The sequence below is a fragment of the Plectropomus leopardus genome, chromosome 7 (assembly GCF_008729295.1).
Source record: "Plectropomus leopardus isolate mb chromosome 7, YSFRI_Pleo_2.0, whole genome shotgun sequence".
Taxonomy (NCBI): domain Eukaryota; kingdom Metazoa; phylum Chordata; class Actinopteri; order Perciformes; family Serranidae; genus Plectropomus; species Plectropomus leopardus.
This window is the reverse complement of record NC_056469.1, coordinates 34,444,064-34,565,959: the sequence shown is the minus strand read 5'-3', so window position 1 is coordinate 34,565,959 and position 121,896 is coordinate 34,444,064. Positions and strand designations below refer to the sequence as shown.

At 39.3% G+C, this 121,896-nt stretch overlaps 3 protein-coding genes and 3 non-coding genes across 6 annotated transcripts in view; 3 read left to right on the top strand and 3 right to left on the bottom strand.

The window, feature by feature from the left end:
- Window positions 1–19,142: 19,142 nt before the first annotated feature.
- Window positions 19,143–31,562, bottom strand: tmem116 (transmembrane protein 116). Its single transcript, XM_042490199.1, has 11 exons — window positions 31,420–31,562; window positions 27,168–27,214; window positions 26,436–26,499; window positions 25,761–25,892; window positions 22,564–22,665; window positions 21,596–21,645; window positions 21,380–21,463; window positions 21,133–21,268; window positions 20,856–21,000; window positions 20,636–20,715; window positions 19,143–19,734 (listed from the first exon to the last, which is right to left on the bottom strand). The coding sequence occupies exons 1-11, from the start codon at window positions 31,498–31,500 to the stop codon at window positions 19,567–19,569; spliced, it is 1,089 nt and encodes a 362-aa protein (XP_042346133.1). The 5' UTR covers window positions 31,501–31,562; the 3' UTR covers window positions 19,143–19,566.
- trnae-uuc lies at window positions 23,917–23,988 on the bottom strand. Its single transcript has one exon. It is a non-coding gene; the product is annotated as a tRNA-Glu (tRNA).
- trnae-uuc lies at window positions 24,112–24,183 on the top strand. The gene has a single exon. It is a non-coding gene; the product is annotated as a tRNA-Glu (tRNA).
- On the bottom strand, window positions 24,444–24,515 carry trnae-uuc. The gene has a single exon. It is a non-coding gene; the product is annotated as a tRNA-Glu (tRNA).
- A 5,798-nt stretch (window positions 31,563–37,360) lies between the features above and the next one.
- On the top strand, window positions 37,361–79,159 carry LOC121945558 (collagen alpha-6(VI) chain-like). The gene is made up of 39 exons (XM_042489795.1): window positions 37,361–37,451; window positions 40,579–40,683; window positions 41,380–41,967; window positions 42,075–42,632; window positions 43,029–43,649; window positions 44,557–45,117; window positions 46,093–46,644; window positions 48,468–49,043; window positions 49,902–50,887; window positions 52,703–52,781; window positions 53,736–53,881; window positions 53,983–54,075; window positions 56,004–56,057; window positions 56,637–56,708; window positions 57,741–57,767; window positions 57,917–57,961; window positions 59,026–59,079; window positions 59,463–59,525; window positions 61,516–61,581; window positions 62,533–62,586; window positions 63,482–63,517; window positions 63,609–63,671; window positions 66,225–66,287; window positions 68,903–68,965; window positions 69,444–69,506; window positions 69,596–69,646; window positions 70,337–70,372; window positions 70,491–70,553; window positions 70,651–70,713; window positions 71,281–71,316; window positions 71,467–71,503; window positions 71,793–71,804; window positions 73,846–74,336; window positions 74,733–74,823; window positions 74,967–75,620; window positions 75,723–75,816; window positions 76,804–76,931; window positions 77,332–77,370; window positions 78,328–79,159. The coding sequence occupies exons 2-39, from the start codon at window positions 40,608–40,610 to the stop codon at window positions 78,561–78,563; spliced, it is 7,590 nt and encodes a 2,529-aa protein (XP_042345729.1). The 5' UTR covers window positions 37,361–37,451; window positions 40,579–40,607; the 3' UTR covers window positions 78,564–79,159.
- A 17,137-nt stretch (window positions 79,160–96,296) lies between these two features.
- Window positions 96,297–121,896, top strand: part of col6a4a (collagen, type VI, alpha 4a) — a 70,081-nt gene continuing 44,481 nt past the window's right edge. The window contains exons 1-2 of the mRNA XM_042489514.1: window positions 96,297–96,336; window positions 103,364–103,435. The gene's annotated coding sequence lies outside the window, so the exon portion shown is untranslated. The remainder of the gene's footprint in view (window positions 96,337–103,363; window positions 103,436–121,896) is intronic.

Sequence of the window (121,896 nt, the reverse complement as noted above, 5' to 3'; positions counted from 1 at the left end):
CACAAAATTAATTATTTTTAATATACAACATGCTAAGTAGATTTTTTTGTTTAGTGTCAAATACTCATTCATAATGCTCTGCACACAAAATGCACTTTTCAACATCAGGCTATAAAAAATATTATACATTCATGATTTTCTGTTTTCAAGTGAGTGAGTAAGTTGAGTCTGTAGTAAAGTAGATTTATTTGTTTATTTATTTTTATTGTCAAAGACTGGGATTTGTCAATGATTAGCAGCAACATTGATATTATTTTTTTTTTTTTTTCATTTTTTATTTTTTTAGAGGGGTTTTTAGGTTGTTTTTTTTACTAACATCCACTGCACACAAAATGCAATTTTCAAAATCAGGCTATAAAAATTTATAAGATTAAGATTTTCTACTTTAATTCAGTTAAATTTTTTCAAAAAAATCAGTCCTGATCATACATATAAAATTATTTTATTATTATTTTCTGAATTTTAACCTTTAAATACCAGGGTTTTGTCCCAATGCCACTATGTTTTTTGATTTTGAAAAAAAACCCAAAACAAATAAGTATTTTCAATATACTACATGTGAAGTGGTCAACATGGTCTGGGATCTGTCAGTGATCAGCAGCTACAGTCTCTAATGCTGAACCCTTTTCTCTCTCTGTTTTCTCAGGAAACTGGAGTCACCCGAGATTTTAACGGGGAGAGGACCGTGTCTGACTTTGTTGAAGCTGGAGGAAAAGGTTACATACCGCTTGGTGCCAACTGTCACGATGCAAAGGATGCCATGATGAATCGAGAAAATAAAACCGAGCTCAGTTTTATTCTGAGGAGTGAACGTTTGAGGTTGTTTCTTCTCAGATAATAAAGATGAAATCTCTCACAGAGGGTCATGTGGTTTTCTTCAGCTCCTATATGGGATCATATTTATTGATTTCCAAATCAGTGACCTTTGGTTTATTAGTTCCTCGCTGTGTGTTACCTCGAGTCTGTGCGGAGGAATCATAAATGACTGCTGAGACCGTTCTGCTGGATAAATAAGTAATTATTAGTAAAAATTGTATTATTTTTCCCCTCTCTTCTCTTTTTGAGTCACACTTACTGTGACCTCTACTCACATATAAATGTATACATGGTGTCTGTGTAAACACACACACACACACACACACACACACACAAACACAAACACAGAGTTTCTGATACATTTTTTCCTTTTTGGCCTCTCGTCCTGCATACCCATCAGGTTAAACGTTTGTTTTATTCCATTTTTAATTTTTTTGCTTTTATTTAAGAAACGAAAAATACCTATATATATATATATATATATATATATATATATATATATATATATATATATATATATATATATATATATATATATATATATATATATATATATATATATATATATAATGTTGATCATTATTATGTAATATATTTTATCAGAAAACTAGGGAAAATGTCTAAGAAATGATATAACTTTTGTCATTAAAATATTCTGTCACAGAAAAAATATATATTAGTGCTTTATTAAGTCATTTCCTTGTTTGTTTTTGTTTGTTACTTTTGTTTTTGTTTCTCTGCTTTTTCCCTTATTTTTTGGTAATTTCCTTGTAAGCTTTTTTGCTATTTTTTAGGGGGTTTTTGTGTGTGTGTGTGTGTGTGTGTGTGTGTGTGTGTGTGTGTGTGTTTTGTGTGTGTGTGTGTGTGTGTGAGTGTCAAGCCAGGTTGTTTAGGTTTCAGAGGGTTAAAAAAAGGTTTGAAGATTAACCTCGGAGTATAATTATCACGACTCTGAAGTAGCTGTTTGTGTTTTATGATTAAACTTTGGAGTGTCATTCTGCTGATTTGATGAAATTGGGGGTGCGGAGGGCGGGGTTTACTGTCTGAATAGTGAAAGTAACAGATGCATCCTGCCAAACACTGACGTTAATCTTGTGCCCAAACTGGGAGGAGAGTCTGGACGCTATAAAATCAGCTGCACGTCTCTCTAAACTGTGACGGTGAGACAGAAACCAGATTATAGTCCAACATGTTTAACTTCAAGAGCAGCAGCAGCGGTAAGTATATTGGGTTTTTGGGGAGACTCTGCAATAAAATGTGGTTTAAAACAACAACAGAATGCAGTGGTGGAATGTAACTAAGTACATTTATTCAAGTACTGTAGGAATTTGAGGTACTTGAACTTCAGTATTTTCTTTTCATGCTACTTTATACTTTTACTCCACCTCATTTCAGAGGAAAATATACTTTTTTCTTCACTACATGTATCTGCCAGTTTTAGTTCATTTACAAAGTAAGATTTTTGCATCAAATATGATGTTTTGTTGTAGCTTTTTGGGTTATTTTACCTATTTTTATTTTAGAGGGGTTTTTATTGTTTTTTTTTTTATCATTTTGAATTTTGATGTTTTTTCATTTTGAAATAGTTTTGTGTTTAAAGATTTTTTTTCCTAAATAATTCTGAGGGGATTTTTGGGTGGTTGTTTTTTTTTCTAGTTTTTAATCATTTTAATTTTGAGGGGTGTGTGTCAGGTGGCTCCAAGAACTACAATTACCCCGACAACCTGTCGGGTCGTGACTTGACCCGACTCTACAACACTGGAGTCCGTACAGCTGAGGTGGTGGGGCGACCGCTGAACTTCCCAGGAAGTTCACTATTTCCAGCAAGGGAACCAAACAGCCACTCTGGAGTCAGGTGAGTCCACACACACACACACACACACACACACACTGAGCTGATATGATATATTTTTATAAATATTGTGAGTCAAACAATTATTGTGAAGAATTATACTGAAAAGACTGAAATTGCTGTTTATTTCTCAGAGTGACGCTGGAGGATAATTCTCGGTGGCTCATCCATAAAGGACCGGACAACGCACCGCCGGGGTCCCATCAGACGGTGGTGACCAGAGCTGAAAACATGAGCCCGAGGTGGACGGTGAGCACGAAAACACAGATTTATTAGTGCTCATTTGTCGCTGCCTGGCTCCGACATAATGAATTTGCTCAAGGAAACAGAGTGTAAGGGGTTAAATGTTCTGTCTGACATCAGGCGAAAAGCAGCGCTGGATGAAGTAACTGAGAGCAAACAATTTTCACCATCAGTCCTAAGCATAAATATCAAATATTGATTAGGGTTTTTTATTTCAAAATAATGAATATTTGATATTTATGATCAGGACTGATTTTGGTTAAAAACATAAACTTAATGAAAGTAGAAAATCATATTGATGTATAATATTTTTAAAGCCAGATTTTTAAAAGTGCATTTTGTGTGCAGAGTGGATGTTGGTAACAATATTTAAATAAATAAATAAATAGAAAATAATATCAGTGTTGCTGCTAATCAATGACATATCCCAGGCTGTGATAATAAAAATAAATAAACAAATAAATCTACTTTACTACAGACTCAACTTACTCAGCTTGAAAACAGAAAATCACATGTATGTATAATATTTTTTATAGCCTGATTTTGAAAGGCGCATTTTGTGTGCACAAAAACTAATAATGTATAAAAATCCATGTTGCAGCTAAGCACCGGGGCTGTGATTAGATTACCCCCCCCCCCAAAAAAAGCATGTATTATATTAAAAATAATCCATTTATTATGTTTTGTTTTGTTTTTTTAAATCTGAAAACACATAGTAGCATCATGACAAAAACCTGGCATTTAAAGGGTTAACTGTCTGAATGTAAGTATTTATTTTCCACAGTGTATTTTACATTTATTGCAGGAGCTGAGTTTGAAATTCACAGATTACACTAAAATGCACAATCTGGCCAAAATTCATCCCAAATGCATGAAGCCAGTCAAAGTCACCAAAAAAAGAAGCATGAAAAGTGTGTAAAATGCACCAAACAGTCTCTAATGCTGAACCCTTTTCTCTCTCTGTTTTCTCAGGAAACTGGAGTCACCCGAGATTTTAACGGGCAGAAGACCATGTCTGACTTTGTTGAAGCTGGAGGAAAAGATTACAAACTGTTTGGTGCCAACTGTCACGATGCAAAGAATGCCATGATGAATCAGAAATAAAAACCGAGCTCAGTTTTATTCTGAGGAGTGAACGTTTGATGTTGTTTCTTCTCAGATAATAAAGATGAAATCTCTCACAGAGGGTCATGTGGTTTTCTTCAGCTCCTATATGGGATCATATTTATTGATTTCCAAATCAGTGACCTTTGGTTTATTCGTTCCTCGCTGTGTGTTACCTCGAGTCTGTGCGGAGGAATCATAAATGACTGCTGAGACCGTTCTGCTGGATAAATAAGTAATTATTAGTAAAAATTGTATTATTTTCCCCTCTCTTCTCTTTTTGAGTCACACTTACTGTGACCTCTACTCACATATAAATGTATACATGGTGTCTGTGTAAACACACACACACACACACACACACACACACACACACACACACACACACACACACACACACACATACAGAGTTTCTGCTACGTTTTTCCTTTTTGGCCTCTATATTTATTAATTATGATAATATTAAGCAGGATCAAGACAGAATAAAAAGATAAAAGACAAATGAAAATAGATGACCTCACATCACATTTAACCCTTTGAAACCCGGATCATCATCAGTTTTGTTGTGCTTTTCCCAAAAATGTAAACTTTGCCTTTGCAACGTTGAGAAAATTGAAGTAATTCCTTTCAAAAACATGGAGGAAAAGGTAACAAACAACTTTGGATGAAATTTCTTGCAAATTAAAAAAAAAAGGTAAAGAATTACCTTAAAAATAGATAAAAAATGAGAACATAATTAGACAAATGTTAAATAGCAATGGAAAAATACCAAAATATGTATATATATTCATAAGTATTAGAATTATCACAAACTATTGTTATGTATATTTATTATTTTTGTTTTATTTTAGTACTCTGTCGGGTCAGTTCCTGTTTTTGGTTCTTGTACTTTTACTTTATGATCCATTCTGCTGTGTTGTGCAGCTGCAGGATAATAAAAGTGAAACCTAACAGGCAGTTTCTCTCAGAACTGGTTCGAAACACTCGTCGTGTGATCTTATTTTTGGTTTTGCTTTTAAAACTTGGGGAATTCCAGATTTAGTCTGTTCAGTGAAAAACACTGATGTTTTTGATTAACTAGAACAAGTTGGATGTAAACAGAGAGGAGCCAGGATAATTATATAATAATATTATTATTAATAATTATTACCCATTTCTTGTACTTTTTAAAAAAAACAATTTTATTGAAGCAAGAAATAACAGATGAGAACAGGCAACACAAGGCAGAGCTTAATACACAAGACAAGACATGTTTACAAACAAACAGACAAACAAACAAACGGACAAACAAACAAACGGACAAACAAAAACAACATTAAAAAAAGCAGAATGAATGACAGTCAAGGTGTTGTGGTGTTGAGTGTGTGTAGTAGCGAGGGCAGTTTGTTAAGTACTTGTACTTTTTATGCCTCCGTGCCGACGATAGAACTCGATGTTTTCGGTTTCGGTTGTACGTCGTTCGTTCGTACGTCCCGCCCACCCACTGTCGTAAACCTGATCTCAAAAAAAATAAAAAGACACAAAAATTCACATGGACTCAACAATAAGCTGGTTAGAATTTGGTGTTCAAAGGTCAAGGTCCCTGTGACCTTGCATCCGATTCATTTTCGTGAATGCAATATGTGAAGACGGCTTTCGGGTATTTTCCTCAAATTTGGCACAAACTCACTTAGACTCTCAAGAATAAACTTAGACTCAAGAATAAATTAATTAGAATCTGGTGGTTGAAGGTCAAAGGTCAAGGTGAAATATTCTATTCTATATTCTATTACAGATAGATACATTTATATATTAGTGCTTTATTGATTCATTTCTTGTTTCTCGTCATTTTCTTGTCATTTTTTTTGCTATTTTTTCAGGGGTTTTGCGCGTGTGTGTGAGTGTGTGTGTGAGTGTGTGTGTGTGTGTGTGTGTGTGTGTGTGTGTGTGTGTGTGTGTGTGTGTGTGTGTGTGTGTGTGTGTGTGTGTGTGTGTGTTGGGGGGGCATTTCTGGTAAGTTCCTCATCACCTTCTTCCCATGTTTTTGAAAGAAGTCAAGCTAGTTGTTTAGGTTTCAAAGGGTTAGGTAAAGGTTTGAAGATTAACCTCAGAGTATAATTATCACGACTCTGAAGTAGCTGTTTGTGTCATATAGTTAAACTTTTAAGTGTTTATCTGCAGATGTGATGAAATCTGGGTTTTTTACTGTCTGCAAAGTGGAAATAACAGATGCATCCTGCCAAACACTGATGTTAACCTTGTGCCCAAACAGGGAGGAGAGTCTGACGCTATAAAATCAGCTGCACGTGTCTCTGAGCTGCGACAGTGAGACAGAAACCAGATCTGAATCCAACATGTTTTCCTTCAAGATGCTCCTCAGCGCTCTGACTCTGAGTCTGCTGGCTGTGGCTGTGCAGTCCTGGTCTGATGGCAGTAAGTAATTCGGGGGGTGGTTCAGTAAAGCGTGGTTTTAAACTATCATAAGATGCTGCTCTTAAACCTGTCTGTGACGTCAAGGACGATTTAGATTAATGCGCCTGATCTGCTGCTCTCAGACCTTTCAGGGGCAGAGCTGACGCGCCTCTACAACTCCCCAGTTTATTTAGCTGAGAGGATGAAACGGCCGCTGGGATCCAGTTCATCTATGATCGGACCATTCAGCCACTCTGGAGTCAGGTCAGTCCGCACTCACACTGAGCAGAGAGCACAGCCAAGGGACTGTTCTTTATTTATCGCCAGAGCGGGTGGCAGGGGTGCAACTCGTTTTTTGTTTGACCCTCCTTAAAGCTGCAATTTTTTTCTTGAGCCTCCTTGAGTGAGTTTGGGAAAATGCATGACCCTCCATCCACCAGAAATGAGCAGATAGATTTTAAAATTTAACATTTTGATGTTTGAAAGTTAGAGAAAGTTGTAAAAAGCCTCGGTCGTGCATGCTGGTTAGTTCATGCAGCAGTTTAGCTCTTGCCAGATTTTAAATGAGATGTACGATAATGTGACTTTCATGAAATATCAGCGGTTTAAGCTCAGGTTTGTTTATGTTTTTTCTGACTGACTTAATTGGAAATAAAATAATTGCAAAATTCAACCATTTAAAGTTGCTTGCCGCTCCCCAAAGAATCATTTTTTTTTAAAATCAGGTGATCATTTCTGTTTTCGCAGTATCTGGCTTTGATCATTCTAGCAATTTAAAAAAAAAACACACCAAAAATTTTAATAAATGAATAAAAATAGTCTAAAAATGTAAAGAAAAATAGTTCAACATTTTTTAAAGGAAACTTAAACCACACTTTTTAAAGAAAAAAATCATCAGAAATTTTTGAGTAAAGAAAATCACCAAAAAATGTTAAAGAAAAAAATCTGCACATTTTAAAGAAAAAAATTGCCAAAAAACTTTAAAAAACAAAAACAATCAAAACCTTTAAAGAGAAAAATGCAGTTTCTTTCATTTATATTGACAGTAAAATAAATACAAAATACACCCACTTAAAATTGTATGCACCTCACCTGCGAATCCGAATATTTTAAGAAAAATCTACGATATTTTTAATACATTGTGCTATGATAAAAGGTGTAATTTGGGGGGATTTTTTTAAAGAAACATGCCTTTCAAACTCACAGGCTTGTCAGGCAAGTCGGCCTTAAAAATCGTCAGTAAAATAGACAAACAATACAGCCATTTAAATTCCCTTAAGCTAAAATTAAAAACATAAGGTCTTCCCAGTTAATATCAATAACCAACAGTCCCTAATGTATAAAATAACTCTGCTTGTGTCTCAGGGTGACGCTCGGTGATGGATCCAGGTGGCTCGTCCACAAAGGAAACAACTTTGGCATCTCCTCTCAGACAGTGGTGACCAGCGCTCGACACATGGACTCCGACTGGACGGTAAATCTTAACGTTTCCTCCAAAATACATTCATATCTTTACTGATTTGCTTTAACTGCGTTTGCCATCTGTGCAGGTGGTGAGAACTGGAAATTTCCAGGGGAGGAAGACTGTTGGTGACTTTGTGAGGACCGGTGGCTCCAACTACAACTTCCTGTTCGATAACTGTCACTGGGCGTCTCTTCGAATGATGAGGCAGTAAACACAAATGTTTCTGCAGCTGCAGCTAGTTTCCTCTGCTGAACACAATAAAGGGGAAACCTCACAGAAGGTGTCGTGTGCTTTTTATTCCAGTGGAGGGCTCCACGCTCACCGATACGTTCACATAATGTTTTTATACAACTCTCACTGTTTCCTGCTTATCTTGTTTTAATATCATATCTTTGCCTTTTCTTTCTTTTCTGTTTTAACTAACCCTCTGTGGTACGCATTATGATCCAGCTGCTAAAAGAAATAAAATGAAATTAAAGAATAAAGAATTGCTCAGTCCATCTTGTCTTTGTTCTCTCTCAGCTGCTGACGCGCAGTCACCTGTTTTTGTTTTTGTATCGACCATTTTATCTCACTAATTTAAAAAAACAAAAATAACATTACATGTAAAATATCTCATTATTGGTTTTTTTATGGACGTGAAAGAAGAAAATAATAAAATGTGTGCATTATTATACAGTATATAATAATAATCTTTGTTTGCTTTTTTTGTTGTTGTTTTTTTTTTAAAAAAGGTTATTGTTTACAGTTTTAATAAAGGGTTATTTCAATACTAAAATATTTAAAAACATTAGAGTTTAATTTTTCTGCCATTTGAATTTGAAAAACATTAAATTTAATCTTTCTTGATAAATTTGTTATTGATTTATTTCAGATGGTGCTGCTGGGTTACCTGTCATAGCAAAGCACTTTTTATTTATATTTTCTACCATTATATTAGGGGAAGGACTTTTTAAGTATATGTGAATATTGGTGGGGATGTGTCCCCTTAAATATTATATTATAATTACTGCCTTGTATTGTGTGCAGCCGAATGAAGGAAAAGTTTCCCAGGATTGATTCTCTCCAAAATGTCCTTCTCCTATCACTAATGTGATGTAATCTGTTTTTTTTTTTTTTTTTTTGTTGCTTTCAGCACTTTGGAAATTACAGATTTTAAGCTGCCCAGAGACAAACATTGATGTTATTGATTAACTAGGAGGTAAACAGAGTCAGGACTTTCTGAAATCCCTCCTCAATGTCTCGCTGAACTGTGAGGAGAAGACAGAAAGCAGATTATAATCCCAGAGGTTTTCCTGCAGGATGCTGCTGTGTGCGCTCTGACGCTCACTCTGCTGGCTGTCACTGTGGAGTCTTCCACTGGTGGAGGTAAAAAATCCCTTCAGGTTTGGGGTGTCTGAAAATTAAATAACAGCTTTGCTTCTTTACCTGAGTTGCATTTTGGGAGACTGAACTCTTTTCCTCCTTTTTAATTTTTTACCTTCAGCAGGAGAAGATAAAAAAGATCTGCCGCTTTTACTGTTGGTGAAAATGCTGTAGTCCAAACTTTTAAAAACCTTTAAAAAGAGCTTTATTTCAGCCAGAATGACGTCACCTAAACTCAGAGGAGCCTGTCGTTACACAACTCTTGCTTTTAGCATTGTACATGTAGGCAGTTATACGTATTAACCCTTCGGTCATTGACTTTTTCGCCATGTTTTTGAAAGAAATCAAACCTGTTTGCTCAGGTTTCAAAGAACCACAAATTGCAAAACATTAATTAAAAATAATTAATCACACACAAAAATATAGGGAAAAAGGTCTGAAAAGGATATTTATAATCATAATATTTTGAATTTAAAATGATCTCAGAGGGAAAGATAATATAATGTATAAGATAAATTCACTTTTTAAAAATTTTATATTAGGTCATTTTCTTGCTTTCTTTTTACTTTTATTTTACCTTTTTTTTTGCTTATTTTCAAGCATTTTATTGGGCAATTAATTTCTTGCACATTTTTCTGCTCTGTCTTGTTAAACTGCTCATTGACCTCTCCTCATGCTTTTGAAAGAAATCAAGCTAATTTGCTCAGGTTACAAAGGGTTAAAACTGATGCATGTGTGCAAGTAGCATGTAAAAGAACAACTTGTAGGGTTTTTTCTACAAACACAGTTATGGTATTTTTGATGTTAGTGGTTAGCAGTCATAATTCAGTGAGATTGTTTTTTTTTTTTTAGCAGATGTGGAGAGTAAGTACATTTACTCAAGGACAATTTTTTAAAGTACTTGTGCTTTACTTTAGGTATTGAAACTTTTTTTTTTTTTTTTTCAGTCATTTCTCTGCTGAAGTAATTCTCTATGAAGTCCTGCTTGTAGAAAGGTAACATCAATTTACTGCTTCGACAGGCGGCACTCCAAACCACAACTACGATGTGTCAGGTTCAGAGCTGACGAGGCTCTACAACTCTGCCGTCTTTAAGGTTGAGAGGATGAAGAGGCCGCTGGAGGGGATGCCCTTTACGCTGGGACCAATCAGCCACTCAGGAGTCAGGTCAGTCCACAACCACGCTGTCCGTCACCCAGCAGCACCTGAGGGGGCCTGCTCACATTTAGCCTTCTCATCCGTCAGAGATCATTCAATAATCCATACTGTGTATTTTTGTTTAATCTTGAATTTCCAGCTCAGCTCCTACAATAAGTCTAAAATACACTGTGGAAACTAAATAGTTACATTCAGACTATTAAAATCAAAAAATGCTCCATTGAAACCCATTCAAACTGACATTTTTGATCCCACAGCCATCAGAGCAGAAAAACATTACTTGTATTATTTCTGGGTGTCATTCTGGGCTTTTGACTTTTAATTTTCATTAATTTCCATTAATTTCTATTACTATTTTCCACCTGATGGTGTCAGTATTTTACCATATTTAGCATATGGAGAAAAGCTTTATGAAAATTTAATGTGTAATCCTGATCCTTGTAATGTGATATATTAACCAAAAAACATATTTTTAACATATGTTGATATTTATAGAGATATTACCCTTACATTATGAAAAATATTCTGTCAACTAAAAGAAAATGTTATTAAAACATTACATTGTACCATTCTCACAACATTTTTAGAATATAAAATCACTAGCTGGGATGTTTCTAAATGCTCCATTAAAAAGTGTCCATCACAGTGTTATATGAGAACAAAGGAAGAACATTTTAAAAGCATTTTACCATATTTAGCATATGGAGAAAATACATGCTATACCCACCAGGTGCACTGTCAGTCAGTGTGGCTGCTTATCACTGACATATCTCAGACTGTGTTAATCCAAAAAAAGTGTTTTCTGTTTGTTTTTTTTAAATCTGCAAACATAGTGGCATCAAGACAAAATCCTGGCATTTAAAGGGCTAAAATTCTGAAAAATGAATGGACATTTGATATTTATGATTAAGACTGATGTTGGTTAAAATTTAACTCATTGAAGGTAGAAATAATATTAATGTAGAATATCTATAAACTTGATTCTGAAAAGCTCATTTTGTGTGCAGAGCGATATGAATGTGTGTAATATTAAAGCGGACCCTAAGGGTTAATGAGGTACGTATTTTCTAAATCATCAAAGGTCCCCTTATATTAGTCCTGTGCTAATACAGCTTTATTGACAGCCCACATACGAATCTAACTGCTTATGTGGAAACAGAAGTGGTCTGAATAGAGGACCCTGAGGAACGCCTGTCAGACTTTACACAATAAACAAAACTAAAAAGAGAGCTGATGGATGCTGCAGGCACAAAGTCCCTTCAACATCTTTAGTTTACTGTTTCTTTCTCAGAGTGACGCTGGCTGACGGATCTCAGTGGCTCATCCATAAAGGAGGAAACTATGGCGTCTCCTCTCAGACGGTGGTGACCAACGCTCGACACATGAGCTCAGACTGGCAGGTAAATCTTGTGTTTTTCCAAAAATAGATTAATTTCACCATAGAACATAATGTCAGTGGCTTCAACTCTCAACTTATTATTTTGTTTTATTTTCATCCTTACAGGTTGTTAAAACGGTGGATTTCCAGGGGACGAAGACAGTATCTGACTTTGTGGCGGACGGCGGCTCCGACTACAGTCTCATCTTTGATAACTGTCACCTGGGATCTCGTCGGATGATAAAACAGTAAAGTTAAAAGATATCATGAAATGTTGAGGTTGAGTTTATTTGATGGACAAATAATAAATGTGACATTTCGTAGAAGGTGTCATGTGGTTTTTAATTTTACAAAAAGGCTTCAATATATGTTTATTGACATCCAAAATACAATTTTCAGTACCAGATTTATCGTAACTTATCATGAACAATGTGATACTTAGATAGATAGATTGATAGATATATTATTATTAAAATTATTTTTATGTTTTTTTTGGAAGAACAATGTAAGGCATACAAATCTCAGAGCACTTGAACCTTATCCCTTTTGTTGTCATTCTCCCACCCTCCCACCACACCTAACAGAAAAACACACAACTAAAATAATCCCACCAACTGCAACAATCCTGACAAAACCCATGGGCTGCAAAAACACCAGTACAATACACAGACAAGAAAACAAAGTATAAATATTTGGTTGAAAATGACAAAAAAGGGAAACGTGTAAAATAAATCAAACACAATTAAAAAATAAATAAATAATACAAAATAAACACAAATCACTCTGTCAAAGACTTAATAGAATTTAGGAGAGGTCTGTGTGTGTGTGTGTGTGTGTGTGTGTGTGTGTGTGTGTGTGAGGGTGGGTCATAGATCGTAAATAAACCGTCCATGGGGCGGGCGATGAAGTGAATGCTCTTGTCGTGAATATACACTCTTTGATCGTCGCGGTGGTTCATGGGTACTCTGCGGGCGCTTGGCGGTATTCGCGGTTAGAGGACTGTCGGGAAATCCGTCAAACAAACGATGCTAGACGCCACAAATGAGGTGATTTATCAGCTGATTATACTCGTGAACTGTTTGTATTTCAGAGTTTTTCATCTCCGTCGGACATTATTCGAGTTAAAATAATTCTCATCGAAGTTTTATGCTAGCTAGCTTCCGTGCCGCGGTTAGCGCAGCTAGCATTGGACGTTCCCGCAACGCTGGCGAACGTTCCCTGCAAGTTGCAAAAATGGTTTGTAGAAAACGTTTTAATCTAATCTTTAAAGAACCCTTTAAGGGTGTTTATCATTTCAAGTAATGTTCCCATAAGGTTAAATGTTGACTCAGACGTGACGTTTTAACGGCTACAATCTGAGGATGTTTTGGTGACGTTGACAGGTGACAGGTAACGTTCCTGCAATGTTACATGAGAACAAAGGAAGAACGTTTTAAAAGCGATGTTTAGAACATGTTATTGAGGACTGAGACTACAGAACATTTTTAAATGAAAACGTAATGTGACATGTTAAAAAAACCCCACATTTTTAACAATTTTGGTGTTTATAATACCCTACCCATACCCTAATACCCTATCTTTAACAAGAATATTCTGGGAACTAAAAGAGAACTTGCTATTGAAAAGTATGTGAGATTACAGAATATATTTTATGAAAATTTAATGTGTAATCCTGATCCTTGTAATGTGATATGTTAACCAAAAAACATATTTTTAACATATGTTGATATTTATAGAGATATTACCCTTACATTATGAAAAATATTCTGTGAACTAAAAGAAAATGTTATTAAAACATTACATTGTACCATTCTCACAACATTTTTAGAATATAAAATCGCTAGCTGGGATGTTTCTAAATGCTCCATTAAAAAGTTCCATCACAGTGTTATATGAGAACAAAGGAAGAACATTTTAAAAGCAACATTTGAACATGCTATTGAGGGCTGAGATTACAGAATATATTTTGTAAAAATAAAATGTGATATGTTTACAAAAACAAAACAAATTAACATATGTCTACAAATTAATGTATGTCAAATATCAGCTGACCCTGTGTTTATTTTCTTCGGTAACACAGAGACAAAAATGAAGAGAGAAGAAAACTGTACAGCCAACAAAGCTCAGCTTTTGGAGGAGACCTGCAGCAGGACCGAACGAGACGGAGACGTGATGGAGATCAGAGGTACTGTCCGCCCGCCGTTCACACGATTAACATCATGTTCCTGTTAAAACTGACAGTTGGTTCTCAGCTGATTTTACATGGTTAAATTAACTCCTTAAAGTTAAGAAAAAACTGATACAAATATTTTTTTTGTGTTAGGATTTTATTGATATTGATACCGATTTTATTGATACTGATACCGGTACTGTTTACCGATACTTATTGATGCTCTTATCGATACTACCCTCTATAATTTAGAGCCAGAAATAAAGACGTGACAGGTTAAGTTTAAAAAAAAAAATCTAATTATCTTTTTTTTTTTCCCCACAAACTCGGCGACTATGATTTTTTTTGACCTCTCATGTGACACTGGCTACTCAGATGTCCTTTAACTGTTTCCACAAACGGTTTCTTCTCTGTCCTGTGTGACCGATCATGGAGCTTTTTCTTTGACTGACCCGACTTCCACAAACTGAGTGAACTGCAAGGTTTCTCTACAATATAAATCATCATGTCAATCTTCACAGTTTCCTTTGAGTAAAAAAAAAAAAAAGAGAGACATAAATCTAGTCCTTGTTAATTTATGTTTATCGTTATTAGGGTAGCTGAAACGTTATTCTCAGCATACCTATCAGCAGTTATCTATCATACCTAAACCAACTTCACTCAAGCAGTTATCTTGCAAGCCTAAACCAGCGTCACTCCGCTGAAGTTTATCGTCTTTAACAATAAACTTGGCCACAGCCCTTTGACATTCTGCTGTTTTCCTGTGTCACCTCCCCTCGTTTCGTGACGGTAAATGTGTTGGACTTTGGTGTCTGACTTCATGTACTGAGAGCCATCGGAGCCACCCGGGCTCGGGGCTCCGATGGCTCGGATTACAAACCTTTTACTGGTGTAATAGTTGTAATATGTAAGTTTGCCAACATATATGAAGTTGTTACCAAAGCATTAGTAGTACCAGTGCGAGTATCATTTCTGCGTATTTCTTTGAGATGTTTACCATTACAGTACTTTGAAAACGCCTCGGAAATGGTAAAAAAATCATACTGATATAATTTGGTTCATCAAATATACTAATGAAATAACATCAAATATATATCATTAACAACAGTGATATTTATTCTTGTTTTATTTCATAAATATTGTGAATTTATTTTAACATATCTGCGGCCTATTCAGCTGTTTGGTTGTGCATGGCTTTAGAGAGTAAAATAATAGTAATTGCTAAATTATTTCAGTATATATGTTTTCATGACATGTAACATGAAAAGTCTTTTTAATTTACCTTCAGTGTGACTTTGTTTCCTGTTTCCTGCATATGATCGTCTGAGGATCTGGTGATTTATCAGCCAGAATAAGATCTTTTCTGCTCTTCTGCCTCGTCTCTGACTGATAATATTTGCAGGATGTTTGCCAAATGACCTGCAGAGAACAAAGACCCCACTCTCACCCTGCTGGTGTTTGCTCTTCTCCCTTCTCGCACTTTGTAGTTTTTTGTTTTTTTTTCTCTCGTGACGTTGAGCTTCATTCACAACGATCACGAGTGTTTGTGCACAAGAACAGACTGCAGACTGTAGGTGTGTAATCGGTTGTGATGACACGCTGACAGAGATTATGTCACCACACTGGGATGTTTCACTGCAGAGTGTGCTACATGTTACGCAAAGATTATGTAATTTCATGTGAGTTTTGTGACTGAGCAGATCTCAGTGTTTCTCCACGTGAGGGGAATCCTTTGGGATCTGGTCAGACGAATCAAGTAAACTGGGATTTTCTTTAATTACAATAATTCAGTGCACATCCAAAACTGATCAAATATGCGAAATTATTGTTTCATCTTCTCCACTGAAACTGTCCTGTGAAGTTTCTTTTTAAGTTAAAAAAAACCCAACACTCTCTGTATGAACTTGTTTAAGCGTTTCACTGAAGCTCCACGATGTTTTATTCTCATTTAAATATTCAAACTCCCCAGTTTCCATGTTTTATGGCGGCATCCTTCCATCAAACCAAAACTTAGATCCGGACAGTTTCACCCTGATGTCAGTCTTTGTACTGAGCAGCTAAAGCAACCAGACAGAGGAAAAGGGACAACAAACAGCTCAACATCGTTTGTATTGTATTTTCCATTTAGTTGTCTTAGGTCTCTCTGGTTGTTTGTGCTTCTTTGTAGTGCTTTTCTGTTTCTTTGAGGTTGTTTGTGCTTCTTTTTAGTTGTTTTGTATCCTTTTGTGGTCGTTTTTTGTTTCCTTTATAGTTGTCTTGCATCTGTTTGGTCGTTTGTGCATCCTTGTAGTTGATTTACATCTTGTTGTGGTGGTTTTGCCATCTCTTTTCTGGTTGTTTGAGCATCTGTAGTTATTCGTCTATTTATTCATTCAACCTTTATTTGATCTTGAGAAATTATTGAGGGAAAGCCCTCATTTTCAATGACGTCGACAGCACAGAAAACACAAAGACAGAACAAACAACAGCAACAACTGGCTGAACACCATTACAAACAGTTGCATTCAAAAGTGGAGTAATTGGTGTTCATAGTTTTAAACCGGTCCATAGTAACTATTGTGTTGAGTTTGAATGTATGTTGTAAGATGTTTCAGGTAGATTAAGAAAAAAAACTAAAAGCACTTTCTTCAAATTCAGTATTTGTCCGGGGAACACCATCATTTTACATCTCTTAGGCGATTTGTGTGTCTTAATAGTTATTTGCATTTCTTTTTGGTCCTTTATGTGTCTCTGCTGTCATTTTATGTTGCTTTGATTGTTTATGTGTCTTTTATTTAATTGTGGGTCTCTTTGACAGCCCACTGTTTTATCTCACTATCACTGCTGCTGTATGAGTGGCTTTATCTGCTTCGTACGATGGACATACAGTATAAAAGTAAGACGTGCGAACAGAAGACAGAAGAAAGCAGCTGTATATCCAACAAGACACTTCAGAGGGAAACGAACAATTCAAATATAACAAGAAAAGTTCATCTTTATGTAAAACTGTCAGTACAGCTGCTGTCACCTTATTGTTGTTGCCTGTTTTTTTTAACCATCTACAGTATATTTTTATCTGATGTTGATCCATATTTTCTGATTTTAGAGACCACACACAAATAAATTGACATTTCATCTCACTGATTTCACTTTTGAATTAACTGCAGTGACGGCTTCCTGCGGTGACATTTATCAACTTCAGTATTTCAGAGAAGTTTAGGTCTAATTGAAGAGGAAATTCATTGTTCTTCTGTAGTTTCTGGCGAAACGCCCACAGCGGGAGGATCGGGGAGGAGGCGGTGTCTCAAAAATACCACATCAGATAATGACTGAGGTCAGGCTCCTGTGTTAGGCGCCGTCTCTGTGAATCAAGCGGTGGTCATGTGGTGCAATGGCCTTACTGTGTTTCTGCACAGTTGGTCAGCAGCATCGCACGACAACGACGAGGAGGGGAAACACGTTCTTGTCATTTCTGTAGATTCAGACGGTTAAAGGCTGCTGTTGTTTTCGTCAAGTCAAAACAGAACTGAAATCAGTCACCAACTGTGAGTCCAGCTTTCACCAATCTGTGTGCAGAACATGTACTGCACATATTCTGCAGGCGCTGAGTCAAAAAGCTGTACAATGATTTCTGACTCACAACACTTTGTCCCTTCCGTATGTTTTACTTCAGTCTTTGGGAAGCAGAAATCATGCAGAGCTTCAACCAGCATGGTTCAACAGAAGTAACACTGCCATCCTGGATGAAAATATCAGTTTTAAAGCTGGGACAGACACAAGTCTGGAAATGCAAAAAAAAAAGGCAGAATTTGAAAATGCACCCTCCTCCTGCACCCTGTCTGTCCTAAGCCCCTCCCACCAGATGACCACAGGCATATGCACACTCTTCAAACAGAAACCCAGTGTTTCCCCTGCACTGATTTATTTCATCTTATTTCATTGCAAACGTGCATACAACATAAACAAATGCACATGCTGGCACAGATGGTTATTGCTTGAAAGAGGTTTGTTGGATCCATCAGTCACCCCTCACACCTGCCCTATAGAGACCTTTGTGCTCCTTGTTTTACGCCGTTACTGGTAGCGTTTTAACCTGATACTGTCCGGCGGCCTATCATCCGGATGCAGCAGGTTCCATCCGGCCGCATGCTTAACTGACGCCACCTGTCTGCATATCGTGCTGCAGTGGCAGGTGCCGTCCAACCATCCACTGATTTTTAATAACACCACAAATGATTTTGTGCGGCTGCGTACTCAGCTGACGACATCCATCTGAAGGGACGTGCACGCTCATCTGCATCTGTAGAGCAGCCAATAGGAACGCCGTCTCTTTGTAATGACCTGTGATTGGTCAAATTCTCCCATCACTTGATTTTCTAAAGACTTAAAACAGCCAAGAGGAAGTGCAAAAGTCTAGTTTTTTTCTCAGACCACTTGCATTACAACATGCTCAAGCTTATTGATACCCAAATGAAACTGCCTAACCCAGCTTTAATCACTAACAAATGTTTTTAAAAGGCTTCAGGATACTCCAGCTCTCCCAAAATTTAGAGAAAACTTCCTTAGTTTTAACTCCTTAAATCTCTTTCTTTATATTGCAGGATACGGTCAGAACTGGGCTTCAGTGTTAGAAGCAAACTCGATTTTTGATCCACTTATGCAGTACGCTTCTCATCTTACTGTAATATGACAAGTTAAATGGTCTTTACAAGTTAAAAACAAGTGTAATGGTTCTTTCCTCTGATGCATGTTAGCTGTAAACATTACTTTCTACCTCTAATTTGTTTACAGGCTAAAACTGTTTAACCGTTTGTAACCTGGAGCAACATCCCTTTTCTTTTGCTGCTTTCAGATGCTTTTAATACGTATTTAAGCGTTGAACCCTGAGAAAGTTGGTGTGATTTTTTTTTTTTTTTTTTTCAAAAGCAATTCGAAAAAAGCAATGAGCATCTTGGAAAGAAATGTTCCACATACTGCAGGAAATGAGAAGATTTAGAAAATTAATTTTACAAAAAGCTAGGTAAAGACTATATAGTAGCTATGTATCATTATTATATATTTAAAATGTTAGAGTTATTGTATTTTTTAAAGCACCTTTTCTAGTGCATTTCCTTTTTTCTTTTCTAATTTTTCAGGAAAATTTCTTGTACTTTTTACAATTTTCTTGCAAATGTTTGCCTAATTTCTTCTTTTGTAGCTCATTGCTTTCTTCCCATGTTTTTAAAAGAAATTTAGCCAATTTGCTCAGGTTTCAAATGGCTAAAATGTCTTTTCTTTTTTTTTGTCATATTCCTTTTGTCTCAAAGCTTGTAAAATTATTACCACACAGACAAAAAAGTACGTGGACAGTAACGTTAAATCAAACCACCTGTGAAGTTTGTGATTTAGAGCGAGTGCAGCCTCGTCTCTTTCACATCTTGTTTTCTTCGTCTTTGTTTCTGTCCTCGTAAACTCCCCCTCCTTCTTCTCCTTCCCTTTTTCTCGCCTCAGCGGTTCTGGATCAGGGGTGTTGGTCTCACTCGTCTGCACACGCACGGTCTCGGTGTTTTCCCTCTGGTGAAATTGAAAATTGAAACTTTCCGTCGGAGTCTTTGCTGCACCTGCTCAGTTTCACTTTCAGTCTGTCACTTCTCCCGTGTTTGTCTTTCAGCCGGTGCGGAGAGTTTGGTAACTTCTCTTCCTCTGTGACCTCAGCAGTGGCGTCTGAGTGTCCACGTCTCGAGACAAAACCCTCCTGCCGGCTCGACGGAGATGTGCACGAGTCCATCCATAGACCAGACAGTTGAGGAAACCCTGAGAGGCCGAGGTGAAAGCCTGAAGAGAGAAGACACACCTGAGTCACTCACACTTAAAGCTCTCTGTTTCTGCACATTTTAACTTTCATTTCAGTTGTTTTCCATGTTTTACGCCAATTTTTAAACAATTATTTGTCTTGAGATCCTTCATAACTGAGCAGTACTGACCCTTGACCCCTTATCACAGGTTACAAACAAAAGACTGCTCAGGTTTCTTCTCATTTTGATAGATTTTCGAGGCCTGAAGAGGTCAAGTTCTCCAGTGTTTCACAATAAAACCCAGAAATTATTTTAGTGAAATCTGGAAAAATAACCCTAATAAGAGATATTGCATGTAATAGATATTCATTTCCTCCACTTTATCAACTTGTTCATCATCTGGTAAACCTGAACAACTTTATAATTCAGCACTTAAAGTTCTCACGCTGAACATACGTGAATATTGAAGTTACAAATACGAACCTTGGCCTCTAAAAGCAGCATTTCTATATCACGAAATATGGCACACAGTGGGACACTGAAGTTACACATATGCACTGCTTTGAAAGCAATAGCTCTCCCACAAAATTATCATTCGTATATCTGTCAAATCATTCAAGTGAACAGCAGAAACATCGACATTTCTGGCCTGAGACAAGCCAGGTCCTTCAAAATAAAAGCACCATGAGTTCTGCTTTGATGTATTTAATTATAACAATACTTTATTTAGGTTTATTGGAACAGTACTTTATTGAACTTTATAGTTTATTTAAGTATTATTTACTTTATGTAACTCTATATATAATATTGTGATATTATTTTAAAGCCATATCTCCCAGTCTTACTCTGAAATGTCACAATGTTAGGACTTTTCGCAGGTTTGTTCAGTCAACAGACAAGCGATGAAAAACAACAGCCCCGTCATCCTGCTTCAGACTGACCTGAGATATGTAGAGGGCGACCCCGGCCCCGCCGTGACCCGCTGCAGGCTTCACCACCCGAAGAAATGCCAGACCCACCGCTGAGGAAACAACACAGGTACAGATTCAAACCCTGTGAAACCCGCTGCTCATCATTCAGAACAACCAATCAGAAACCTCCAACACTAAATCCTGTCTCATCTCCACAGTAACCACAGTGAGCTAGGAAGAATGAACAAACCTGGACCCCAACAGAGGATGAAGACCAGCGGGTACAGGAGCATCCGCCGGTCCATCAAACGGAACGAGGCCCGCTGCTGGTTGCCTAGGTAACCATTTGACGTCACGACCCGCCTGTAAATGCAACGGGCTTTAACCACGAGCGCCTGGAGCAGGAAAGGAGGTTCACACAGAGTTAGCTCACTTTGTTTCAGCAGATAGTAAAATGAACAATTCTGCAGTTTTTATTGAATATTTTGTCACATCACATTGTTTGTATATCACAGGACGTCACTCACGATGATGCTGACGAGTGTGAGGAGGAAGGTGGCGAGGAAGACGACCATCTGGTACATGTGCAGCCAGCTGCAGGCTCCGATTGGCTGCTGGTGGTCTGAGGTAAGAAACAGCGCTCCGGTGTGCATCAGCAGACACCTGGTGAGGTACAGTGCACAGCAAGGGTCAAAATAATTCAACCATCACACACATTTTTATCATCAAAACAAAATCCTAATTTTCACGTGGTCATATTTAAGGTGTTCTCACCTGTAGGGCTGGCTGAAGTTGGTTTGACATCGACTGATGCCTCCCAGTATAAACACAGGCGTCATCAGCAGCACAGGAAACACACTGCAGACACAAAGGACGAAAGGAGGTCAGATACATTTTAAATCACTATTCTCTGTCAACAAATATCTGCCATCACTAATTGATTTTACATTTTTGTAAATGATTAGCCGCTCTGTTGTTGGTTATACTCACCCTGAAAGCAGCGCAGTGATTTTGCCGGCGGTGCTCACTCTGTTGGAAAACTGGACAAAAAGATGACAAATTATGATTTAACAGACAAGAAAGACTCAAAATTTCGCAAACACTAGATTAACTGGGCAGGTTGTGCACGTTGCTATTAAAGGAGGAATTTGAGATTTTGGGGATTATACTTATTTAGCTTTCTAGCAGAGAGAAAGATGAAATGTTCAATACCATCATGCCATGGTTTGTGTGCCACAACTTGTGGATGTATTTTCCACTTCAGTTTATTTTTCTATTTAACAAACCAGATATGATATATGTTAATCAGGGAACTTCAGAGGAGCTGGTAGGTGTACTTTGGGTTTTTCTTTGTTAAGAAAAGAGGTATTTTTCCCAAAACAGAAAAAGGAACAGTGTAGGCCTTAGTGCTCCCTCCATGTGCAAAGCATGAAATCCAGGTTAGGATTTCTTCAGTATTCATAATTTAGGAGCATTTTACCGGGAGCCGAATCATCTGTATAGGTCACCTCTCCAACAAAAAAGAAAATATAATACAAACTGGTAAAAAAACCTGAAGAAAGCAGTTTAATGTTACAAGTCAGTATTTGTCTGATGCTGTTTGGCACGGCAGAGACGGGCGGCTTGCCCAGCTCGAAACACTGTGTACTCGTTATATTCTCAAATAACGAGACATCCAGATAAAGATCCAGATGTTCAGGAGGTTTTTATAGGGTGCTGAATTATGCGCAGAGGTCTCTCCCTCTCCAAAACAAACAAACCAGGTGATTTAAACTGTCAAGAACACAGAATTAAGCAGTTTCATGTTTAAATGGCATGTTGGAGACAGGCTCAGCGCCTGCTATTATGTGCACAGCTATTTCCTCTTATAAATTAAGATACAGACAAGTCTAAAACCACTTAAAATTTTTACCAAATTTATGGTACTTGAATTAAATTGGGCGGGTTTATTTATGTACCTGTATGAATCCGTTGATGCAGCTGTAGTACTTCTCTCTGATTCCCGTGTAGAGGTTCCACACATAGTTGAGTGTGTAGAAGAACGAGGCCATGTACAGAATCTGAGAAAAACACGGTGAAATCATGATCGTCTCATGCGGGGCTTGTTAGTGCGGTCGGTCACACTCGTCCTCTTTGAGCAGCAAACCTCCATCAGTGAAAAGATCAACAGATAAGACCCTCATCTGACCGCAGGCTCGCTGCTCCTGAACAATACATGTAGGTCAGGAATGCTTTGTGCTGTTTACTTCTATTTTCATGCAGTCTGTGATCTGTCCTGGTTCTGCTGCTCTATTTCATCCCAGACTGACCCAGTTCAGGAGCAGCTCTGGACCGGGTCCTCTGGGAAAAACTGCCCAAAATACCAGGATAGGATCTCTGCAATCAGTCTGTCTGTTCAAAGTTCCCATACTGGGAGTTGAACCCAGGCCACCGGTGTGAAAAATTAGTGCTGGGAAATTGGGAAATGTTGATGATACCCGAGTTGTGAAGTTTGCATGATGTTTCAAAAATGGCAGAAAGCATGAAAACAGTGTTAATAATTGACGGTGAAAAAATAAATATTTAATTTTTTTCCCTAGTAGCTATTATTTACTGTTAGTAATTTTCCATTTTAGTATCTGCATCTATTAGCTGCACCAAGCACGCAAACTCTTAAGCAGCCAGGCGAGTATACTCACATTGATAACGTAGCTTTATGACACGAGTCGTCGACTTGACATCATAAATGCATAAACATGGTGGTCAAAAGTCGATGTTTGGACAATGGTAAGAACCTTTTTTATTATGAATTCACTTACCAGATAAACATTTTTGATCATGTTAAATGTAACATGGTATTGATGTTAACTGCTGTCCATGTAGAGTTGAATGGGATCTCATCAAAGCTCCTGTAGGTGTAGGTGGCCCAATACTTTTGTCCATACAGTGTTTATAAATATATATATATATATATATATATATATACATTTGAATAAACTGTAACAGCCATCAGCCTCGTGTTTAAACGTGCTTTGCACTAAAATGCAACCAGTCAGCAAAAGCTGGAGACTGCATTCAGTACCCGATATGTTAAACATAAACAAAGATCTGCCATCACCTTTTTAAAGTGAGAAATCGAACTCATGTAACTTCAATCCAAGCCAGAGGACTATATCTGAATACACCAGAGTGTACATCACCCCTGAAAGCTGCTGTTTGTTTCCAAATCTATTTATGATGATCCTGAGTGTTGTATGCATACTGTACATTTAATTTGATAATTGTACAAATCTAAATTTGTACAAGCATATATAGAAATACAAATATATATGTTCCCATACCGGGAGTTGAACCCGGGCCGCCTGGGTGAAAACCAGGAATCCTGACCGCTAGACCATATGGGAGTTGTTGTTATGTCTCGAAATGGTGGCAAGAGATTTTATAAGATCTCAATTGTTATTCTGCGTGTAGTTGCAGAATTTCTGCATGTGGAGTAAATATGTTAAATCATTGCTGTTAGCATCACCTCCCATATGGTCTAGCGGTCAGGATTCCTGGTTTTCACCCAGGCGGCCCGGGTTCGACTCCCGGTATGGGAATATATATGTTTGCAATTGTGAAAACACCATGAATATCCCAAGTGCAGTGTGTACACCATGCTAACAAACAACACTGGTTGATAGGGGAACTTGTGGTGTGCTCATGTATGCTCTTCTGGTGTGTATTCAAGTTACATTACTCACTTCAAACAGGTGATAATGCATCTTTGTTAAACGTCTAACACAACAAACGCTCAATGCAGTCTATGCACAATCATAGAAATCCTGGACTTTTGAAATCATTGATTTATATAAGTATGTTCCCATACCGGGAGTCGAACCCGGGCCGCCTGGGTGAAAACCAGGAATCCTGACCGCTAGACCATATGGGAGTTATGAGAATGAAAAACTTTAGCACCCTTCCTGGTTCTCTTCCAGTGTTCCCAGTGTGAACACAGTCACTGAATCTTTAGTGGTTATTAAATTTTAGATCTTTAAGAAAGAAAAGTCAGTGCAGTTCATGTAATGAGCACTAACTTTGACTGGCACACCCATCATCCAGTCACTGAGCCGGTAGGAGGGACCAAAGTCAATCTTTGAAAGTTGGCTGCAGCTGTTTGCCGACTGTGTGTTTGCTTGTTTTCCAGCCCGTCAAAGTGTGCATGTAAGTAAACTTGGCATTGTTTGTTTGGGGGAAACACTTTGTGAAACACTGACATGAGTGAGATGATTATGATGTGTTTTAAAGTCAGTCAGTCAAACAACTTCCTGAAGTGGCACTTTCTTCCTGTGAAGTGTTTAATATTTTGTAGTTAAACACAGTCAAACTTTTTCAGGAGGAAGTTGAGATTTCCCAGTTGTGTTTCTGTTTTTTAAGGAGGAGGTACTACCAGCTTCACGAGTCTTCCTTATTTTGGCTGATTTTTAAGGAAACTTATTGTTTGTTATACGGAGAAGGAAAATCCATTGTTTTATCCAGCGATACTGAAAAAGCACCAAAGTTTCCCCTCAAAAAATCTGAGAACTCTGTGTGCTCTACACTTCAGCTGGCTGCAGGTCAATGGTTACAGATATATGAACACAAGGTCAAAGTTCAGCAGTGCTATGAAGAAACAGTGTGTCCTGATTGCGTGCATACTGCATGCAGCAGTACATACTTTGTAAGGGCAGCTGCAGTACCTGCAAAAGCTGTACTGTGGTTTAATGTAGTGCAGCGCAGTATGTGAAGTGTGTTGTGTAGTGTAGTGTAGTATGGTGTAGTGTAGTGTAGTGTAGTGTAGTGTGGAGTGTAGTGCAAGGAGTGTAATGTAGTGGAGTGTGTTGTTAAGTGCTGTTAAGTGTAGTGTGATGTAGTGTAGTGTAGTATGGTGTAGTGTAGTGTAGCGTAGTGTAGCAGAGTGTGTTGTTAAGTGCTGTTAAGTGTGGTGTGGTGTGGTGTAGTGTAGTGTAGTGTAGTGTAGTGTGTGTGGAGTGTAGTGCAGTGAGTGTAATGTAGCGGAGTGTGTTGTTAAGTGTTGTTAAGTGTGGTGTGGTGTAGTGGAGTGTAGTGATGAGTGTGGAGTGTTGTTAAGTGTTGTGAAGTGTAGTGTAGTGTAATGTAGTGTAGCACAGTAAAGTGAGGTGTGATGTAGCGTTACCTGCTCCACAGTGTGCAGGTGGTAACAGTGTGTGTTCAGGCTGCTGCAGTGTTGAGAGAAGAGAGCGACTCCGATCAGCCAGCAGAGAGCGAGCAGCAGGTCGGACACACTCAGCAGGAACAGAGGCTGCAGCTGTAACACAGTTTGACTCATTACGTATTGTAATGAATAAAATATATATTCATGTAAAGGACAATAATGTTGATATTACAGATTTTCTTCAGTTATGAGCATAAAATCCTGTAAACATCCCCTCTGAGCAGTTTCCAAATCATCCCATCAGGCTTTGCATTATTTTCTACCAGTGACACAAAAACTGCAGGTGTGGTCCAGAGTGAGGTTTAAACAAACTTCACATTTTTCTGATATGATGGGCTTTAAGCCTGAAAAGTATATCACCTTTTGTAGATCTGTGTGATAAATTCTAGTTAATGCATAAGCAGAAAACATACTGAACAAAAATGAAAGTGTCTAAATAAAATTATATGGAAGGTGCAGCTACAAAAAGCTCTCCTGAACATTTTAGCACAAAATCAAAGCAGAAAAACTGACTTTACTAGAAACATGTTACATGTATTAAATTTGGCACAATGTTGAGGCAGTTATCGAGTCACATCTGAGGCCGTGAGAGCTGCAGCGAGTGGAAACATGTTAAACGAAAAATGAGAGACTGACCTCCGGCGTGCGGCTCAGTCTCTGTGACATTAAACAGACGATGATGGAGCCAGAGCCCAAAACGCTACAAAAAAAAACACAGAAAAAAACAACAACTTATTATTATCAAAGTTTTACATCAAATAGCAACTGGAACCGGACTGGAACTTTTCTTTCTTCTGTTGCAGAAAGCAGAAATTGAAGCTCAACCCTTTGAAACCTGAGCAAATTGGCTCGATTTCTTTCAAAGAGATGGAAAAAAGCAAAAAATTTTGCAAGAAATGGGTAAAAAGTTAGGCGACATTAAAAAAATGACCTGAAATTATACCCAAAAAGGAAAAAAAGAAACAGTGAATGAACTGAAAAAAATGTGCTAAAATAAAACAGAAAATACTGAATATGATTATTAATAATATATATTTATTTTTATATATAACATGATTCAAAATGTATATAAAAGCAAGGAAGCCTCCCCCCCCAAATCAATTTGCTCACATTTCAGAGGCTTAAATGCTTATGAAAGGCGTCTGAATGCAGCACAAGAAAACTGATGTTGATGCAGGTTTCAGAAGGTTAATGTGCCAAAGAGACTAAAATACACATACAAATCTTTTTACAGATCATGTCAGAATAAATTTTACTGTGGAAAAAATTAACAGTGCTGCAGAATTGTGCATCAGTCGCAAATCAGACTCGTCACTGTAACCAGTTTAACCATCAGGGGATTAACCAGTAAGTGATGAACTCACTGACCTGAGCAGAGCCATGACGAGCTGAATCCACTTGACCGCATCATACACCTGCAAACAGCAGACGTCACATCACTTTAATCCACACTGACATACGGACAAAAGAGCGCAATCAATGCACTGAGGAAGTTTTAAAGTAAAAGGAACTGAAAACAAATGAACTTTAAAAGAGTGAATAAAAGAAAGTGTGATATAAAAATATAAGTGTTTAATTATGGAGGAGGACAATGAAAGTAGTAGTAGCAAAAATCAAAGTTCATGAGCTTTCATGAGCTTTAAAGTCATAAAGTGGGAACAACATGAAGCTACAAAGAAGATGGGTTGCATTTTAATACTAAGAGCATTTAAAAAAGAGGTTGATGGCTGTTTCCATTTTATTTTTATGTTTTTAAAATATATTTTACATATTTGTATATTTAATCCAAGACACTCTGAATGGACTGCTGTTAATATTAATAACATATTACACTTAACATTTGATCAACAATTGATATTTAAAACATGAATGAAGAAAAAAGTTTCTTCACATTGACTAAACATTGACTTTTGCCCGCTATGTTTATGCATTTATGACGTCAAGTCGGAAACTCGTGTTATAAAATAATGTTTTTGTCAGTGTTGGTATACTCGCCTGGCTGCTTTATAGTTAAAAGTTTGCTTGCTTGCTACAGTTAATAGATGCAGATAGTAAAATGTGCAACTAATACAGTAAATTATACTACTAATGATGCTACTAGGAACAAACCAAAGATATATATAACTTTTATGGTTAATTGTTGACACTTCCTTCCTCCTGCCGTCCTCCTTTTCTGCTGACCTGAAACGAACTCTGCAACTTCGGTATCATTGAAATTTCCCACTTGTAATTATGACTTTGAAGGGCCACTTAGGTGCTTTTAACTCGTTGATACTGTAAATACTAGATATCAGAGGAGCATGTGAAGGCAGCATAAGTCTCTTGAAGGTCATATTTTAACATACTATGAATCAACAATCATAACCCTCGTCTGCAGACATCGACATGTTAACCCTTACCCGACAAGTTTCAGCTGGTTGCAATCTGCAATCCTCACTGCTAGAAGCCACTATATCCCCTAAAACTCACACTTTGGACCTTTAACCCTTTGAAACCTGTATCCATCTTTTGTGTGTGTGCTGTGTTCAGATGCCTTTCACAAGCTTTTTAACTCTTTGAAACCGTAGAATACTGGTCTGATTTCTTTCAAAAACATGGAGAAAACTGGTCAAGAAACGTCCCACAAATTGAAAGAAATAGGAAAAAGGTGACAAGAAAATGACCTGAAAATTAGTGTTAAAAAGAGGTAAAGACTACATTAAAAAACATAAAAAAGAAATACAGAAAACATCCTAAAAATATTATTTATAATTAAAATAAGTTTTTATTTGAAACTGTGTGATAGGAAAGAAACATACAGTTTTAAAAAAGCAGCATTATTTCTAGGTAATTTTTGTGTTTGTTTTTCACCCATTTGTGCTTATTTTCAGGTGATTATCTTTAATTTTATTTATTTACTTATTTATTTTACTAATTTTTGGGCCTTTTCCCCATGGCTTTTAAAGTTTTAAGATTAAAACTGCCAAACCAGCAAATCATATAAAAAGAAAGGGGACTCTCAATGAAAGAAGCACTCAAAAATATCTACAGTATCGCATCCACACTGAAAATTTTGCACCCTCCTACCACAGGAACTAAATCCCCCTAAATCTTACACACTTGCAATTTAAGCACACGGCTCTCACTTTGGACGTCACATTAAACGTTAGGCATTCTGTGGACAGCAAAGTAAGAATTTCATTGTACAGGGAAACATGTTTCCATACTGTGCATATGACAATAAACTTTGAATCTTGAAAACAAGCTAACGTGAAGGTAGCTGAGCTGAAATGATGACGAGTAGCAGTGCAGAGCTAAATCTGCAGCACAGCTAACTGTGTTAGAGGGAGTTAGCTCACAGTCACCTCACGCGACCTGCGGAGGGGGGACCGGTCGCATGAGCACCGCCACAAGTGCCCTCATTAAATATTTTGTTTAGACTCAAACCAAAAAACATGTTAGCGCATCTGACTTCCTGTCTGTGTCCCTCAGCTCTGACCCCATTGTTTCCTGCTAATCACCTAAACTTTAAAAACACAATTACATAGTTTCATCAGCAACAGCTGCTCACTGTGGAAGTAAATAATGACTTTGCTGGGGACTATTTTCAGCAGCGGATTAATCCACGTTTGATGCTGTTAAGTACTTGTGGTGGCAGACTTTTATTGACAGTCAGAATATCAGCAGTCTGGTTCATCAGGTTTTTATGAGCTGCAGATGTTTGAGAGTGAAAGTGCTAAAAATAGAGAAGAAGGCGACATAGGGTAAAACCCAGAAAGGTTAACCCTTTCAAACCTGAGCAAAGTGCCCTGACTTCTTTCAGAGATAACTACAAGCAACTTTACATTTAATGGCTTATTAATTATCAAGAAATTTAGTAAAAAGTTGAAAGACAATTATCTTAAAAAAATAAGCATGAAAAATTAAAGTAAAAGAACGCATAAACAAAAAAAATACAAGAAAATTTCCCTAAAATGAGTGATTTTTTTTTCTGTAACATAACTTTAAATATATAATTACAAAAATTATAAAAAGAGTTTTCTTGGCATTTTTCCTTGTTTTTTGATCATATTTAATCCTCCTGCTAATTTCCAGATCATTTCCTTGTCACCATTTACTTTTGTTTTCAGTTTTGCGGGACATTTCGTTTTGCTCATTATGTTTTTTTCCCCATGTTTTTAAAAGTAAGGGACGAAAAAATAAGCAAATTTCTTAGGTTTAAATGCTAGTGAAAACATCTGTATTCAGTGCAAGAAAATTGATGTCAATCCAGGTGTTAAAGGGTTAAAGAGGTCAGAAAGATGTGGCTGAAACCAGCTTAAATTTTTTATTTGCATGTTTCTGCAGCTGAGTGGATTCTTCAAAAGTGCACCTCATCACTGTTCAAAGTAGGGCTGGGCGATAAAAAGAAAATGATATCAATCGCGAAATAACTTTTCCTCGATTGCATGATTGAAAGCCAACACGAACAGCAAATGATAATAAGTATAACACCATGGCGAACCAAATGCAGTGAGCGACTTTGACTGTAGAACAGCTGAGTGTTTGACAGCCACAGCGCTAAAACAGCCAGATTTGCAGAGGTGAAAGTGACTTCTTCAGACTTCTACAGACGACTTTGTGTTAGTTTCAGCTTTAATCAGACTTTGGATGAATTATTTAGAAACAGCAGGACGCATCGCTCCGTGTCTCATCCGGCCGCTCGCACTGAGCTCTCATTATTATTACCAGGGGCAGATGTAATGTTTTGGGGGCCCGGGGCCACAAGCACAAGAGCTTATTTTCAGCCTTTCTCTAACTGTGAATGTTGGCAGGATGTTGGCAGCTATAGGAGAAGTAGGCTGACTCAAAAGTTTTTAATTCCTGAGTAAAATGATTAATAGCACAGAAGTTTGACAGAAGCTGAAGTCAGAGTCCTGCAGTCAGGAGAGGTCGGCCTATTATCAGCACAATGTGCTTCAATTTACCTGAAGTTTGTTTAAGATGGAGCTTTTCATTTTCATATAATGCTGGAAAGTTTAATAAATAATAATAATTAATTGAATACCCCTGCTGTAAACCATCTTAAAGGTGATACCACAATAATCATCATAGATCATCAGACCGATTATTGATGATTAATTAACAGCTCTCACATTTATACAGACTTTTCAAATTACTGCACAATTCAGGATAAAATAAAAAGATCAGGGGAATAATGGCTTAAATGTAAGCTGAATTAAAATTATGATAATAACATCATATTTTCATTATGATATTACATGTCAACAGCCCGTCCTAGTGCGCAGACATGTCCGACAGCGCACTCAAGCGCACGGACATGTCCGACCAACTGCTCCAGTGTGCGGACATGTCCGACAACTCCAGCGCGGACATGTCCGACAGCGCTCGGACTCTAAAAGGGGTGCATCATAAGGCAATAGGCTCCTGTGCACAGCTATGCAAAAATTAATACTTTTGTAGTGAAAGTTAAAGATCTGAGTACTTTTTTTTCACCACTTCCTTCTACAAGTATTTGATAATCCTTATGTATTTGTACTTAATTTTTTTTTTTCAAGATTTTTTTTTTTTTTATTTGTAAAGGATTCTTTACTCAATTAAAGAAGTATAATGATCATTAAAACTGATGAGAGTTGCTCACCTCAGTCCAGTCTTTTGCACTGGTGGTGTTTTTCTCGGTGCTGTTGGTAAAAATCTCCTGCAGCCTCTCTGGAGCCAACATGCTGAAAACTCTGAGATTAATTTTAAAAATAATCAAAAAGCAGATCAGTGTGAAGCCTGGATCTGAAACTGTCACCAAACACTCATCAGCCTGACAGCAACAGGAGGTTTTATTCTGCAGCTCACAGACAGGAGGCTGGATCCAGTCCCGCTGACTCTGCCCACATTATCACTATGGTTACGCCCCCTGGCAAGCTGCAGGAGGCTGGAGACCCGAGTCACACCAGTCAGACCAGTATCAGACCAGTCATGCTCGACTCTTGTCACTTAATACAAGCCTTTGAACCAAAAATATCCCCTGTTTATGCAAAAGGCCTCATAATCTACTGACAAGATATAAAGCTCCAGTCTGCGGGATTTAGGGGAACATTTTGGCCACAATTGAATGTAATAAAAGTCTGTTTTCTTTAGTATATAATATTTTTTAAATAATTATTTTTTGTGTGTTTCATCCAAAACATAGTGGCATCGTGAGAAACACCTGGCATTTAAAGAGTTAGTCCTAATCAGTCCTAATCATAAATATCAAACATTCATTAATCTTCTGAATTTTAACCCTTTAAATGTCAGGTTTTTGTCATGATGCCACTATATTTTTAGATGAAAAAAAAAAAACAACACAAAATATAGATGCTAAGTAATTATCTTTTTTATGATCTCAGTCTGGGATATGTTAATGATCAGCTACATTGACTGTGACAGGTCACCTTGTGGAAATAGCATTTATTTCCTCCATATGCCAAATATGGTCAAATTGACCTCATCAGGTGGAAAATAGTCAAAATGACAAATTCAGAGTCAAAAGCCCAGAATGACAAATAATACAAGTCCTGTTTTTCTGCTCTGATGGCTGTGGGATCAAAAATGTCAGTTTGAATGGGTTTCAATGGAGCATTTTTTGACCTGAACAGTCTGAATGTAACTATTTAGTTTCCACAGTGTATTTTAGACTTATTGTAGGAGCTGAGCTGCAAATTCACTGATTACACTCAAATACACAATCTGGACTACATTTAGGACACATGCATGAACAGTGCAAAAATTAAAACAAAAAGATAAATAAAAAAACGAAGAACTAAAAGAAAGTAAAATGTGCTAAACAGCCCCCTAGCGCTAAAAACCCATCAGGTTACCTGGGTGTGATTGGTTTAACTTCGTCCACATCCCTGTTGCTCACTGTCCTGTCTGCTGGCTCCACCTGCTGGTGTGATGGAGAGAGTACCAGGTTTTAATAGCTGTCACTTGCAAAGACTGAACTCATCAGAGAAATGAACCCCTGCTGAGAAAACATGATTATTACCCATCACCTGTTCATAAGCGTCTACTAAAGTAAAACAGCTTCAATTTCTGGATTCATGAGATATTCCAGATGTTTTCTGTACAATTTCTGCAAATTAAGAGTGTCTTTTGAAACTTTCGTCCCACCAAGAAACCCTTCAAAACCTGAAGTGACAATAGTTTTGTGCTGCATTCAGACAAAAGCATTTAAACCTCTGAAACTCAAGTAAATTTGTTTGATTTCTTATTAAAAACATGGCCTTAAATGCAATGAACAACTTGCAAAATGCAAAAAAAAAGTAAAAGGTGACAAGACAATAACCTGAAAATTAGCCGCGCTGAAAATGAGATATTAACAAATAGGGAAAAATGTCCTGAAAACATAAATAAAATCTAAATGAACTGATTATATATTGAAAAATATGTTTACCTTATTTGGCATATGGAGAAAATATATGCTATTTCCACTAGGTGCACTGTCACAATACATGTTGCTGCAAATCACTGACATATCCCAGGCTGTGACAATAAAAAAAATCTACTTTGCATGTTGTATATTCAAAATATATATATATTATTTGTTCATCTAAAAACATAGAAAAAATGGCATTTCAAAGCTTGAATTTTTGATGGTTAAAAAAATGTAGAAAATTATATTGTACATGTATAATATTTTCTATAGCCTGATTTTGAAGCAAAGACCTCTGAGCACATTTTGCAGAGAGGTATGAGAAGGGTTAAAAATGTTCATTAAAAAAAACTCCACAAAATTATATAAATGTATAATTTATTTTTTTAAAGCTTGATTTTGAAAAGCACATTTGTGTAACATAAAGCAGGGTTAAGGGTTAATATGATGTTGTTTTTGGACTGTAAAAGGTGGAGGAGTCCAACTCTGCCTTGTACAAATGTACAGTACATGTCTCTTGTGTCCCTCTGCAAATATAGACTGATATCCCCTGTGTAGGACATTAATGCTGAAGTCAGACCTCCGTGTTCGACCGAAGCTGGACAGCCTCAAAGAACCCGGCCCAGCTGCCCATGTTCGGCTTTTTTGGGGAGTTTTCTGGAGCTCTGACTGCTGGTTTAATCAGAGTAATCAGTTGCACAACTCTGTGGCCCGCTGACAGCAGATGTTGGCAGAAGCAAGCGAGACGTTTTCTTAATGAGGTAAGAACTTCTGTTGTGGGAACTCTGTCCTGAAATTCCCTGTAAATGTGAACCACATGGTTTCTCTCCAGTGAGACTCAGATCCAGAGTTCGATCACACCCACATTAAACACATCAAAGACCATTTCGAACAATGCACAGCCACATAGATCTCTACTCTCTCAGCGGTTTTACTTAACCTTTACACTACTTTCACTTTTTGAAGGCTCTTAACCCCTTTAACACCTGCAGTAACATCAGTTTTCTTGTGCTGCATTCAGATGCCTTTCACCAGCATTTTAACATCTTAAACCTGAAAAAGTTCATTATTACATAATTAGCAACTTGGCAAGAAATGTCCCATAAGCTGCAAAAAAACGGTAACAAAACTTTGAACCCTGAGCAAATTGGTGCAATATCGTTCAAAAACGTAAAAAAAGGCAATGAGCATTTTGATTATAACATTTTTTAAAAAGTCCCAAGAAATTAGTAGATTTAGAAAATTATTTTTTGGGGGAAAAGAAAAATAATGGGAGAAAATGTCTAGGAAAAAAGAAAAATTATCATGATTACATTTTTACAATTTTGCTATAAAATTGTTATCAAGTTCATTTTTTTATTTTATTTTACTTTTTAAAGCTTATTGCCTTGTTCCAGTGGTTTTGAAAGAGATCGAGCCAGTTTGCTCTAGTTTTAAAAGGTTCAACTTCAGAAAATATACAAAGTTTCCATGTTCAGTTTGAATGTGTCTCTACTGACCTCCACATAAATTCACTTCTTTTCTTCAGAATTTCCTTTTAATTTAAAGCTCTCCTTCCCCATCTGCTGCTGAAACATTTCTACAGAAATCCCCCCAAAATGTCCTCTGAGGCAAACAATAACTCCCTCAAACGCAAATGCAGACTCACACACACACACACGCACACGCAGAGTTTCTAGCCAGTGTGAACTGTGTAAAGCTGTTGAAGCCATGGTTGGATATCCCAATCCTGAAGTCAAATCAAGTCAAGTTAAACGAAAGTGTCATTAAATTTATTGGAAAATGAAAAATTAAAGCTGTCGGAGGTGCTGCTGGCCTGCTGCCCTGACTGTTAGTCAAAATTTTCTTCAAAACTGTGATTGAAACACACAGATTAAGAACATTCCTCTCTGACCTCATAAAATGGGCTTTGATACAGAACATCTTGTGTTGGAAATGTGATGTAGGGGCTGGTACCTTTTTGCACTCATTGTGGGAATGTACCTTGTTTATTTTCTTTTCTAAAAGGAGTTATTGAAAAATTGGGCGAGTGGCTTAAAAAAAATCCAAGACCACCTAGCTGCACACACACATGGCAGTGCAATAACATCTACCCTAATGCATAACATCTAATGCATAACATCTGCTCTAATGCATAACATCTAATGCATAACATCTGCTCTAATGCATGAGAGATCTCAGCACTTAACAGGAAATCGTGTCATCACACCAGCAAAAGTTTGTGTTTAATGTCCAGTGAAGTATGTAGTAGTGACGGATTCAAAGTGACATTTACAGTTTTAAAAGTTTTAGAAGTCAATAGAGACTAAATTATACATTCTAAATGGCAAACTTTGTAAGTGGTAAATATGTTAAATTGAGAAGTTAGTTGCACTGGATCTCAAAAATTTTAAATTGTTGTAAAGTTTGGATTTAAAAAGTTAGTCAATAAATAGTTACTTAAATCTTCATCAATTCAAATGTTTGAAATGCTTCCAACAAATCAAAAAACATTTTTCCATTAAACAATGTGGATAGGCTTTGTGTAACTGGAATGTATATATTTAAAGACAAAAAACAAAATGTGCTTTAAACCAATAAAACGGTTTAAAAATGATCCATACATCTACATAAACACTAAGCTACTTTGCACGCAGTAGTATATTGTGATTTTTATTATGTCTAAATTAGGTTATTCTGTTTTTGTGGGTTTTTTTTTTGTTTTTTAGAAACATGCTGTATATTTATTTTCCAAATTAGTTTTGCAGTGCATGTTGAGACACGACAATAAAGTTTTCTAAATCTGAATCTGAATTCAAATTACAACAAGATTCAAACAAGTGATGGAATGTACAAGTACATTTACACAAGTACTGTAAATTATTCTTCAAATTAAATACCATCTAGTTTTGCGTTAAACTGCTCAGTTACCTCGTCTCGCTCATTATAGCCCGGCCTCCTCCTCTCCTGTCCTTCGTCAGCAGTGCGGTTAATACATCCATGTGCCATAACGTGTTTGTCCTCTACTTCTTCATAGATGATGCTAACTTGCCAACAGCAGCTACGTTTGACTCATTTTTGCTGATCAATAATTCAAACAACAAGAAAAAAAAAAAACACTCCAAAAAACTCACTCGAAATACTCTCAGGATTTACTCAGTTTTTCTCCCTCTACTCTTTCCACTTCTGCTGCTTAAAATGTGATTTTCTGTGAACTCGACTCTTGTGCGTGCTCCTGCAGAGATGCCTGTTGTGCGTGTGTCTTAAACCAGGTGCCTTTTAAAAAATCCTCACCAGAATCACTCTGACTTTAGGTTAGAATTACCAACAGGAAATATCTAAACCAGAATTTGGTTTTGCACGCTTCATCACTGCAGCTAGAATCATTCGTCACCAACATTAAAAATCATTTAAAATCGTTAATGTTAAAAATCGGTGTAACTCTGGTGCTGCTCGTTACAGATGGGAACACAAATGTCCTTTGCTTTGCATTTTGACAAATAAATTCACAGTTAATTTTACTGAAACCACAAGCACAAAAAAAGACTGTATTACTAGCACACTACGCAAGAGTTATGCAAAAAGAGATAAGTACATGTAGAAGACTGTCTGGGGAACTATATTCATAATGATCATAATTTTATATTCAAATTCTTATAATTTTTAAGATTTTTTTCAGGTCATTGGTTTCTATGTAGGGTTTTTGTTGTTGTACTTTCTTGTTTTTTTCCTCCACATTTTTATTTATTTATTTATGTTTTATTTTTTCCAACAAATTGTGAAGTAATTTTCTTGTACTCAGGTAATTTCTCCTTTTGTTGCTCATTACCTTCTTCCCATATTCCCAAACAAATAAAATAAAATAACATAAGGCAATTTGAATTTAAATAAACAATTTTAATGCATTTCCATCTTTGCTGAGCATCAGGTTTGTGTGATAGGAAATAAAAGCCCATCTGTTGAGATTTACGTCATAGATAGATAAATATATAATATTTTTTTGATGTTGTTTTTACAGTTTTGTTGTTTAGATTAAATTTTCTCCTTTATTTGATGTTTGACTCTTTCAAAAATATTCTAAAAATAACAACTTAAATGACCAAAATATAAATAAATAAATTCTCCTCTGCAGGATGGGATGGGAGGTGGAGGAGGAGTCTGAAGGCTGGATCCTACCCTTCCTCCTCCTCCTCCTCCTCCTCTTCATCCAGAAAAACAAGCCTGCAGCTGGGCGACTGTGGGACTGTGTGATTGGTTGCAGAGGGAACAGATGCCCCAGCAGATCTGTAAGTGATTCCTTTTTGCTCGTATGTTGTGATGAAATGCTGATTTGGTCAGTTCGGGTTAGAAAATTAATTTGACTCAGCTGAGTTTCCTTTGGATCTGCAGAACAAAGGTGCTTATGGCAACTTTAAGACAGGAAAGACTTGTTTTTGGGTGTTGAGATGTTTTTAAGGATTAACGTCTTGGGGCTGAGAGTCAAAGAGAGGAAGCCAGAAACTATTGATGGTCGTACTAACACATTTTGTAGTTATTGTGCAGTTTGCAGTGCCGTGTCCAGACTTTTTTTTTACTGGGCACTGACATGCATAAAGCATAAAGTACGAGCGCTGCTGTGGGCACAGGTGTTGGCATCCGAGCTTGCAGGGAACGTTCCCACAGCATTGAATAACGTTACCGACAAGTTGCAATAATGTTTTAAAGAAAATATTTTTGTGTAATGTTTGAAGAACTTTTTAAGGATGTTTTATCTTTTCAAACAATGTCCTTCCAAGGTTAAATGCTGGCTAAATTATAACGTTTGAACTGCAACATTCTGAGGATGTTTTGGTGATGATGAGATCATAAAATGTTTTTTAAAAAAATGTTCCCACAATGTCACATGAGAACAAAGGAAGAACGGAAGAAACTTTCAGAACATGTTACTGAGGACTGAGATTACAGGCTGTTTTTGGTTGTTTTAAGAAAATGGTATGCTATGTGATATTTTATCAATGAAAAAACATTTTTAACATTTTTTGATGTTTATAGAGAATGTTACACAAACGTTAAGAAGAACGTTCTGGGAACTGAAAGAAAACTTGCCTCTGACAAACTTACTAAAACATTACACTGGTTGCATTGTAAGAGGGGTCGACAGGTTATTGGCTTGGCCGATTATTAGGGCCGATTATTGGTTCATTTTGCTGAATATTTGTAATAGCATTTATTTTAATGATCGCCGATATAATTAATTAACTAATGAAGAAATGTAAAGAAAATGTTAGCATGGAAGAACCTTTACTTTGTAAAACCTCAGAAAGCCATTTTTATTTATTCATTTTTTATTGAAATTTTCACGACTTTATAAGAAAAAGTTGCAAAGTCGCTGTATATGATGTTCAGCGTTTCAGTTTTGATTAAAGAGGCATTTGAATTAAGTTTTGCATTAGAGTTTGTTATATTGCAATTCTTAATATTGCCAGAAAGATTTTCATTTTTATTGTAAATGCGGTTCCAAAAAATCGGTTATCAGTCTCATTGACTAGAAATAATCTATATCATTATTGATCCTGAAAAAAAAATATTGGTCGACCCCTACATTAAAAAAATTTAACATTTTTTGATGTTTATAAAGAATGTTACACAAACATGTAACCATTCGTGTTTTTAGAACCAAAAACTGCTTGCTGGGATAACTTTAATTTACCATGTTTTGTCTCCACTACGCATACCTACATTAATTACTAAAATTATAGAGCCTTACGTTCCTGTTTTCAGTGTAGTTTAACAGATAAATAGACCGACCAATCACAACACGACACATGTACACTAAACAAATTTAAAATTAAGCTCCTATGCTTTATTCAAAAAATAAACAGTACAGAAGTCTAACGTGCGAACAAAATTAAAGTACTAGAAAATTAAAATAAATGAGCCTGTGTGAAAAAAATTTTGAACCCTCTAAAACCTGAAAAGACACCAGTTCTTTCGTGACGCCTTTCACAAGCTTATTAACCCTTTAAATCCTGAGCTAACTGGTTTGATATCTTTTGAAAACATGGTGGAAAAGGCAATGAGCCACTGGGCAAGAAATGTTCAACATATTGCAAAACAATTAAGAAAAAGACCAGAAAACACTATTTAAATATTACAATTTTTATTTTACAATTTTATTACAATTTAAAGACATTTTGCTTAAAAAAGTATGCATTTTCACCTTTCCTCCCCCATAGTTATTTATTTTTGCTTGTTTTTGGGTAATTTCTGGCTTTAAACAAATGTATTTACTTTTAAATTTTATGCACCTTTTCCACATATTTTTTTAGTTGGTAATGGTAATTTTCTTGTTACTTTTTACCACATTTATTGCCTTACCTCAAACCAGTGTGCTCAGGTTTCAAAGGGCGATCAGTTGTATTAATTTGTGTATGTCATTATGTTATTTATGCATGTTTAGGTAGGCAATATTTTTGAAATGTGGATAAAACACAATTGCTGCATCATGCGGGAGCCAGGTTCTACTGACAAGCACATCGTCATAGTATCATGTGACCTAGAAAACGCTAAAAATTGTTTCCATTGCAGTCATGCGAAATATGACTTTTTTCAATCACCTGAAATACCACCTCATACGAGAGTAAAAACTTGATGTGTTTCCATTTTGTGTACTTTATATTCGCTATTTTAGTTTGCGCAATTTGAGGGTTAATGGAAATCCGCCTTTCTTTGTCAGTGAGTCCTCTCACACATCTGAGTGGACCCACTCAGGCTTTGTGGCAGGAGATTTCAAACTTTTCAACAGTAGCATGCTTTTTTTTAATCAGTTATAAACTGTTTTTGCAGTGTTTGCTGTTAACAAATTTGACAGGACATAAACTTAGATGTAAAGCTGTTTCCATAGCAACACATAACCTGTGAAACTTTGATATATCTCGCTTCAAATGTTTCCAGAAACATATTTTAGTTGTGCTGTTGAGCTGTAACATGAGAAAATTTGCAACTGGGCTACCATATTGGTTACAGCTAAGCGCAGTACCAAGCGCCGCCCACCCACTCATTTTACAGCTAAACCGTGCACTAAAATATGTTTCTGAAAACATTTGAGGCAAGAACTAGATAATGCAGTAATATAGTCTTGATTCATATCAAGTTTTCCAGTTTGGCCACAGTCCACAGCATTAGACATTTTTGACAGCTGCGTTAGAGACTCCTCGCATCCATTAACGACTTCCCTAGTCTGACTTAAAAAAAATGCCATTAGAGGCAATGTGAAGAGGAGAAGGGACATCATTTTTTTCCACTGACCATCTCTCTCATGTACGTCTTTCAGCTCAATTGACTTTTAATTTATGTGAGTGATAAATCTAAAGTCAACTTTCCACCGTGTAGAAAATAAAGTTCTGCACTAACTAACTGTTGTATTTGTTATAGGAGGAGAGAAACTCTCAAGACGCCCCAGCATGAAGGGAAGAACGAGTCTCCTCTTCAGCCTCACCATAGCAGCGTATTTTTCTGGCATCGCTGCTCAGATACCAGGTATTTTAATATGTCTGTTTTATTTTTTTCTATATTAATTCATCTATTTTAGTATATGTATTTTATTTTATCTTTTAATTTGTTTTTTATTCTGCCCTGATCATATTTAATTCTATTATTAATACTATTGTTTCTGCATTTACTGCTAATATTCTTCGAACGGAATTTACTCTCATTGGCATGGGTTGTTGTTATTTTTGTTTTGTAATTGTTTCTCTTTTTTGTCTGGCCTTAGTTAGATACTGTTGTTTGGATCTTACAGTTCTGTTGTCTCTGCAAGAATATCCTCTTGCTTTTTCTTTGCCTTGTTTGTCAAAGCACATTGTATACTCAGTTTTTAAAGGTGCTTTATAAATAAAGTTATTATTATTATGATTATATATTTAAACTAAATATGTGCTTTCAAAATGAGAGGTCAAATACGCCATGTTTGGTTCACTGACAGGTTCAGTTTTAAAGAAAAATAACTTTGAGATTTTACCATTTCAGCATCATATTTACAAATGACAGAGGAAAATGCAAAAAAGAGAATTTTGTAACTTCCACAGTGTGCTGTTGAAATTAGAGCTATGCATGGTGTTTTATTTGTTCATCAAAAGATATAGCATTATGATTTGTCACTCTGAGACTTTACAACATTTCCCTGGAGTACCTATTTTGGCTCACACTCTGCTGACCTCTTTTTCCCTCATCCAGAGTGTGAAAATGCCACCACGGCTGACATTGTCTTCCTAATCGATGGCTCCTCCGGCATTGACTCCACTGACTTTCAGGAGATTCGCTCTTTTCTCCGAAACATCATCAAGGCCCTCGACGTCGGCACAAACAAAGTCCGGATAGGCGTGGCACAGTACAGTGGTAATCCTTACCAGGAGTTCCTGCTGAAGGATCACATGGATAAAAAATCCCTGCTGGCTGCGGTGGAAAAAATTCCCTTCCGAACAGGAGACAGAAATACAGGCAAGGCCATGGAGTTCCTCCTGGAAAAGTACTTCATCAAACAGTCAGGAAGCCGAATCGATCAACGGGTGCCTCAGATTGCTGTGGTAATCACAGATGGGGAATCAAAGGATGACGTAAAGGTACCTGCACAGCACCTGAGGCAGCGTGGAGTCATTGTGTTTGGCATCGGGGTGGGAAGCGCCAAAAAGACGGAGCTTGAGCTCATCGCCAACTGGCCTCCAGAGCGCTTCCTCCACACCGTCGACAGCTACCAGGCTCTGCAGAGGCTGACGGACAGTCTGCTGCAAACTGTTTGTAACTCTTTGGAGTATCAGAGGGAAGGTAAGGAAACGGATTGGAGGTAACATTATATAGGTGTCCATTTGGTGATTTCACACTAACATCGAAGAATTAAATGTGTTAATGTTTCTGTATTTGTCTTCTTTTAGCTTTGGCGGACAAGTACGCAGATGTTTTCTTCTTGGTGGACAGCGGCATAGCTCCAGGAAAGCTCTCCATGTTTAAGAATGACCTTATCAAATTGATCAATCAACTCAATGTCGATCAAACCACCTACCGAATCGGTTTGGCCCAGTATGGTGAAGATACGAGGGTTGAATTCCTTCTCAAGACTCATGAAACTAAAAAGGAAGCTCAGGATGCTGTCAGAGCTTTCCGCCTGCGTCCACAACCCAACCAACCACGATACCTGGGCAGTGCTCTGCAGTACGCCAACACTCACTTCTTTAGCACAGCGGCAGGGGGCCGTGCTCACCAAGGCTCCCGACAGTTCCTGGTTGTTGTGAGTGGTAAAAGCTCAGATGATCCCGTGTCACGTGTGGCTCAAAATGTCAAATCAGAAGGAGTGACTATTATTGGGATGGATGCAGGTGCAGGAATGGATGCACTGGACTTATTTGTCAGTTCTGGCTACGCATTTAACTCTCCCAGAGTGCTTGTTTTGAAGGATACCATTATGACCGAGATAAAGGAAAACACTACTAGAGGTGAGAAACATCGTCCATCATTCCTTTAGGCACAACCACCTCACCTGTCATTTTTATTGTTTTGTCGTGTTTGGTCCTTTTTCAGTTAACGTCTGAAAGAGCTGATTTACAGGCAGCAACAACAGGATATAATATCAGCGACACTGGTCTATGATTTCCCTCTGCATTTTTACACTACAATAATTTTGACTGTATTTGGAAACTATTTAATGCTGTTGAAACAACTGCAATGTAGAATGTTTAAATCACCTTTTAAACACTGTCATGCCATTTCTTGTTTTATTTAATTTACACCTAGCTTCCTTTACTATTGCACATCACCTTTTTATGCCTGCACTGCATTTGAATGGTTAAGTAGCAAATGGCTCAAGTTCACTTATCCGGCTTTGTTCACAGATTGCATAGGAGTTAACGTGGCAGACGTTGTGTTCATCGTTGATGAGTCAGAAAGCATTGGAGAATCCAACTTCCAGTTGGTTCGCACTTTCCTGCACTCAGTTGTGAGCAGCCTGGATGTCGGTAAATCAAGAGTCAGAGTGGGCATTGTTACGTACAGCGACGGCTCTGAAGCACAGGCCTACCTCAACACGTTCGAAGTTAAGGCTGATATCCTCCAGTTCATCAATTTCCTGCCTTACCGTGGTGGTGGTACAAACACTGGAGCTGCCCTAAATTTCGCCCAGAACGAAATGTTCATTACGGAAAGAGGCAGTAGGAAAGAAAGGAAGGTTAAGCAGGTGGCGGTGGTGATCACCGACGGTGAATCTCAGGATCCTGTTGGCGCAGCGTCAAAAAGTCTCCGTCGGTCTGGTGTCACTGTTTACTGCGTAGGGATCGCAAAAGCCAATGAGACCCAACTGTCAGAGATGGCGAGTTACCCCTCTGAGAGGCATGTTTTTAGTGTGGACAGTTTCACCCAGCTGAGGTCCCTGAAGCAGAACCTGCAGAAAGTCCTGTGTGAGAACATCATCGAGACAGAGATCGAAGGCATCATCAGTGTAACAGAAGGCAAAGGAGGTTAGAATCAGCTATTTTTTGTTGTTGTTTTTTTTTACTTTGCTTACATGATTATTGAAAACTTCCATAAACACAAAAAATAGACTTTTAAAGATACTATTCGTATGCTGTTACATGAAAATTAAAGTGATGTACTCCCTTTACGTACGTGAATAGAAAAGAAAACAAGAAAGAACACAAGAAAATGACTTTAGCAGAAGTTAAAGTTACCTACCAGAATATTACTTGAGTAGAAGTCTTGAAGTGTCTGATATTTACTGTACTTAAGTGTCAGAGGTAATCTATGATATTAAATTAACTCAAGTATTGAAAGTAAAAGTACAAGTAACTGCAGTTAGAAAAAAAAACAAGCAGGCAGAATTTTGAAAAATATTTAGTTTATTTAACACACACTACCTTAAAAGTGTAGCGTACATTACATTTGAAGAAAAACAAGGTATTTTTTAACAGCTTAATGAATTTTAAGAACAAAATCCAGTTTGTCCTCCCCTTTCCTTTTTTTTCTTTTCCCTTTCCCTTCGTGCAAATGTCTGTAGCCCTTCTTACCTTCCCTCCCTATTTTGTAGTAAAGAACTAAGATGCTTAGGAGAAATTAAGTGGAGTAAAATTATACATTTTATTTAGGAAATGTAGAGGAGTAAAAGTAATAGTTGCCAGAGAAAATAAAAACTCGTCAAGTACAGATACTCCCCCAAAAATACTTATGTACTGTGACGAAGTATGATTACTTTGTTAAATTACACCACTGGGCATTAAGCCTGTTCACTCCAACTGTGTTTTTTTTGTTTGTTTTGTGACTATTTTTTATGTGTAGCCTTCACTTAAATATTTCAGTTGTTCATTTTTAACTTTCCTTTCTTTGAATATGTAAAAAGAAATAACTCTTGTAACTGTTTTTCTTCTGCAGCATGTGTACAAAAGGATGAAGCAGACATCTTCTTCCTGATGGATGATTCGGGAAGCATTGAGAACCTAGACTTCCAAGACATGAAGGAATTTATCACAAACGTTCTTCAAACCTTCCATATTGGGCCTCAACATGTCCGCGTGGGGCTTGTGAAATATTCCGATAATCCAGTTCTACAGTTCGATCTGGAAAAGTACACACATGTCGATGACTTGAAGAGTGCTGTTGAGCGTGTCAGACACGATGGAGGTGGGACAGAGACAGGAAAGGCCCTATCGTCCATGGGTAAACGCTTTAAGAGGGGATTGCCCCCTCGTGTTCACCGAGTCCCAGAGTACCTGATTGTCATCACAGATGGGGAATCCTCTGATGATGTCAAGAAGCCCGCAAAAGAGTTGAGGGATCAGGGTATCATCATCTATGCCATCGGGGTGAAAGACTCAAACCAAACAGAGCTGCAAGAGATTGCCGGCGACCCCAAAAGGGCTATCTTTGTCCGTGATTTTGATGCCTTGAAATCCATCAACAGTGACATTGTCATAGACATCTGCTCCGAAGACGGTAAGGAAAAGTTAACTAGACAGCACTTTAAATTGTACATTTATGACCGTAGAGTGAACCAAGACGCACATTCTTTTGTATTTTTTAGACTGTCACAGCACATTGCACACCCTCTGTTGTTTACTTTCCACAATAAGAGACCAACTTTAATTAGCTTTGCTCGCTGATCTCTAAGCACTTCAGGTCCTTGTTAGCTCTGTCTCTGTACAGTCCTGACGCTGAGTGAAGCTCCATGTGTCAGTAACATCGGGAGACTCTGAACTAACAGACTATCGCAACACAGCCTCACACGACATTCTCACTCAAGTGGAAAAATTTGAACTGGCAGAAAGACGCTTAATACGCATGCCGCATGCGGTGACATTTATAATTACTGCAAAATACTACAGCCTTGAAAAATAACCTGAGTCAACAGTATGTTGTGTTGTTAACTTTATGTCTTGATAAGGATGATACAAAATGCTACTATTATTGTTTATTTAATATTTCTGGTTTTGGCAAGTTTTAGGAAACATAATTTCCCATAAGCCCTGGACCACCAAGGGTAAACATAACCATCTTTATTCAGTGTGTAGGATTTAGCGAGATATACTGGTAGAAATGCAATATTATATAATAAATAAGATCTCTTATAGACCACTTTAGGGCTGAAACAAACGGTATTGGCTGGAGGCAAAATAAAGGAAAACACTAATCTGAACACGCAGTCTGGGGAGCTGGAGCAGAAGAGCACCACATGGAATCATTGTTTTATCTAAAAATAGAACGCTTCATTTCTTCAAACAACAGCTCTCTCATTTTAGTGAAGAGTGGGTGCGTTCATAAATCTAATCTGACAAAGGTTCACACTCGTGAAAATGTGGCCTGGTTTACTCGATGGCACCAAGCTTCCAAGTACCTTGAATAATAATAATTATAATAATAATTTGGTGCAAAAGAGGTACATGTTAACCTTTCTCTTTTCTTTGTCTACAGTTTGCAAAGACGAACAGGGCGACGTCTTTTTCTTAACTGACAGCTCTGAGAGCATTTCTAATGAACAATTCGACACAATGAAAAAGTTCATGAAATCTGTTATCAGCAAGACCAACGTTGGGCAGAACAAGGTGCATGTTGGTGTCATGCAGTTCAGCACCAACTACAATCTGGAGTTTCCCCTCAACTACCACTACAATGTAGACGACATTTCGAAAGCCATCGATGATATGCAGAAGATGGATGAGGGAACACTCACAGGAAAGGCCCTCACTCAGGTGTCGCAGTACTTTGATAGAAACAATGGAGGACGTCCTGGCCTGAGTCAGAGGCTGATAGTGATCACAGACGGCGAGGCCAAAGATAAGGTCAAAGGCCCCGCTGAGGCACTGAGGGCCAAGGGAGTGACTATCCACGCCATCGGTGTGGTGGACGCAAACACCACCCAGCTGGAGGAGATCAGCGGTTCATCAGACAGAGTGTATTCTGGGACGAACTTTGATGCCCTGAAGGATTTGGAGAGCAAGGTGGCCTTGAAGATCTGTAAGAGAGGTAAGAGCCTATGAGACTATCCCAAAACATACCAGAGTGTGAGTTTGTAAAAGTATTGAGCCATAAAGTTAAGGTGTATTTCTATGAAGAGATGTATGAATCCAGAGTCTGTAGGTAACTCGCCATTATTTTGGGATTGGAGGAGTTCTGGTTTCCACTTGTGATCATATTTGAGCAGCAGGTAGACAGTTGCTGTGTGGGGCGGCAAAATGCATCGGATGATCTGTAATGTCAGAACCCATCAGCTATCTGTCTGAAAATGATTTAGCTTTGCATCATTTTTTTTTAATCATTATTATCGGCATCCATATGAAGATATTTCATTTGATGTTTTAATTTATTTTTGAACATGTAAGAAAGTAAATAAAGAAATATTGCACAAAAACAGACTGGCAAAAAGCAAAGTAATAATTACAAACAATGAGAAACAAAGCAAAACAAAAGTCTAAATACAAAATGACTTGCTTCACATATTCGAAAAGGAGTGAGACAAAGTAAAAAAAACCCCACTGATTTAATGCCAATCCTTCCCCAAGTCATTGAATTTTAATTAACTAGCTTCCTTGTCCATTTAAACCTATACAATAAGTAATTAAATGTATACATACACCCACATACTAAAATTACATCTCTACAATTTTTAAACATTGTTTACAGAAAAAGAGAAACACCCTGTGATTGTCAAAGACCCTCTTCATCCCTGTTCCTCGTGAAAATGTTTATATTCAGATTTTTAGACTGGTTGATGTCTGGACATTGCTTAAGCCCAACTCATAAACTGTTACATAGTTGAACTCCACAGATTGATAAACAAGAACCTTTTCTGGTCGTCCTAAAACCATGCCGTTTAAAATGAACCTTCTCCCTAAATTGTAACCATCCTCCCGAACACTGAACAATTATTGAATATTTTCTGGAAGTAGTTTCTTAATAGCCTTCAACATTATTTGTGCTGTTTGAAATTCCACCATATCTGTAAATTTTAATAGTTTTGCTTGTAAGGATAAAGAGTTCGTGTGATCCAGATATTCAACATTGTGAATGATTGGTATTGCTCTTTTTTGAAGAGCTTGTTTACAGAGATTAGTCAAAATAATCAAACCATGGTAGAGGAAGTCTTTGCTCGGATATCCATGTGTTAAACCGAACCTCGGCAAATACTGACCATTGCTCTTCGAGGATTATTGATTATTACTTTTGTATGTTGTTCCTCAAGCCTGCGCTAACTGTTGTAAAAGTGCTTTTAGTGTTTTTGCTCCGTCATATTGGTGTCAGCTGCAGAGTATCGTTAAATTGGACTCTTTAACAGCCTGGGATATTTTAAAAACACGATTTAGAACCTTTTGGACACTGAATCTTCATGTTCGGTTTCCGAATGTTGCTAATTGACTGTTTTAAGTTTGTTGCTTGCGTTTGAATTTTTACGGTCAGGACTCCCTTGGAAAAGAGGATTTGAATCTAAATGGGACTATTCCTGGTGAAATAAATAAAAATAAATTGCCACACGATAGCCAGTGGGTTTTGAGATTGAGTTAAATGTATGATGTAAATCTCTTTTTACCTAAGTTTTCAGTCTGCTCCAAATGACTCTGTTTTTTATGACGCTGTTTAGTCTTTGTGTTAAGCTGAGCACCAAACATCCTAGTCACATCTTTTTAGTGAACACACATTAAAGGGATTTTATCGTCATCTAACTTTTGATTTGACAGCGATCACCTGTATCGTTGTAATTCTGTTAGTTTTCTTTTTATAAGAAAAAATAATTTCTCACTTGTCATGCTAACCTGCCTCTTTTTTGCTCTTTGTATTTCTTCTTTAACCAGAATGTGACATAGAAAAAGCTGATGTTATCTTCCTGGTGGACAGCTCCATAAGCATAAATTCAACACAGTATCAAAGCATGCGGAAGTTTATTGAGGCAATGGTGAACGAAACCACAGTTGGCAAGAACCTGACTCGTTTTGGGTTAATTTCCTATGCTACTGTCCCAATGTTACACTTTACTCTGGGTCAATATGACTCCAGACGAGAAGTCCTTGACGCGATACCAAAGACGAAGCCACCAGAAGGAGACACCTACACAGGGGAGGCCATGGAGTTCTCGTTAAAGCACTTTGACGCTGAATATGGCGGCCGGAGAGAACTCAACGTGCCTCAGGTTCTCATGGTGATCACAGACGGGGCTGCCACCAACCCTTGGATCTTAAAGGAGCGATCTGACGCTCTACGAAACAACGGGATCACTGTCCTTAGTATCGGAGTACAAAATGCATCGATGGATCAGCTGTTGACCATGGCTGGTGGAGACCCATCCAAAGTTTTCTATGTGGAAGATTTTAAAGCTCTTGAAGAGGAGTACAAGAAAATAGCTTTAATCCTTTGCAATTCCACCAAACCAGGTGAGTGTGTGTCACCACATATCTACCTACTAAAACTTATATAACTATTAATTGCCATCAATTGGTACACAGACAGAACAGGGAAAAGGATGAGGGATTCAGTTTTTGAATCCAGCATTAAGACATATTGTAGCCACCTAAAAAAGTCCCTATAAATCAAGTGTTCACTGTATTGAGAGGAGGGATAGGGATTGAGGACCCAGCCAATAGGTAACAAAACCAGCAAGAAGAAATCTGGTGATGGGGGGGGCGCGAAAAAACTTGTTTAATACAGTTGTTTGCATGGAAAATTTGTTTTCCCAGCAATATAAAATGGATAGTAGAGATGGAATTACAACCGGTTAAACTTCCATCATGAGCTCTAATCATTTTATAATACATGATTAAAACTACTGAAGCAAAGATTTATCAAAATATTTAAATCAAAATATTTAAAAAAAAATGTTTAAATGTCTCTAATTTTAGAGATCTTCTGTGTGTGATGAATCCATTTTTCCTTATACCAAGTGGCAGTTTTTCTAGCTATTCAATGAGTCTAGGAGGGACTTTTTTGGTGGTTAAAATGCATTTTGCTGCTGACCTGCACAAAGCAGTGGATTTGTTAGCTTCCACGATGAAGTCCAGCCTGCTTCTCCAAACTGGAGGCATGCCAACTGGAACACAAGACCAAGATACTTAAATATTTCTGCTCGTCTCGTGAATGGGTGAGAAATTTGCGCCTGTCCCTCTTGTGTGTCCAATATCAGGGTGTGGAGAGAAACCACTGTACATTTGGAAGTTGACTGTGTGGTATGGCCAAACATTAGCATGTATATTATTAATGAGCACAAATGTCTTTCTCTTGCTTTGCTTTGGAAGATTGCAGGGTTGCTGACCTGGTCTTCCTACTCGATCGGTCCAGCAGCATCAACCAAGGCGAACATGAAATTATGAAAGCCTTCACGACAGATGTAGTGAACAAATTTAATGTCAGTAAAGAGGCGGTACATGTTGGCCTTGCACAGTTCAGTGATGATCCAAGCGATGAGTTTTACCTCAATCAATACTTTGAGAAGGAGTCTTTGGCCGAACGCATCAAGCAAATAGATTATACCGGTGGAAACACCTACATTGGAAAGGCTTTGGATCACATGAAGAAGTATTTTGAGGAGTCGCAGGGCAGCCGTCGGACGGTTCCCAAGAACCTGGTGGTGATCACAGATGGCGATTCTCATGATGACGTGGAGGATGCTGCTGACTTTCTAAGGGCTCTGCAAATTGAGATGTTTGCCATCGGCGTTGGAGACGTCCATGACAAGCAGCTCCTGCAGATCACTGGCACCCCGGAGAGGGTGTTCGCCGTGCGGACCTTCAATGGCTTGACTCATATCAAGCAAAAGGTGGTCGACGTCATGTGCGATGAGCCATACCGACCCCCTCCATCCCCAACCCCTCCAATCTCAACAGGCTCTCCAATCCCGCCAATCCCCACACCTTCACCCAAACCCCTGAAAGACTGCACCATAGATATTGCCATTGGATTTGACATTTCTTCGAGAGCTACAGTAGAGAGGCTGATAAGCCGCTCCACCAAGCTCCAGAACTTCCTGCCGCAGATCATCCACTATGTGTCCACAGTGAAAGACCTGTGCTGTGTCGGCCCCATTCCAATCCAGACCAACATTGCCTTCAGGGTGCTAGATGTTAATGGACGTTCATTGTACGACACAAACTTTGAATACTACAGCAGCGATTTGGTGAACAAAGTCATGAGCCTGCGTACGTCAGAACTGACATATTTCAACACTGCTCTGCTGAACTCCTTCAAGGAGCTCTTTAAGGTCAAGTCCAAAGCTCTAGTGAAGGTAAGAATGACACAGCTTTGCAGCCCCTGAATAATCCTCATGTGTGTTTGCATTTATTCAACATGACATTATCTTGAGTGGTGAATGCCTCCTCATTCTGTGGTAAAAGTGTATGTTCTACAATCTCAGTCAGTTGGACACTGCTTTGTCTGTGCTTTTGGATTAAGAGTGCGAAGCCAAAAGGACTTTTTGCATGTACAGGAAATGCCATGCATGACGTTTGATGAGAAAGCAGCAGGACATACAACATCCCTCTGTCCTTAGACCCTCACATCAACTCCCCCAAAACTGGGATGAAAATGTGTTTGCCTTTGCACACTGCGTCCATTTTGTTTTCATCCAAAATTATCTCACATACAAAAATGAATATGACCACACTGTGTCAATCACATTTGCGCACTGACTGAACTTTCTTTCATCATTAAAGTTTTGGGAACAAGTTGCATTTCCTGCATTTTTTCGGCTCTGTCAAAGCTTTAAGAGTTGTTTGACAAAGACTCAATGAAGAAAATGTGGCATAAAATTCATTCAATAGTTATTAAGACTTTCGCTCAAAACCACTATAGTGAACCTCATGGTGGTACTGGTGACTTTAGACCCTTTCAAATGGGCCAGACACACTAAACCAACATCACAGAACTAGCAGCGACGAAGGCTGGCTGTTGTGTCCCCTCCGTCACCTGTCTCTCAGCCTAAAAGTTGCATCTGAGCACACCGCAATGACTACAGCTGACAATCAATCAGCATGAACACTCTGCACCTGCCTGAGGGCAAATAACTCTCCACACCAGCAGGTGGCGGTAGTCTGTAATTATCATTAAAAAAGGGAAACTGGATGACCGGCAGGATGGTTTCAAGACCTTAGTCTTTTGTTTTCTGTCCTCTTACTTATTGTTCATGTACTCTGAGCTGAACAGCCAATAAGAGGGATTTCTCTGAATAACAGGCTCCAGCGATGATTCAAAATGCTAAATTGGCCAAAAAACAGTCGACAAGGGCTGACTAGGTCAACTGTGTGAAAACACCACAAAAACTACAGCAGTAATACTCATCATATGGCCCAAGACCAAAGACCAAATCGGGCCCCCCAACCAGTTTCTAATTTACAGTTAAAACAAAATGATTCACACTGGGAATTATTTTTGTACTTTTAATATACATAAGGTAGTGTGCATAAAACTATCAAAATAGAGCTTGTTTGTCAAAAAAGTGCCAGTGGAGGATCCCCTGCAGCCTCAAACAAAGCTAACTAAGGCCTTAATATCCTAAAATCCTAGAAATGTCCTCAAATCCTAGAAAACCTCCTCAAATCCTAAAAACGTCCTAAAAGTCCTAGAAATTTCCTAAATTCCTAGAAACATCCTGAAATCGTCCTATAATCTTAGAAATGTCCTCAAATCCTAGAAACGTCTTAAAATCCTACAAATGTTCTGAAATTAGCCAAATGTCCTAAAATCTGAGATATGTCCTAGAATCCTTAAAACGTCCTAAAATCCAAGCAATGTCCTTAAGTCTTTGAAATATCATAAAATTTAAGAAACATCCTAAAATCCTAGAAACATGTATGGGGTACGTACATAGCAGTACTCAGTCTTGTGTTAAAGTACATTGTTTTAATCACTGCCCTTACATCATTACAATCCCTCCTCTCTCTGGATGAATGTGAGGCATAAACAATGTCCAAAAAACATTTTCCTTGGTTTACATTAGTGAGGACAAAAAGCAGGATGGATAACTCAATCTCCCCACTGATTCCTACTTTAACTTTCAAACCAGTCTTGACATGATCTATTAACATGTAACCTCATCTAACAGGTGCTGGTGATCTTCTCAGACGGACTCGACGAAGACGTGATGAAACTCGAGCATGAATCAGACCTGCTGCGAAAGTCAGGTAAAAACTGGGAGTTGTTTTCACTGTTCTGAGAAATATAGATGAATTAATTCTAAGCTTCGATCAGTTCTTTTAGTCATCGCAAAACTCTGCCGACACTTTAATGTTGTAATTTTTATGCTTCCGTGCCGGCAACAGCTTTGACCGTAGACGTTATTTACGTCCCTGCAATTCTTGTGATTGCAATATCGCAAACACACCTTGAGGGAATTTCTTCAAATTTAGCCTCAACATCCACTTGAACTCACAGATAAACTGAATAAATTTTGGTGGTCAACGGTCAAAGTTAAAGGTCACTGTGACTTCGCCTGTCTTTAGTTTTTTATTATGATCACTGAAAAGGGGACAGTGTGAATTAATAAATACACAAGTTATAATTAGCCAGGAGGCTTTTTTCATCTGTAGTCGCTTGGCCAAGGTGCAACACATCTTCCTGCAAAAACAACAAAGCAAAAGAACAAAGAAATAGGGCATAGAGTGACACTTAAAACACATCAGCAAGAGACGGAAAAATGTAAACAAAAAACAAGACAAAACTACTTTTTTTCAATTTGATTTTACTCGATTTCTGCTGCGACATTCAGATGGTAGGCTAAAATTTGGCGAAAATTGGATGAAAAAATGTCAGATTTTTGTATTATTTTTGAATTACGCTATTTCAATACCATTATTATGCTTTATTGACTTAATTCCCTTATTAGCTTAGGTTTTACTTATTTTAGGGAAATTAAGTGTTTGAAGATGCGCCAAGAAATGATATCACAATACGTAACAATACCAATGTAGACACGGGCGGACCATTTCTATTGCAGAGTTCAAAGGGTTAATAGTTGAAGTAGAAATGTCCCAATCACCTTTTTCTTGCTCTTGATCCCTATATGAGTCTTTTAATGTTGAAGGGAACTCCTCTCTGACGGTAAACCTACAATCTGTTGATTTGTTCACTGTCTGCAGGGGTCAGCGCTCTGCTGACGGTGGCTCTAGAGGGAGTGCGTGAACCCGCCAAGCTGCAGATGGTGGAGTTTGGTCGAGGATTCAGCTACAACCTTCCTCTCAGCATCGGCATGCAGAGTGTCGCCAGCAACATCTACAAACAGATTGTAAGCAGTTGACTCCCAACCACATGGAAAACAGATTTAGGAAAGTTGGGAAATGTTTTAATGATTGATTGTTTCCTCCTCTGTTCTTTGTGTCGTTGCAGGACTCGGTGGCGTCTAGAGTGTGCTGCGGCGTCACGTGCAAATGTTCGGGACATGAAGGCGACCCAGGCCCCCGAGGCAAACCGGGGACAAAGGTAACTGGAATATACATATCTTTAAAGTTTAAACATGATGGCTCTCATTCATGACATGTTGGTAAATCTGCAAACAGATTTCCACATAAAACACTTTGGTACTAAAAATCTACACCAGATTCATCGACACGGCGCAAAACTTTTATCGTAGGTACATGGGAAGTTCATGAATGCCAAACAATCGTAAATTCACAATCCTGATTGTCAGCAATGTAGCTGCTTCCCTGCAGTTCAACCACGGACACAAGGCGTTTCTCTCGTTTTACAAGCTTTAATTACAAAGACATGCAGTCACACATGTTGTCAATCACGCCATGAGGATTAAAAACACACACGAAATCACAAGATGAACAATACAAAATGTCTCACAGAAAATTTATAACAGATGTTGATACCTCTTTAGCATAAATAATGAGCTCAACTTAGAAAAAAATAACTCTGTACCTCATTGGCAGCGTTAATTTGAAGAGAACAGAAACAGTGTTGAGCTCGTAATTTTATCTTCACAATTCATCTTCTACAGCAATTCAGCTACCACGCAGGTAAGGAGTTCAGCTCTCGAGGAAGGGGGCCCAAACACAGTGAATAAAGGAATCTATCAGTTCTGGTATTCTGGGACACAGGTCCTTTCAGAGACATATATTTTTACAGTTCATCTTAAACTATACATGAATCCAGGAAAGTACCAAAAGTAAGCAAATCGCCATCACTGTGGTGGCTTCTCCCTCCCTCCCAGTCTACAACAACCTTACTTTTGAAAACGATGTCTAGGAGTTCGGGAAGAACCTGTGCAGTTCTGGGCTGCTCCAACAGCAGTGGCAAACTTCAACTCTGGAAAAAAACTGAATGTAATAAATACACACAACTTAACTGAAGAGTGCCACTGTCTGAGACCTTTCAGTCTACAACGATTTTGTGTGCGTGCAGAGGACCGAGATGTTCGCTAGAAGCGGATTGAGGATATTAACAGAAAGGACTTTGTTCCCAATAAACACGGCACAATTTTTTTCGTTAACAGCTAATCTCTGTTCATCTCACAGTTCGGTCCGGTTCTGATCCGCCGCGGCAGACGGAGCGAAGAGATTACACTCTAGCCTATGCGTTTACTTCCACTGGCTCGTTGTGAATCGACTCTGCCGGAGTACTTTGTATCAATTCAGCCGGATTAAGCGCAGAGCAAACAGGAAGTCAGACAGCAACACAACATTAAAATTCTGTTAAATTTTCAAATTTAAACACATTGTGTTGATGTCCGATTGTATTTCACGTAATTACATAAACAAACCGTCACCATGGGCGGATCTAGGCCTGGAGTCAAAAGGTCTGAGGTTTCCAGAAGTCACTGCTGACCATGGACGAGGAGAAGCTAATTATGGCGATGGAAAACCACAAAATTATTTATGGCAACACACATCCTTTTTAAAAGGAAAAGCATAGAAAGGAAACGGTGTGGAACAGCATATCAGGAGTTAGGGGAGTGGATGCTAAGTTATTACTAATAAGCTTCTGTACTGATATAATGCGCGTGGATCTGTATTTACCGCGGGAACCGCCGCTCCAGCTGATGCGGCAGTGCTGCGCCATGCTGCACTCAAACTGCAACCGTTGAGAGTTGACAAATGACGAAGCACGCAGCAAAACTGCAGCTGAGCCGTTCCGCAACGCACATGCAGGCGGGGCAGCAATACAGATGCGTGTTATTGAGAGGTGTTCAATTTATTTTCAGTACAACTGCAGTATGTAAGGTACATAAACATTCTCGTTCATGTATGAAAACACAGATTTAAAAGAAAAGAAAAGAAGTGTACAGATAATGGATGTCAACGGTTAACGGTTAATCCGTCAAGAGCCAAGAATATAATCCTGTTTAATCTCTCTATAACTCTGCACTTCACTGCTCTCTCTGTTGTGTGTGTTTTTATAAACAGGGTGCATCTGGAGGGAAGGGTCAGCCCGGCTTCCCAGGAGAGGAAGGAGTTGCTGTAAGTGTTTCTTTGTTTAGTTTATCCAAAATGTTTACTCTATTAAGTTATACCAATTTTGGTCAAGTGCTTGGTTAAGTGCGTGTTTTTACAGTTCAACCACACTTTTGCTCTACACTAATTTTGGTCAAGAAGGATAAAAATACTTGAAGCCTACGGAGCTGGAAACAGCAACAGCTGGATGATCTGAAACATAAAATATGGAAGAAGAAAATCACTTCACCATGATGTGTTTCTTATGAAAGTCTGGTCTAGTCTAATATAAAGTCTAATATTAATATATATATAATAAGTCCAAATATCTAATATTTGGTTTAAACAACAAAAGGATCACAGTTATTTCCTTATTTTATGTTAAATGTCATTGAGATATCATGCTAACTAATTGACAGAACAATGAGCAGAAATAGGCAGCACCTTTGTGCTATTGAGTATTTTGTTTAGGTGTTTGATCTTGGATTATTTCTAATCTGCAGAAAAGAAAGCGGGTATTTTTGAGATTTATGTCATGACACTTGGACCTTTTGGTACCTCGGTGTGGTCCGCTGTGTCACTGCTCGCTGTGTTTGCTTGTTGCAGGGTGAGCGAGGGCCTCCTGGACCAAGTGGAGTCCCGGGCACCACGGGCTGTCCTGGAGCCAGAGGAGAGAAGGTTAAATTCATTTTATTTTATTTTATTTTATTCAGCCGAAATGTCTGCCATGACTCCATCCGTCTTATTCCTTGTGAACGCAATAGCTCAGGAACATCTTGAGGGAATTTCTTTCAATTTGGCACAAATGTTTAGTTGGACTCAAGAATGAACTGGTGAGAATTTGATGGTCAAGGTGACGACGACTTTGCGTCTGTTTCATTCTCGTGAACGGTATATAAAAGGATCACCTTGAGGGAGTTTCTTTGAATTTGGCTCAAACGTCCACCTTCAGTCAGTGATGACCTGATTAGGTTTTGGTGTTCAAAGTTCACAGTGACCCGGTCTGTCGCATTCTCATGAACGCATTATCTGGAGAAGGCCTTGTGGGAGTTTCCTTATATTCGGCACAGACGTCCAGTTGGACTCAAGAATAAACTGATCTGAATTTGGTGGTCGAAGGTTAAAGAGCAAAGTCACTGTGATCTCACAAAACGTAATTATTGCCATGAGAATTCATACCCCAGTTATGAAAAATTTCACACAAATGGCTGACAGGATAAAATGATGAGAGTTTATAGGGGGACATTTGGTCAGACACTGAATAGGTGACACCAATCTTAAAAACTGTGCTGATTGTTGAGATCTTCTGTGCTGCCGCAGAGAAGATGTTGTGAAGCGTTCATGTTTTCACAGACATGGATGTAAACTGTAAGTTCAACTTGACGTGTTCACAAAGACAAAACAGTACACCAGCAATTCTAGTTTATAAATTTTATAAATCAATCCAAGACAATTGAGATATAATCATGTTTCCACTTCCCTCTCGGTGAAGATCCAGTGTGATTGACCCCAAAAAAGTTGATCCAGTGTGATTGACCCCAAAAAAGTTGATCCAGTGTGATTGACCCCCAAAAAGTTGACATTTTATTCCATGCAAATATTTAGAAGTTTGCGATGAGACTGGATTAGAAAATGTTGTTATAAAGCTGATGGAATACAAAAAGAGCAGCTGGTGTTGCTGTGTTTAAATCACAATGTTTGTGTCTGCAGGGCTATCGAGGAGGCTCGGGCAACAGGGTGAGTGACTCCGGACTGCTGGAATGTCAAGTGAAAAATTAAAGTGCATTTCCTGAAGAATGTTCGAACAAACACTTGAATACAAATATTTTAGTTTAGTCTTGTTCACAGTGGAAAGAGTGAGATGTGACAGGTGATTCTCGCTGCAGGGCGAGGACGGAGAGGACGGACTGGAGGGAATCAACGGAGAACAGGTGCGAACATCAGCACTGAAACACCTTAGTCATCAGATAAACCAAAGCCTCGAGCAGTATCCTTTTATTCAACATACGCACTGATTTGAATCTGTTTTTGATTCTTTTAAAACCTTGAATCCTAATATTCAAGGCTTCAGAAATATTCCAAGCGTTGGAAATAAACATGCCCCATGCATGCACGGCTTGTTTAAATGGACTCGTAGAAGTCCTGCAAACAAAATATCATTCAAGAAAAGGTACAAAAGTATCATCATCAAAATATATTAAAAGTACCAAAAGTACTAATTATACAGAACAACCTGTTACATTATAGCACTATGTTATAATTATTGATGCATGACTGCTGGGTAATTTAATCTTTAATAATACATCATTTATTGGTTGATTCATAGTAATAATCCAAATTGCAAAGTAACTGAAGTTTAAATATTTCTATAACAAGCACTTGATGCCATGCAGTTTATATTGCTACTGTTACTGCACTTTTGTCCTCTGGATAAATTGTATTGGTTTTTTTTGTTTTTGTTTTTGTTTTTGTTTTTGTTTTTGTTTTTGTTTTTGTTTTCTTTCTTTCTTTCTTTCTTTCTTTCTTTCTTTCTTTCTTTCTTTCTTTCTTTCTATTTTCTGTTACCTGCCAAGGGACAACAGATGTAAATTAGCAGACATATTTGCATTTGTATTTCATATTGCTGTCCTTTACTGTGCTGTGTCCCTTTTACATAAACATTAAATGTAATTAATTAAATTAAAATAAAGATAGTGCTGTAAAATATATAATATTTACCTTTGAGATGACGTGGTTAAAATATCACGTAGCAGAAACTGGAAATACTTAAAATCCTTCAAAACTGCACTCCACAAATTACTTTAGTAAATGTACTTAATTACATCCTGCTGCTTATAGTATGTAGTTAAAATATGGTAATAGAGGTAGATGTGTGTGGAATCATGTGACTTTCTTGGTGTCTGTATTTTTGTGAAAACAGTACATTTTTTAGTTCAGTTTTGTCGTTGGCGATGAGTCTGTCGGTACTGAGCTGCTTCTGCTTGTGTGTCTGCAGGGACTGACGGGACGCACTGGAGCTAAAGGAGAAAGAGGGGACCCAGGAAACCCAGTAAATAAAAACTTTTATTTACTTTACTTTTATTTCCCTGCATGGAGGTACGTTTTTGTGCTTAAGCTAAATTGAATGTTTAATAAATATGAAGACAAATTTTTTTCACAACTCAAACACAAATAGAATAATAACTGATGAATAAATATGAATAAAAATAATTGAAATAAAAGACATTTTATTCCTGCATTATCATGACATAAAGTCAGTTTTATTTAGATATGATTCATTTACAATACTTTCTCCTGTATTATTGCACATGATATTAATGTGTCTATCTTTATTTGAAATATTATGTGCCCTGCTGGAGTTCAGTTAAAAACGTTATGTCTATCCACACTGATCAGTGAGGAGACGTTGACCTCTGACCCTGTCGTCCTCAGGGTATCCCAGGAATCAGCGGGGAGTCGGGGCCAAAAGGAGATCGAGGACTGAGAGGAGACCCGGTGAGTCCAATAATTTTTCTTTTTTATGCATCTCTGGCTGTAAAAGCTGTGGTTGACGGCATTATGTTTTGGGGTTGTCCGTCTGTTCATCACACAATATACGTTTGGTTTTTTTTGTTTTTTTACCCTTTATTCACCATTTAGCGCAGACATTTAACCGAATACAGAGTCATCAAAGCAATGATATTGGTTTGGATATTGGATAAAAGTAAAAAAGTAGCAACAATAATGAACATGAAGATACTTAAAAAAAGCCACAAATGAATACTTTAAAAAATATTTCTGCTCATGCTTATGTGCAGACACACACATATATATATACACATATACATATACTGTATATATAAATCCTTTTTCTCATTTCACCAGCAATGTGATGTAGCCGAGAATTGTTGAATATATTTTATCGACTTGTTCAAGTTGTTTTTTTGGCAGTGTTGACTGTTTTTCAGATGATATATGTGTTAGGAGATCAAGCCACTGTGAAGTATTGTCCTTTTTCCTGTTTTTACAGTCAAGAAGTATTAAAAAAAACACCATATATGGTTATCACCTCCTCCTCTCCATCTGAATCCAGCACATCATAATAGCCGTGTGACTGCAAACAAGCTTTAGGAGGAGGCGGAGGGGCACGCTGATTTGTTTTACAAACTATCTGTCATGGGTACTTTGTGAATGTTGTGACAGTTCCAGCAAATATTTACAAAATGTTTAAAATACAAACTGTACCTTTTAAAGTTTTTTTTAGTATTACTGATTGGACATGATTTACTGTACTTAATGTGATAATAATAGTCAACCTGGCAGCACTGATCCCTGCATGCAGATGAATCTACAGATGTTAGCTTCAGTGCTGTTAGCTTGTTTGAAACAAATGGATTTCTGGCTGAGCAAAAGCGTGGAGAATATGAGAAGGGTGTGGAAACGGCCGACCCCTGGTTTTAGGCTGAAATAAATTTCAATTTTTTCAGAGCCTCAAAACTCCCATAGGTCTGGTCTGAATGTACAGAACTGCTGAGAGAGAAGGAGACAAAGAGTCTCAACTCTCAGTATCAACAGTGAAAAACAGAAGAGTTTAATGGGTTCATAAAACTTCTCATCTGACAGTTCACATCAACAAACCCTGAAACTAAAAGTCCAGCAGAGCTCAGCTAGATAATGTTGCAACCTCTTGAGAAAATAAGTCAACAGATAAACACACCTTCCAAATTTAGTTCAGTCATACGGAGACGGATTTAATTCTCACTCTTCAGACTTTCCATCCATCATCTCTGCAGTCACATGACATCATGTCGACGAAAGGTCTTTATGAAACAGCTTTGATATAAATTAGGAAGTAATCTAATATCAGCGCTGAGTTCAGAAAGCTGAACAGCTGGATCACAGCTGGAGGCTTCACTTTAACAAACTAAACACTGTGTGAGTTCATCTTTGAGGACTGAACATAGACGGCATATAAAGAGGCGCCGCCTCCCCCCCATGCTTAAGTGAGGTTAAAATATCTGAGATACGGGCATTGCCATCTTGCGCTGGTGATGTCATTTAGAGCCAGAGTCTGCACAGTAGCGATATAGGCGGTGGGGGAGTTCCCGCCAAAACATCCGTCCGACCAATCGCGAGCCGCTCCATTAAATTCAAGCACATGGATTGGCTGTAACAGCTGTCAATCATGGTGGGGAATCCCCTTTTGTAGAATTTAAGAACTAAAAAACTGACTTATCATAAAAAAAAAACCCTTGAACAAACATCAGGGAGATAAGAACTACCTTCAGTGACAGATACTATCTTTGGGAAAAATTTACTTGGGGTGTACTTTAAGTTTTTAGTTTAGTCCATTCACTAACATGGGGGGGCGGGCTTTATGAACTATACTGCAGTCAGACACCAGGGGGCGATAGAGATTGAAAAGTTGCACTTCGTCATGTTGTCCGTCTTTATATATACAGTCTGTGTGACGGACTGAGTTAACTCTTCATGTTTTGTCTAACAGGGTGAACCAGGACGTGATAACATTGAGCCAGGAAAAAAAGGAGAGCGCGGGTATCCTGGTTTACAGGTGAGAATTATCACACACTGAATCTATGTTGATGTAATGACGTCTAACTTTAAGCTCCAAAATACACTAAGAAACATACGATCAGAGGCTTACTGAGACATTATGATCACGTGATGGAGGTCCTCTACTTCAGATCATACATGGACATAGGGCTGGACGATGTGGAATAAAGTCTTATCACGGTATTTTTTTTTCATTTCAGTCGAATCGATATATATCACGACATACATCAAATCACTATTTCTGTCAAGCTTGAAGGTTCCCTTTTAGTCCTAAGTGAGATATGAAGATATCATAAGGTTAACTTTAGTTTAAATATTTATTTTCTGTCAGACATTGAACATGACAAATATACTGTAGAACAGGCGTCACCATCTGGAGGACCTATTCTACTAAAATTCAAAGAGGTCCAGTTACAGTGAGTCCAGTGAGATTTTCCTCAGTGTCATGAGAGCGTGAGACAGACCCCAAAAGCGTGAGACTCAGGACAGATGTGTGGGAGTCCCGGTGGGGAAAGGGTTAATTGAATTTCTAAATAACGGAAATACCCAACATGGGCAACATTATGTCTGTTTTATTACAACTTGGCCACGGGCCTAGATAGGACGAAGTTTTGGTCCAGATCCGGACCGCAATCCGCCAGTTGGTGATGCATGGCTTACAGACACATGTGATCAATCAGTGTTATGGGTGCTATTAATAGCCACCTCGGTGCGTATTGGTTGCGCACAATGACAGATACTGCTGCCATGGGAACGGGGTGTCACGCATTTCTGCGCTGGAGCGGAAGTCGGACATGTCCGCGCTGGAGCGGGCTGTTGGACATGTCCGCGCTGGAGCGGGCTGTTGGACATGTCCGCACTGGAGCGGGCTGTTGGACACGTCTGCACGCTGGAGCAGACGTGGACATGTATTTGTCATATGTCTTACATAATGTGTGTGAATCTACAGGGTTCATCTGGACCGGACGGGAAACCTGGAGAGGATGGAGGCCTTGGAGACCCGGTGAGATTTCTAACCTCATACATGCAATTTTTCGGTTTACAGTGTGTGTAAGTATATGTGTATGCACATAATCTGATGATTATATACATATGTATATTTTTAGTGGCAATGGTCTGTGATGAAAAATAACAATGTGCCATTCTGAGATACTTTAATCAGAAAGTTTTTATGCTCTGATGAACAAACCAGACTGTTCATATTGTCACAGTGAATAAAACAGTGTTCATATGCAGGGATACAACACACGACTTCAGACAGGATTTTCTGTAGCATTCACAACTGTGAAGACCATCCTAGTTAGCCCCAGTAAGTGCGAGTTGCAGCCAGTTGGCACAGAAATCTGTAAGTGGAGGAGGAGGCCAGACTCCTCCCGACATGAGCTGGAATCTGTCAAATGTTTGATTTTTCAGAGCCGATCCTGGACGCTGTTGCAGAGTTGGCACAAGTATTTAAAACTTTGAGCGCTCAGCAAACTGGGCTGAATTTTTTCATCAACACGAGACAAAAAAGGCAATGAGCAACTGTGCAAGAAATGCTCTGCAAACTTAGAAAAAGAAATTAGTCAAAAATTGTCTAAAAAAAGCATTTCCAGAAAACCATATTTAGAGTTATTGTATGATTATATAGTATTATAATAGTAATAAATGTATGTTAAAAATTATGTTACAGAATTCCAATAACTTTTTAAGCACTTTTTTTTTAGATAATTTCCTTGTTTGTTGTTTTTAAGTTGCTCTCTTCACGACTTTAAAAAAGAGGTTAAACTTTTAAATTAATTTGGTCTTTGCAGAAGTCAGTCAGTTAGTTTTTACTCCCAGTCTTCTCAGAATTGTTTAGGATTGTTAAATATGTATTGTGTATACAAAGCTTAAAATGTTTTGTTTCTGGTGTTCAGGGTCCAGATGGAAGAAGAGGCCCTTCGGGTGAAAAGGTAGGAGGAACTCAAACAACACTCGATTCTGTCGGTAAAAGTTAATCTATCAACAGACTGAAATACTCTGTTAAACTGTGTGTGTTTGCAGGGTGAACGAGGAGGCCCAGGAGATCCGGGACTTCCTGGAAGCCCAGGTGCTTCTGGTCCACAGGTGAGTGAAAAGCATGAAGATCAACAGGTAACACTGATGTTTTATTGAGAGTTTTTCCACCTCCTCACCTTTCCATCACAGTAGTGATATTGCAAAACAAACTGATCTAAAACAAATTCTAAATGTAGAAACATAAACTAAACATTTCCTAACATTTCATTAGTTACTTTGAACCATGTATGTTATTTAATTTTTGCTCATTTACTCATTAAAAACAGTCAAATCAGACAGAACTCCTATTGAAACATATTTTTATTGTCACACAAACGTTTTGGTCAAGACGCCCCTCTTCAGCGTGTGCACTGGCAATAAAAAAACGCTCTCAGGTGTCATTTATTATATCCATGAATGCCGCCAACATGATACATCAATGGAGGGGGAGCCAAAAAATATTTTAAAGATTTTTACAAGTTTTTACCAATTTTTTACCAGGGACAGAATCACAGTAATATATAAAACTAAATCTATGAATGCAAGAAACATGGAAAATAACAGTGATAATGATCATACTAATATTAATGTAAAAAACACATATTATTACTTTATTTATTATTAGTAGTAGTAGTAGTATACAAAATATGTTAAGAAATGTGTGTGCATGCACGTGTGTACATATAACGGGCTACGTCATCCCACCATGTGCATTTGTCAATTACGTGGAAGCGTAACCAGCTGACGCAGAGAGATACCTAAAACGTCATCGGTAGACACGACGCGTGACTGTCAGTCTAGCGCCATTTGATGAGTCCAAAGTGAGAACAGTTTGCAAAAACATGAACTAACTAACCGTTGGAAGCAGCAGTAGACCAGCAGCTCTTGTGTCGGCCAAGAAATGTTTGTTGTGCAAGCGCCCTTTTCTCTAACCCTCAATTCCACTGAAATCTTTGCTCCATCCTCCACGCGGCTCTATATCCCACCGGGAGCAGTCTGTGAGGGTTTCAGAAGCAGAGCGTCCTGCCAGCTGCTGCTGTAGACTTTATGTGCTTATTTTGTCATTTTCCCTTGATTTTTTGGTCTTTTTTCCTTGTTTTATTGTGATACTACAATGGCACTTTGTTGTGCTGCTGCTCAGAATCCAGCCAGGGACGAAGAGGATGAGAAAATTTTGGCTGCGTCTCAGTCAAAAACATGCTCATCTTGATATTGATACAGATCAGCGTGAAAGTAGATCCAGGTGACGTCCACGTGGAATAGATAGAAGATTTGTGGCTGTTTTTTAGTGAAAAACATATCTGTCTTAATAATGACAGAGATCAATAATTAATAACTAATTTGTGAACGAAATAGATATGTAGGAGATTTTGACCGTGTTTTTGGTTAATAAAAACCAAACAGTGTTACTGTTCTTAATTGTTATCTACTTTCTGTCTATTTCATGTCCAGTGGCTGTTAGAAGGAGCATTAATTCTGCTGCTGAAAAGAAAACAGCGGGCTGGTGGACGGAGAAGGAGCAGATACTGTTGTATTGTTGTACTGGTGTAACATTTTAGACAAGTTAAGCATGATCCCATGTCTGTCCGATGTGTTTTATTTTTAAAATTGACTGGATGCAACGCTGCTTGACCTCCTGCCTGGTACCATCTGCTCTGTGGTTCTTGACATGGTTGCTGTCCTTGTCCGGCAAAAATAGAGCTGCCGCATATTTCACGCGTAGCAGAGCGACGAGCTGCCTCTGGGACGCTGCTGAGACGCTCTGAGGCATCCTCGGTGGAATAACGAGCATTGACTAGAACGTCCCAGTGTCTGTGCATGACGCTGCGAGGAACTGTAACCTATTTATTCCCAGTGCCCCGAACCTTAAGAGAAGCTGAACATCAGGACCTTAACTCTTTTAGTCTTCATTTCAAATCCAGAGTGAAGGAGTTTAGAGCCAGCGCAGCTGTTTAATATTGTAAATGTCCAAACACAGACAGCAGAGGTTCAGAGAGGACTCAGACTCACTAACACCAGCTGTACACAGTCGTCCTTCTGCCAAACCTCCAACTGTCTCTGACACACACATGTACAGAGCAACAATGAGGAAAAGTATGGAGAGCTGTGGAGTCAGAGGGGAGGATCTGGCAGATTTTTCGTCTTGGCCAGGGGACAGACTTCCACAGAATTTCGGCAGAGCTGTTCAGGGAAAGAGAAACCATGTGTCTGTGAGGGTCATTGCTGAACAGAAAAGGAAGACATAAAAACGAGCCAATAAAAAGAACTCGCTCGTTCTGTATTCATGCTTTCCAGTTCTCCTGTGGTTCACTGCTTTCCTCAGAGTTCTCTGGAAAGACTTTACGGGTTGTGAAGTAATATTCTGTACAACAGAGCTCCAGAGTAACTTTTTACACTGGTTGCACTAGTGCACTGAAGTTTTTCATTTAGGTGCACCGGAGCATAATTTAGATGCACCCAAAGTTTTTTTAATGCATGTTTTAATGCATCAACAATACATTTTCAAGGTCATCTTTTAGGGATATCCAGATCAAGTGTTTTTGACCAACTCAAGTCATTTAATTTTGAATATCTGCTGATAACAAGTCCAGAATTGTGTTGATTTGTATGTTGTCTCTGCAGGGACCCGCAGGACAAAACGGTGAACGTGGACCAAAAGGGATCCCAGGCTTTCCTGGACCTCAGGTCAGTGAATCACCTCAACATCTTCCTGCTTCGTCTATGCGTGTTAGTTTGGTTGAACTTTACGGTGTATTGTTAAAGAGAACGAGGACTCTGGATTTAGCTGTTTTAAACTGAAATGGCTTTTTTAAATGATCTTTCTAGTATGGACAATGACCAAAACCCCTTTCAATGTACATATGAACAGTGTAGACCAGACTGAAGACATGAATCAGTACTGGTACAGTGTTTGTCTGTATTAACCCTTTAAAACCCGAGGAAATTGTTTTGATTTCTTACAAAAACATTGGTGGAAGGCAAAAAAACTACTTAACAAAACATGGCCCAAAAATTTGCAAAAATTAGTTTAAAAAAAAAACAACTTTTATTTTTTTATATTTTTATGTAATTTACTGTAAAACTATAATTCTAAATATAGTTTTCTGACCATTTTTGACTTTTTTTGTATTGTTTTCTAATGCTACTCCCTTCTTTAAAATTTCTGGGAACTGTTGGGACATCAGTCATTGCCTTTTTTCCGACGTTTTTGAAAGACCTGAAACCAATTTGCTCAGTTTTTAAAAGGACATATAGCTTGTAAAATGTTTCTGAACGCTGCACAAGAAAAGTGTTGTGGATCCAGGTTTTAAAGATAGACTTTTTTTTTTTTTTTTACATGTTAGTGTTATTTACAAGTACAGAAGCAAATCAGACAGTAAAACGATAGTTTGCACCTTATGCAACCCATCAAGCAATTTTAAAAAGCAAGTGAACGAGCAAAAAACAGGACACGCAACAGAAGCAACAACAGCACCCCAAATAAATTAGTATTTAAATTAAGAAAGTAAATAAACTGGAGGATTAATCTTACAGATTGTAAATTTGCAAAATTTGCTGCAGCAAGTGGATAGATGTGCATGAGTCTAACTTTGTAAAAGTAAAGCGTTATAATTTGGTTGCTAAGAAGGTTGATCATATACAAACATATTAGATATAAGAAAAATATGAAGTGTTGGTTCTGGGCCGAACTGTCCATTTAAGTTCAGTATTTTGTTCATGCTGGAGAGTCTGGATCCAGTCCAGTTAATCCTGTTACAAAAGATTAAATTAATGTTGGACACTATAGATTAAATACCATAAGGACACTGTGTGGGGCTGTAACAGGTTACATGACGATGACATATCATGTGATCAGAGCTGTCAGAGAGTCCACTTAGATCCACTCAGATTTTAGGACAAATTGACATATTTGAGACCTGCAGCAGGACAGCAGGAGTCCACCAGTCCTGGACATACATAATACAATGTGGGCTCTAACAGGAAACAGAACAGAAATCAGAAATCGTGTTTGATCAGAAAACATGATTGAGAAACATTTACTGTAACAACAAACTGCGGTATTTACACAGATCATTAGGCGATCTGATGGAGAGAAAACACGTTTCCATAAACAGATTTTCAGGCCAACGTTCATGAGATTTTTTTTTTTCTTACCACAATTTTTTTTTTATTTGATCCTTATTTCACTTAAGATTTATTTTATTACTGCTGCAAAAAAAGTGAAGTCATTATGTTTAAATTGCAGTATGAGCTCATGTTGCATCTGTTTGTGATTACAGCTCTGTGTGACCTGACTGCACACAGCCAACATCACTATTTATGAGAGTGAGAATTACACAGTAAAATACACATTAAAGTAAAAACATGCGGTTCAGCTCTCAGCTCACACACTTTAATTTGATCGCACTCTGCTTCAGTGACAAAGTTGTCAACTGAGGTTTTGCCATTATTACCAAAATATGCATGTAAGTGATGTACATGTTTGTAGTCAGTTTAAAAAGCCTCGGCATGCTGACATAAACACAGTTCTGTTGATGTATCCTGATTTTTTAGTTTGTTTTTGATTTAGTGTTTTAACTTTATGTCAATTTAAAAAAAACAAAATACACATGCAAATATACATGAAGACCTTTCAGTCATGTTAAAAGGGAAAAGAAAGAAGGAAGGGAAGAAAGAAAATTAAATAAATAAAACTGAATAAATAATATAAAAAGGTAAAGAAAGAAATAAAAATTAAATAAAAGACATAAATAAACAGGTATATATATTTAGATATATATAGATATATATATATATGTGTATGCACTATCCATTTTGTCCAGTTGAAGGGATGATCATTCTCTCCATTACATAAATACTGTATATTACATCAGACCAACACTGGGTGTTTCTTTTTTCAGACATTTCTTGTTTAGGGATTTCTTACAGGCCAACAATAATATTCTTATCAGATATTGTTATTTTTTCCTTTATTTGAGTTTCCGGTCTAACTAGAAACATCAGCTCAGGACTGTAAGTAATCTTGGTTGAAAAGGATGTCATTAATCTCAGTCCAAAAAGAAAACCGCAGAGGGACACTTACAAAAGATGTGGAAGTGAGTGTCCTAATTTTAACATCAGATCAGAAACAGGTTTTGTTTCAGCGGCTTTGATAGAAACTCTGTGTGTGTGGGTGTGTGTGTGTGGGTGTGGGTGTGGGTGGTGGGTTGTGTGTGTGTGTGTGTGTGGGTGTGGGTGGGGGGGGGGTGCACACATACAGCCATGATGAACGCAGTACCCGACTGTTTTGTTTCCTGCAGGGTCGACCAGGAAAACCTGGAAACAAGGGATCAGCCGGACACCGTGGCCCTAACGGACAGAAGGTGTGTGATGTCATTTCCTGCCATCAACTTTTTTTTAATCACTTTTCTTGTGCTGTATTCAAGCATTTAAACTTTGGTTTCTTGGAAAAAAAAACATACAAGGAAAAAACAATGAGCAACTTGGCTAGAGATGTCACACAAATTGCAAGAGATAAGTAAAATGTGACAAGAAAATGACCTGACAAGAAAACTATATTATTGATTTTATTTAAAATTATGTTACAAAAAATATGTTTTATAATTTAATTGCTTTTTTTCAGATAATTTTCTTGTCTGTTTTTTCTTGCTTTTCTTCTTTTTGTGCTTATATTCAGGTAATTTCCATTAACATTTTAAACATCTTGCTAATTTTTGGGCCTTTTCTTGAGTTGCTCTTTGCTTTCATCCCATGTTTTTGAAAGAAATAAAGTCAATTTGCTCAGTTGTAAAAGGGTTTAATCAGTGTTTGAAAGTGCATTCACTTAAGTTGTTTTTGAAGGGCCAACCAGGAGAGCCGGGGGTTAAAGGCGCTCCGGGATCAGAGGGACCCAGAGGGATGCCGGTGAGGAGACTGTGTGTTTAAATACTGTGTGATGTAAACTTTGTTTGCATAGTTCAGTCAGCGTCTCTGACCGTCTGTCTGTGTCTCAGGGTGAGGACGGCAGAGACGGACACGGACCTCAGGGACCCAAAGGTGTCAAGGTACAGATGATCTTAACCACTTCAATATCTCGTAAAAGTTTCAACCTAAACTAAGAGCAAATTTTAACCAAATTTCCAGAAATTCATCAAAAAAATGAATGAATGCGTCAGAAACACACAAATTAAACTTAACGGACTTTTGCAAAAATCTTGAAGTTGGAGTAAAACTTGAGATGATATCGATCACCACTTTTGTTGTTGTTATAGTTGCAGTGTGGACTCCGCCATCAGCCTGAGCTGGATCGATTTTTAAAACTTCCTTTTTACAGTTATAGTTATCATTCTTGGTGTGGACGGCCCTTTACTCTTTGTCTGTGTACACGAAGAGGTTTGTCTGTGCTGTAGAGGGCATTACTATAAGACAAAATACATTTTAAAAATAAAAAGAAATGTTGCAAAGACGACTGCCACTGCTACTCTGAGACACGTCTGGACAATGTTGAACAGATTTATGATAAAAAGGCAATGCAACGATCAGCTTTTAAATGAGAAATGTGAAAATGGTCCGTCTGAAAAAACCTTTGTGTCAGCATATTTTTAGTTGTATGAATACATGTTTACCTCACTGATGCTCATTTTTGTTTTTGCTCTGTAATAATTAAATAAAAAGTTGTAAAAGCTGGTGGATGGAAATCCTCTTGATGTCGGAGAGTCAGATAATCACGTTTTTTTTTTTTTTCTCTTTTTTAGGGAGATCCTGGTTTCCCTGGTTATCCTGGTCTACCGGTGAGTTCATCTAATTTCTCAGAATTGAGATTTAAATCAAACCTGCAGCCGAATCGTGAAAATTAGGAAGCAGTCCAAACTGTCGAGACCTGAGCGAGCAGTTTTGTTGTATGTTCAGGGTGAGGACGGTCTGAGCGGAGCCAAAGGATATCCAGGACGGAAAGGGAACCAAGGTCGAGGGGTGAGCGACAACATGCCTGCATTTTTTATTTCTTTTTCTTAAATGATTTTGTTTGTGCTTCATCTGTGACTTTTTATTTCTGATGTGATCCATCCAGGGGGACTCGGGCAGGCCGGGAGGACCAGGCGGTCCCGGAGACCCGGGATATTCAGGACACAGGGTGAGAGGACGTCCAGAGTTCAGTTCAGTCATCAGCAAAAACATGGAACTCTTCCACCTTCACTCTCATAGACACCAAAGACATCAGCAAAGATTTGTTAGCTCAAAAGTCTCACATTCTGCTCATTTTCAGGTTAATATTTGTATTTTGAGTTTCTCCCAGAACATTTTCACATTCTTTAACCCTTTGAAACCACAGCAAATTTCTTTCAAAAGCACAGGGATAAAAGACAATCAGTAATTTAAAAAAACGCAAAGCAGGGAAAAAATTTTAAAAAATTGTCAAATGACTAGGAAAAATATCATGTATATAGTGTGCGTGTGTGTGTGTGTTTGTGTGAAATAATTGAGTTAAAATGAGACGTGTAAACTAAAAGTGCTTACTGTAAGTGTCACAGTGGTCAAATTATCTTACATTATGGCAAATTTGGAATTATTGATCGTACAGAGGGCAATGTTATTGTACAAATATGATAATTATCATACATCTGGCAACACTGAAGGCAATTGTTGTTGCACTTCATCCATCATTTCATCATCAACATATCCATCATTTTCCTCCTTTCAGGGCTCCAGAGGTCCTCCTGGAGAAAAAGCCATGTCTGTAAGTCACTGGTGGTAGTTACTCAACTCCTGCACTTAAGTACAAAATAAATATTTCTACTTCATGCTACTTTCTCCTTTCTTCCACTTTACCTGCCTACATTAAGGAGATATGAAATGTATTGATACGACATATTTTCTGTTTGCTCAGGATTGCCAGCTGGTCATCAACATCAGAGACAACTGTCGTAAGTGTTTCAGTTTCTTTGTGAACTAGATTTTTTTAAATAAGACATGAAAATGTGAGTCATATGAGACTGTAAATTGATAATTTAATTTTTTGGATAAAAAAAAAAGTTTTGTGTGTATTAGTCTTAAAACAGTTTATATTACTTACTTTTACTTTAACAATAGTGAATTGCAATTGATTTTTTTTTTGCAACATAGCTTACGTCAAAACAAACAATGCAAAAAGTACTAACATGTCATTGCTGAAAGAGCTCAAAACTAAATAACATTTTTTTTTCCTCCATGCAGCATGTTGCCACGGTACGTATAACTGCATTTAGTCACTCAGAACAGTGTGGTAAGTACAAGACAAAACTTCAGCTGAGAGATTTGTGGATGATTTTATGATTCCTAATTGTTTAATTGTCATCATTATAACTTTCTTCCTTTGAGTAGTTAAATCTTTGACCAATATCTTTTAAATATGTAAGAAAACGTCATTTTAAATACATTATTCAAAGATTTAAAGAAATGTGGTTAAACAATGTCTTTAAATTATGTTTTCTAATGACATGAAAGATCAGGAGCAGAATATGTATGAAGCTCCTTTAACACTAATCAAGTGTTTTTATATTCAGAAAACATCCAAGCACACTTTAGTTTTGTTTGTGGGTGTGACCCACCACGGGACATTTAAAATGCAGCTAGCAGCAGTTACTAGCATCTCGAAGAAAAGCAGCCAAAAATGCCCACAAATTGGAAAAACAATGATGTCCGGGAGATCCTTGCCCTCAGAGAAGAGGACGAGATCAGCCGCCATGTAGCAGGGACGCTAAATGATTGTTATTGAAACATTGTATCATGATAAAACCAGTGTCTGCAATTAAAATAACAATGACATAACAATGTCATTGTTATTTTAATTGCAGACACTGGTTTTATCATGATACAATGTTTTATCAATACTTTGGACAATGGTACTTGACGATATCACAAAGTCTGCCAGATGCGATTTTGATTCAATATGATTTAGGGGCCTGTCACCGATATGAGCTAATATTATTTGCTCATGTAACACAGTCGGTTACAGGAGAAGCTGCCACCCCTTTATTTTTTTGTTTTTGTCCAGAAAAGATAAAAACAACATATACATAATTAAAAAGAATTAAAACAGGTACATTATTTGAAAATGCTTTCTGGAAAAAAATGTTTTAACTCAAACCATGATCTTTTGATCTGACTTTTCCCAGCTTCTCCCACAATCTCAAAACGTGGATTAACAACAAAATCTTTTGACAAAAGTATGAAAATCAGCTCAATAATAACTGTCAAGGTCATAGACAAAACAGCTGTCTTTTGTAAGTCATGTTTCTCCCACATATACAGCATGCTAACGTTGATAGCATAAGCCTATTACATTTTACATTGCATAAATTAGCTTTGCGGCTAGCGAATTTTTCCTTTGCTCATAACTTTTTTTTTCATAACCAGTTTACATGTATTATTTGTTTTCTCTGACTCACCGCAGGTTTAAGTTGCTGCATCTCCTGACACAACAGCACGGATGAATTTCAGTCTGCTGCATGTTTTTTTCCAGTCTAACATTGTTGCAAAAGAGCAACTAATGTAGCGTTAGCAGGAATTTTGTAAAGTGAGATGCTGGCAGAGATGTCGTGTTTCCTGAGCACAGCTTGTGTTTACACATGACTTTTGCTCTGTCTGTTGACTTACAGACAAAATATTTGCACCATGATTTATTCCAGAATGAATAACGTTTCCTCATCATCTTTTCTTGGCTGCTCGCCATCATCTGCCTGAATGCTTTTCGATAGTGACACAAAATTTCAAAATATAGGTGCATCTGAAAGAGGATGATATGGATCAACACTTTGCATTGATGTTATGTGATCGTTTCTCCTTTAATCAATATATCGAAGCAGATCACGTATGTTATATGTCATACTAGAGACCTGTAATGGTTATTTGTTGTAATGTCTTTTTTTTCCTTGATGCCGGCATGCTGTCTAAAATCACACGTGGGAGCAGCATGATGCAGCTGTTCTCTGGTTCTGTGTAAAAATGCAAAGACAGCGTACAGGAAGGACTCTATAGTAACGGCTCTATAGTGTGATCTCTGTGTAAAAAGGGCTCATGTTTATTCACCACAAACGATTTGAAGGTTTTTGGGTGTTTCTTGGACCTTTAGGGGTTCATCTGTTGGCTTCTATTCACGTCTTTTAATTGAATGTAAATAAAACGGTTGAATTTCTTAAATTTATGAATTCTGAAGTTTAAACGCACCTTTCTGCTTTTAGAAATTTGTGACTTTATTCTCCATTTTTCTCAACACAAAATCCTCCAGGTCAGGAGTGCCCAGCTTACCCCACAGAGCTGGTGTTCGGTCTGGACATGTCGGAGGACGTGACCCCGGTGGCCTTCGAGAGGCAGCGCGTCGCCCTCCTCTCCCTGCTGGAGGACATCACCATCGCCGAGAGCAACTGTCCGACGGGAGCTCGCGTCGCTGTGGTGGGTTACAACGCCAATACCAAGTACCTGATCCGCTTCCAGGACTACCGCCGCAAGAGACAGCTGATCGAATCTGTGAAGAGCATCGCCCATGAGAGGACGACCAGCCGACGCAACCTCGGCGCCGCCATGCGCTTCGTCGGTCAGCACATCTTCAAACGCATCCGAGCTGGAGTAATGATGAGGAAGGTGGCCGTCTTCTTCTCCGGCGGGCTGTCACAGGACACTTCTGAGATTGTCACCGCCATGATGGACTACCGGGCCCTCAACATCGTCCCGGCGGTCGTCTCCCTGCGTAACGCTCCGGCTGTTGAAGAAGCGATGAGGGTAGGTTTGGTTAATCTGCAGAGTTCAGGAGCTGGGGTTCATTTTCGTTTACCCGGCGGCCTCAGAATCACGTCCAAACTAAACGTTGTCGCTTCGGTTTGTCAGAGTGTCAGGAATGATTGATCTCCCCAAACTTCAGACATCAAGACAGAGCATACTGTCATTGATCAGACCGCTGAGTACGTTTGTCCTCCAGGACGGACACTTTTCTAGATTAGAAGATCCAAGAAAGAGTCTCACTTTGTTATTTACTGTGTGTCAGAAGAACACATTTGGAAAAATAATTTTAGAAACATCAGCTTTGCCTAAAAAGTCAAACTCTCGCCAAATAAATAATTTTGTTGGAGTGCAGGTAAAAGAAATACTGAACTTTTAACCTCTGCTGCTTCGCTTCAGGTCGACGACACGAGAAACTTTGTGTTCACAGTGATGGGGAGGGACATGGCTGCTGACCTGGTGAAGGTCAAGAGCTGTGCGATCTGTTACGGTGAGCACTGAGCCTCATGGATTAACATTTGATACACATTATCAGTAATATTATCAAAAAAGTACAATAAGAAATATTTAACTCAAAGACAGATAAATAACAGAGACATTTTATGACCTAACAAGTGATTCTTTCTTCCTCAGACCCCTGCAGGCCTTCAGAGTTGTGCGCCTTCATCCAGGAGCCGGTGCCGCCTCAGGACGTGGATGTGGACCTGGTGATGGTGATGGACAGCTCCAGGGAGATGCAGGCCGATGAGTACGCCGGCGCTCAGCAGCTGCTGGGCTCCGTGGTGGAGCAGCTGGCCGTGAGCTCGCAGCCCCGCAGGGCCGGTACCCAGGCCCGGGTGGCTGTAGTCCAGCAGAGCGGCACCCGCGCTCCAAGGTTGGAGTTCGGACTGGGCACCTACCAGAACAGCAACCTGATGAGGAGGCACCTGATCCAGAACATGACGCAGCAGGGCGGCTCCTCGGCGCTGGGACAGACGCTGGAGTTCACCCTGAAGGAGGTGCTCCTGAAGGCCAGCCAGCCCCGGAGGAAAAGGGCGGTGCTGACCGTGGTGGGCACCAAGACGGCCTACGAGGACCGAGCCAAGCTGAGCTACATCTCCCAGAGGGCCAAGTGTGAGGGCGTGGCGTTGTTCGTGGTGGCGGTCGGCGATCGTTACGACCGGGCTCAGGTGGACGAGCTGGCCAGTCAGCCTGTCGTGCAGCACCTGATCCACATGAGCAGACTGAAGGCTGACGAGCAGGGCTACGCTCAGCGCTTCTTCAGGGTCTTCCTCACCGCCCTCAACAGTAAGATCCCGCCGACCGTTTCTCTCCAGATCTCAACTTTCAGTACGTTTCTTCTTCTTCTTGTTTCTTTACAACAAACATGAATGTTTGTGCTTCTTTCAGTGGGAAAGAACAAGTATCCTCCTCCGTCTCTACAGCAGAGCTGCAGGCGGCTGGAAGAGCCAACTGAAAGACAAACATTCAACATTCAAAGCAGGTAACACACACTGTGTGAGGATTCACACACAAGCTCAGAGGGAGCAGATCAAACCTTAAAATGCACCTTTCACCACAAACATAACGCAGTATCTGAGGGCTCAAATGAATAATACAGAGGGGACATTTTCTGAAGTCTGAGGTCATTTCTTTTCATTATAATTTATTACGGCTTTTGCATTCCAGTAACAGAACAAACTCTTAAATTTAAAACAGATAAAAATGCAAAGTATATAGAAGTGTATAAAACAGTCACACGGGGAAACTAAAAGAAGACCACTATAAAATGTAACGACATTTTTATGTCAAAACATAACTTTCAGAAGAGGTTTTCTTGTAAAGGTGAGTTTTGAGGAGACGTTTAAAAGCTTTAGTGGAGTCTGCTGATCTCACGCTGAGGGGAACGCTGTTCCTAAGGCGAAAACACGCGTTCGCCCTTTAGTTTCCCGTCTCATCCGTCAGATTCTGAATTATCCACGTTCATCTGTAAACTGCTCTCATGGAAGAGATCGTCTGTGTGTGGCGTCCATGTTTTCAGAGACGTGGATGTAAAATACGAGGTCATCGGTTCAAATATTTAAATCAAAAGTGCAAAGAAAGTTTCATCATGAGCAGAACTTGTACTTTGTAAAATCTCAAGGAGCTATTTTTATAAAGTCCTTTTTTTGTTTAGATTTTCACCTGACCAAAGTTTTGTGTTGGAGTTTGCTATATTCCAATTTCCAATTTCTTTTCCACTTTTTTATTCCGCTCATGCAATTCATGCCATGATTTTAAAGGTGCGGGGAGAAAAAATCTTATAAATTCAGTATATTTACACAAAGATTTTCATTATTATTGTAAATAAATGAATCCGTCCAAAAGTCAGTTATCTGTCTCATTATCGGTCGACCCCCAAATTCAAATTACTCGAATCACCAAAACTCTTTGTGATAATTTTGGAGAAAAGTTGGCATGAGTCAGTGAAATGTGTCTGCTGTGTGTCCAGTCAGGGCTTAGCGGAGGTGGAGGAGGAGCTTCGGGAGCAGAGAGGAGGAAAGACCACACACCTGGACGTCGCCACCGCTTTGACCAGTGAAGACGGCCAGAGTTCCCATTCTGGAGCTAAAGTCATCGGTAGACCACACACACACACACACACACACACACACACACACACACACACACACACACACACACACACACACACTTTAAATATGTTTTCGGGTTTGTTTGTGTTTGTGTCTTGGGAGGGGTGTAGACTCAGTTATAAGAAGCGTTTAATGTGAGATTGCGCAGCGTGTTTTTCTGTGTTGTTGATGTGTTTCTGTGTATTTGATCTGTGTGTAATGTTATTGTTATGTTTATGTTGCTTTATAAATAAAATGTATTATTATTGTTATTATAGATTCCAAAAAGAATATATCATCTGTCCTGATGGAGTAAATATACATTTACAGTGTTGGATTTAATAAAAACAAAAAAACAGCAGTTGTTGGTTAAATACCTGACGCTCGTGTCCTGTGTCGTCTCACAGAAACAGCCGTCCTGCGGGAGGTCACCGCCGTCTCTAGAGGTAAAAAAACCAAACTGCTCCGATCGTTTCTGCCCACCTGTTTTTGATTTTGATGAAGCGAGGAGGAACACTCAGCATGAAGTGATCTCTTCTTCGTCTTCAAAACAAAGACGCGTTCCTCTTTTGTAAGCTGAAAGGTTCACAGTGATCAGCATCCAGAAATTATTTTGTGCCAGAACAAACCCACGCGATGTTTGAATGGCTTTTGCACACTCGTATGCAGAGGGCTGCGTCAGTGCACAGTGACACAACAAACTACAACTCGAGAAAAACTTCTGTCTTTTTTTTTTGACATCTTAACGCCGCTCGACTGTCATCACAGACTCATTTTCTGTTGCCTCCCTGCAGTTCAATACAGACGACTGAGTTAGCGAGTAATAATGGCATGGTATTCATTACCAAGGTGTTTTTTTTTTCACAAAAACATAAGATTATGTTTATTCACACAAAAATAGTGTATTACACTATATATTATATATACTTTTGATGGTCCTGGAGATATAAAAAAGGATTTTGAGCTTTCTATCCAGCTTTTATTGTGACTTAATTGATAAGTTTCCAGGTACTTAAATTCCTCAACTATTAAAGCGATGCATCGTTCTGTTTGTATCAGATGATCTTTGAGTTTGTGTTAATTGTTGTGTGTTTTATTAGTGTTGTCATGTGTTTATTCATACATTTAAAACAATGCAGACCTGAGGAAGAGTAGCTGCTGTTTAACACAGAAGATGACAGAGATCTGAATAAACAAACCTTTACCAGTAATTATCCTGCAGACACCACAGATTTTATTTTAATAATCCATGTATATATTTTATATATTTAAAGATGTATAAAACCAAACACGTGGTATATTCCCTTAATTCAAAGGACTTTATCACCAGAAATAAATCTGCAAAGTTTTAATAAAGCGATAGAAATGAGCTGCTCAGTGTAACACGTGCATGTCTCTCTCAGGTGTTCCTCCAGACGTCTGTCACCTCCGCATGGACAGCGGCGGCTGCCAGAACTTCACCGAGAAGTGGTTCTTCGACAGCAAGAAAGGTAGATGCACTCGCTTCTGGTACGGCGGCTGCGACGGCAACGGAAATCGCTTCGACACTCAGTTGGATTGTGTGAGAGTCTGCCAGACGAGGAGTCGTTTAAGAAGAGGAGGACGGAGAGGTGTCGCAGGGCATCAGCGGCGCGGCTGAACAAAAATGCCGCTTTACACTAAATCAGGAAAAATCTTCCAAAAATAGATGCATCTTCAAGGAAAAAACACAAGGCGACCTCACAGAGTGCTGAAATCATTTCCTCACAGCTCGGTCTGTCCTGGGAAGTTTAAACTGCAAACCACAACACACAAGGGAAACTTAACACTCCTCCAAAATCACAGCAAATCAAACATGTGTTCCTCCCCTGATGAGTTGCCTTGACTTTGTTTCCTTGAACATGCATGTTTTTTTTTAAATAGCATCTTATTTTAAGAATTCACCACAGATTTTTTTAAACATTTTTTCAGCGGGTGTTTTGCGCTCGACAACTGTCTGCTGGACGTTGATCTTACATTTTGCTGTACCTGACTGTTGCTCTGAGCGCTGGGCAGCTTCTTTCAGGATATTTTGTTTGTTTGTTTTTAATGACATCAGGTGCTATTCCTGAAAGAAGAAAAATTGTTGCAGGTCAAAACCCAGAGCACATACCACTGAAATACAAATCATCTATTTCATCTGGATTTAGTATCACTTATGCAGCTATCATTTTACATTTTGTACTAGTTTCTGATTAAAAGTTACATTTAAGATAACACCAAAACTCAAGCATTGTCGATCAATATACAGATTGTTTATGTATCTCTAAACACTGAACACCTTTGAGCCTGGGGGTCCCGATCCCCACCAGGGGTCACCAAAGCCTCACAGGGGGTTGCAAGGCCCTCATGATTTAAGGGGTTAAAGATTTTTATTTTCATATATACAGTAGGTCCATATCTGAGTATTTAGTTCCTGTATTCAGATAATCACAGAGACTTCACTCTGTTAACCCTTTGAACCGCGAATGACATCAGTTTTCTTATGCTGTTTCATCGTCTTTGACACACATTTAAACCTTTGAAACCTGAGCAAATTGATTTGACTTCTTTTGAAAACATGTGCAACAAATTTCAAGAAATTAGGAGAGTGAAAAGAAAAGAAGAAAATTACCTGAAAAAAGAGTAACAATTGTAAACACGTAATTATAATAATTATAAATATAGTTCTCTGGACATTTATAAATTGTTTTCCAAATCAGCTTTTCTTGGCAAGTTGCTGATTGCCTTTTTTCAATGTTTTCTAAAAAATCCAACCAGTTTTTTTTGGTCTTCAAAGGTTGAATTGCTTGTCAAAGGCGTCTGAACATAGATAATTGATAATCCAAGTTGCGAAGGGTTAACCAGAGTAATCTCGTTTGCAGCAGACTCGTGCAGTAACGTCTCATAGCCACAAGGTAGAGCCAAATGATTTAATTAGCCGTTTCCTCACAGTGACTTCAGACTGACTTCTGTGTACTTCAGTACTCTTGTCTACCAATATCCAGCGGTAAAATCTAACTTAATCTTTACTCAAGTACTGCACTTAATTTTGAGGTACTTGTACTTAACTTGAGTATTTCCATGTTATTCTATATTCTATACTTCTTACTCGGCTGCATTTGTCTGAAAACTAAAGTAGTTTAAGCCTCAGCTAGAGTTGGCTTTATTTCTTTCAAAAACATGAAGAAATGAAAATTGGTAAATGATTTAGTAGTTCTCTGTAAAACGAATGGAATCCACCAGATCCGCGTGCGGTCCGGATCCGCGTGCGGTCCGCTCCATCACGGCAGACGGAGGTTTGCAGATCAGATACGCCTCCTATTTTTGCCAGATGCCGGATCGCTCAACATAAATTGAGCTGAATTTAGCACAGAGCAGACAGGAAATCAGACAGCGATACAACATTAAAACATCTGGTGAATTTTCAGAATAAAACACTCTGTGTTTACGTATGGTCGTATTTCCCTTAACTACATCAACAAAACGTCAAAATGAGCGGATCCAGGCCTGGAGTCAACAGGTCAGAGGTTTTCTGAGGTCACTACTGGCAACACGACAAAGAGAAGCTAATTATTGAGGTGGAAAACCACAAAATTATTATTATGACAGCACACATCCTTTCATAAGGACCGCCATTGTAAGAAAATGGCGTGGAGCAACTTACTGGGAGTTATGGGAGTGATTTGACTTCACTATAATACATCCATGGAGTTATTGCTTTTTCTTCTGTACTGATATACTGCACGTGATTTTGTAATTACCGTGAGAACTCCTCGGTTTCGCCACTCCAGCTGATCCGGCAGTGCTGCACCGTGCCGGACACAAAATGCAACCGGTGAGGATTGACGGTCGAGGGAGCACGGAGCAAAACTGCAGCGGAGCCGTAAGCACATGCAAGCGATGGAAATCCGGCTTCAGGTCTTCCTTTGACGTCCCAACTTCATCAGAAGATTTCTCATGAAAGTCTTGATTTTACTGAGCAATCAGCAGATCCTGAACTCCGGCAGTGGAGACTGTGTGGACGGTGACCGCAGGGCAGCTGCGCCTCTTCCCCTGGGTGTAAACATCGAAGAGAGCAAAAAACCGGTCACCGTTGTGACTTGACACTTCCAGCCCAGTCGAGACAAAGGTGTTCACGGTGTTGGCCTGGCCCGCAGTACGGAGGAATATGCTGGTTTTGGTGATTTTAAACTCAGCTTTCTTGTCAGATGTTCTGTGCAGAAGGTGGCTGAACTACCTGAGTCCAAGAAAACAAGACGTTTCCACTCTTTGCTTTGATTTTTATTACTGAGAGGACAGAGGCTGAGAAACAGGGGCACTGCTTGGTGACTGCCTTTCGGGTGTTTTCGGTTTTCGTGGGATGGGGAGTATTGTGGGATGCTTTAGGGTGCACACACTGCATGTGATGTGATTTTTACAATCCTTGCTGACGTGCCCAGGTCTTAAAATGCCAAAGCAAACCCCATTCTCCCTGAAGAGATCAGGTCTTTGGCGGTGTGCACGTCGCTCTCGAGCACGACCACCTCTACATGCACAACAAGGAACAGACCTGCCTGACAGATCTTTTCTCTTCAGAGGTGCTGACCGCAGCTACGGTGGAAAGACTTCTGTCTTTGTTGAGAGGTGTTGGCGTGACCTTTCACTTGACAGAGTTGCGAGGTTGTGTTTCCTGTATGTTTCCAAAAAGAAGGTCGGAGAGAATCTTAACCTGTCGCTCGATGAAGTTGACCAAGTCAGGAAACATGACTGTAGCCCCTGCGCCCGAGGTTGGAAGACACATTTATTTCTGCAAACTTTCCGTTATATTACAGCATCCTCTGAGAAACAATGAAAATGCACGCAGAGTGCCAAAATCCTCTGACTTGACTGAAGGCCAGACCAGGGTCTTTTACATGTACACGGTTGCAATTCTCATTTCATTTCCAAAATGTTCATTTAACAAATTTTCAGCTCCTTCATAGCCAGGCCCATCTGGCACATGACAGCAGCTCCTGACACCGTCTCTTGGCTGCCCTCTGGTGTACTGTCCCAGGTAGTTCAGATCCTTTCTTAAAAAGCTCTGATAAAAGGTCCACACAGTCGAGGGTCCCCCTCAAACACAGCAGTCGAGCAGTAACTTCAGTTTGGAGTTAAATGATGTTTTCAATGGTCTGTCTTGTCTTTCCATTTGAGATATGAGTTGTAGGAATATTATGGCTCCTGTGGTCTTTTTGAGTGTTACTGGACACCATAGTGTCTTTCTGTCTTTTGTGGGATGTGCATGTGTTTCCTTGACGGGAAATCATGCGGGAGCTGGTGAAGTGGACGTTGTTCCTGGGTTTGTGCACGCTTGCTCTCTTTAGGAAGTGCACCTAGCGATGTTTAATGAAGCTGTTGTGACAGATCTGGTTGAGTTTGTATGACGTGCCTGTAATTTCATTTCTCCGCTGTCGTATGAATTCATGCCCTCAGATGCTTCTGGACGCTTCTGGGGCTTCCCACCCGACTGATCCAGCACAGACAGCTTAGCATCAGCGGCTGCTAGTTCAGTTTCTGATTTCAGCTCCTTTTTCCTCCTGAGTTTTTCCTGCATGTCTGAACAATGAAGTATCTTTGGGTGATGTTCCCCTTTATTGCAGAATGATGATTGGTGGTTTTGTGATGTGATGATAAAGTGAAGCGATCCAGTTTACCTTTGCTGTCTTATTGCTGTGATTATGTTAAGAACCATATGTGCCCACGCCTGTGTTTAAAAATACATGTATCTATCACCCACGATGACCCAATGTGACATCATAAACTGTAGGACCTGTCATAGACTACAGGATATTACTACCATCTAGAGGTCAAAATAATGTAGTCTTCACACATCAAACTAATCTGTATAATAATACAAAATAAATATGCGAAATGGCTCCCACACACATCTTGTGATTGTCAATCCTCCTCTTTATCCCTGTATCTCCTGAAAATCGTGTTTTCATAAAATGAGAAGGTTTAAGAATATACTGCACAACAAATTACACTCTCAAAGGGGTTATTCTGCCACGCAATTTTACTTTCAATATGCAGGAAAACACTAAATCTGTCAAAAAAAAGAAAAAAGAAAACTAACACATAATACACATAATATAGAAAAAAGTCACATAAAATGACCTTGGAGATTAATAGTTGTAAGTATATAATTGTGTAATTATAAATATAGTTTTCTGGACATTTTTAGCTTTTAAAAATAATTTTCTAAATCCCATCTAAAATATTTTATTATTATTTACAGAAAAACTGTCAAACCTCCTCTTCATCCCTGTAAAATTCTGTGTTCATTTAAAATGTCTTAAATTGTGTAAATAATCTGCGATCCCGGGAGGAAAGCTCTAACTTCAGTTGATTCAGTGAGGTACACGTTTCCGGCCTGCACCAAAGAGAACTGCTGGTACAAACTGTTTTTGAAGCAGCAGTAATGTTTGCTCTGGATGAATGTTGATTTCAGAGGATCATAATGAAACAAACACAAAAGACGTCAAAAAATATCCCGCCTTCACTGCGGGAAAGCATCCTGGTGTTTTTAATGGAAGCAGGCTTGTTGAAAGAGCACTGCAGACGTTTTAACTGTGCTTTCTTTAACCGCTGATTTATGGAAATGGGTCGTAATGAATCAAAATAACATGTTGAGAAATATTCTTTGTGTGCAGCTTCACTAGTGAGAAAAACAACATCTAAGCATTGCTTTTTTTGATGGACCGTGAGCCGTTGAAAGGGTGCTACAGGCGTTTGACTGATGATTTTTGTACTGGATGTCTGCCGATTTTTAGAGAGGATCATAACGAATCAAAAACACGCTGAGAAACATTATCCTGTGTTTGTAGCTTCACTGGTGAGAAAGACGCTGTTAAAACGACAGTGTTTTGAATGGAGTTTGGCGCAGTGATCGAATTGTAAGCTAGCGACCCGGAACCATATCCGGCTAGCTACATTAGCTATTGTGGCTAGCGTACGCTACAGGCTACTTTTAATAAAAACTGCATAAATCACAAATCACCTGTGGTGGTGTGTTTTATGTTACAGTGTAATTCAAAATGTGTTTAAAATGTTCGCAAATTAGCTCGTTGACACCTGTTGGTGAACTACTGCACTGTTAACGAACCAGTTAGCCACATTAGCATGCTAAGCTAGCTGACGCCCCAACTGCTAATTAACATTAGCTAGTTTTTGAACAACAGTTCAATTTTAACTTTAACGTTATATGTTTACTGGCCAAGCTTCGATGGAGGGTTTGTATTCATACGATTAAAAATATGTTAGGTGGGTATTTTACAGGCTAATGCCAATACTTTTTACAGTTTATATAACCCGAAGGCGGAAAAACATAAGTAGCCCATCTGATCTTTGCTAATCGATAACAAACGAGCTAATGCTAGCTGGAATTATGCTAGTGTCAGTTAGCCACTTTAGCCTGTCGAGCTAACCAACCTTTAAAGTTTAATGTTCGTGTTATGTATCTACCCGCCAAGCTTCAAAGAGAAGTTTTTATTTTTACAAACATAATTTCAATAACCTCAAGGCTAACAAAATAATAACTGACTCCTCATGGTATTTTTATATTTTTTAGAATATTATCAGCGGTGGTTCGGAGTCATTGAAACACCATTTGAATCTAATGTAAAATTTGTAGGAAATTTTATCAAACCACTGAAATCAAAATATGCTAAATTCAAATAATTTGTTTTTTTTAAAACTTCATTTTAATGCATGAGCATAAATTTGTGAAGGGGAGAAGTCGCATCAGGATAACATGGATTTCAGGTCTTTGTATTTCTAAAATCCTGACTGTGGCACCACATCGCTGCTCGAATATACAGCTTAAAAAAACAGTTTGCTGGTAGCTGGTTTTAGTCGTTTTTAGCTGGTTCAAAGATGGTCCTGAACCCGACTTGCTGGTCTTTGATGGTTCAGCTGAAGCAGTTTTTGGTGGGCATTTGCATTTCATTGTTTTCATCATATAAAAAAAATCTCTGCATTTCCCACGACAGCAGACCAAACTGATTTATGGCCTCTGCTTTTCACGCCTCCCCCTCATGACGCTGTTGTTTCTCCGAACTAAAGGACACTGATTTGGTTTCAATCTTACAGGAACTTGAATGAATTAACCAGCTAGAGTGACAGTCACGCTGGTATGACCTGCTAAACCATCACAAATTATGCAAAAACAGACCTTAATATGGGAAAACAGGCTGCTCAACCAGTTTAACCATCTTAAAATGCTCAAGTTGGGTTTTTTCAGCAGGAATTGATTTCCATTCCTATGAATTTTAAGTTTTCTGTGTAAATTCTGCAGATTTAAGTTTTGTAGTAAGTGTCCTCCTGCTACTGTACTCCTAATTTTCTCAGCTTGTTTTAAGGAAACTGGATTCCATTTTTCTAGAGCGTCCCCCTTCATCCCAGTAAAAACTCAAAACAGGTGCTTCAGTCGATGACTCCAGGGACGAACAAATGGAGCAAAAGTAATGTACTCAAACTACTGTTGTTAATCCTAAAGACTTTGTTTTTTTACCCCGAGATAACTTTTTGTGTCTTTTGTCTTTATCACATAGGACAGATAAAGCATGGAAGGGGGAGAGAGGGGTTGGAGTCTAACATGCGGCTGCTGTGGCGAGGACACGGCCTCTGTACGTGGGACGCCCGCTCTGCCAGGTGAGCCACCGGGTCATTGAAGGATTCTGTGTGAATTTGTATGACTAAAACTGAATTATTGTCATTGTGTTACAGCTGTCATAAGCGTGGACGGTCCACCACAGAGCTTTGTGAGCCAGTCGGAGGACCAGAGGATTCCCGGGAGGGAGGTAGGACACTTGTATTTGCTGACTTTTTTCCCATTGTTGGGAAAGACTTCTGACAAACAATAACTTAATTCTTGTTGAAGTCCAGAAAAAAAACTCTTTGATTGTGATTTCAATGTTGATCTGGTTAAAGTTCAGATTATTTTTATTCCTTGAGGAGAAGAGGGGGATTCTGAGCTTTGGATTGTCAAGGGAGGCCAGAAAGTTTTTATTAAGGAGAGACGGCACTGACTCAACTCCACACACACACGGAGCGCAGCTGATGGTGCCAACAAGGCCCAACATTTGGCAGGAAAAGGGCATTTTTGTAATACCAAATCAGTTTAAGTGTTACAAAGAGACACTCCACTGAGACTAACAGTAGAAAGAGATTCAACTGTAAAAAATCACTGTTACAGACAACTAACAGTTAAAAAAGCTTGTCAGTGGAGGAGGTGATGATAGAAAAGTGTTGGAGTAACAAGAACAGGACTGCTGCAGGATTTATTTACTTACTCTGGCGCAGGTACCGACAGCGTAGGTTTGATCTCTGGTTGGGTGTTTCCCGACTGATTTCGCAGATGGTCGGGCCGTGTCTTGCTTTAATTATCAGCCCAGACGTAACTGTGTTTGCATTCTTTTATTTGCTTTGCGAAACAGAGCGAAGTTGGGCCACACACAAACTTATTGAGCTGGAGTTACATCCACGTAGTTTTATTTCGTCTTGTCTTAAATTCCTTCACAGGAGGCTGCTGGTGTGCAGTTGTTGTGTTCACAGTTATTTGTTCGTGCAAAGCAGTGATCTTGGAGTACAGAAGGTCTGCAGATTAAGGTTTTTTCTAAATGTGTGTTATTGGAAATTGGTGTCTTTCTTTAACTGGCTTCATGTCGTCTGCGCTCTCAACAATCTCATCAACACTAGAGACTTGAATGAGAAAAACACAAGTAGCCAGTCACAGTTTTTACAGGCCCCACATGATATCTCTGTCGCTGCCAAAGCTCAGACATACAGTCGAACATCAACTGTGCCGCCGGCCTCGGCGCATCCTCTAAGCCAACGCACATAGCAGTTACATCGCCGGTGCAGTGTAACCTCTGCAGAGGTATAAATCCAGCTCAAAGGAATACTTGACTGCAAAATTACCATTTGTATATCAGCTCCTCATCGCATGTTACTTTGAATTCGTGGAGAACGCATGCGTGAACAGCAAATACAAAAAAGGGGGACGTCCTTGTGAATTGAAGTAAACAGGGATCACGTGTATTAACAGCAAAGCAAACATCTGTTTACAAACTCTGGTCCCAAACACATGTATTTAAACTGAAACATTATGATTTAAAACACGTCAATAAAGAAAGTTGCATGCACGGCTGAGTAGCGTGCTTGGGCACAGCTTGTGACTGAACTCCTCTGAAGCGGAGCTCATATGCATGCGCATGCTCAGAGCACACTCGGCACGCTAGACAGTAGTGTTTCGAGTCATGCTGTTTTAGTTAAAGTGCATCTGTTTAGGACGTGCTGAGCACACAGCGGGATAAGTGAGACCTGGATTATGCTGCAGGAGTTGTGTGAGGGCTGGGAAACAGATGTTAAGATGTAGTTTTGATGTTAAACGTGGTCTCTGTTTACTAAAAATGTATTAACAAAGTCAAGATAACACTTGGTGAGTAACTGATATACAGACAGTGCAGTATGTTTTTTAAGAGTCTAAAGTGCTGCTCGCGCCCCCCCCTGTGCATTATGGTCCCAAGAATAAACAACAATCTGATGATGTATTCAAAATGGTCATTTTTCCTCTGGGTGGCGCCAGAGGAGAGAAAAGATAAATGTAAAAAGTTCACCCTGTGTGGAGCAGGAATGGGTAAATTGTATAATTGTTGACACATCAGCATGATTGTTGCAATTCACAAAAGTCCAGAAACTCAGAACCCAGAATCCTCCAGTCAACATGAAGTATCCTAGGGCGAAATACTGAACTCTATATCGCTCCCAATCGCTATTACATCAGTGTGTAAATGTGTATGAAAGGTTTAAAACTGAGTGGCCTTGGCCACCAGTTTATGTGTGTGTGAATGTGACTCATCGTGTGAAAGCATTTTGAGCGGTCAGAAGACTAGACAAGCGCTATACAAGTGCAGGTCCACCCATTCACCAAAATGATTATGAATCATCCCCTGGAGACAACGAACACCCGCAAAGACTTTGATGATAATCGGGGCAGTAAATGCTGAGATGTGGTGGTCTGGAGTGAAGTGTTGCAGAGAGAGATTCAGGAAAGATAAGACTGTTATTGTTTAATAGTCACAGTGGAGCAAAACTGGGAACCTAATAAAACCTCCTCAGTCTGTAATGAATCGTCTCACAGGCCGCCAAAACACACAATAAAGGGCTTCAGCTTCACTAAAGCTGCACTTTAGTGGCTGATTCAGTTCAAGATGTCTGAGAGTGAGGAACTTCAGAGGAAGAGAGAACATTTATTTTAAACTGTTCAGGGATTACACTGATGTTTCTGCAGCCCGTTAACCACAAATCACTGATCATTTCCCATTAACTCTATTAACTATTTTCAACAGGATAGAATATTTATTTCTGTTTGTTTCTGTGAAACTCATCTCACACAGACTTTAGACTTGCTGCAGAGAAAATTAACATCATATATCCTGATTTTGTTTTCATTACAGTAGGGATTGGTGATAAAAAGAAAATGATATAAATCACGAAATAACTTTTCCTCAATTGAATTATGAGACATAGTCGATAGAATGTCGATAGAATGTCGATAAAACGCATTCCAGCCGTTTTTTGACAGACAACACAAACAGCCAATGATAATAAGAATAGCGCCACGGTAAACCAAAAGCAGTGAATGACTTTGACTGTAGAACAGCTGAGTGTTTGACAGCCACAGCACTGAAACAGACACATTTGCATTTGGTTTAATCAGACTTTGGATGAATTATTTAGAAACAGCAGGACGCATCGCTCCGTGTCTCATCCGGCCGCTCACGCTGAGTGATGTAATGTTTTGGGGGCCTGGGGCCACAGGCACATGAGCTTATTTTCAGCCTTTCTCTAACTGTGAATGTCGGCAGGCTGTTGGCAGCTATAGGAGAAGTAGGCTGACTCAAAAGTTTTTAATTCCTGAGTAAAATGATTAACAGCACAGAAGTTTGACAGAAGCTGAAGTCAGAGTCCTGCAGTCAGGAGAGGTCGGCCTATTATCAGCACAATGTGCTTCAATTTACCTGAAGTTTGTTTAAGATGGAGCTTCACAATGCAAGTGCAGGGAGAGAGACATTTTTGAAGAGCTGAACATTAAAAACAAAGTTTAATGCTTCTTGAACATGTTAAAACAAAGAGTAAAAGGCACTGTCGGCAGTATATCAAAAACCTCAGTGTCAGAAATGGCAGAGGGAACAACATTAAGCTTGTAAAGTTATTTGAGAGCTGTGACCACAGACCATGTTTGCAGAGGCAGAAAAGACTAAACAGCTGCAGTACGAACGGAGACTGATGGGCCACACGATCCTGTTGGACAGTTCGTTTTCTAATCGAGACATCAGACTGGGGTTGGACTCAAGTCATTTTTTGGTTGGTTAAATTTTGTGGTTGTTTATGACACAGATTTTAATGGCTACATGTGCGGTTTGAACACAAGTTCTTTCAGGTTAGGCCAGCGGTCCATCATGCTTACATGCCTTCATCACATGCTACAGAGAGACACTGCAACAGCAGAGGGGGCCGGCGGCCTGCCGTAGAGACGGAGAGACAGTGCCAGGAGTGTTGTGCACGTGGAGGAAGTCGGTCCTTCAGATGCTGAGTTCAGGCCAGTCAGTCACATACCACACTCATACAAACATTGGCTGAAATTTCTAAGACATATTGTGAGGGATTTTCTCACATAACGTGCTGGATTTGTGGTAATTAATAAAACAATGTGCAAAACCTGCAATCCCACACTGAAGTTTAGGCCCTGATTAGAGCCTTCCAGGGCACTAAAGGCTGGGACGTACATTACAATAGCAATATTTGTTATTTTAATATTTTATTGTGATATTTAATCTTTTCAGTCTTCAGATTTACTCACTGCTAGTCCATACGGATCTTAAAGGGCTTGGTGCAATATCTGTGGAGTCTATGAATTGACTTGTGCAGTTTTGTGTGCAGTTATTATGTGTAGGGCATTTGTGCGATAATCTCTATAGCACTTTAGTGTAATTCTGGTAGGTAGAGCATCCATGAAACACCTGGGTTCAGGGCATTGTGTAATACTGTTGGGGTGTATACTGCACGTTAGTTGTAGCTTGATTGTACGTGTGTGTGTTGCCTGCGTTCTCTTGTCCTAATGTCTGGATCTGGGGAGGATACTGTATAGCCAGTATTGGCTTAAAATTGCCAAGTAGAGAAAGAGAGGGCCTGAGTGGATCAATATGCTGTGTGCAGTTGTACAATGAAATGAGTCAAATTTGTGATGAAGTCATGGTGATTGGACAAAATTGGAAGGTTGTGCAGAATTCTGTTGCAAATGTGACATTACAGAAACCTGGAGGGACTGAGTAAACAAACAGTAGAGATCAGTGATCCATGAGCATTATGATGGTTCTGAATTCGGTGCAGTCAAAATCAGCGTATGATCCAGCTCCTCAGGATTCAGCTCAGAGCTCAGCTGATGTCCACCTTCCTCCTGTCCAGTTCAGTTTTCTCTGCAGAGTTTTCACTTCCCTCTCCTCCACTTCTTGTCTTTTTTCTGTTCTAGTTGCAGCAAACATGAGCAAGCTGAATTGTTTATCATGTCTGTATATGTATTGGTTCACACCCACGCAAGTTTTTATCTTCTTGTGGGCTTTTTTGGGTTTTGCCAAGTGGGAACTGTAATCATAATCTATCTATTATCCAGTGTTGTGCTTCTTTATGACAGCAAACAATACAAATATTGCTTTGTGTAGGTGGAAGGAGCTGCAGTGTTTAGGCTTCAGGAATCCTAAAGTCTGTTTCATCTTATCGCGGCTGTACATCTAAAGTCTTGTTGGTGGTTGTGGAGCTTTAGAGTCTGTGGGCTGATAAGAAGCAGCAGGCCGGGGCCGGCAGCAGCTGCAGGGATGATCTGCTCTTTACTCAGACACATATCAAGCCTCTGAGTGTTTCCTGCTGTGTGTACGCTCAGCTGAGAGCTGGTCCACCGTCATGACCGAGGAGGCTGCTCTCAGAGCTGCTGTGGGCCGACGGGCGCTCAGGGAGAGCTGGCACACATTAAAATGTCACACAATACCAAAAACATGTAGCTGTTCAGATTTTTACAATACCTACACATGTGGGAATGATCACTGTAACGAATGTTTTCTGCCAGATACTGAACGTGGGATAATTATGTTTAACTGTACATATGTAGTTGTTTAAGTATCGTATTTACATGATGTCATACTGTGAGATTTTTGGCTCGCATATTTCTCATAACCAGATCAAAAGGTTGACCTTTAACCCTTCAGTCACGCCGCTCGGCCAGCACACAGTCTCCTGATGCTGGCCATCATTTAGCCAAACCGTTGACCTCCTTCACGGTTTTTAATTTTTAATTTTGGCTTTAAAAGTAATGCTCAGGATCAGCTGGGAGACTTTCAACAACTCTAAAATATCCTCACAGTTGTTGATGAGTAAGAGTGGGCAGTTTTAAGGCTGAAGAGCTGTTAAAATGGACACAAACAGCAGCTGTGGTAAATAAATTATTTTCTCTGTATGGTTACACCCCAGAGTCTGTTATGCTTCGAACACAACGGTCAGTTAACACAGACAAAAAGAGAAGCTCAGCTGAGGTCATTTAGTTTCATTGTTTAGTTTTTGTTTGGTTTATTATGTCTGTTTCAGCAGACAGTCAGAGGAGCATATAAAAGTGCTGACGTCGCCTCATAATCACATTTAATAACCATTTCATTGCACTTAATTATTCAGTCTGACAGGGAGGGGAATATTAGACCTCTCAGGTGATCTCATCACAATGATAAGCACCAAATCTAAAAGGCCACCGGGATGCATTTCCAATCTGATCACTGAAACCGCCTGCAGAGGGGCACGTCTTTTGTAGTTTAAACACTGTCGGCCATCGTTGGACGTCCGTTTTTAACTGACGCACCTAAAATAACAGGACAGTTGGCCACTATGTTATCGTGCAGGTGACAGTAACAGCAGCCGGAACAGCTGGGCTGTTACTCACAGGTTTCAGGTGATTTGTTCTGGATTTGTGAAATGCCAGTTTCCTTAAGCATATCTGGTATGTGACTTTTTGGGGTCATTTTCACATTTTTTTTTTAACTATTTCAGACATCTGACTTTTTTTCTGTAAGTCTGTCCAGCGTTGTCCAACTGTCCCGGTATGACTGACTGCTGGTGACCGATGTGAGATGAGATCGAATGTGAGACTTTCACTGAATTTGAAGGAGCTTGTCTTTTTCTTTGATATTTTTGGGGACTTTATTTACCAGCACAGGTTAGGTACTGGCTCTGGACTGAGCCATTCTGGGTTTTGCGTCGCCCACTTTAGATGATTTGCTTTTACTGGCATAAAATGTGCCCAAACTGGAAAAAGCCAAACAGATGTGTGGACCTGAATGAGGAGTTTGCTGATGTTTATTCCTCCGGAGGATGATTCAGGATGACTGTTTTCTGTGGAACTGATGGCACCCCTCCTACAGTCTCACACTGAGTTACATGGAAGAATATTTGGACTATTATGAATGCAAGAGAAGTGATTCAGAGCTGGAGCACCAAACATGTTTTTTTTCTGAAACAGCTGCAGAGCCCAGCAGGTCATGGAGGGGTTAAAATACTTATTTGTGCTCTTGAATCACTAATTTTTGCTTTAAAGACTTGACAAATTCATGCTCTCAAATGAATTATTTGTGTGCACCAAACAAACAAAACAAAATGTTAAGTAACAGATTACATTCATACGTTTTGTGACATGATATTGTTTATTTACATCAGTGATGTCTGTAAACAAAGTAGAAAAAAAGACCAGCCATTTTTATACCACACAAACTTCTCTCCATAATAATTTAATTTCATAAGCTGTAAAACATACTCAACGAACCACAAAGTTTAAACCGTCTCAAAATATGAAATGTTTCCCACGTTAGGTCTTCTGTTATAATGTTTTACTGCTGACGACTTGACCGCCACACACACGGGTTTAACAGAATAACACATCCTCACATATTTCATTGCAATCTTCTTCAGTACTTTTCAGCACCTCCTCCTTCTTCTCCTGCTCCTCCTGCTCCTCCTGCTCCTTCTTCTCTTCTCAGTGGCCAAACCAAATACTTTTCCACAAAAAAATCCTGCATGTTCACATTTCCAGATATCAGCCACAGTGTCTGTTGGCCAAAGTAAACATATAGACTCTCTCTCTCTCTCTCTGTCACACACACACACACACACACACACACACACTCACACACACACACACACACACACACACACACACACACACACACACACACACTGTTCCCAGCACAAACATCTGCTTTATAACATATTTAATAGGAAAACATAAGTTAAGTGGGGTCAGCGGTTAACAGCGGGAAGAGGTTTAAGCTCTTGAATTTAAGCTTTTCAGGAAGTATTAGACCATCATTTGCATGTCTCCCAGTACACAGTCCAAAACAAAGGAAAATAAAGCCTGCAAAATGCGAGAAAGAAACCCCAAAAAACCTTAAGATGCAATAAAAAGTTTTTACACAACCAAAAGGTGACAGAGTGCATAAAATGTGGAATAAAAGTGAATGTTTTGGTCTGTGAGCTGTGCTAATGTTGTGTGCACATTTTAACATTTTCCCACACTTTATGCCTTCTGTATCATTTGGCATAATTTGAACTTTTTAGCACCTGAGGCATGCACACAGGAACATGTTTTTGCTTAAAGGTGCTATGCAGGATACATGTCAGTACATGACTATATATGTGCACATGTTTAGGGAAGCCAGCTGCAAACCGCTGTTCAAGACCGATAAACAACAAAACCGGCTGCGTTCATCTGTGGCGTTTCCGTTGTGCCATCAAAAACTGGGTATTTTAGGCCAAAATATGACCTTTTTTAAACTATTACCAAGAGGTTTTTGTGCCTACACCTAACCACACGGTAACCACAGCACTGTTGAAAAATAAAGTTTCATCAGATTTGCTAAATAATAAGGTAAAAATGTGGCACATTGGAGTTTGCAGAAGCCTCCGATTTGAACATGAATTCCCATGAATGAGTTGAGGAGCTGCAGTTAAACTGCTCAGATGAAGTCACATCGCTGGTTCAGTTAATCCAAAGACTGTAGCTCTCTTGTCTCAGACTCAATCTGTCTCTGAACTGCATCTGCCAAAATTCGAATATTTCCTTTTGGATGGTGTCTGACACCAGTTGTCTGATGGCTTAAGTCACTCATGTGTCCTGGATAACGTTACATATGCTCGGCGTCCAAGTTGTTATGTAACTCCATGACGATGGATGTGCTCTCGAAGTGTTAAAGATATTTTATGGATCTAAAAAGCTGCTCCAAAACTGTCCTGGCACATTTCTGTTTTTTCTCAGCCTGTCTGCGTTATTGAGTAGCTCCTGCTACAGGAAATCTCTTCCCAAATTTACTGTTAGCTGCCCCGAGCCAACCCTTTGACCTGATGTAATGACGTCATGTCAGATTGGAGGAATTAATTAAAATCGCATCTTTTAAAAGTCTTTTTTCTGACAGGCACCTCATCATATTGATGCAGTGATGTGCAGTCGTACTGGTGTGATTACAGGCGCCTTTAAACTTTCCATCACAGAGACCAGTTTCACTCTGGTGTTAGATTAACATTTAAAGTAGTTGGTCGCATGAAAAATTCATGAAACTGAAAGTGATTTAATTATTAATGTTCCAAATGAATATAATGTCATTTTAATGGCGATAGAGAGCCAGTGTGTGGAAAAAGAAGAGCAGCAGAGAACTTGGAAAGTGTTAAAGTCTGAATCGTTATCTGCAGCAGGAACCGTGTCTGCAGCCTCAGAGACACAACCGACCACGATACGACAAGACATGCTTCCTGTGTGGGGCTCCAAGGAAAAGGTGGGGCCCCAGCAAAGGGCCCACTCTCAGGCAGTGCCTTGGATCACCTACAGTGAGCCCGGACTGCAGTTCCCAGTTCCTCTGAAGAAAAGGGTTTTCCCACAGGAAACACGCCATCAGCCGATGATGTGAGACAAAAAAGAAGTTGGAGCAGTTAGAGTAAGGTGCTCTCACACTCGACTTATCGGGGTTGGTTCAAAATGATTTAGGTGTTATCGGTTCAGTTCATTTAGTCCGGCGTCAATCAAACTCTGGTGTGGACCTAGACTGGCTGACAGGGCGGGTCTGGATCCACAACAGTGCAGAACCCTCATGAGTCAGTGGTGTTCGAGCTCTACCTGGACAACGTCCAACGAAGTCTGCAGTTTTTCAGGCTGAGCAAAGCCTGACATCAGTATTATACTTTAAGCTGTCGCAGACACACACACACACACACACACACACTACTAAGAGGTACATTTATTAAAGGCTGCAACCTTAACCTTAACCAGTGTCATCGCAACCCAGTTGCCAAAAAATGTTGGCACTGTATGTTTCTGTAAACCACAGATACGTTACACTTGCACATCATAATGTAGCAAACGTGTTGAAACTTAATGTTTCTACAGCGCTGTGGTTAACCTGCGATTATGTCGAGGTACAAAAAACACTTGGTTATGATTAGGAAAAGATCGTGTTTCAAAATACTCGTCTCTGGGAGCATCCTCCCCGCTGTAAAGGCAGCCACCAGTCGATAAATCACAACTGGTGGTGCTGTCTGTTGGTCCAGAACAAAGGTCTGCAGGGTCTGCAGCTTAAAAGCCCTCTCTAGGTGTCTGTGGTGTCTCCTGGTGTCTGTAGATGTCTGTGCTGTCTCCTGGTGTCTCCTGGTGTCTCCTGGTGTCTGTGGTGTCTCCTGGTGTCTCCTGGTGTCTGTAGGTGTTGGTCTGTTAAAAACAGAATGGGCTAAATTGAGCTGAATCGACTCAGCGTGTCGGGGCCCGACGAGCTCTTCATCAGCTAAAAGAGGCTAAAAAGCTCCGTAGAGGACCAGAATATTTCAGTAACCGCAGTGTTACACAGAATCTGCAGAGTCATTGTTAATATCAAATATTGATCAGTGTAAGGGCTGCGTGCACAGATTTGAGGAAATCGAGGTACAGTGCAGTGGTGTGGTGGTTAGCACCGTCCCCTCACAGAAAGAGGGTCGCAGGTTATTTGGGGTTAGTGAAATTGGGAGGATTGTGATTGGATTTCATGTTTATGCTCCGTAAAGTGTGTAAACTTGTTCAAATTCAATAGAAATATTCTTGATAAAGATTTAAATCACAATGATAAATTTGGGGTCATTAATAAAACACTGAGTTGTAGTTCTGTGTAACTGACACATGACTATTTACTTCCTCCACCTCTGCAGCAGAGTGTGCAGGCCAGTGGGAGGAGTGGACAGCTGGGGGGTGTTTCCTGCTGAAACAAGCCTACACCTCCCTACATGGCTATAGGACTGGTGTGTTTAGTGTGCAGAGGGTGCGGACGCAGAGCAGCAGACCTGTAAGTGAATCCTTACTCCTATGCATGAATGAGAAACATCCAGCAGTGCAGAATTAGTAAACAGCTCTACTCTAAAATGCATTAGGACTGTGCACCTTTGTGTTTTTACCTGACTCACCTTTAGATCTGCAGAGTGGAGTTTGTTTTAAAGGCTGATTTGCATCTCAATGGTTTAAACTTGCAGCTACTGTGGGATGGACTTTGCTTCTTTATCACCTCAATACATCACCTTAATATAAACTGAGGCTTGTTTTTACTTCATTCTGGGGTTATTAATGCCAGAAAAGATTTAATTTAGGATCAGATTCAGTTGTTCCACCCTGTGAAGTCACTTCATACTGCACATTTAAGCCTTATTTTCTATCATATTCAATATGTGAGGGAGAGTTGTCCTTTTTTAAAATGTGTGTAAATGATTACTGTATGCATTTATTAGTTTAAGTCTAATAGTAATCACTTAGGCTTTTACATTCTGCATATTTCATACATATTCGTGCATATTTTTAATGGCGTATAATATGTTTTGCATATAAAGTCTTCAGAGTAACAGCAGTCTTGAATAGGAGCCATTTTTAAGGTATAAAAGAAGCAGAAATCAATAATTTTGCAACTGTAATGTACTCTCCTGCTCACTTTTCTTTAACTTCATGTTGAAGTTTAGAACTGTGTCAGTCAGCTGCTGGAGTTATTAACTCTCTCAGAGTCTCTCAGATTTTATTACTCATTATTATGGGTTACATTAGTCTGTAAAAACTAAAGTTTGGGATTATATTTCAGCTTTAGATGACATTAGCTGCTGTCTGTAAATGAATGAATGTCAACTCTTTGCCTGAATGTAATCAGGAAACATCAGTTACACTGGAACTAAAATGTATTATTATTATTATTATTATTATTATTATTATTATTAAAGGACCATACTGCTGTTTTTTCACGTTTAAAACATCTCCATAAAGGTCTGCAACTAATGATTGTTTTCTACGTTAATAGCATTTTACATAAAAATTAAAAAAGAAATTAAAATTAAGCCTCACAGTTTTCCAGAAAGTAAAAACACCCAGAGACATTTCATTTACTGTCATGGATAAAGCAAAGAAAAGCCCAAAATCCCAAATCGCAGCACGGTAGTGTTTTATATTTTGAGTGTGTTTTCTCTTTTTTCCCACTGTACAGTGTGAAGGAGCGAAACTGTTTGGCACTGCTCATCCTCTATAGCCTCACATGTGCGTTTCAAATGTGTCTCCCCTTACGTCGGTCCACTGTGGGGTTTTCACATAATACCGTGTGGCGTCTTCGATACCAGACTGTCAATGCAAAACACATGGCAGCACCAATAATCCACCACTTGTGTTTTTTGTTCAAACTCTTTTGAAACATGCAGTGCTGAGATTTTTCCGTTTTATTGTAAAGCTGTTTTCAGTTTTTGCGTTACACGATAAAGACTGTTGAGAAATTCAAATCAGAATCAGAATGTATGGAAGTTAATTGATGACAAAACTCAACAAATTCAGGCTGTTATCATTCTGTAAGTCTGAGTTTTAGAGCTCAGAAGGTGCGGAACAATGTTTGTGAGCGACTTTACATCTGCAATGAGTTAATAAAGCAGTTTGAAAGTTAAATCGTAAAAATTGAATAATTGTGATATATAAAATATCCTGGACAAAGTGGCGTTTACCAAATTTAAACATGTAACACGTTAATGATTGAGTTGCCTAACATGTATCTATGTTAACATAGATACATGTTAGTTTTTCTGGTCATTTTGATTTCTAGCAAAGTTGAAATTAAACTTTGTTTTCATGTTTTATCCCATGTCAGTATGGCTCAGAAACTTTAGAAAGAGTGATCACTGTAGGTCCAGGAGAGGTGAGATCTCTACTGTCATTTCATGTCTTGAAATCAGGTTTTTCTTAAAAGTATCTAGTGAAATTTAGCAATATTTTAAAATATGTATTAACAAATCATGAGTTTAAGAACAAGGACCATGAAAAAATTATGTTGTCACATGTGCGATATCCAAAAACTATACGAACAAGTGAATTTTTCATATTTGAAATTACTTTTCAAGCACTAAAGATTTACTTTTGCTTGGCTTGTAGAGAGGTGAGGTAGTGTGTCTGTATATTTTAGAGCGCAGCAGTTTCCTCTGCTCTGTTACTGAATATGCTCATTATCTGCTGTGTAAACTTGAAGCAAAGCACACTTCATCAGATTATCTAACAGATTGTAACCTGTTTGATACCTTTAAACCACACGCAACATTTTTAAAATACTCTCAGTATGTTTGTCATTATTGAACTTCCGTACTTCAATTCACTATACAGCCGACCCCCAGACCCACCCCCTTCATATGCAGCTCATCTGTTTTCTATTGTACATTTTGGACTTTCTCCTGAGCAGAAAAACACTCGTGTTTATTACATAACACTTGTGTAGGGACCTAAAATTTGTCTGTGCCACTCAAAGGTGATTTCATCTTCATTCAGTCTGATTTGATTTATAGAAAAATCCCCTCATTACAAACAGGCTGTCAATTCAATGCAGACAGATTTTTCTGATTCCCTCAATTCTCGACTGATTATTTCTATTGGAACTGAAAAAAAGGTCCATAATATTAATATTCTTAGATGTTTGTCTGTGCAGGGTCCCTGTGAACGTTTTGTTAGATTACCAGGGGGAAGACCTGGCAGCCTTTTATCAGATTTGGCTCGTTGTCATTCCCAGGTCATCAGATACAGACGTTTGTTCCCTCAGCGTGTGATACGGACCCTTCGGCATTACTGAGCTTTCATCTAACTCCAATATGAAGCCATCCTCGGCTAAATTTGACACTCAGAGGAACCGATGTCGTATACAGAGCGAGAAATGCCGCGGAGGGCGGGAAGGAGGGGGGCAGATGGATCTAACAAACACAGACCTGCGCTCAGAAAACTTTTGTGAGAAACTAAGTCAGTATTGTTTTAACGATGTAACTTGCGTTTTTTTTTTTTAACATAGTGTTGCTCAACTTGCGTAGGCGTGTGCCGTACTTTAGGTACTTATTTTAACAGAAAATGTTTTTATTCTCAACCTCACCAAGTAACACGAACGTAATTACAACAGCTTGACAACGTTATCTACGTAGAAAAACACAGAGATGAGCTCTGTTGGCTATAATCGAACGTAGGTCAAAAACTTGCGTTGCGTGCTCATGGAAAACGAGAACCATCAACATAAACAGGAAGGCACTCCAAAAATATGAAAAACCTGAAAAACGAGGAGGAATTACATCACAAAGCCTTTACCATAGTGGCTAAATCATTAAAAAAACCAACATGTTTCGAGCACTGCTGGTCTTCGTCAGGGCTTTAAAACGTGATCTACGTGTTAATACGTGTTTCGTGCAGGAGACAGCTGTGCGGCACAGACAGAGGCTAAAGGATGCCCTCTGCGTTGGTGTGAGACCCCAAGGGGAAGCAAAAAGTGTAGTTATTTGGCGACTTGGGAATGGAAACGTGTTGAATAATGTGTCCAGACTGGTGTTACTCCACTGCCTGGTTGTGTTTTTTTAATCTCCTGCAGAATGATGGGATTGTTTCTGTCGTCCCCGGAGAGCTAATATTTCTCTAATGTTCGATCACAGTCGTCATACAGGATCTTTAAGTGTTTGTGGTACGTCACAGTAACTCTACACTACTGTACGTGTGTTTTTATCTTCTGTTGTATCTCTGTAGGTTCACTTTCAGTGTTGGGTGCACTGAAGCATCCTTGTATGATTTATAGTAGGATTATTGAAGATATAATTCATCCCTCATCTGCACAACATCTGCTGCATCACACAGCCTGTCACTGTTACATCTCTATTTCTGCATCTACTAACTATCTCATCATCTACTGTCTCTACTTTAATGGTCTTTGACCTCCCAGCTCCATGAACCTGTAGATTCACAACATAAAGTGTGTGCACGCACAAAAACAGATCTGTGGATACGCTTTCTTCTGTCTGATGTAGACAGCAGTGCGTACATCTCGTTCTGTTTCACGAATCTCAAATATTTATACGCTAGTACTTGTTTTGGCCACAAGAGAGACTCGTCGATGAAAAAAACGGCAAAGCAGTGCAATTCTGATCTTGTCACATTGCTGTGGTTTCTGTAATTTTGAGGTGCCCCGTTATTAATTCTTCAGGTGTAAACCACCATCAGCATTCAAATCTCAATCATCAGTGTTAAACAAAACAAAAATGAACAAAAATGATTCAGTAATAGCGCTAATATTGAAAAACACTTTGCAAAGGGCAGAGAAAATTAATTAATTAATAAATAAAATGAAACACATCACTCAAAAGTAGTTTTTAAAAGTGCCATTGATGTTTTTGAGGACTGCAAAAAATCAATCAGTTAAATTGATAAACAACCTAAAACATTTATGTTGTTTTTTTTTTTTGCATTTATTTTTTATTGTAAAGCGCTTGGAGCTGCATCCTTCATATGAAAAGTGTTCTAAAAATAACATTTAAAAAATAACATCATTTTCAAAAAAACCGACACAGTCGCAGGAGTCACGGTGACCGCTCCTCGATAACGCTGCTGATTTATCTCCAAACACGGCGCTGCGTTCACAAACACTCCTTTTCTGTCTTTTATCTTTAATTGCAGCACAACAAGAAGCTTCAGGTGCTGGCTCTCAAAGGTCAGCACTGCCCAGGTCAAAGGTCAACAGATGTGAGAGGCCAGCTGCAGGCCGTGCATACCACACATACATCAGCACTACACACCACATACACACTAATGGAGGAGAAACACACACTTTGATAAAGTCAACATGGCTTAACTGCGATGAGGTTACTTCAGAGTTTAAACCCCTTTTTATTAGGTGTTTAGGCTATTTTTCTACTGTGTGTATATCATAGATCTGCTGCATGTCACTGTGTGTGTGTGTGTGTGTGTGTGATACAGACGGGAGGGAGAGGCCTTTTTTGGTCAGAGTTTATATTTCTAAATGAACAGTCATTAGCGTGTAGAGTCGACAGAGGCAGGAGCCAGTCAGATGGTGAGATTAGGATCAGCGGTGCTGTGATTTCAGGATGCAGGTCACTCCCCTCAGATACTTCCACGTGCTTCTTCAGGGAGCTGATTCCCCTCAGCTGACTCGATTTTCTGCCAGCGATTTCCTCCGTTTACCCAGAAACTCTGCTGAGATGGAACACGCATCTGGTCTCTGTGAAAAACTTAGACTTAAGTATGAATCATAACTTGGCAGCAGAGCGTCCTGGTCCCTGTCCGTGTGGAAGCAGAAATGTGTCTGTGTGTCTCCAGTTTGATTTATATTTTCCCATATGAGTTGACGTTAGTCTTGTAAAAAGAAAATGAAAAAAATCAGAAAAAGGCTGCCGGTGAAATTTTAGTCTTTCTACAACAGTGGGTTCGTGCTGATAGTCGTTCAGATTGTATTCAAGAAGGTTTATTGTCATTCGAAAACTTGAGGTTCATGAAAGGGAAACCAGTCTAAGCACTGAGGTCCCAGTAAGCAACAATAAGATGGGACGCTAAAATCTATAACCGACAGAAACAACAAATAAATACAATGAAACAAAACAGTAGTCTAAGATTAATAAAACAATATTGCAAGGATAAAAACGGTAAAAATTTAAAGCAGCTCAGCAGGTGTGATGGAGGATTTCACACAGAATGTAAACTGCACAAACCAAATGTTGAGTCTGTTAACTGAGCTAATGTAAACAGTGGACCACACATGCACACACACACACACACACACACACACACACACAACACACATGCACACACACACACGCACACACACACACACACACACACACACACACACACACACACACACACGCGCACCACACACACACACACACACACACACACACACACACGCGCACACACACACACACACGTTGTGTCTGCAGACGGATGATTCTCTCAGCCGCACTGATGAATTATTTCCTGTTTATCTGGTGTCAGGGCTGAACTTTGAGATTAAGAAGTCTCTTTGGTTTGTTTACTGATTAATCAGCACGAAAACTGTACAAAACAGTGTGATGGATAAATGGAAAAACACTGACATTGCAGAAAAACTCTGAGCAGCCTCAAATTCTTTTAAAAATCTACAAATTATTTGTTAATTGTAGTTACCTGTTGTAACTTGTAGTAATTTTACACCTAAACAGTACGCTAAAATATGTTTCTGAAAACATCTGAGGTGAGAAACAGGCGATGCATTAACAGAGTCTTGATTCATTTTGGATCAGCGCTGCCTAGTTTAACAGTTCGACTGCAGTTCATGAGCAGAGATCCACATGATTGACAGCTGCATAAGACGCTCTGATTGGTTATTTTCGTTCACATGCATTAAGGTCATTTAAAACTCGATAAGGCAAGGACGCTCAACTTGCTTCGTTTTCGGGCCACATTTGCAAAATGTTTGGAGGCCAGGGGCCAGTCGCAGCAGCCACATACATGTTTCTAGGATTTTGGGACATTTCTCGGATTTTCGGGTGTTTCTAAGATTTTAACATGTTTCTAGGATCTTGGGATGTTTCTCGGATTTTAGGACATTTCTCATATTTGAGTGTATTTCTAGGATTTTAGGATGTTTGTAGGATTTTAGGACATTATGGGCTTAGTGAAGACTGTTGGGGGGGATTCCTCCGTTCGCAGTTTATATCATAATTTAGAAAAACAATTGGGGCCAGCGGCAGGGGCCCGAATTGTCCCGCAGTCTGATAGTCATTGTCTCTGGTAGAAGGCAGTATAGGTGGCAGAGGAGTGTGATGTTTTCATATGTTAGTACAGCAGTAGTTTCAGGAGTAGTCACAGTAGTTTCAGTAGTCACAGTAGTTTCAGTAGTCACAGTAGTTTCAGTAGTAGTGGCAGTAGTTTCAGTAGTAGTCACAGTAGTAATCGCAGTAGTTTCAGTAGTAGCCGCAGTAGTTTCAGTAGTAGTCGCAGTAGTTGCAGTAGTAGTCGCAGTACCGTTATTGTTCTCCGTGCTTAATAACTTCTGTTTTTTCTCCGTCTAGGATCATCAGTCTCTCTGGGCTTCCTGTCCTCCTGCTGAAGGTCCTTTGAGCCGGACGCTGAACCTGTTCCAGGTACGACTTCTCTCCCTTCTTCACGTCATCAGTAACACTGAGTCAGAGCCGTGAGGCCGGCAGTCATAAACATCTGACAGTCGTTTGGTTTCTCTTTCCTCCTCTGGAGCTTTTTGCAGTTGTGACTTTACAGATTAATCTCCGTAACAGACTTTCACTGTATCACAAAACATACATTCAGCACTTTGAATGAGCCATAAAACCTCCTGTGTTTAATGAACGTGTCCCTGCAGCCACTCGGATGATACTTTTCTTCTTCTGTGCTTTAATCCTGCCTGAGGGGGGTTAACCTCCTCAGTTATGGTCTCTGTGGTGACTTCGTCGGAGCTCACAGTGGGGTTTTATTTGTAACTGAGGCTGAAGTTGGCGGTCGGCCGGCACTAGTGATGATTGAGTTAGAGGAGGTTAGTTTGCGGCTCTTAGAGATGATGTTGATGTTGTTTGTGACCAACAGTAATTACAGAGTCAACTTTCTTCAGGATGTTCCTGCTAACTTGATCTGCTGAGGAAATCCGTAATGAGGAATTTCCTGCAGATACACGTCAGCCAGACTTTAAATTCTGCCTCTGTAAGCTGATATTTTAAATGTGTCTCTCTAGTACGAAACATTTGTTACATTTGTCCTTAAGTTTTCCCTTTGTCACTCACTCAGCAGTCTTCATTTTCATGGGGGATTTAACCAAAAGAGCAAACAAACAAAAAAGCTGCAGATCAGCAACAGTAAATAAGTCGAAAACAAGAGAGGGAACAAAATAAAAATCCTTTAAAGCCATAAAAGCATGTCACAGAATCCTTCTCCATAATGATAAGCAGGTTCAGAGGGTTCAAACTGACTGAATCCAGACTAAACAAATCAAACAGAGCTTCATACTGAGTTTGACAGCATTCGTTTGTTATCAGAGTGAAGGATCAGAATAAGAAGCTGGTGCTGTGGTCCAGTTCAGCTGCAGACAAACTGCAGGGACAAACAGCAAGAGCAGATCAGTGAGTTCAGCTCAGGCCTTCGACGCAACTGAGCTGTTCAACTAAACTCTTTTTAGATTGATTATTTGTGTATTGAGGCCTGAAGTGGTGAAAGTATCCTTTATAACAATTATTACAGAAAACACTGAAAAAAAATGTAATTCAGAGCAACAACAACACCGTTCATCATCTTGTCAAAATTGAACGTCGATCAGTTTATGAATTCTAAACAGCACGTTGTGATTTACACAATTCACCTGTTTACATATAAATATTTTTACATGGAACCAATGAAAAGTGACAGTGATGAGTGCAGCGTTTATCAGAAGTTGAACTTTCTCAGGAACCAGATAAACAGACCGTACGTGCAGAAGAGTGAGCGCGGTGAGGCGGGGCTCTTCCTGAGGTCTTCTTTTCCTCAGTAGCATTTTGTGATGATAGATGTGTTGGTCCGTTCAGAGCGGAGCAGCTTCTGCAGACACGAGTTTGAGTTCAGACCCAGCGGTACGAACGGTCGAGTTTCACTTTAAATGCTCCTGAGGTTCCACTGCTCCTTTTGTGCCAAGAGTAAGCTCTGCACTCTGACAGTGTGATGCCACCAACAACCGAAAGGTACACAGAGTATATTTCACCCGTGCTCCTAATGAATGGTCCAGCTCCAAAAATTAAATTATGCAATGTGCTCATTGCAGAAAATCATCAAATACGCTGATCTCAGGAAAAAACACTTTGCTTTTCGACTAGTCGAGCCGTAGCTGTCGCTGCATCTGCACTTGTCGCCGCCGTCTGCATGTGGTTGTTCTTCATGCTGGTGGGAATTCTTCTTCTTTGGGCTTTTAACGGCAGACTAGCGCACCTGTAGGCGTATATGCTGCCGCATCTGGAAGACTTGTGTCCCCAGTATCTACGAGACGGGAGAAACGTGAATACGTCAGAATTTTGGCATCGACTTGGTCCTGAAGTATCGGTCTTTGTGACATTCCTGCTCTCCTTAAAATGTGCTTTGTGCAGAAAGAACCAGTTAAATATTGTTGACGTGTTTCTTTTAGTTGCTAAGACTGTGCAGCTCTTTCAGCCTTAAATCGTCTTCACCTTGGACACAAAATGAAAACAGCGAGTCAGACTGCGATCCTCAGAGAAGTCTGAGACTGAGCAGTGACATTTTTCATAAACAGCTACAAATGTGTTCAAATTTCGCTGGTGTTTCTGGCAGCAGAAACATGATGAGAGTGAAGTCATTCCTCTCTGCTGTGTCTGTATCTGAGAGCTTTCGTCCAAATTCAGCCCCTCGCTGCACTGACGGCAGACCATAATTCATTCTGCTTGTTTTCTGTGGCGACTAACATTATCAGAAACCCCGCAGATGCTTGCTGTGAACTCTGAGTATCCTCAGTCAGCAGAGCTTTGGCCCGTTTTATCTTCTGCAGGGCTGAAGGAGCAGAAAGTGCTGCAGAGAAGACTGACCAGAGGACATCAGATCCACTCGTGCGTCACCGATTTAGTGTCGTTAGAGAAAAGTATTCGGTGATTTGAACAGAAGAAAGGAATTTATTCAGTTTTCACTTTTGAAAAGCTGTCACTGCGCTCTTTCCACGCGCCACAAATCCTTCTTCTCTGTTTTAAACCACCTTAAGTGCATTAGCATAAAATAAATGTGGTAAACCTCGACATTTTTAAGAGGCGCGAGCTGCCAGACTGGGACTGGATGGAGGCTGATGGTTTTCATGTGCTCTGGCAGCCATGTTGGCGCTCCTCAGTGAACAGTTGTGAACAGCTGGTTGTTTCTCTAAACTTGAGATCTTACACGCGTTTAATGATTTGTCTGGTTCTGACTCCGCTGTAATCATAAGTCCATCTGGTTGTCGGCATGTTAGCTAATTATGTGTCTGCTCAGCTCGCCATCACAGTATTATCAAGTAATCAGATCCTTTTACTGCAGTAAAAGTACTCTTAACACACTGTGAAAATATTTTACTATATGTGAAGGTCCGGCATTGGAAACCTCACTCAGAAGAGTTACTCTTTGTGCAAATTTTAGCTGCTCTGTTGGCGAGAGGCGAAGACGGGCTGTCACAAAATACCGTCCGTCTCCTTTCAGGCAGCGCTCGAACATCATTCTAGGGCCGGCTGATATGGCTTTAAAATAATATCCTGATATTTTAAGGCTATAGCGCGATACACGGTATTTATCTTAATATTTTAAAATGTCCTTTAAACTAATGTTAACTACTAAAATACAAAATTATTAAATGAACTACAGTTATGATAAAGTTAAATCAAGTATCTACTAAAGTTGAATACACTAATGTTATAATACTATTTAGTAAAATACGGTTATAAGGAAGTTCAATAAAGTAATTTTAAAATGAGATTTTTAAAGGGATAGTTATAATTAGATCAGTCGAAGAGTTGCTTTTATTTTGAAGGATCTGGCTCATCTCAGGCCGAAAGAGTCGATGTTTTTGCCGTCGACTCGCGGTCAACGGTCGGATGTTAGACAGTTAAACGGACACTGCGGCGCCTTTAATCGTGAGGATTCATTCACTGCGAGCTACGATCTACGATAATCAGAGGCATTCAATGCAACAAATTAAATTTGTGCACACAAATGAAGCAAGTTCAGGGTATTATTATGAATGTCATCGATAATTTAAGGGCAAGAACGAGTCACGGTTTTACTCGTGATACATTCAGTCTCCATTGACGTTCTTTCTCTTTGGTCACTTTCAGTCTGTGAGCGCTCCTTTAGCAAAGACGCTAATCTTAAAAATAACAGGTCTGGCTTTGTCCTGGTGAACAGCGGTCGAGATGCAACAAACATAGAAACCACAACATCTCCGGCTAAATGCTTTTTAAGTGCAGAGTTAACCACAAATTACAGAATTCAGTTGTTCATTTCATTATACTCCAATTTGCTTTTCTCAGACATTTTTTTGATGTTTTAGTCGGCTGGTTTTCGCTGCCAGCTGCTGACCTGCTGCTGCGTAAAGTGAACATCGGTCTAAATGAGCTGTTTTGGGATTAATACGTATTGATTTTTGGACTGAGAGACTTGGATAAACTTCAGATCTTCGTGGTGTGACATTCTGAATTATATTTTATTGATGAATGGATTGTTTCTGTGAACAGATTGCTCATTCATACACCGGGTTAATTGCAATTAATTAAATCCATTTATATCTTCTTGTCATACTTCTCCTTAAACCCTTGAACTCAGTCAGGCAGAGCTTCGGTTTGTCTGATGACACGCACTTTTCAGATTCCCGAGCGTGGAGTCGTGGCTGTTTTCCATCAGCGCTGGTCCAAACATGGTCTCTATACGTTGAAAAAACAAATTCCTTCGTTTAGATTATCCAGAGCACAAACATCTGCCTTTCAAACAACGCAATCACCAACAGCAAATCACAGGGAGAGAATATCCACAGCGCTGGTGTTTGGTAAAGTAAAGCGCCCGGGGCCACATCCAGGGGCCCGGGGGAGCCGGCTGTCCTTGGTGTTTGACAGGGACGTTACAGCATACAGCCGAGCTTTGCCTTTGTATTTTTTATTTTTTTTAGGTAGAACCGACACATGTTAGCATTTTACAGCGCGGTTTAGATTTACTGCGGGCTGATTATCAGAGTTTCTGAACTCTGACTGACCTCCTCGCTGCTGCGCTCACATCACTTCTCTCTGATTTCTCCTTTTGAAAACAACATAATTTTAATTCAGATCACTACATTGCCAAAATTATGTGGACACCTCAACATTGCACCCATGTAACTGATTAATATGCAGCTATGCTCGTCTCTCTGTCAGTCCATCTCACCTGCACTAGATGGCCAAAATATACGACACACAAACATTGCACATTTGCTCCCATTTACTTCCTGCTCACTCCACTCCAGGACAGCAAATACCTGCAGCCAATCAGTAAAAAGAGTCCTTTGACACCTGTGACCTGCTGACCTGCCCTCCGGCTGCACAAAACTTTAATTATTGTGGCAAGCCCCACTTCGCTGCTGCTTGGTGTCGTTCCTGTGTAAAACTGCTAAAATGGTATTTTTAAATGTCAAAAAATTAAAAATCTGTTTCCTAAAACCAAAGGTGGCATCTTAAATTGTCCAGTCACCTCAATTTTACTGCAAAACTGATGATTTAAAAACAGGTAAAAGCATATTTATTGTAGTATATTGAGTTGTTCAGCCCCACTAACCTCACCGTCTCTCTCTGTTTACCAGGAGACACCTGTCTCAGTGTATACTCGCCCCAACAATTTAAATGCAAACTTCTTTTTTTTTTTTAAAGTAGCCTTAAAATGAGGTATTAGAGGCCCCCACAATTCATAAAATAAGGCTGTGAAATCCTGGAGTGACTGTGGGTGAGAGAAAAGATACAGAGATAACAACTGAAAAGATGTGACGAGTGAACAATTTGGCATTTGTGTTTGAAAAACGAAGATATTTTGCGATTAACGATTAATTATCTTACTGTTGAAGCTCTGACGGACTCAAAGTGGCCGACTCCTTTTTGTGTCACATGAGCCTGAACGCAGCAGGTGTGTTTGGGATTGAGCTGGTTATTGGATTTATTCACTAACAACAGTTTTCTGTTTTTGTCCAAAGCATTGGTTTATAGGTTTTAAGTTCTTACTTTATAAATTGTGCATGGTAACTACGGTGTGGTTCTGATTAGGAAAAGACCGATGATTAAATAAAACTTGGCGAGGCAGAGTTGGCTTTAGGTAAGAGGGTTTGAAATAAACAAACACAAACTGTGAACACAAAGCCGGAGGAACATTATTGTCTAAAATGTCGCTGATGGCTGTAACGTCAAGAATCTCCATCAGCGGAGATAAAAAAAACAAACTGGGAAAACAAACATGTTTAACAGCTTGCCAGTGACGAAAGCTCTTGGAATATGTTGCTGTGGAACGTTGTTTAGTCACAGCTGAAGACTTTGGCTCCTCAGGTGAGAAATCGAGTGACATAAACACGGAAAGACGTCAACAAATTTTGCGATAATTGATTCAGAATCAGATTTAATGGCCTGATGTCACGGCCTCCAAACATGGTGCCTCCTCACAGACACATGAATGCAATCAGATAGAGACGAAACACACGACTCCGCTCAAACATGTGCTCGCAAGATGTGAATCTGAGCGTGGAGGTCGCCGTAATCTCTACCTCATCCAGGGTCAGTCCTAATTGAGGCGCTGGGGAGCCTCCAGGGCCGGCCGGCCTCTTGGTGGGTCTGTTGAAGAAAAGCCGACAGCTGATGACAAACACCGAGAGAGCAGCTGTGAGCGCCGCGTGTTATTGGTCTTTGTTTTATATGTTTTTTCTCGTTAAAGGAGGTTTGTGTGAGTTTTTAACAGCCTGATTGTTGTGATCTTTTTTACGACATTCGCTCTGAAAAGTCAGACAGATGAAGTACTGAGATCAGTGAAACTCCTTCCAGCTGTGCAGGTCATCTCTGCAAAACAGCCGTCTAAGACCCCAAAACCAAAGACCTGAAACTACACAGACCCGCTTTCTCCTCGGCTCTTCCTCCGTCTCCACCAGTTTCTGCAGTCGGTAGAAAAGATTCTTGATAGTTTACAGCTTTTGAAAGATTGATGCCATAAAGCGTATTGGGACGTGGGTGGCAGGCAGGTACAGTGTGTATTTTGGCACCTGATTTTAATCTGTGTCTTAGCGCACGTTTGAGTCGTGATTGTTTGGCTTTAGCCCACAGGAACTCTTCGTTAGAGTCTACTTTTCATCAGTATGCATTTTTTATACATTTTTGTCCTAACAGACTGCAGCTGTCGGTGTGTTTGATGTGTGTAGAAATCCGTCATTAAGAAGCTGGATTCACTTGTTTCCTGAAACAGTGGTCTGTGACCTTCTTGACTTGTGATTTCATTGCTTTTTTTATAGACATTTTTGGATTCATGACAGTGTGACGTTGGACTGGGAATGAGGGAAGGAACGAAAGAGCTCGAGAACCAAATCAAGTCAAACCAGGAGTTTGTACTTACGTGTTGAGCTCTTTAACTTTGACTTTCGCACAAATTGCTGCAAAAATACGGCCAAATTCTAACAGTTATCATCAGTTTTGTGGGTAAGGGTTAATGTAAATATTAATGCTTTTTGGAGCCAACTGCAAACCCAACAGTTTACTGTAGAATACTGTAATAATACAGTAAATGTAATGGTACTGTTGAAGTAATTTACTGTACTGACACTGTAGAATAATGTGAAGAAGCTGGCGACTACATGTAATTCAGCTTAAATCTAAACTGTAACAAATTGCTTAAAAAATACAGACAAATTCTTGTAGTATTTTAGAGCTGTTCTCTTAAAATACTGTAAAATACTTTATATCTTGATATTTTTGGAGCCAAAGTTACTGCTGTAAAACTCAGTTAAATTGAAGTTCAAAATACAGTAAAACACAACGGCAAAGGGGAAAACAAACCTGGAGCGCTTTGTGTTCACAATGCACAAAAACCGAACCACCACGGCCTTAAAGCGAACTGAACGTGTAATAATATCAGTGCAGTCAGTGATGTTCGTTTTCCAAACTCATAGAGGAAGATTTAGATGGTTTATAGTCGACACTAAATCCTTCCAAAAGACTATAAAATGAAAGATGGCAAACTGAATGTACCGTCGAGTTTTTAAAATGTTTCACCTCACAGCGTGCTGAGCTAAATGTTCGTGTGGTTTGTTGCTTTGTTGTAGGCTTTTGTCTCCTTTGCCAGTTGACTGTAGATGAATTTATTCCATAAATCTGTTGTTTTTGTATTTCCAAGAATAGAGACGTTAGCTAATGTTTCTGGCGCAGACTTAATGTTGCTGAAATATAAGATGCTGTTCTGGTGGAACAAAGTCAGAAGACTCACTTTCTGTTTCAAGTCGTGATGTTCCCTTCACCGAAAATCCATAATATAAATGTCATCTTGAAATTTACGAGTATTACTACATTTTTTACGTTTAAAAGCAGAATGATTCAGGGTGTCTTGGTGTGTTATTCCTTGGACTGAGGTTAAGGCTTTCTATTTTTATCAAATCTGTACATAGTTTTAGTTTTCCATCTTTGAATCCATTTGTCTTCAGCTTTCAGCACCTGCAGCAGGAGCTAAAGTCAAATGGAAACCCAACCTGTGTGATTTGTGTTATATAGTGGCTGAGGAGGTCCAGACAACTGTCTTTCCTTATCGAGAAGAAAATGTCCAAAGTCCTCCAACACTCTCTGGTCATTTCTGTAGTCAGTGAAGGTGAAGAAAGTGCACCTGAAACGATTATGTCATTACACTGACAAACGTGTATTTAAGCGTGATTTTCAGCCTCAGTGACCCGTGAAGTGAAGGCCCACAAACACGTGACGTCCCGTTAATGAGAGAGTAAAACCTTGACCCTCCGCCTCTTCAAACATCACTCTGGCTTCAGTCCTCCTGAAGCTCAGCTGGTTTGTCTTTGTTTCACACAACAAATTACACAGAGAGAGAAAACACTGAGGACAGTACAAGAAAAAAAGGCGCAAACTGCGTCATCAGCGTCCCCTGCACGGTCTCCACGGACCAGAGGTCAGTCTGCAGACCCTTTCACGAACCCGCTCTATTTCATTATTCCCCTCACGCAGAGTCGATGCAGGGCCTGCAGTACGTGAGGCAGAGATCACTGACGCATTATTCTAAAGAGCTGTCAGTGCATTTACCGTAAAGGTCACGATAAGCGTGCAGCGGTAGCTGGTTTGACCGCACTGTCACTCTGTCAGCCCCTCAGCCTCGCTGGTGGTCCAGCGTCTGATGCTTCTGCATCGCCTCGGCCACCAGGCTGACGGTGTTCGTCTCTTTCGCTTATTTTTGACTGACCCGGTTTTATTGTTAGACGTTGTACGGCTCTTGGAAGTGCGTGTTTCAGCAACTGTTTGTGCAATCCACCAAGAGAATAATGTAAGATTAACAGCTATAAAAAAAAAATAACACCACAAAATCTGAATTTAATAGCAGACCAGATGCGATCAAAACAAGAAGTCAACAACAAACAGCAAAACTTGTGCAATTTTCTCCTTAATATGACAACTTAACAAACAGACATACAGACATAGTTATAATACTCATAAATGGACCACACTCACTGCATCTTGTCCCATAGTTTTGCAGCATTTAGGAACACAATACCATCTGAGATTTTCATAATATCCTGGTGTTTTCTTTTCCTGGTTTTAAAGGCTGCGTTACAGTAGTGATGTTATTTCCTGAACTTACCAGACTGTTCCTGCTGTTCAGTTATTTTCCTTTACATGCTTAGTAATTCTATCTACATTACTGATAATTATTTATGAAAAATCTCATCGTGTAATATTTAGTGAAAACACCAATAATCAACTCTACAATAACACTGCAATCGTGTATCACAATATAGCCTTAAAATATCCAATAATATTTTAAAGCCACATCGCCCAGATATAGCTGCAATTAAATATTATTTCCATGATTGATTGATCTGTTCTAACTTTTTATTAAAGAAATGGTGACGGGGCGAACAGAGGTGCAGGGCAGAGGAAACAGAGACGTCGGTTAGTTCAGGTCACCTTAGTCTCTTTCACTGAGATCCCGACCTCCACAAGTCTCATCGCCGCGTGACGCCACATCAGTCAACTCATCCAACCTAAGAATGTGGGAAAATGACGCAGGAATGTGCAGAATGTGGGCACATCTGTGCACACCTGCCCGGTCACCTGTCGGGGTGCTCGGTGTCAAAGACCTTCCTGCCTGTCTGAACACAGATCCTTAGAGAGCAGAAACTGGCCTTCGGCCGACCTCCGCGGAGCCTGAGGCCTCTCCGGCTCTCTCACCAGTCCTATAAGCCTGACTCCAGCTCTAAACAACGGGGCCCCTCCACCTTTAACATCAAACACTTCTTCTACACCGAGAACCGGAAAATGCTGCTCAACATTGACTAAATAAATAGAGTTGGAGCGAAGCGCGGAGGTCCGTGTAAATATCTTTGGATGAGTAAACGATGCAGAGACCCTCCTCTCAATCAGCCTGTCACCGGAGCGCTCGGCTGTGATTACCTTCACATGCTTCACATTAAACTGAACCCCATTTCCTCCCCTCGTGGGGGCCTCAGACATTTGGGAGGTGATTAAACGCAGGCCTGAACCGTGTTTGTGGGGGCGGGGCGGCCGTGCACGCATGTTGAGTCATGCATACACACATGCATGTACGAAGCATGATCCGGCTTAACGCCCCACATAAAAGGAGGCGTGTACGTGGAGCCAAACTGCTGGCTATTGTTACTTTTGCTGCGCTGCTTTCTCACTCAGGAGGAGTTTCACTTTTCAGACATAATCCCATTCACCTTGAAAAAGAGTCACAGCTCAGTTTCTCCTTGAATTCTTCAGCAGCTGGTACCAAAACCAGCAAACCGGAAACATCTGCATCCAACTCTCTTTTCATCTCCATGCAGCCGGGCTGCAGGATGATCCCCACAGAGGGACGGTGAATTATGCGTAATACTAAACATAAAATTCAGTGGAGATGCAGTCTGCTGGCAGGAGAGAGGAGGTGGAGTGGGCGAGTTTTAGGAACAAAGAAGAGGAAAAAGATCAATTCAAGGGAAACATTCGAGAGTGGAAATACAGCGTTTGTTTCCAAAAAACAGTACAGTGCGCTCAGCAGAAAAAATACAGACAGACACAGACAAGCCAAAGAAATATTCAGAAACTAAACTTGTTTTCTGAGAGCTATTGTGTTGCTGGATTTTGATTTAATGTAAGTAAAAAATGACAGCCCATGACTAATAGATTTTTAATGAATCTGTTAAAGGGAAACATCACCTATTTTCGGCCACTTCTTTCCATCTATTCAGTGCCTAAATATCCCTCCTCCCCCGAGAAAAACACCATGAAATGACGTAATTAACGTAATTTGGTGACGTTTTGTTGGCTCTCGGGGCTGTTGCTCAAACTACAGGCTGTATTTCTGCATTTTCATATTGCTCGCCAACTGCCGCCAGTACTCAGAGAGTAACTGATGGAGAGACGCTCCCGCCCCTCTCTCTGAGTAACAGCTAGCCAGTGTAAGGATCTAAGAACTGCAGTAATGTGGTCATATTTCCTAGTTTTTGTCAGGACGCTGGCAGCAGTGTGCTGAATACGATGAAGTTGCAGAGCCGCTAGTTTTGAAATGTTGTAAAGGCGCGGGTGAGCCTTTCAAGGCTGCGATCGCATGACAAAAAACCCTTTCTGTGTTTTCATCACAGCCTTCTAAAATATGCGGGTTATGCGTGAATTTCTGGCACATCATCATGTGTACAAATTTTGGGACATTACTTTGCGTAGGAAGATGTGCATGAGGACAGCCTGATTTTAAAGGACGTTTGATGGTGCACCATCAGCCTCTAGTTGAATACAGATGTTTGCATATCACAGATATTTTAAATAGTAGTCTGTTTTTCTTTAAATGTAACTTTGCAGCTCTCCATTAATTATCTGAGCAGCAGTTCAGGGTGTAAACAAAGAGATGTAATGATGGTGGCAGTGAGAGAGCAGAGAGGTGACATTTGAAATCGTTTCCTGGTCATCTGACCTGTGATGTGGCCTGACAGTGTCTGTTGCCCACAGATGACAGGAAATGGCACTATTATGGCGGTAAGCAGAGCCAGATGCCGACAGAGGCTCTCTTAGTCTTCTGGCTCTTGTTGCGGCAGAAACGGTTTGAAGTCATCTGGCTGCCGGAGCTGCAGGATTCTGTGGAAGGCGGACAGAAAAAAAGCTGGAACATCAGCACATTTGAGAAGTTATGAAGTTTGGCTCAGTGGTTGTGTGAGAGCAAAAAGTATTTGTTACTCATCAGTCATCTCTCTCTCCGAACAAACCAGCTAAAGACGCATGACTGATTTCTCCGGAACAAGGAGGACTGTGTGGGAGGATCTTTTCTCTCGTTTCTCGATTAGTTCTGCTCACACGAGAATTAATCAAATGTACGTGAAGTGTCTGAAGCTGCAGTTCCTCTAATGGCCACTAGATGCTGGTTGCATACAGGGCTGGATCCAAATATTTGGCTATTTGAGTATTCGTTAATTTGGTCAGTCTTTGTTTTTTTGGTTTTCGATTAAAGCATTTGGATATTTTTTTTTTTTCACATAACGTAATGCTGGTAGGTGCGGTGTGGCACAGTGCATTCTGGTCATTGTAGGTTTTCTACCTTCAGAGCAAAAGCAAATCCCACAGTCCCTCTTCTCTGTTTTCTCTGGATATTAGTTTAAAAAGTATTTGCGTCTTTCTACTGCAAGGACATTCTAGTTTGATTAAAAGATCAACTTTCCAGCAGTAAAATACTTCTTTACTCACTGAATCGATGAATCGATAAGGATTGATTGATTTGTTCCTGAAAAATGACATTGAATTATTACAGACAGTCAGACAGTGTGAAGAGCGTACAGTTCAAGTTTCCAGTAAATCCTGGCAGATGCTGTCTGAAGACGACGGCTGAGGTACTTTGTTTTGTCTCCATAGAGACAGTCGTCCTGACAGCTTCACCTGATCAGCTTTTTTTGTCCTTTGAGCAGCAGCTGAAAACGGAGCCGATCATCTGACTCCAAATCAGTCAGCTCATCCAAATATTTGGTCTCAATGTAAAAACAAAAATGTCCTGCTTCATTTCTCTGAAAGTACATCTGAGGAGAAACTGTACCGTGTATCAGTAAATACCGCTGAACAGATCAGGTGCTTTGGACTTTGAATAAAGTTTAAGTAGTAATTATAGAATATTTGTACTGGGTTTTGAATATAGAAAAAACATCAATACAAAAACAAGATATAAAAAACTGCAATACACATCCTTAGGCCGACATATACACATCGCAAATAAAATAAAATTAGATTTAAGAGAGATTGCATTTTCATTTAAGATGCAGAAGGGCCTCAAAAGACGTATTTCAATATTTAATACGTTGTGTTAGTTAGAAATTTAAACATATACACTTAGAAACGTGTATTTCAAAGATGAAGCTCCAAACAACTTCTCACCCTTCTTCTGCTTGTTTGTGCTTTTTGCTCTCTCCATCCTCCGCCGTGACAAATGTGTACTTCTCATCATGCGGCTGTATACGTTTTCCTGTGATCCCGAGGCTTTCGGTCCACAGCTGCAGCTCCCATTCATCTTTCAGGAGGCCAACATTAAAGTTTCGAGTTAAAGCTACAAGTTTAAAGACTTGAGATGTCACAGATATCAGGGGATTGTGAGTGTTTAGCCTCGGCTGGCTGTTTCCGCTCGGTCACAGTGTGCTGGTAGCATTTGCACGTTCTCCAGCTGCTGCCGATCTGTCCCCGTGACCAGATCGCATCCATCAGGAGGAAGTTGACTCAGTTGGCCAATACGAGGACACTTGGTCCCCCAGATATTAATAGGAAGAGTATTTGGGGATGGATGCAAAAAAAAAAAAAAACGAGACAGAAAAAGACATTATTTGTGTATTTTGGCCGTAGTTTTACTGGTTTGTAGATATGGATGCTTTAAATTCTTGCTTATGATCAAAGATTTGCTCTGAAAGTGCAGTTTCTAGTCACAGTAACTGATTTGCCACTTTGATCTTCTAATAATCTTTGAAACAGTCGGGTCTTGATTTCAGATAAAGGTGAACAATACAGGCTTCTATTTTCCCATTGATTTTTCCATCATTAGCGAGTTATTTAGCCGATATTAAAGGCTGCTTGTTAGTTGGATGGAAATTCTGTATCTGGCTGACTTTTGTAATGTTTCTGGTTGATTTGTTTTAAGCTGAAAAGGGTCTTAAATTTCATTTTCTGGTGTAAACCGCTGTGTTTTTATCGTGCATATTGCAAAAAAAACGTCTTGAATCTTGAATCAAAAGATCGGATCAGACTCTGCAGCTCAATCAAGCCGATCTTTATCAGTCTAAAAAACGCCTTGACCGGCTCCATTAGCGATCTTTGAGACTGGATGGGGACATCACTACGAGATAGAAGGAAAAAAGTGATCGGGGATGATCCGTGTAGCAGACGTGGAAATAAAAGAGCAGCATTGTTCCTCTGCAGAGTGGAGCTAGCTCGTCCTTGTGTTATTGTTTGGTTTTATGAGGAAAATGATAGTAACGGACCATTATTTTAGGTTTAACATAACCCTATTTAGTTTATGTTGACATGTTAACATAAATCATAAAGGTTATAATTCTGCTTTATGTCTGGGTTTTTATAACAATAAGGATAAACTAAAAGGATCGACTCCCTCTCAGTGGATATTCCAGTCCTGAAAGAAGGTTTTTTTAAGTAAAAACTCATTAAAACATTGTTAGTTAATGAAGTACAGTTCTACTGTAGGCCGAAGTCAGCAGGGGATGCTAACAGACACATCACTCAGTCCGTGCCATATGTGATTAATCCTGTGTTTGTTGTTTTGGAAAGATGGAAAAATGACACCAACCTCAAAAATCTTTGGACTGAGATTCGACATTAGCATTTATTTGCTCTGCTTGAGTTTGTTTTGCTCTGATGTTTTGAATTACGCAGACTGGCTTTGATCAAATTCCCTTTTTTCTTTTCTATGGCCTATTTCACTTGTTTCTGTAAAGCATTTTGTGACATTTTGAGTCATAAAGTATTCATATTATTATTTTTAAGTTAGTAAGTTAAAGTTAATTCATACAGCACCTCTCAAAGCCGAGGCAACAAAATAGTGGTTAAAAGAACAAAATATGAGCACAACAATAATATTACATCAGGAGAAAATATCAGCTCAAAACAGAGTACATGATTCACGCAGACAAACATTTAGAAAAGAGATAGGCTATTATGTTAGGTTGCTATCTTTGAATGAGAAAGATTATTATGATTATGATTATTATTATTATTATTGTTATCATTTTTATTATTATTTTCATAGGATATTATTGCTACCATTCATTCGCCCCTGGTGATGAATCCATCCTCTGCTTTCTCCCATGCTACTTCCTATATTATTATAATGGTGCAACAAATTACATTTTTTTCTTCTGTCAGTGACGTGCACGTGCACGTGCGCGCGCGCACACACACACACACACGCAGAGCGCAGTGATGAGGTCGATCGTTCCTCTGAACTCTGCAGAGATGTATCTTCTGTGTTGTGATACAGACTCCAGGGGTGAAGTGATGATTTACGCAGGAACGGTCTTATGTCACTCTGAGGAGGTGAGTTCACGGCAGCGTACAGGGACGCATAATTATCAATAATTACACGATTTTGCAGAAAACGCCCACTTTACACGCTCTTAACTCCTCAAATGTTACCAGGCTGCCAGATCATGACTGTCAACTGTCGAAATCACTGGGAAGGGACTGCTCTCTGTCTGCTCTTACGACATCTAAAATAACAAAAAACAGATGTTTACAAAGTGCTTTAACAGACAAAGTAAAAGCAAGAACGATAATAAAATAAACAAAATTTGTTAATGAATTAATTTATTTAGAGATGTATCAATAATAAACCCATCCTTCAGTTATCTTATCAATAAAGGTGAAAGTTCAGGGGTAGTTTTCATAATATTAAATACATTTAAGATGTTTTTAATGGTTTATAATTTTATTTTGTTAACTTTTACAGCACTTTTGAAATTACAGTATTTTCTACTTTGTGCTAGTAGTACAATTATCTGAAAACATCTTCCATCACTAAATACTTGAGCTCACACATCAAAGGTTTTAATTCAGTTCGTCTTTTAATGGGGCATTTCCCGACATGTGCATCTTGTTTGCTGTGCAGCCCGTCACACTACAGTGTATGGGGGGTTTATTCTGGGGAAAAAAACAAAAAGTTTAGAGGTAACTCAAGGTCGCGGTGGGCGTGGCCTGTTTCCACGTCTATAAACGTGCACAGTTTGTTGTAACCTGTTGTGAACATGGCGTGTCTCCCTCAAGGGATCTCTGGCTGCCATAATATATTTAAGTGTTTTCAGGTGACGGTGACTAAATTGATGGAGTTATAGTGTAAAGATACTGTTTGTTGATTAGATGTTTACCTTCATTTGTTAGAGTTAAAAGGTACATTTTTGCAGCACTTCTGACTGTAATAGAGTATTTTTTACATTACTATTTTTACTGGACTGAATTATCTCAACACTTCTTCCATCACTAAGTGATGTGGTTAATCACCATTAGACAAACATGGTCCGCTAACACTTCAGAACACACATTAACGGTTTGAGTAAATTCCTCCTTTTATGCACCGTTTTCTTCGTTTGTTGTGCAGCCCACAGCGCCACAGCTCACAGGGGTTTTATTCTTAGGAAAAACGGGAAGTTTTGAAACAGAACAGAGTGTTTGCATCCTGTTTTCGTTGCTTTAAATGTGTGCAGTGCTTGTGACATTATTTGCTGTTACAAAATAAGGGACAAATTTAAAGTGTTTTCAGGTGTTTATTAAACATTGGTTAAGGGAAGTTGTGAATGAAGTACTTGAAAGCCATACTTGAGTAAAAGTACAGCATTCATGTTAGAAAATGACTTTGGTAAAAGTTAAAATCACCTATTAGAATATTATTTGAGTAAAAGTCTTTAGTATTTCAGGGTTTCCACAGATCCATAAAAAGTCCTAAAGGTTACTGAATTCATTCATCCAAAAATAAGGCTCCGCTCTCATCCTCAGCCTGTCTCAGCCAGTGTCTCCGCCGGTGTCTCCGCCGGTGTCTCAGCCGGTGTCTCAGCCTGTGTCCACTCCGCTCTCATAGTCTGCCGGTGTCCCCGACGGTGTTCGCTCCACTCTCATTCTCCACCAGTGTCTCCGAATGTCCGCTCTGCTCTCGTTGTCTCTCATTGCTCCGTGTCTCAGCAGGTGTTTGTCTTACACTGTCAGCTGCAGGTTCATGTCTTTGCTTGTGCAGTAATCAGTTAATGTCCTCTATAAGTGTCCAGATGATTCAGGTGTCTTTAGCAGAAGCTCCCAGCAGCTGCAGGAGAAGAGCCCTCTAATCTGCATCTACACACGTCTCTGAGGCGGGGACATTTAGACATGTGCGGTCTCTGAGTAACTGAATTATCATTGTTGTTGTTATTACTGTTAAATCTTGTTACAAAGTAAATGCAGGTTTCCAATCGAATCCCAGTCTTGCCTATCGCACCAAAATGTCTGGAGCTGGCCCCGATTAAAGGTACGACAAAATTCAATCTGTCACTAAAAGTATCAGTGTCACGATGTTCGTGGTGTAACGGTACACTGAAGTTACAGTTTGATGCAACTTCAGTACAGTATAAAACTTTAAATTTATTATTTATGGGGATAAACATTATATTGAATTTGTCAGATGAAAATCGATGCACGCGCATCCACACACGTTTCCATTACATATTTGCGCAAAACGTAAGCGATATTTTCAAAATGTGGATAAAACAAAGTTGAGCTGACTGTGTTTCCACAGAGTGATATTCTGCAACTTCTTCTATAACTAGTGCACTAGAATATACGTAAATAAACATCAATCTTAAAGGGCTGTGGTGATAACATCCCAGTAACCATGGTGATGGATGTTCAAAACTTTAGCAGCTTTATTTCTGTTGCAGCCACCGCACTAGTCGTCATTATTTCTATCTAGTCTATGTCATACTAAACATTTTGGCAAAATAAAATTGTCTGTCCTCAATTTCGGTTATTAAAAATTAGTCTTAAAATGCATTCCAACTAGACGACTTCCGGGTTGAGATGACTTCCGGGTTGCAGGGCATGGAGTGGGCGTGCAGGTGTCTAGCTCCAGCAAAGAGCGTTTCATTTTACATTTTAAATCCTACATTGCTGTTTTAAACGTGGATTATTTGAGTTTTTAATCATAACAGCTCCAGCACTACGACGGGAAATAAGTCTTAATCAGCGAAACGAGCCAAAACAGACTCGACTGCGTGTAGCTCAGCCGGTGCTGCTAGCGGGACATAAACAACAGCGCGTATCTCAGATTGCCTGAACAGCACCGAGCAGCGTGAGCCGCGGACTTCAAGTCAGCGTTTGAAAACTTGGATGAGATCCAGACCGAGGTTTAGGCCAGGGACAACGTGGGGTAGCGGATCTGATGCGGAAGACGTCAGCTAGCACCTGGAGCACCTTGAAGCTACGTGCTCCTGCTGCGGGAGACAAGAGTCCGAAATCTAAACCCCCCGATTCAGAGGAGGAAGACAGGACATCCGGATCGTGGGTCTACCAGAGCCAGCTCTTACCCCAGCTCCTCCTCCATGTTTTTGGCCATCAGCTGCTGTCATCTCCCCCGCAGCCCACCGCAGTCCCGTACCCGAGCGGACCCGCATCATTTGCTTCCATCGGTACCAGATTAAGGACTCGGTGATGTGGAATATAATGGACACAAACTCCGCTTCAGGCGGACTGTGAGGCGTCTTGGCTGTTCTGGAGGCGGTCATCCTCCTTTAGCCAGAGCCCGGGGGAAATCCGGACTTTCTGTCCTCCTGAGACTTTCAGTCTGATCTCCGTGAGTAAATAACTGTGGACAAATGTCCCCTGTGTCTCCACCATTCTTGTGGACTAAC

Coding starts and splice junctions, on each gene's coding strand:
- tmem116 (XM_042490199.1), bottom strand. CDS start 31,500: ATGTTGGCTCCAGAGAGGCTGCAGGAGATTTTTACCAACAGCACCGAG. Junction 27,215..31,419: donor GTGCAAAAGACTGGACTGAG/GTGAGCAACTCT, acceptor TGCTGTTTGCAG/GTGTATGATGCGGTCAAGTG. Junction 26,500..27,167: donor CTCGTCATGGCTCTGCTCAG/GTCAGTGAGTTC, acceptor TTTTTTTTGTAG/CGTTTTGGGCTCTGGCTCCA.
- LOC121945558 (XM_042489795.1), top strand. CDS start 40,608: ATGAAGGGAAGAACGAGTCTCCTCTTCAGCCTCACCATAGCAGCGTAT. Junction 63,518..63,608: donor GAGGCCCTTCGGGTGAAAAG/GTAGGAGGAACT, acceptor GTGTGTTTGCAG/GGTGAACGAGGAGGCCCAGG. Junction 75,817..76,803: donor ACATTCAACATTCAAAGCAG/GTAACACACACT, acceptor CTGTGTGTCCAG/TCAGGGCTTAGCGGAGGTGG.